Genomic DNA, 144,179 nt, shown 5'->3' on the forward strand with positions numbered 1-144,179 from the left:
TGCAATCCTATGAAAAACTAAGTACACACTAGGATTCGGTAGCTTTTAGATCCATGTTTAGCACCAATAACTTTAAGTAACCATTTTCTTTAAATATTTTTTTCTATAGGGCACAACGAAGAGTGATAGGAAAGCAGAAGAGAGGGGGGAACACATGGGGCAAAGGGTCAGATTCAATATACAGCATGTGGCCACCGGCTCAACCTGGCGAGCTAAACCAGCGCCCGAGTAATCCTTTTCTGTATGGCTTTATCAGTTCCTTAGAACATTTTGAAAGAATTTTGCCAAACACTTCATTATAGTGTTGTTTCAGTTCATTGAATTTTTCTGCCATTTGTTTATGCACAGCTCTCTGAACATCCTACCACAGTATTCCAATGGGCCCGGACATTTCCTATTTGGTCACTGTTCCAGACTGTCATGGCTGTGTGCAGGCAGGCAGGGAGGAAGGACCCAAAATGCAGGACTCACTCAGGCAAAGTTGAACTCAAAATAACCGCTTTATTACGGGTTGCAGACTGAACAGAAGGCTAACTATACTGAGGGAAAAGTACACTAACAGACAGGCAAAACAGGCAACAGAACACAGCGAAATCAGAGGGTGAGCCGCCGTTAACAACGCAACAGAGAACAAAGGAAACACAGGGCTTATATACACAGGGAGTAATCGGGAAATGGAAAACAGGAGGGAGACACAGCTGGGAGAGATAGGGCTAACGATACAGGAGGAGCGAAGTTAGACACAGTGACAAAGGACATAACCCTTCAAAATAAAACAGGAAACAATACACAAAGACGCAGACTAAGAAAACACGGACTTTACACAGGCAGAACTAAACTTAAACCAGAATAAGATGGAACATACTTATTAATCATCATCATCATCATCATCACAGCCAGACAAGAAATCAAGAAAATAACCAAAAATACAAAATCCAACCAAAACGTGAGAAACTCAAAATGCTGGGTCGAACCGACCCAGCACCGTGACACAGACGTCCTGTGGTTTGTGATTCAGATGCAGCTTTGCAAACCTAAGCTGTGCTTCCACGGTTGTTCTTATTAGAGAGAAGACGTTTGCAGTTTGCAGTTTTTCTGAGCATTTCAGGGTCTGACCGTGGGGTGAATTTGTCCACTCCTGAGAGCAATGTGGCATCATCTTCACACACACCTGTTTGCTCCAACCTGAAACTTCTGCTTTTACAGAGATGTTCACATTTGCTGACAATGAGTTAATCAAGTGTAATTAATTAGCACCAACTGGCTGTAACTTATCCTCTTAAATCCTATGGAAGCAGTAAGGTTATATACAGTAAATGAAATGAAAACTGAAACAAAAAAGTCCTTTAGCGGAAGTAAATCTTTCAGGATGCCACAGCTAAAGTGAGCAAAAGACATTAACTGGAAAAAATAAAATTGAAATTTATGACAGTGGGAAGACTGGCGTGACAAGAGCCGCACTAGGACGATGTGTTATCATCCTTGCAGCTTGCAGGCCCTGCCTCCGGAGAAGAGGAATGAGGTAGCATTACTTTAACAGCTGTGCAAACAATGCTAATGCCTGCTACTGCTGTTTCCCCTTTCTGTATGCAATGCTGCTAATCATAGTGCCTAGCCCCTGTGACTTTACCTAGAAGCCTGCAGACGCAAACTAATACAGACCTCCAAAAATACTATCCTCCTCCAGCTCCTACCAAATGACTCAGGAATTACAGAGAGGATTAGATAGGCCTAAACCTGAGAGGGTTTAACTGAAGATGCTCAGTTGGGTGATTGCATATAAGATCAGGCAACAAAACACAGATAACAACATCAGAGCCACAACCCTGACCGCTGTTCTGATGTTACGCTCCAAAGCACATTTGACTTTTTAAAATGAGTTATGTTTTCAAACCTCATTATCTAAAGGTTGTAATGTGGCATTTGTGAGCCTGGAGAGTTGGGAGTTAATCAGCATTCTGCGATGCAGGAGAGGAAACAGGGCCAGATTATTTTATTCAAGTAGAAGTGTTGTTGTGGTCGATGAATTCAGGCGACACCTGCTCCATCATCCTCTCTTCCCTCCTGTCTTCACCTGGAAGTTCGCCTTCCTCTGCTACCTCCACATGGTTTTGTTTCATGCAGATGTGTACGGTTGTTGGAGATGTGTTTTTTACTTGATTTATATATTATGAGAAGGTTATGAGCGTGACCAAAGCTGGTAGATAGTTTTCTATTACTGTAAATAATAACAGAATGGGATGATTTGCAAATCTCATAAAACCAATTTGTTTCCTCAGTTGAACACAGAACCATATCAAAACTTTAAAGTGAGAAAATGGACGAAATATTAGCTCTTTTTTTATTTCATGCCTGCAAAATATTTAATTTATGTTGTGACGGGGCCATTTTTACCACTTTGTAGCATCCCCTCTGCTTTTAACAACAGTCTGTAAACATCTGGAAACTAAGAGAGACCAGTTCCTGGACTTTTGGGAGAGGAATGCTGTGGCATTGCGACCTGATAAAGGGTTCTAGCTGCTTTTGCTTTGTGATGCACCAAATGCTTTCCAGTTGGTACAAGGTCTGGACTCATTATGCAGTTTCGCATTGGCTTACTGAAATATGCAAGGCCCTCCTTGAAAACGACATCTGGATGGATGCTCTAAAGCATCAATGGTGAATTTCCAGATGTGGAAGCTGCCAGTTCTAGAAGCACTAGTGCAACCCCATACCATTACAGATGTAGGCTTTTGAGCTGAATGCTGATAAATATCTGTTATTAACCTCTGTCTCTCTTCCACAGCATGTCTTTATCCTGTCTTCCTTCTCTCACCCCAACCGGTTGCAGCAGATGGCCCCGCCCCTCCCTGAGCCTGGTTCTGCCGGAGGTTTCTTCCTGTTAAAAGGGAGTTTTTCCTTCCCACTGTCGCCAAAGTGCTTGCTCATAGGGGGTCATATGATTGTTGGGTTTTTCTCTGTATCTATGAAGCGCCTTGAGGCGACTTTTGTTGTGATTTGGCGCTATATAAATAAAATTTAATTTAATTTAATTGATAACAAGCTAAATGGAATTTCAAATTTCAGTTCATCTGAACAGTTTTCTATTTTGCCTCAGTCCAACTGAAATGAGTCTTGGCTCAGAGAAGACTGTAGCATTTCTGTTCACATATAGCTTCTTCTTTGTATGACAGATTCACATTTGTGGACTGCGTGGTGAACAGTACTCACAGACAGTCATTTCTGGAAGTCTTCCTGAGCCGATGCAGTGATTTCCATGTTGCAAAGTCTGCGCACAGAGATTTCTCCAGATTCTTGGAAACATCTTGATGAAATTTGGTTTTTGGAACTGGGGAGGTACATCAACTATATATTGTATTAAAAGTTTAGCATGTGGCAATGGGGCAATGAATAGCAGGGTAACAAAGTTTATTTAGTTTTACCACAAGCTGCTGAAGTCTGATAAATCATCATTACATATTAGCAGAATTTTTAGTTTTAGAAAATCATTAACAAACGAAAATAAAAATAGAAACCGAGTCAGTAGATTCAGTTAATGAACTACTTTGGATGTTACTGTGTTTTTTCCCTTTTTAACACACAGTGGGAACTCTCTTTAATGAGCCAGCTCACCCACATGACAAAGAACTCCTCCCTGTGTCACTCCAGCAGATTTTGACTATTCTGATGTTTCCATTTGATAAAAATCCGATGCTGTCCATTGTCAATCTCTCACATGATTAATAAAGTTCTGTTTAATATTTCTGTTTTCACTGATCAGGTTAATCAGTCTCAGTGAGGAGACCCAAATTGGATTCTTCCTGGACACTAAGTGCCTGGACACTGACCCTCAATGGTTAAGTTTTGTATTTAGAGATACAGTAAGAGAGGGATGCTGCAGAAGTCATGAATAATAGACAAAGGACATCACATCACAGACAATACTGCACACACAACTGCCTCTCATACACTACTCTGCCTCCACCTCCTCCTCCTTGTCCTGTTTTCCATAAATAATGCATTAAAGGAAGAAGAGCTTGTTTACTTGTGGTCTGTGCGGTTCTTCACAGGCAAATTATTTCCCTCTGTTTGACTGATGGGTCAACATAAGACTTTTTTTTCACATTTATGGTTTCTTTGCGCGCACGTGTGTGTATGTATGTGTGTGTATAGCATGCTGGAAACGAACTAGATAAATTCAAATATAATATTATAGCCAGGACACATTTATATCACATTTGCAGTGGTGTGCTGGAGAGGCAGAAATCTGAGCGGGAGTGAGAAACTACCCAGACAACAGGTAAACATGCTAATAGCGGTGATGATGGTCCAGATCTGACAGAAAAGCCCACACAGCCAGACTGGCCTGTTAGTGTAATGATCAGCAGACTGTCAGGTGTTTAAAAAAATAAAGAAAATCTTTCTCAGTTTGTTTACCTCACCAGATGCCATACCTTTACACACAAGCAAAAGAGTCCTTCGTGCAAAGACTTTTTCAAATAGACTGCACCATTTTGTTTTCCCAAGCAGAAGCAAAACCCATCTTTGCCAGAAATGGAGTATGTGTACAGTATGGAGAGACAATTAAAACCACGATGTGTAATGAAGGAAATAGGAGTCTAATGAAGAGGTTCAGACGGAGCATCGCTGACCCTCTCCGACCTGCACATGAAAAGCGACGCATTCGGCAGAATGCCTACAAAGCACCATCCCTGCCTCTTTGAAGTGGCATGCGGAAAACTCGCCATCTGGCGTGATCACCACATTTTCACTTTGACAATCCTTAAATTCTCACACTTAAACCAACGGTCTGCAATCTCGCCGCCTTCCTTCTCTTCCACTGCCTGCAACACAGTTGGCTGTGCAGTTAATATCGACACTTGAAAAACTAAAGTTTCTTTGTATGGATAATTGCTAATTGTCCACATTGGTTTCATTACACACAGCAGATATTAGCAAGAACAAGACTGGGCTTGAAAAAGTAGTGCTATGGGTTCACTGACAATGACTTGAAAGCAGCTAGCTTTACATCTTGTAATAATTAAAGGTCATGTGTCACGTGCAGTACTTCAAAATAGTAAAGGCCTTCATTACGGTCATCCAGTCCATTTAGCTACACAACAGGAACAAAATTTGATATCCAATATGCTACAGAACTTTGCTGGAACATTTTAAAACAAGAAGGTTTCAGAAATGATTGTATCACATGTTAGTGAATTCTAATCAAGTAGATTTCAAGGTAGCACGGACATAGATTCTTCAGATCTATACCCTTGGTGATGTACGGGAGTCTTCTGAATCCTGAATAATGAAGCTTCATGTCTTAAAAACCTCGTGGTCCCAGCTCACACACAAACAGGTTGCAGACTTACTTGTGGTTCCTGGAGTTCCCAAAAGTAGAACTGCAGGCAGAGGCTTCATCTATCAGGACCCTCACCTGTGGAATCATCCCCAAGTATGGATTCGATTTGGATTGGACATAGTTTTAAAATTAAGCTCAAAATCTTCCTTTGTGATAAACCTTATAGGTAGAGCTGTATCTGGTGACCCTGAACCATGTCTTAGTTATGCTGCTAGAGATTCCAGTTACTGGAAATTTCCCATGATCCACTAAGCACTCCCCCCCCCCCCCCCTCTTCTTCTATGCAGTCATTAACTACTCTCTCCTTTCCATACTTTTAGTTAGTTTTCTCTTTGTTTATTCTGATCTCTATATATCCCCCCTTTGTCCACACCTTTGTACTTTTGGTTGCATAGGTTTCCCTGTGTCCTTCCAGGAAATAGTTTAACAGTCTCTGCTTTTAAACTCTCCTGGTTCAATTTTTTTAAAATCTAATAACATATCTCTGACTTGGCCGAGGCCTTCTCTTATTGTGCTGCTATCCTTGCAGATATAAATAATTACTACTGTAATGTGGTCACATAGCAAGCTACAGTTCTCATCACTGGGTTACAAAGTGGTAGAAGTACTGTAGAAGTGGAAGGCTGGAGTGAGACCCGCTATGATGTATGATTTAGACACAGTGGCAGTGACAAAAAGAAGGTGGAGTTGGCAGCTGAGATCCTAAGACTTTCATTGGGAGAGACCAGGATAGACGGGATTAGTAATGAGTATACTAGAGGGACAGCTCAGATTGAGCAGTTTTGAGACAAAGAAACATTAGAATCCACTGTGGAGACCCCTAATGAGAGCAACTGAAAGAAGGAGAAAACTTTTGTGCTGAGCTGATCCTTTACTCGCAAAGAGTTTCCCAAGAAGGCAGCTCCTAATCTTTGATTTGGCAGATTTTGACTTCTTTTAATTTTATGTTAGACACTTGGCATTCCCTGTTAATTGTTCATACATTATCTGTTCCTTTAAGTGTTTGTGATCAGCACTTACTATTAAAGTTTAATAAAAAGGGACTTTCTGTCTTTCCATTACCATTATATGATCTCAATTTGTATCTATAAGCACTCTGGACAATCATGGAAAAGTCAACTCAATGTTGGATGAACGAACAAAACAGAGTGAGAGATTTTCCCAATGGATCCACTGAGCTGGAAATGACCTAGGACTCATTAATCAGTAGAAAAAGCCTCTCATGTGCTCAATCTGCCCTCAGTACCAGTTCAAGTATAAAGTGTGTGTGATGTCATACCTTGGTGCATCTAAATATGGCTTAGAGCTGTGTTGAATCCAGCAGTGTCAAATATGCACAGCGAAATACAAATCTTGTGCTATTGATGTAGGTGTAACTGTTACTAACACCATCCTGTCCACCCAACCTGGCAGAATCCAAGAGTGTGCTACTTCGCCAAGTCCTCAACCTGGCAACAAAGAGGTGTGATCCTCACTTCAAGGTCTATAAATTATACAGGTCTGGGTGGGATGACAAAGCCATCAACTTTCCCTGCTGGCACCAGACTGGAATGCTCTGCAGGCTAAGCAAACATGTCATGCAGAGGGCTCCTTCTGCAATTAATTCTTAAAACCTATGGTCATCACTAGTAAATCAGAAGTAAAGCTGAGAAATAAAAAATACACAATGTTCTTCCAGATGTCAAAACTAAAGTCAGTGTGGAAGTGCCTTAAACTTGGATTCTTTCTCAAATCCAGCAGGCAGCAGTCCTGTGACTGGTCTATGAGAAAAATACCTTTTGGCTCCCTTGATGACCTACGTAAACACATTCACATGAGCTTGTGGGCCAGGTCAGTAAGAGAATACTCCAAGAACTAGTATAAGATATAAGAAGGGATTATTTCAAGCTGTAAAAGACATGCAAAGGCGGCTTATGCTGAGCACACTTTCAGCCTGATAGCTAATCTCAGGGACGTGCAGCACAAAGCCACTGGAGTGCTCTCTTTAATGTACAGCTCATTTCCAACAATTCTCTTTCGTGGTTCTTGATCTCTGTCCAACAGCACCTTGTTTATGTGCCGCAGCATGCCACTTTTATTTGCTGTTTCTCATTGCATGTGAATGCGCTCTTCATATTTTTACTGATGTTTCACTTGCCTACTGGGTGTTGTTGGAATATGAATGTCTGTGGCCATCATCCAATAGATATTACCAGAAGGAGTTTGGGGATTAGTTATGAAGTAAAAACTTAGTGACAAGAGATGATTGGATGAGTGTGTGTTTGTGTGTGCTTGTGTGTTGGCCTTGCCTGGCACTTGCGTGACTTAAACCCCATATACACGTTGCTGAACACGTGGCAAGATGCATGTGAGTTTCTCTGTGTGTGCCTGTGTGTGTCACGTACGCCGCCGGTCACAGGTGAGTGTCATGTGTGATGATCATTATTGCCATACACCTGCTCCGCTCCCGCAATTAACTTTGCCGATGCAAATGAGCCTTATTGCATCACCGAGGCCTAGCCTCCTCCCCAACAGACTAGACGATGTTCATCTGCTGGATCTAATTAAGGTAATGAGAGAGGGAGGAGGAGATGGAAGGATGGATGGAGGAGTGGAGGAGCAAACGAGAGAGATGGGGAGGGAGTGGGAGAAAGGGGCAAGGTGGAAAAACAGGGAAAAGGGGATGAAAGACACTGGCACCAGGAAATATTGTGTGTGTGTGTCTGTGTGTGTGAGACAGAGAGAGAGAGTGGAAGACAGCGCGAGCCTTTATAGAAGTGTGTTTGCAGGAGTGTGCTTGATGACTTTCATTATATACAGTAGTGACATGTCCTATACTGAATGAAAGTCCTGTATTAGTTTGTAGGATTTCCTTGTATTGTATTTGTGTGTGTGTGTGTGTGTGTGTGTGTGTGTGTGTGTGTGTGAGAGAGAGAGAGAGAGAGAGAGAGAGAGAGAGAGAGAGAGAGAGAGAGAGAATTGATGTAGTGGTAGACCAACAAAAGGAGTAGAGAACGTAGGGGAGGAGACAGCAGGTGTTCTGACAAGGACACTCTTCTCTCTCTCACACACACACACACACACACACACACACACACACACATATACAACATGCAGTATATAATGCAATTTTGCACATGCGGGGACACAAAACACAACGTCAAATATGCACAGGTTCGTGCACGCATCACCCATACTGTACTAATACGCTGTGCCAATCAGAGTAGTAGATATACCATAGAAAACTGGTATTGAATATAGTGGGTGCAAAAGAAAAACAAAAAAAAACTCTCACACAGATTTATTATATGAAAAGTTGCTGAAAATTGTTTTATATTAGAGGCAAAAGAAGCATTTAAGTCATATTTCTAACTTGATAGTACAAAAGTTTATATCTATATATATATATATATAAACACCCAGCACGCCCCTGCGGGCGGATTATCCTTCAAGCTCGCGTCCTCTACCAGAGGCCTGGGAGCTTGAGGGTCCTGCGCAGTATCTTAGCTGTTCCCAGGACTGCGCTCTTCTGGACAGAGATCTCTGATGTTGTTCCCGGGATCTGCTGGAGCCACTCGCCTAGCTTGGGAGTCACCGCACCTAGTGCTCCGATTACCACGGGGACCACCGTTACCTTCACCCTCCACATCCTCTCGAGCTCTTCTCTGAGCCCTTGGTATTTCTCCAGCTTCTCGTGTTCCTTCTTCCTGATATTGCTGTCATTCGGAACCGCTACATCGATCACTACGGCCGTCTTCTTCTGTTTGTCTACCACCACTATGTCCGGTTGGTTAGCCACCACCATTTTGTCCGTCTGTATCTGGAAGTCCCACAGGATCTTAGCTCGGTCATTCTCCACCACCCTTGGGGGCATCTCCCATTTTGACCTCGGGACTTCCAGGTTATACTCGGCACAGATGTTCCTGTACACTATGCCGGCCACTTGGTTATGGCGTTCCATGTATGCCTTGCCTGCTAGCATCTTGCGCCCTGCTGTTATGTGCTGGATTGTCTCTGGGGCATCTTTACACAGCCTGCACCTGGGGTCTTGCCTGGTGTGATAGACCCCAGCCTCTATGGATCTTGTGCTCAGAGCTTGTTCTTGTGCTGCCATGATTAGTGCCTCTGTGCTGTCTTTCAGTCCAGCTTTGTCCAGCCACTGGTAGGATTTCTGGATATCAGCCACCTCCTCTATCTGCCGGTGGTACATACCGTGCAGGGGCCTGTCCTTCCATGATGGTTCCTCATCTCCCTCCTCTTTCTTGGGTTTCTGCTGCCTGAGGTATTCACTGAGCACTCTGTCAGTTGAGGCCATCTTCCCAATGTATTCTTGGATGTTCGTTGTCTCATCCTGGACTGTGGTGCCGACACTCACCAGTCCCCGGCCCCCTTCCTTCCGCTTAGCGTACAGCCTCAGGGTGCTGGACTTGGGGTGAAACCCTCCATGCATGGTAAGGAGCTTTCTTGTCTTTATGTCAGTGGCTTCTATCTCCTCCTTTGGCCAGCCTATTACCCCAGCAGGGTACCTGATCACGGGCAGGGCGTACGTGTTGATGGCCCGGATCTTGTTCTTACCATTCAGCTGACTCCTCAGGACTTGCCTGACCCTCTGCAGGTACTTGGTGGTTGCAGCTTTTCTAGCGGCCTCTTCATGGTTCCCATTCGCCTGCGGGATCCCCAGGTACTTGTAACTGTCCTCTATGTCTGCAATGTTGCCTTCTGGTAGTTCAATCCCCTCAGTTCTGACTACCTTCCCTCTCTTTGTTACCATCCGACTACACTTCTCCAGTCCGAACGACATTCCAATGTCATTGCTGTATAGCCTGGTAGATGTCTCGTTCACTCTTGGCATACAGCTTGATGTCATCCATGTACAGGAGGTGGCTGACAACTGCTCCGTTCCGTAGTCGGTATCCGTAGCCAGTCTTGTTAATGATCTCACTGAGGGGGTTCAGGCCTATGCAGAACAGCAGTGGGGACAGAGCATCTCCTTGGTAGATCCCGCACTTGATGGTGACTTGTGCTATGGGCTTGGAGTTGGCCTCTAGTGTTGTACGCCACATCCCCATTGAGTTCCTGATGAAGGCTCTTAGGGTCCCATTGATCTTGTACAATTCTAGGCATTCCAGTATCCAGCTGTGGGGCATTGAGTCATAGGCCTTCTTGTAATCAATCCAGGCAGTGGACAGGTTGGTCAGTCTGGTCTTGCAGTCTCGGCTGATTGTTCTGTCTACCAGTAGCTGGTGTTTTGCGCCTCTGGTATTCTTGCCAATTCCTTTCTGTGTCCCGCTCATGTATTGACCCATGTGCCTGTTCATCTTAGCCGATATGATGCCTGACAGGAGCTTCCATGTAGTGCTGAGGCAGGTTATTGGTCGGTAGTTGGAGGGGACCGGTCCCTTCTTGGGGTCCTTGGGGATCAGGACCGTCCGGCCTTCAGTTAGCCATTCCGGGTGTCTCTCGTTAACTAGCAGCTGGTTCATTTGTGCTGCCAGACGCTCGTGGAGTGCAGTCAGCTTCTTCAGCCAGTAGGCGTGAACCATGTCGGGCCCTGGTGCTGTCCAACTCTTCATACTGGAGACCCTTTCTTGGATATCTGCCACTGTGATGGTTACTGGACCCTGTTCAGGGAGGTCGCTGTGGTCTGCCCTCAGATCCTCTAGCCACTGAGCATTGCCGTTATGAGTTGCGTCCTTCTCCCATATGCTCTTCCAGTATTGCTCCGTCTCCAGCCTTGGTGGTGCTGTTCTCTTACTGTTCCCTTGCCACTGAGAGTACACCTTGGCTGGTTCTGTGGAGAACAGCTGGTTTATTCTCCTGCCTTCTATCTCTCTGGTGTACCTCCTCAAGCGGCTGGCCAAGGCTGTGAGTCTTTGCTTGGCAGTTTCCAAGGCCTCAGGTATGGACAGCTTGCTGTATTTCTTAGGCACCTTATTTGTTGCACCTTTCTGCAACTCCGTTAGTTGGCTAACCTCCCTCCGTGCTACTTTGATCTATATATACATATATATATATATATATATATATATATATATATATATATATATATATATATATACACACATACATGTGCTTGATGTGTGCATCCATAGTGTAGAGGTTTACACCTTTGCATAACAAGCAAAAGATTCCCAGTTATCCCAGAAGGAGACACAGGTCCCATTGGGGTTGTGGCACGAAGGCCTAATCAAACATGTGGAGCTCCACACTGGCTGCCCCTTGGAAATGAGTGAGCAGCTCATAGTAGCTTTCTATTATATTTATATCACTGTAATTTTGTAATTTTGATGATTTTGATTAACACATGTGTAGAATGATAATTTAACTAAAGCTTTAATATAAGTGGTACAGAGTACAATATTTTTTAAAATATATATATAGTGGGGTAGAAAAAGCAAAGGGAGTACCTGGAATACAAACTTCATTCAGTAAAGCACATTACCAAATGAAATCGTCAATAATATGTTTAGTTTATTCTTTGTATATAGGGCTATGGGGACTTTGTGGTTTAAAAAGTTATATTTAAAAATACTTTGGGTCATGCTATATAAATAAAAGTGACTTGACTTGGACAGTGTAATCAGTGAATTACTAGTGAATGAGTCCCTGTTGCCTTCTTAAAACAGCTGGGTAACTGCATATGGCAACTGTAATGTCATATAAATAAATGAATAAAAACAAACAAAAAACTCTGCAAACACAGAGTTGGCTGTACACTGTTGTCTGAAACACCATCATCCAATATGTTGCAGTCCTAAGTGTTGCAGTGTCTTTTCTGAAGCAAGACCAATCACTCCTTGACACAGCCATTATTTATTACTATCATTAATAAATGGATAAGCAATCGCATTAAGTTCACATTAAATTAAAACTCTAAGCTCTAGCTTAATGACCCTTGGCCATACACGACAGCGCCTGGGTGTTATTATATTGACTGGATTTACTTTTTCCTCTCTCTGTGAACTAAAATCTCAAACTTGTTCCTTGAGAAGTACTTGTGTTAAACCTCAGTCAGTAAAAACTCATCTCTGATCAGTAACTGTCATGCTCTTTTAACAACTCATCGACCACACTGGGTAGCATGTTGTCTGTTCAGCGCTATGCTGCTGAGGCTTTTAACCTGACTAAGAAAATACAGCTGGTTCTGATTCTTTGCATTGGGTGAAACAGATTTCACAATGTATTAATTTTTAAAAATATTTATGTATATTACTGTAAAAATATCTGTTATAAAATTAGAGATTTTTTTCTGCTATGTCTCTAAACTTTGGTGCAACCTGCTAGCTAGCTTCAAAAAAGCTAAGACCTAAATTCAGTCAAGACTGGTATGTTTTTATATGACTGCATGATTCATGATTCACTCTTTTATACACATACACAGATATGGCCTGAAAAGACTGGTTAGCCAAATAGATTAAATGTGTAATATGTTATGCAAAAGGAAAGTTCTGTCACAGACATCAAATCATTTCAATTCCCACTTGCTGAAAGGATATAATGTATTATAATGTTTATAATGCAGTTCTAATGATGCCATGAACACGTTTAACATTCCAACTCAACATCACAGTTTTTCACCGAATGAGCTTATGGATTGTGGGTTCTGATTTGTCTCACTGGGTTGAGCAGGCAACCTATACTGTAGTTGATGCAAGCCTGGGTTCGCCCTGAGTCATTTGCCAAGTCCTCTTCCTCCCAACCTTCCTGTCTGCTCTCAACTCTCATAACAAAGCCCCCAAAACGGTTTATGTATTACGCTTAATACCCATTCATGAAATGAAGTAACATCCCAGAAACCTTTGATCCTCAAAATCTTAGCAGTATGTACTTGTGTTAAAGTGTGAGCACTATGTACCTATAACTATGCATTCCTCTCTTTTGCATAAAGATCAGAACGAGTTTCAGGTCTAAAACTGTCCTCCAGAGGTTTGCTTAAGAAACATGACTGGACGATCCATCAGTTTGGCTTTTGGCCTTTGTCTCTGGGCAGACTGACTGAGTGGTGTGAATCAGTGACATTTCTGTGCCGTACAATCGCCTGTACGATCACCCACTCCTTCCACTTGCTTTAAAGAAACTAGTCCCTGCTGAGCGTGATAGATTCTTTTACACATCGGACACATTTACACATATATGTCATTTCAGATGATTCCACTTAAGGCTGGTAGAAATGTTCTCATTTTAAATACCGTTGCTGACCTAATATGTTCTGAGGTGTTAGCATGAAAAACTACAGTGTGTAATCCACCAGGTGGTGTTCTCATCACTCATCTCATAAACAGGACCAATCTCCAAAAGCTGGTGCGGTCACCAAAGGCATCACTGAGCAAAAGGCGACATATATTTCAGATGAGTGGTATTTTGCCATTAGCTCTTTGCCTCAGCTGTCCTCTCCTCTGGTTCTCTTTTCTTTCTGTCAACCTCTGCTGGGTTTAATCTGACTAGCTGCTGTGGTGACTGATTGACCGGTGAATGAGCTGTTTATTGGATGCAAGGGAAACAAATTGCGGTTTGACGTGTTCCCCGAATTGTCTAATGAGAGTCGGGATGAAGTATATCACTCTCTGCTTCTGCTCTCCTCTCTCAGCATGGGCTAAACCCAAAACAAGGTTTGGACCTCTGCCAGGGCAATCTCAATCATTCAGAGGCACAAGCAGAAGCCCGTGTGTGTGCATACATGTGTGAAAATGGAGAAAAAGTGCTATGTAAATCCTATACACACACACATGCACACACTCTGAATTAGCTGCACTCGCAAAAACTTATTACTTCACTATCCTGAACAATGGACACGCACACATTGTGTGGTCTTTTATTACTTAAATGTATGTCCAACAGCCAGCCATCTCTGATATAATGAAAGTGCCTTGCTCACAATGGCTTTGGTTTGGAATTGGAAAAATTCATGTCTGAACGAGATAAAACGCAGAATACTTGCGAGTCATTGAGTCCTCCCTATCTGCTAGTGAACAGCACTGATTTTCAGCAATTACAAGACATCAGCTACAAACAGCTACCATTCACTATCTGAATAATCTGTAATCATTTAGATGAGCAACAAAATATGCTGCACTCCCTTTCCCTCCACGCTGCAGGTATTAAACTGCCTGAGAGAGCCGAGGTGCTTCGGTGTGCAGAGAACCATATCCCAATTCTGACAAAAATTATTTCAGGAGTTTTCATTACAAAGGAGACTATTAAGTCAAAAGAGGATACAAAGGAAAATCAAGATATCTTAATGGGGTCTATTATGTGTTTTCTTGTTTTTTGTGATTATACGGTTACGGTGTCACATGTGTATATAAATATGGGTATTGCTTCAAATGAAATTGATTCAATTTCATTCAGTCATCACAATGTGCGAGTTAAAACTGCTCCAATATTAGAGAAGGGGACCCCCTGTGAGCAGGCACTTGGTGATGGTGGGGAGAAAGAACTTCTTTTTCAGATGTTACAAATTCCAATTAAATTCCAATAAAATACTCTTGGTATTTTAAAAGAAATATTGATATCATGTTACTAACACTTATGTGACAATACTGTAAATACTTTAGTGCCAGCTGTAAAACAGAAAACAGAAGATTTTAATCATGACACATTTCATCCCCTCAAAAGAAAGTTTTTTATTCCCACTGTCGCCAATTGCTTGCTAACCTGGGGTTTTCTAGTTACTAGAAAAAAAGTTTATTTTAGCTCACTGTGGCGATTTTAAGGAATTATATACATTTTAGCTATGTTATTGAGTTGTACTCAAAGCACGAAGGTTAGGAAACATTTCAATGAATATCAGGACAAATTTCTAGGTCTGCAAACCAGCAACAGCCCTTCCTAACTAAAAAAAAGAAAGACTTACCACGTAGATTTTGACCAAAAAGAAAAAAAAACCCAATATAGGGCCTCATCCTGGTTCCTCTGTGGTTTTACATCTGCCTACTTGTACAGTAAGCAGGACCAGAGGAGAAGCTTTGTTGCTGCTGACTGAGGCCTGATTTAGACTATTTAGAGCCTATGATATAGCCTATAAAAGTGGCGATTTAAGTGGCAAGGTGGCATTACAAGCATTTATACCTGTGTTGATGTGCCTCCAATGTTCTGCAGTTTTGTCTCTTCAAGTTGAAGTTTTGGAAAAATGGCAGCATAAGGAGAAGTAGATAGAAATGCACAGACGGAATTGCTGGTTCCAAACGGGCCAATCACAGTTGTTATTGGCAACCATTGAAACAACCTTTGTTGGTTGTTTCTAAGGAAGTGCACGTCAGATAATGCCACACGTTCCAGCATAGGTTTCAGAAGATTTTGTAGTTACATTTGGCATCTGTTAGATCCACATTTTATTCCTCCAGGCATGGAAGCAATGCTACCTGTGTCACAGCTGCTTGTTTATGCATATTCGTTGGTAAACAAAAAATGTATGTATGTCTTGTCTTTGTCTTGCTGAGGTGATTGCAGTTCTCAAAAAAAGGCAGTGGCAGAGCTTGAATGAATGCAACCAAAAGAATTTAAGTATTTTCATAAATGTTCAGTACAAACATCAGTGACACCTGCATACTGTAATATACACACAATCAGTGTTGGTCAAGTTACTTGAAAAAAGTAATCAGTAACTAATTACTGATTACTTCCCCAAAAAAGTAATCCCGTTACTTTACTGATTACTTATTTTCAAAAGTAATTAATTACTTAGTTACTTAGTTACTTTTTAAAAACACGATTTACAACCTGAAGAGGTGATAAAGCGATAGATCTTTCAGTCCAATTCTACTTTTTCTGCATAATCCATCATACAATGGAATCAAATGGAAAAGTCTCTTTTTAAAACTTGTTTTATCAGTTTTAATCTTTTAACTTTATGCATCAAGCAAAAATTTAATTATATGCAACATTCTCTGACTGGAAGAAATTAGTTTAACATTTAAACCTATTTTCTGCACATTCCAGCACATAAAATAAAATGTTTTTTGTGTTTACACTCACTCTTTCAAATAGATGCAAGTAAAACACAGCAGAAAATAAATAAAGTCAAAGACTAGCGGTCCTGTTGCTCTATTTTCACCTGTAAAGCAGGAGTGGGGCAGGCGGAGGTTTACCCTGGTGCAGGTGTGCCGCAGCGGTCAGTGGAAGAATCCGCGAGTCTCTCTGTGAGTTTCCCATTACGTCGTTGCTTGTTTGGAAGTTTAGGGTTTTTTTCGGTGTAAAAAGAAGTTTTCTTCCCACACACAACGGACACTAATGTTTTTGTCACTTTTTATGGAATCAAACTCAAAGTAAGGTCAGTACTTCCACGCTTAAAACGCTGCACGCTCATACTCTCACCGCACTCCATATATGATCCACTGTTGATCTGCACACAGCTGTTGTCACGAACGTCGCACTCGCTTACGTCACTGTCATGAGACATTCTCGCAAAAAAATCACGGTTTTAGTAACGCAGTAACGCAGCGTTACTACGGGAAAGTAACGGTAATCTAATTACCATTTTTGCAATAGTAATCCCTTACTTTACTTGTTACTTGAAAAAAGTAATCAGATTACAGTAACGCGTTACAAGTAACGTGTTACTGCCCATCTCTGCACACAATGCATCACAAACATTTACAATATAAACTCAAATCAATAAATATTTAAGAAAAATGAAGTAACACAATGAATTAATTCAAATGAAGGACAAAACCTAATATTTAAACTGTATTCCCAGCACTTCTGACTCGCATCAAATCAGTTTCATATCTGCTCAAAGGCACACAGTGTTTTTTTAGATTACACACACACTGTCTGTAAAAATAGTAGGACAGTTCAGTAACATAAAAATGCTGTATGCTGTAAATATTCAAGATTGTAGCGGGCACAGAGAATCTGCTGAGGGCTGTTCTCTCGTAGGTCTGTCAAAATGTTTGGGTGTCACATACAGTGTTGGGGAGTAACGGAATACATGTAGCGCCGTTACGTATTTAAAATACAAAATATGAGTAACTGTATTGCGTTACAGTTACTGTTTAAAAAGGTGGTATTTAGAATACAGTTACTTTGTTGAAATAAATGGATTACACGGCGGTATTTTCCTGTTTCATATTGTGGCGGGTCAGGACTGTTTGGATTTTGTTTGACAGCTATGTTCTGTTGTTCTAGGCGGCAGCGTTGCGGTTGCCATGGTTACAGGGTGACGCACTCTCTCTGCGACTGTGTGTTTCCTGGGTGAGAGAGCGCCTTTTTGTTGTTGTTGTTGTTGTGCTAAGCTATGCCGAGGAGTTGGGTTGGCGGCGGTGTGTTTCTGTTGGAAAATAAACGGCTGTGCTCCCTAGCAAGCAAGACCAAACAACACCTCCGTCTCCTCCTTGTCTGAGCTCGCCACAATATGTATAATAGACAGCGGTATTTTCCGTTTCATATGTTGGGCTATACCCTCTCTATTTTTGGTAATTCCACACTGGTAGAAACCCAAAAAAACACCCATTAAGAGGCCCTAATGCCTGTGTCTCAATCTCGCGTCTCATAATGACGTGAAGAAATATTTTTTTAAATGATTTAATATGAAGGGCTTTGGAGCGTGATGTCACGGGAGGGGGCGTGGCTGCAGAGGCGCCATTTTAGCAGGCCAAAAAAAGGGCTAAAGGAGCTAAAGCATAAGCAATGGATCGCACTTGCTGTGTTGTCAGTTGTTATATTAGATCGCACGATCGGGAAGGGAATAAGCTGGAAAATTGGCTCTCTTTTTATCCCTTTCCACCTGGAAGCAACGTGAGGGAGCTTATGTACCGGATGTTACCAAAAGAAGGCGCCTGGATAGCAGCTGTGAGATGAGCTGATACCCAGTTCTTTACCATCCCCAGATATCTGTTGGTGCTCCAGACATTTTCATTCAGGTAAGATCTAAATAAGTTCATATTACTCTTTATAGCCTATTAGTTTTATTTTCAATGCGCTCTGAGGTCATAGCAAATTAGAACAAACATCCTAATGAGTGATTTTGTAGATTTATTTATAGAGTTGCTAATTGTTTTTCATCATTGCAGCAAACCAGCCAATGAAATGAATGAAACAAATCCTGACTGGGTTCCAACGCTACACATGGGGCACTACGAAATCCCTGCTTCAAACTACATGCTACATACCACCATGCCAATCAGATTACCTCTTCCATGTGAGGGTGAACATGTGTGGTAGTAAAACCAGGGAAAAATGCTCTTGTTCAATACTCTTAAATGTCTTGTGCTGTATATGTAGTGATAAGTTTTCAAAAGAGACAGTAAATAACAGAATGCTAGTAATGGGTGATATTATTTAAATGCTGTCATGATTTTATGTGAACATTTTGTCATTTGTAAACTATAAACAACATGGATTCTACATTGTTACTGATGTGATGTTCTACACAGTGGTTTTAATAATAGTAATAAAAGTTTGTTTGTTTCTTTATTCAACTTTTGAACAGTGTTACTTAGTAAATGCAAATTATTTACATGGCAATGCACTTGAGGCATAAATGTAGACCCCCTAAATAAAACATTATGGGTTATTCAGAACAGAACTGTGCTTGGGGAAATATTTTCCCATCAACTGAGACAACACTCCTCCACAGTAGCAGGTGGAATTTTTCTTTTCTGAAGACAGCTTCTTTTACCTTTCACTACGGATGGTCTGTTTATGTTTTGATTGAGAGCCTTTTTTGGGGCAGCTAAAGAGGAGAAGTCTATCTTATGGCCAACCACTGACTGTATCTTGGTCATATTACCCAGCAAAGCCCAGTGAGCAGGTTCATCTGTAACTGTCCTTGTGCCACAGATCAACACTGTTGCTTCTACTTTAAACAGAAGAGCAGCAACATGGGTGCAGGTGTCCGCGACTCTGGCCATACAGGTGCAGTGGGCAGCTTCAACCTTCCCTGTGATGCTCACAGTGACCCATGGCTGCAATGCTGGTTCATTCAGTCTTTTAGAGTGCAGTACCTGAAACACACACAACTAGTAAATATGCTAAAGCTCGATGCAACTATTCAACAATATATGTTAAAGTAAAGTTCAAAAACTAAGTGACGCTATGTTTCTAGACACCTTTTTTGTTTTGTTTTTCATTTGAGTGAACTGACCCTTTATTCCAAAGCCTTGATTCTGCACAGCAAGCAAGTTTTTTCCACTCGCTTCCATCTCGCAGTGTCGTGGCGACCGTGACGACTCGAGCATGGCTATTTAACAGTAAAGATTTAGTATTCATGCGGTGTGCTGCCAGATCGCAGCACACTCATAAAAGCTCTGCCTGAGTCCAGCCCAAAACAAATGGGAGCTGCATGTTTTTCTGATTTATTAGAGGAGCCCTCCCTCCTTGTTCTCCTTCTCCTCCTCTTAATCTTTCATTATTGTCTTTTCCCTTCTCTCCCTTTCCCCTCCTCTCCTTGTGTGTTACAGTGTGAGGGCGCCACACTTCCACTTTCCCGCCTGTGCTGTCACGATGATTGCGCGTGCATTGTGCAGGGTGCAAACATGACAAGCGTGTCACATGACGTCCTTAATGACAATCTGTCTGTGATCTCACATTTCTCCCCTCAGCTTCTCCTGTTGATGAAGCATGATGCTTTCCTTTTGTTGCCCTTAATGGAGGCTTAACGCCTCTACTCACAGATCAATATGACTTTATGAATTATTTGCTCTGAGGCTGTTTTTTCTCTTCCCTTTTTTTTTAGGGGCTACACTTGCTCATTAGCATGCTGTCTTTATTAGCCAGGGCCACCAGTGTTGTGTGCTTCTGCTCACGTGTGTGTGAGTATGTGTGTGTGTCAACATGAGGCTTTAGGTGTTGTGTGTGGAAGCCGTGGTGTAATTAATCTGCTGGCCCTCAGCTCTGATTAAGCTCAGATTCTTCCACACAGCTGAACACTCTCCACCTCCCGTCCTTTTGGCTTCTGCTCATCAACACGCTGCGAAACACACAGTCAAATATGATGATTTGTGTTTGTGTGTGGCAGCAAATACAAAGACTGACAAAGGAAACAAGAAGAGGAAACATGTTGGCTTCAATTTCAATTTAATTTCAGTAGCTTTTGCTCCCTGTTTTGTCACCAAAAAGCCACACTTTAAAAAAAAAAACAGGTTTTGTGCAAAAACTGCTAATAAATTCGAATGCATTTTCCTGAGTAGCTTCTGTAAACTGTGTGTAAAAGTAGCAACAGGGGCTGGAAAGCAGTTCCCACATCCATGCTTAATACAACAAAACAACAGAAAATATAAGTCCTCTATTTCATGGGTGTTGCCCTTTAGGTGATATGAAAAGTCAATAAGCGCCATTGTACAGACCTAATAAAAAGCTGCTTTACGTGAGCGTGTAAGTGTTTGAGTGCACGCCCACAGGCGCACACACTCCTCTTCCCTCGGCATAATCTGTAATAATTGTAGCCATAATAATCTTGCAAACAGAAGAAAAGGTCAAGTGAATATGGAAAAAAAAAAGAGAAGAAACAACAGGAGAGTGATTGAGGAGGAGAGAGGTAAACCAATATGACAAGAGCAGAAGGAAAAATGGGAACAGAGGAGAGAGGCGGGCATACGTTGCTACCTTCCGCCACTAGTCTCTGCTGTTGCATCAAGGATGAATGAGACTCTCCGTCATCGGATTGGACGCCACACACTTTTTCTTCTCTCTCTCGTCTTTATTTCTTCCTTTCCTGAAAAACCTCAAGGTCTCTCAGGCGGCATTGTGTTCCTGTCTAACTACACAGACAGCACTGTCGCTGACAGATTCATTGTTCCTTTGCAGGGGGAATCAGCACATTCTTCGCAAAAGTTGAGGTTCACTAGCCACGTTTCCCACGGAGAACAGAGGTGATGCTCGGCTTAAAGCATTATGAAGCATTATGCATTAGAGAGTATTACATAATGTTTACAGTGGGCTCATTATGTTCTCGTGGCACTGATGAGCAGAGATGGAGTGGTAGAATGAGCGCCGAGTTTCATTCTCAGCGTGATACATGATTATTGCATGAATTTAATGTGACATATGCTTGAAAAAATAGCTGATGTATATATTCATGTATTCAGAGACATTAAAGTGAGCTTTTGCAGTTTTAATAAGCATTAACACCTTTCTAAAATTACATATGCTAAAAGAGTTATACATTATTTAATAGTGTAATTCCCTCAATTAAGCATATTTAAGGTAAGTGGTGCATAAACACATATCACATAAAGAATTCAACAATGTAGCTGTGAGCAGAGGTAAGGGTATTACTGGAGTTAACTTATGTTAATCTATGAAATTACGATTTCTCCTGTGAAAAGATAACAGGCAATATAACACTGTTTATAATATTTAACCACAATTAACAATAGTAATGTGATTCATGGGGTTTTATCTGCACACACATAATTTAAAGGTAGAAGTATTTATAAATTGTGTGCTTAATTATAGAATGTTTCAAATGTCTCTGTCTTTCTTAATTAATGAACTAATTTCTTGTGTTACACCATCAGCTGAAGAAGCCTGTGTGATGCCGGCAAAATCAAAAAAGAGTAAATAACCTACAATTCAGCAGGTAAGCAATTCAGATACAAACCAGTTAAAGCTCCTGTCGGTCATCAGCTCTTCACACAAAAGGAAAAATAGAAAAGAAGAGAAAACAAAAAGGATTTTAAAAAATGGTGAATGATCATTTTTGTTTATGGATTTAAAGATTTAACAATTACGGTGACATTTAAATTTGAAATGTTCACTAATGATAATGCCACGAATATTAGTCTAATTGTTCCTTTTGCATGCTTTTGTACAGATGTGGCTAAAGACTCTCTCACCCCCTTCATGCACTTGTATTTTAAGCATAATTAATTTGCCACCAAAAGACATGCAAGAAGCCAAATGTAGAGTAAACAAAGCGATACAAGATTATCACTGATAGCATTTTTGCTCTTATTTTTTAAGTTTGATATAGATATTACACAAATATTGTTCTAATTTATTTAGCAAGCTAAAAACTGTTATTTTTTGTGCGTGTGATTTTGACGTGCTGCGGTGGTTTTGAATGTGCATGATCATTTTTTAATAAATATATTAAAAACTACAGCTAAGCTGTGTTATGAGTCCTTCTTATCATTCTGTTTAAACATCAGTGAAAGATGCCAGATTCTTGATGAACGTGTTAATAAAGACTCAAACTTTTGTTTTTTAATTTCTGCTCACAAATATCATAAATACTTATTAGGGCCCGAGCACCGAGAGTGCGAAGGCCCTATTGTATCTGCTCCGTTTCTTATTATTATTATTATTATTAGGGCCCGAGCACCGAGAGTGCGAAGGCCCTATTGTATCTGCTCCGTTTCTTATTATTATTATTATTATTATTATTATTATTATTATTCACCCCAAACAAGGGCCTTTTTGAGGGCCTAAACATGCTCAAAAACTCATGAAATTTTGCACACATGCCAGGTCTGGTGAAAAATTTTGTATTTTAATGGTTTTACATATGAGCACTGGGAAATGGCTCTACAGCGCCACCTATGCCTTGTTAAATGCAGCCCTACGACCACATCGTTTGAGCTACATGTATGAAATTTGGCACACATGTGTATCATGCCAAGACGAACAAAAAAGTCTGTGGGCCCATTGACGCAAACCCAACAGGAAGTCCGCCATTTGGAAGAGAAGGTGACATTTTGGCTCTAATTTTGCCATTTCCATGCCTCGAACTTTTTCGAACTCCTCCTTGGGATTTGGGCGTATAAGCTTCAAATTTGGACAGTGTCAACTACACCCTTGTGCCATGTTAAATTGCGGAGCTTTTGAGTTTTCACAATACTATGAGGCCGTGGCGCCATGGCGAATTTCGATGACTCGCCATGAAAATCTTATTGCCTCTCATTTTGTCATACATTTTCTGACCTTGACCAAAGTGAACACATATGATAAGGCTCCACCCCTGAACATATTTCAACTGCCATATTTGACACCAGGGACAGCGCCACCTAGTGGGAACAGGAAATGTCATGTTTTACACTTTGGGGTACAGTATTGTGATGGGTGACATCTGCAGCCTCAAATTTCTCCAGGAAAGCCTTAAGGAGTTGGTCTTGGGTTACAGTGAAAACTGTGACTTTTCACGAAAGGGTGTGACCCCAGCAGCATGGCGAACTTTGATGTCACGCCATGAAGAAACAAATTAGTATAACTCAATGAAATCCAGTCTGATCAGTACCAGACTTTACAGGCATGATGTCAGACCCGCCCTGAACAGATTGATATGCCCATTGTCGGAAATACGGACAGCGCCACCTAGTGGCAACAGGAAATGTCATGGCTTTAACTTTGTTGTACTGATTTTCACAGGTTGATCGTGGCCACCTCAAAAGCGGTGAATATCACCATCAGTCCCTCGTGATGCTTCAGTGCAAAAATTGTGACTTTAAACTGAACGGCGCACCCTGGTGGCAACGCGGTTCATCATGAAAGATGAAGTGGCTTTTGAGGGGCTTGGAAAGTTTATAGAGGCTTGAAATTTGGCGCACACCTCCAAATGGATGAAGGCATTGTTGTTATGTAGCCATTTTCCTTGAATAGCGCAAAATGGCTCCACAGCGCCCCCTACAATATTTCAAAACATCAGCCCCTGCTCTGTGTTTCATCTATGAGTCTGACACTTGGTAAGCTTGTGTAAGATATCAAGATGTACAAAAAAGTCTCTTGGAGCAATATCCCAAATCCAACAGGAAGTCAGCCATTTTAAAATTAATGTGTAATTTTGATGACATTTTCCCCTCTTTTCAGGCCTCATACTTTGACGAACTCCTCCAAGGGATTTAATCATATTGAAGCATTCTTCAGTGTGTGGAATCTAAAGACCTTTGTGATGTTAAATTGCGAAGCTTTTTCCGTTCAGGGAAACGGGGTGGTCATGGCGGCACGTAGAGTTTCAATCACTCGCAAAAAGCAGTAATCTGCTGTCACTAAAAAACACAATGTCCAATCTCTCCCAAAGGTCGCAGGTGTGATGAGACTCGAGCTTGGAAATGTTTGTTATGCTATTTGTCAATAATGGTTAGAGCGCCACCTAGTGGCATGACTATAATCCTGGTTGAATAAGATGAAATGTTAGCTGGTGATTAAAAGCATGAAATCCATCAATGTGACATCACATCGGACGTGCCGGTTTGAGGTGTTGGCAGTGGCTCGACGTGCCGGGGGTGCGAGGGCCCTCATAACGCTGCTTGCAGCTTTAATTATTATTATTATTATTATTCACCCCAAACAAGGGCCTTTTTGAGGGCCTAAACATGCTCAAAAACTCATGAAATTTTGCACACATGCCAGGTTTGGTGAAAAATTTTGTATTTTAATGGTTTTACATATGAGCACTGGGAAATGGCTCTACAGCGCCACCTATGCCTTGTTAAATGCAGCCCTACGACCACATCGTTTGAGCTACATGTATGAAATTTGGCACACATGTGTATCATGCCAAGACGAACAAAAAAGTCTGTGGGCCCATTGACGCAAACCCAACAGGAAGTCCGCCATTTGGAAGAGAAGGTGACATTTTGGCTCTAATTTTGCCATTTCCATGCCTCGAACTTTAACGAACTCCTCCTTGGGATTTGGTCCTATAAGCTTCAAATTTGGACAGTGTCAACTACACCCTTGTGCCATGTTAAATTGCGGAGCTTTTGAGTTTTCACAATAGTATGAGGCCGTGGCGCCATGGCGAATTTTGATGACTCGCCATGAAAATCTTATTGCCTCTCATTCTGTCATACATGTTCCGATCTGGACCAAAGAGCACACATATGATAAGGCTCCACCCCTGAACATATTTCAACTGCCATATTTGACATCAAGGACAGCGCCACCTAGTGGGAACAGGAAATGTCATGTTTTACACTTTGGGGTACAGTATTGTGATGGGTGACATCTGCAGCCTCAAATTTCTCCAGGAAAGCCTTAAGGAGTTGGTCTTGGGTTACAGTGAAAACTGTGACTTTTCACGGAAGGGTGTGACCCCAGCAGCATGGCGAACTTTGATGTCACGCCATGAAGAAACAAATTAGTATAACTCAATGAAATCCAGTCTGATCAGTACCAGACTTTACAGGCATGATGTCAGACCCGCCCTGAACAGATTGATATGCCCATTGTCGGAAATACGGACAGCGCCACCTAGTGGCAACAGGAAATGTCATGGCTTTAACTTTGTTGTACTGATTTTCACAGGTTGATCGTAGCCACCTCAAAAGCGGTGAATATCACCATCAGTCCCTCGTGATGCTTCAGTGCAAAAATTGTGACTTTAAACTGAACGGCGCACCCTGGTGGCAACGCGGTTCATCATGAAAGATGAAGTGGCTTTTGAGGGGCTTGGAAAGTTTATAGAGGCTTGAAATTTGGCACACACCTCCAAATGGATGAAGGCATTGTTGTTATGTAACCATTTTCCTTGAATAGCGCAAAATGGCTCCACAGCGCCCCCTACAATATTTCAAAACATCAGCCCCTGCTCTGTGTTTCATCTATGAGTCTGACACTTGGTAAGCTTGTGTAAGATATCAAGATGTACAAAAAAGTCTCTTGGAGCAATATCCCAAATCCAACAGGAAGTCAGCCATTTTAAAATTAATGTGTAATTTTGGCGACATTTTCCCCTCTTTTCAGGCTTCATACTTTGACGAACTCCTCCAAGGGATTTCATCATATTGAAGCATTCTTCAGTGTGTAGAATCTAAAGACCTTTGTGATGTTAAATTGCGAAGCTTTTTCCGTTCAGGGAAACGGGGTGGTCATGGCGGCACGTAGAGTTTCAATCACTCGCAAAAAGCAGTAATCTGCTGTCACTAAAAAACACAATGTCCAATCTCTCCCAAAGGTCGCAGGTGTGATGAGACTCGAGCTTGGAAATGTTTGTTATGCTATTTGTCAATAATGGTTAGAGCGCCACCTAGTGGCATGACTATAATCCTGGTTGAATAAGATGAAATGTTAGCTGGTGATTAAAAGCATGAAATCCATCAATGTGACATCACATCGGACGTGCCGGTTTGAGGTGTTGGCAGTGGCTCGACGTGCCGGGGGTGCGAGGGCCCTCATAACGCTGCTTGCAGCTTTAATTATTATTAGGGCCCGAGCACTGAGAGTGCGAAGGCCCTATTGTATCTGCTCCGTTTCTTATTATTATTATTATTATTATTATTATTATTATTATTCACCCCAAACAAGGGCCTTTTTGAGGGCCTAAACATGCTCAAAAACTCATGAAATTTTGCACACATGCCAGGTCTGGTGAAAAATTTTGTATTTTAATGGTTTTACATATGAGCACTGGGAAATGGCTCTAGAGCGCCACCTATGCCTTGTTAAATGCAGCCCTACGACCACATCGTTTGAGCTACATGTATGAAATTTGGCACCCATGTGTATCATGCCAAGACGAACAAAAAAGTCTGTGGGCCCATTGACGCAAACCCAACAGGAAGTCCGCCATTTGGAAGAGAAGGTGACATTTTGGCTCTAATTTTGCCATTTCCATGCCTCGAACTTTAACGAACTCCTCCTTGGGATTTGGTCCTATAAGCTTCAAATTTGGACAGTGTCAACTACACCCTTGTGCCATGTTAAATTGCGGAGCTTTTGAGTTTTCACAATAGTATGAGGCCGTGGCGCCATGGCGAATTTTGATGACTCGCCATGAAAATCTTATTGCCTCTCATTCTGTCATACATGTTCCGATCTGGACCAAAGAGCACACATATGATAAGGCTCCACCCCTGAACATATTTCAACTGCCATATTTGACATCAAGGACAGCGCCACCTAGTGGGAACAGGAAATGTCATGTTTTACACTTTGGGGTACAGTATTGTGATGGGTGACATCTGCAGCCTCAAATTTCTCCAGGAAAGCCTTAAGGAGTTGGTCTTGGGTTACAGTGAAAACTGTGACTTTTCACGAAAGGGTGTGACCCCAGCAGCATGGCGAACTTTGATGTCACGCCATGAAGAAACAAATTAGTATAACTCAATGAAATCCAGTCTGATCAGTACCAGACTTTACAGGCATGATGTCAGACCCGCCCTGAACAGATTGATATGCCCATTGTCGGAAATACGGACAGCGCCACCTAGTGGCAACAGGAAATGTCATGGCTTTAACTTTGTTGTACTGATTTTCACAGGTTGATCGTGGCCACCTCAAAAGCGGTGAATATCACCATCAGTCCCTCGTGATGCTTCAGTGCAAAAATTGTGAGTTTAAACTGAACGGCGCACCCTGGTGGCAACGCGGTTCATCATGAAAGATGAAGTGGCTTTTGAGGGGCTTGGAAAGTTTATAGAGGCTTGAAATTTGGCACACACCTCCAAATGGATGAAGGCATTGTTGTTTTGTAACCATTTTCCTTGAATAGCGCAAAATGGCTCCACAGCGCCCCCTACAAAATTTCAAAACCACAGCCCCAGCTCTGTGTTTTATGTATGAATCTGAAACCTGGTAGGCTTATAGGAGATATCAAGATGTACAAAAAAGTCTCTTGGAGCAATATCCCAAATCCAACAGGAAGTCAGCCATTTTAAAATTAATGTGTAATTTTGATGACATTTTCCCCCCTTTTCAGGCCTCATACTTTGACGAACTCCTCCAAGGGATTTCATCATATTGAAGCATTCTTCAGTGTGTAGAATCTAAAGACCTTTGTGATGTTAAATTGCGAAGCTTTTTCCTTTCAGGGAAACGGGGTGGTCATGGCGGCACGTAGAGTTTCAATCACTCGCAAAAAGCAGTAATCTGCTGTCACTAAAAAACACAATGTCCAATCTCTCCCAAAGGTCGCAGGTGTGATGAGACTCGAGCTTGGAAATGTTTGTTATGCTATTTGTCAATAATGGTTAGAGCGCCACCTAGTGGCATGACTATAATCCTGGTTGAATAAGATGAAATGTTAGCTGGTGATTAAAAGCATGAAATCCATCAATGTGACATCACATCGGACGTGCCGGTTTGAGGTGTTGGCAGTGGCTCGACGTGCCGGGGGTGCGAGGGCCCTCATAACGCTGCTTGCAGCTTTAATTATTATTATTATTCAGGCGAAACAAGGGCCTTTTTGAGGGCCTAAACATGCTCAAAAACTCATGAAATTTTGCACACATGCCAGGTCTGGTGAAAAATTTTGTATTTTAATGGTTTTACATATGAGCACTGGGAAATGGCTCTAGAGCGCCACCTATGCCTTGTTAAATGCAGCCCTACGACCACATCGTTTGAGCTACATGTATGAAATTTGGCACACATATGTATCATGCCAAGACGAACAAAAAAGTCTGTGGGCCCATTGACGCAAACCCAACAGGAAGTCCGCCATTTGGAAGAGAAGGTGACATTTTGGCTCAAATTTTGCCATTTCCATGCCTCGAACTTTTGCGAACTCCTCCTTGGGGTTTCATTTCATAACCTTCAAATTTGGACAGTGTCAACTACACCCTTGTGCCATGTTAAATTGCGGAGCTTTTGAGTTTTCACAATACGGTGACGCCGTGGCGCCATGGCGAATTTCGATGACTCGCCATGAAAATCTTATTGCCTCTCATTTTGTCATACATTTTCTGACCTTGACCAAAGTGAACACATATGATAAGGCTCCACCCCTGAACATATTTCAACTGCCATATTTGACACCAGGTACAGCGCCACCTAGTGGGAACAGGAAATGTCATGTTTTACACTTTGGGGTACAGTATTGTGATGGGTGACATCTGCAGCCTCAAATTTCTCCAGGAAAGCCTTAAGGAGTTGGTCTTGGGTTACAGTGAAGACTGTGACTTTTCACGAAAGGGTGTGACCCCAGCAGCATGGCGAACTTTGATGTCACGCCATGAAGAAACAAATTAGTATAACTCAATGAAATCCAGTCTGATCAGTACCAGACTTTACAGGCATGATGTCAGACCCGCCCTGAACAGATTGATGTGCCCATTGTCGGAAATATGGACAGCGCCACCTAGTGGCAACAGGAAATGTCATGGCTTTAACTTTGTTGTACTGATTTTCACAGGTTCATCGTGGCCACCTCAAAAGCGGTGAATATCACCATCAGTCCCTCGTGATGCTTCAGTGCAAAAATTGTGACTTTAAAATGAACGGCGCACCCTGGTGGCAACGCGGTTCATCATGAAAGATGAAGTGGCTTTTGAGGGGCTTGGAAAGTTTATAGAGGCTTGAAATTTGGCACACACCTCCAAATGGATGAAGGCATTGTTGTTATGTAACCATTTTCCTTGAATAGCGCAAAATGGCTCCACAGCGCCCCCTACAATATTTCAAAACATCAGCCCCTGCTCTGTGTTTCATCTATGAGTCTGACACTTGGTAAGCTTGTGTAAGATATCAAGATGTACAAAAAAGTCTCTTGGAGCAATATCCCAAATCCAACAGGAAGTCAGCCATTTTAAAATTAATGTGCAATTTTGGCAACATTTTCCCCTCTTTTCAGGCCTCATACTTTGACGAACTCCTCCAAGGGATTTCATCATATTGAAGCATTCTTCAGTGTGTGGAATCCAAAGACCTTTGTGTTGTTAAATTGCGAAGCTTTTTACGTCCAGGGAAACGGGGTGGTTATGGCGGCACTTAGAGTTTGAATCACTCGCCAAAAAGCAGTAATCTGCTGTCACTCAAAAACACAATGTCCAATCTCTCCCAAACGTCTCAGGTGTGATGAGACTCGAGCTTGGAAGTGTTTGTTATGCCATTTGTACATAATGGTTAGAGCGCCACCTAGTGGAACGACTAACTAATCATGAATGAATGAGTTGAAATGTTAGCTGGTGGTTAAATGCATGAATTCCATCAATGTGACATCAGATCGGAGGTGCTGGTTTTAGGTGTTGGGCGTGGCTCGACGCGCCGGGGGTGCGAGGGCCCTCATAACGCTGCTTGCAGCTTTAATTATTTATTGCTATTCATAAATGATAAAAAGTGGTGAGCCACACGATTATATGTGTGTATAGTATATCTAAGATTAAATAAATGAATATGTTCCATTACAACTGGTTTATGTCTGTCTGTCTATGAACAACTGTCCACTAAATTCAGCTGCTATATGCAAAACATGGGGGATTACCCAAACAGTGATATTTCTTAACATGAATCCAGTTGGTTTTATGAGAAGATGGACAGTGTTAAATTGACACACATGTTTGAAAAATTGCGAAATCTCTAAATATTCATTGTGGGGTTTTTCCTCTCCTTCCTTTTCCCTCTCGGGTGCTTGCGATGGGTGCTCTGAGACTTTCTTTCCATTGTGTCGACTTATTTCCCCACAGAGCAGGAGATAAATGGGTCATCACAGATCAGCAGCAGGGACAGACTCTTTAAGTCTCGAGATATGGCTGTTGACAAGAGTGAATACTCAGAAATACTTTTTTTTACACATTTTGGAAAGGAGGGCTGCTCCGCCATTAAATCCGTGTCATTTAGTGAAGCTGGAGGCTGTCATGCAGATGGCATCGTCTTCCTGTCGAACTAACCGCATTTGGATGTCTGTGACGCACAGTGCAATCCATTTCATCCCGATTATTATTTGGGATTCAGATCAGAGAAGGAAAAAAGAAGTTTGGATCGCCTGTACCTGCATGTAGAGCAGTTTAAAGGTTTGGCTCGTGTGCAAAGGCTGAGCGTTTGACTCATGATCATTAGACCTGTTTGGAGCTTGAGCATGTGCAGCCAGCTGATTAAGTGTCTCTTGAAAGAGTCAGTTAATACACTGCTGTGAGGGGCTTCTCTTCTAAAGCTGTCATAAATAGGATGAGTTTCATAAAGTTTATTCTCACTGAAAATCACACTGATAAGATTATATAACATATATTGTGTCTGCCAGTGAGTACATCTTCCTCTTGTTCAGTTTCTTTGTTTTCTTTTAATTACATGCTCTCCGAATGGTGAAAATATAAATAAAAATACACATGTATGCACTGTTTTTTTTAACAGTTCTTTTTTAGTCTCTAAGAATCTAACACACTTTCTAGCAGCACTGGTTTGGCCTGCATGTGATCATGTAGTGAGAATAAGACAGCAGCTGCTGCTACGTTTGAGCACAGCCAGATTTATCTGTTAAAGGGTGTCAAGGCAAAACTATGCTGTGGGTCCCCCTGTAAACCCCCCACCACCTCCTAGATGTCCAGGCTTGAGAATTTTGATGTTTTTGGTGTTTGATTTTTTCACTCTTGTGCATTCCTGTTAGTTGTACTTCGTTTTGTTGGTCATCCCTCCTTCATGAGTATTAACTAAACAGTCACCTCAGTACCACCTCCTACTTGCCAGATGGTCTTGTTACTACTTGCAGTCAATTTCTCTTTGTCCTTGTGATTTCTACTTTCCTTGTGTTTGACCTTTCACCTGAATTAGTGTTTTTGTCTTGATCTTGATTTGTGGGATTAAAGATTTTGATTTTTCTGTTGAATCATATCATTACAGTCAATTTCTTGTTTTTCAGTGATGAAGCAAAGTATGCTCATGTTGTCTTTTATTGTTGCAAGTAACTTCACACATGTGGCTGTTTGGGTCTTTCATGTTCTGAGCAGTTGCTCCTCCAGGCTCTGCATGTTAGAAGTTGTGAAATAGGCAAATAATCATTTTGATCAAAAATGCCCCCAATCACACTTTCCACCTCTATTATTGCAGTCTGTCTGACAACAACATGGAGCGGAGAGTCCTAGGATGAATCCAGAGTTCTGTCTGGGCACTACAGCTTCCTCCCACAGTCCAATAACGTGCTTATGTTATGTATGTCTTTGAATCTTGAATCTTGAATGTTAGGAAAGGTGTGAATGTCAGTGTGAATGGTTGTCTGTGTCTTGTGTTGACCCTGCAACAGATCTATCCAGGGTGTCACCCTATAACAGCCGGGATAGGATCCATACCTGTGACCCTGAATTGGATTGACATTAGCATAAGTACATATTTGAAAAAATTCTGCGCTGCTGCTAGTGCTCCTATAAAAATTAGAATAACACTATCTTTTTTGTGAGGCTGAAAATGTGGGAAATTGGATTTCACAGTGTTCAGTCGCAAACTATGGGAACAGGGGGAAGACCTTTCATGTCTTTTTTTCTTTAAATCTTATGATTTACTTAAATTATTCAGTGTTTCCTCGTGTAAAACACATTTTACAGATTAAATGTTCACAACTTGGTGCTCCTGTGTGAACTTGTGTGAACTTTATTTCTGACATGTGCCCACAAGAACAGACTGAACTGTGAGATGAATATCTCCAAGCATCAATTTCACGCACACACACCTCATCCAGACGAAAAGCAAAGCCATCTTTTCACAGATATCAGCATCACGTGACTCAGCTCCCAAACAGACAGAACCTGACTTCTCTTTGAAAGTAAACTTTTGTGGCGTGAAAAGAAAAAAGAAAAGTCATGCGTGGCAAATATCACACAGCGCTGTTTCACTGTGTGACCAAACACTGAGCCCAAGTTGGGACTAATGAAGTCTTTAATTTGGTTATAGTTTATTAATGTCAGAGACACTCTTCCATTAATCATATTATAACGCCCCTGTGTGTGTGTGTGTGTGTGTGTGTGTGTGTGTGTGTGTGTGTGTGTGTGTGTGCAAGTGCTTGCACTAATGTGTGTGTCTTTTTCAAGTGTGTCTGAGCATATGTCTGCATGTGTCCATGGGCCTTCGCATATGTGCATGACTATGTGTTTGTGTGTATGTGTGCATGTGTGCATGAGAAGTGTGCAGCTCTCCACCAGCAATAATATCGCATACATTTTAAAGGACCGTCATTATCGCCGTGGGTTACCCCGCGGCCCCCCATCACAAACCCCACAAACCATTTTCATTCCAAACTCATTAATATGCAAACTTATTCAAATGAGATTGTAATTAAGCATCTACTGAGTGGGAACCCTTTTCATGATAATTTATGATAAACTCCTCGCCACCTTTGATTGAGATTGATTTTTGGCGCAGACGAGCCGACCTGAATACAAAGCTACACCTGAGAGACCTGGAGGGAGAATAACACTTTTAAAACAGCAAACTTATTTCATGGCTGATTGTGCCACAATCATCTTGGAGGAGTAACAAAGATCTATTTGAATAATGCATTCCCACTGTGCTGGTGATGTGCTTAGCCTTAAAAAAATAGAAGAGGAAAAAAACTGGGCATATCTGCTCTTGGCATCAAGGTGACAAAGTAATGTGTGTCTGTTTTTTAATGGAAGGTAAATCAGCCATAACTCAGTTTATCCAGTGTTTTATTGGAACCATTAGAACCTTTTATCAGTCAAACTGACAGCTTGAAAAATATTAATTTTGTGTTCTTATAGATGGTGTGTTGTCTTTATAGTGATCATCTGTAGCCTGAAGCAGCCATGCAAGCCTGTTTTCCCTTTTAATGGGAACCAGGATTTCCAGCTTCATATTTTTGTTCTTTGACTCTACTAGACTAGCTTTGCATGATGCAGAGTTCAAAATAATCCTCATTTATTTTATACTTGACATCGCAACCCCTCAGTTCATCTGTCTAAAATGAGCTGTTTTAGCTCTCCACCTTAAAGCCCACTTTCCTCTTATTGGCTGCCCTTCACAAACAAAAGGTTAAACTGCAGGATGGGCCAATAGACGTTGTTGAGAATAACTTGGTTGCTACTCTTGGTTTTATTCTTTTGGCTCATACTAATCACATTATTATACATTTTGGCTATGTTTAACATAAACATCCACCTTTATTCTAGGATATATTACTGAAAATGATATGTTAAGGCTACAAAAGCATACCGGGCTCCTTTTAAAGGTATGTTCAAGCAGTTTGTTGTTAAACTTTCTTGAAGCTGCAAAGAGAATTATGTGCATGAACAATGATCAAGTAAAACATTATAACAACCTGCCTAATATTGTGTCTGTCCCCTTTTTGGCTGCCAAAACAGCCCTGACCCATCACAACATTGACTCCATAGACTCCTGAAGGTGTGCGGTGATATCTAGCACCAAAACGTTAGCAACAGATCCTTTAATCAAGGAATAACATTTCCATAAAAGAGTGCAGCAATGCTTAGGTAGGTGGTACGAGTCACAGTAACATGGATGACAGGAACCAAGGTTTCCCAGCAAAACATTGCTCAAAATAACACACTGCCTGTGCCGCCTTGCCTTCTTCCAATAATGTATACAGATGCCAGATGTTCCCCAGGTGAGCAACTTACCCGGCCATCCACATGATGTAAAGACAACATGACTCATCAGACCAGGGCACCTTCTTCCATTGCTCCATGGTCCAGTTCTGGTGGTCATGTGTCAGTTGTTGGTGCTTTCTAGAAGTGGACAGGGGTCAGCACGGGCAACCTGACTGGTCTTTGTCTATGCAGCCCCATACACAACAAACTAGGATGTTTGAGCTACAGCAGCTCGTCTGTTGGATTGAACCACACGGCCCACCCTCCGCTCCCAACATGCATCAGTGAGCCTTGGCCCGGGACCCTGTCGCTGCTTCACCACTGGTTCTTCTTTGAACCACTTTTGATAGATACTGACCACTGCAGATAGATAGATAGATAGATAGATAGATAGATAGATAGATAGATAGATAGATAGATAGATAGATAGATAGATAGATAGATAGATAGATAGATGTAGCTCTAGTGAGTACAAGTATATAATTTAATATCACAATCCATTTTCTACCAAAGTTAAAGTCCTTTTCAAAACTGTGTATGACCCACATCGGCGTCCCAGTCCACCGCTTGGGCAACGGTGGTTTGGATGCAGATGGTAATCACCTTGATAATTAACACTCTGCAAGTACCAGTGGGGGGGATGAAGAGAAGGAAGGCATTGTTTGAGGAACAACATCAAAGACAAAAGGTAGTCTCGAGCAAATGATAGCTGTGTAATTGCCCTGCAGTACCTGCGAGCTGCATGACCGTACTCTCAGAGCTAGTTAGAAGCCCCAGGTGAGAGAACGGTGAGGCCAAAACTCTTCATCCCTGTAGTCTACTCACATGCACATACATGCACACACATCTGCTCAAATTGGATGGAAAATTTGGGATCAACATCAGAGAGTCTTTTGTTTTTTCAAAAGTATATTGTTTATTGGGGTCAGAATGATTTAGGGGTGGGACTTGGGATAAAAGAAAAGAAAAGCAAAGTGCTGTTTGTTTGTGCATCTACAAAGTGTAGTTAGCATGGAGAATAAATCAATATGTTCTTCTCTGCCAGCAGTGCTCCTTTGTTGTTTATTTTTACTTTTTTTTGTCTCAACGGCAGCTTTATGTCGGACGCTTAGTGGAGGTAAAGTAGGTGAGTCTTGTTAGTGTGAATGGCTTGCAGGCCAGCAGCCACTCTCCTGAGTGTGAGGTGAGCGTGTGAAGCCGCTTCAGGTGTTCACAGAAGCAGTGCAGCAGAGAAACCTGCAAAAGTTTTTGTTTTTTAAAAATGATGCACAAGTGCCAGTTTTATCCTTATGTCTTTCATTCCCCCCCCACAAAAAAAAAAACAAAACTGCACACTGCAACACTAACATCCAATGCCTTTTATTGCCACTCACTGGCAATAATAGCGGCTATCCGGCCTCTCTACTATGGAACCAGCTCTCACTTTGGAGACATAGTCATACTCTGTCTCTACTATTAAGATTAAGCTTAAAACATTTCTTTTTGATGAAGCCACATCAGCACTGATATAGGAAGAGAAGAAGTCAATATTGGAAGCAAAGACATTGCCAAGTGTTTTTTAGACTGTTTGTTTTGGAACCGTTCAACAGCTCCCTCTGTATAATCTGTGACTTTGAGCTTCAGTATTGCTATATCATTAAAATGACAACATAACTGTACAGTTGTGTTTTCAACCCAGCTGCAGGAGCGCGACGCAACAGGATAAAAATACTAAGAGGTGCATCACCGGCCAAAGCACCCATGTGACAAGGAGTAAGTAGTGAGCATAAAGTGGCCGTAACCCAACTCTACAAACTGTACGCCTTTGGGCTGTGAGGTGACCAAGCGTGAACCCACACAGGCACAGGGAGAACATGGAAACTCCATGTGTACTCATGCCCAGCTCTCTTTTCTATATTTGCCCTGCTGTCTTATCTTTTCCACATGGCAGAGGGCTAACCTTCCCTGAGCCTGGTGCTTCTTTTCTGCACACACATACAGTTCATTTTGCATCAATCCAACACAGTCCATTACTGTAAATTTCACCACAACACTGCAAACTATCTACTTTAACCTGACTAAAATGTCATGTAAAACCTTTGAATAATAAAATGTTATTATCACTCAGCTTATTATTTAAAAAATGAGTTTTTTGTGGTATTTGTTGAGCTTTTGAAATTACCAGCCATGTTGCACCACTTTAAAAATCTAACCCCATTTATGCTTGCTCTACTGCTGTAGCTAGCTGTAGATGCAAGAGTACTCTGGTGAAGAACTATGACAGAGATGCCAAAGAAAAAGAATCAGTGAAAAGGTGCTAGAAGGCCATTATGAATAGCCACAATGGTAGTGCTCCGTGCTAACATACTAGTAACTACTAGAATACTAGAAAACTAGAATTTCTCTCAGATTTCTTGAACAGTCTATATCACACAACAAGCCATATTATTTGTATGTTAGTTACACCCCAAAAGACACCAACATCACAAACACAAACAAAGAGCTCCAGTTCAGAGAATGAGCTAATTTGAGTCAGCTGAGCTAATATGAGAAGGAAAAATGTCTTAAGGTTAAGATTATCACCTGTAATGACTTAGAGACGTTCTAGTCCTTGCTTTTTACTTTTATTTAAATTTGACAGTTTGTAAACAGCGTTACATTGTGTTCACTTTGCTGATAATACTTACATATTTGTACATGACGAAGGTTTGTAATGTATAAATGTTTCTGGTAACCAAGTATGTTTAGAGTGTCGTATTGTAACCGGAGATTATAGTGGGCAAAAAAAATCCAGTGTCCTGGCAATTTCATTTAATGAGTAATCGCAGTAAACGAATATTAAAATTCTAATAGCAAGATTAATGAATATTACTATAGAACGAGTTAATTTTTCATGTGCCATAGCCTAGCTTTGCTTCCAATGCCACCATGGAGATACCCTCTCAGTAATAAAATAATGACACCACACCCACACCTTCAGCACATGCTTTTTTGTTCTCATCCCTGTGTGTGTTCATGGTGCAGATGTAATGTTAAGCATCTTGGTAGCTGGGTCGTTTTTTTCAAAAATATATTTTTTGGCCTTTTAACAAGCTTTACTGGATAGAAACAGTGAAGATTGTAAGGAAAGTGGAGGTAAAGACATGCAGCAAAGGCCACACTCGAACCTGGGCCGGCCACTTTCAACCGTGTGGAATAGTGTCGCCTGCTCAGCCGACTGAGCTAAACCAGCACCCAAAAGGAACCATTTTTAAGCGACAGATCATTTCAAATGCAACTTTCCAAACCACTGAGCAGTTTGTTTCAAAAATGTGTCTGTAAGGTAAAGAAATAGTTCCTATGTTTCCCGAGGAGAGGAAAAAAAACAATGTTAATGTGTGATATATGGAGAAAGATGGAAGAAAGACAGGGAAAGAGAGGAATATGCCATTATTTTCAAAGTTAAGCATTACTCAGCAAGTGGAATTTTTATAAAGTGAAAATTTTAATTTTACATTTAATGTGCTAATTTATTTTAGATGTATTAGATCAGATTGTTTTTGTAAAACATCTAACAAAACAAACAGGAGTTGATTGTTATTAGCTATTATACCCATGTTCCCTTTATGTTATTCAAAGCTCCCGTGAATATACCAGGCAGTACAGCACAGGCTAGTTTGCAAGTTTACAGTAATTCATTGCTTTGCTGGTTACGCCCATAGCCCTGTCCCTAGGTTACATCAAGGGTAACAGGCATCAATTTATACTTAAGGTGATGATGCCGATTTGATTTTATCTCTGAGTTCAACCTTTTATACTAGCTTTATAGTGTCTAGGGGTTGGAAATGTCCTTGTGTAACATCTGTTTATATCGTGTTGGATTCAGCTGGTTAAATCCACAGAGAGCAGTGAGTATAGGAATAGCATCACAGGTCAGCTGATAACAATACACACACACACACAAACGCACTTCTGGAACCCACAAAACAAATCACTATGTGACTTATTTCTGAGTAATCCTTTTTACTGCCCCAAATGAGAAATCACACTTTTCAGCCTTTAGTGTTAACTTTAAGCTGCACTATGAACACCGGCCCACAGGCTTCATCCAGCTCCATGTAAAAGAAAGTTTTTTCAATAACCACAAGTAAAACCATTTCTCTGTGTGTTTAGTGTCATTAGCAATGACATTGATGGCCACTGTAGTAATTACAGCATGTAAACAAAGGGTTTGATGCTGTGATCGTGTTAGCTTGCCATTATTAACATTTATTAGCATTTGCATTTGTAATTTAAAATGCAAATGCGTATTTGCATTTGAAATTATCATTGAAAGAAAATTTCAACAGCAGCAGAGTTTATATGTCTTTACTTAATCTGGACAGTGTAATTAAAATGTAAAGGCATATTATCTGCTCGCATGTGCATGTGTTACTCACCAGGTCATAACACATACACTATATTTTGTTACTGGGTTAAAAGTTGAAGTCTGTTTACATTCTGCTTTGTGCTAAATCATTTCTGAATCATCCTTTAAGACCCCCATAGGAGCAATTACAACATGAAAGATGACATATTGTTAAAATTACTGAAAGACAAAATTAGCATTGCTGGGTGTTGTTCACTGCTTGATTCATCACTCTTAAAATCTCTGAGGACCATTGAAGGATAATGTTAATAAGCTGCTTGAAGACCTATACCAATGTATGAAACAAATTGTGATGTAGTATGGGGTTTATTAGAAAGCATTAAAAAATGAACCCATAGAACATTAAGACTGCTAAATTACTAGACAGTAGCAGGCACCAAAATCAGACTTATATTTTAACCACATAAAACTGAATATTTACGACTGCTGTATTACAACAACTACTACACTGATAGTGTGGAATTTGATTTTAAAAGCAGTGTCTATCTAATAATATAGTCATGCCCTTTGTAAAGCATGATGTCTTCTTAGATTCAAATATAATTAAAAAGATTTGCCCTGACGTACCTTTGAAAGCTGTGGTTATATATTTAGAAATTCAAAAGAAACTGCAGTGACTGTCTGTCCTAACAAGAAAATATTCAGTCTGTGTTGAAGCTATGTCTGCATTCAAGCAGAGCAACACAATGCCCAGGTCTAGGTCTTTTAACTGTAGTATAACACTCTGCAGAGATGTCACTGTGATTTTCTTTTCATGCAAACTTTTTACTCCCATTCAAGACAGAGGGTACAAGAAGCATTATGATGAAGTAAAGCACAGAAGTATGAGTAGTGAGACAGCGGGCACGGTCAAGGCATGACTTTAAAACATATCCAGTCAATAAGGTTCAAGGTATGTCCAGGTAAGAAGAGATCCTGTCTGTTTCCCAAAACCAAACTGGGAGCTGGTTCCACAAAAGAGGGGCAGAAAGCTAAAGGCTCTGCCTCAGCTTTCAGGCCCCACAAATAAGCCCGCAGTCTGAGAACAAAGTGCTCTATTGCAGGTATATGGTACTATGAGGTCTTTAAAATAAGATAGCCCTGATTATTCAAGACCTTGAATGTTATAAAAAGAGTTTTACATTTTAAACTTGATTCTAGATTTAAGGGGAAGCCAGTAAAGACAACATAGGAGAATTATCTCTCTCTTTCTAGTCCCCGTCAGTCCCTGTTCTAGCATTTAGAACTTAATAAATACAAATTACAATAGGTGAGCACAGAACCTTTGATATGTCGTTAAAAAACATTTTATCAAATTTATTCTGTCTGCTTCCACGATTGGTGTGTTTTCTGTTCAGAGATTCTCAGCTGTATACCTTGGTTTTAAAGATATTTGAGTTACAGCTGCCTCTCTATCAGCTCAAGGGACATTGTACTTTGACCTCTCGCTGGATAATTTTTCTTTTTCAGACCATTCTCTGCAAATTCTAGTGATTGTTCTGTGGAAAATCCCAGAAGAGCTGCAGTTTGTGAAACACTCAAACCAGCCCATCTGGTGCCAACAACCACACCACATTCAAAGTCACTTAAATCATCTTTCTTCCCCATTCTGATACTCTATCTATCTATCTAACTAGCTGGCAAGCTAGCTGGCAAGCTAGCCAGCCAAATGCATTGGGTTGCTGCCATGTGATCAGCTGATTAGATATTTGTTTTAACAAGCAGTTGAATAACATTGTATATTAACATGGATAAACAAATCAAAACATCAGTATGTGGTCAGTTGAGCCCAGTCAGTGCTGAAAATCTTATATTTGAAATGTTCTGTAGCACATTCAATCCGCTGCTTGATAAGTTTTCTCTGGATAGCACACACCAGGGAGAAAATCCATAAGTGCTTAAGGAGTTGAATTCATAGGGAAGAAGCTGCTGAGTGGACGCAGATTAGCGCAAATGAACTGTTATTGCATCACAACACAAATCCAGACGTGCGTCTTCGTTTCACTGGGTGCAGTCTCTTCAGTGCACTTCAATGTTTGCACTAAAGAAAGCAAATTACAGTTTAAACAGCTACACGTCTCCAATTTCCACTTGCTGGGCCACATCAAGAAACGTAAGAACTAAATGATGTTTGGTTTGGAGTTTTACATTTCAATTTAGCCTCAGGCCTGGAAGCCATTAAGGCCTAATCTGAATCCTGGTCAGTGCTTGCTCCCTGGAGCAGAAAGTATGGCTTTATTAGCATCAAATCATACACAGCACTGACAATGCACACACACACACACACAGCCCACGCCCAATAACAGCGAAACAGCATCTCATTACTGGCCATTAGATTTGTATTACTTTCATTTGAACCAGGAATACATCTCATATTCATAAAGGGAACAAAGTCGCAACATGAAATAGTGACACAGCTGCATGACGGGAGCTGAGAGTCAAGGCCAGAAACAAATGACTCATAAAATGAAACAGTTTGAAAATGTCATTTATGATGCAGGGAAAGGATGTCCATAATTACCGACAAAATGTAACGCCCACTAATGTCCCGACAGGTATGGCTACTGTAGGTAATTAAGCACATAAACATACATCGGTGAATTTGGTTTCAGATTGTAGCCAAAATGGAAATTTATGTGTGACTGAGAGAGGGAATCGAAAGGAGGGCAAAGAGAGTCAAACCTCCTCCATCTCTCTGCCACCGCGTCCATACTGAGTATCTCTTACTGATGGACACAGCACATTAACTGGCTCATTATCAGCCTCCCACCATATGGACTCAGGCCGGGGTGGGTCAGAGCTGCGGCCGCCCCGATCCGCGCTCCCCTTCCTAATTAGGACAATTATGCCATCTCCATCACGAGGGCCAGTTACACAAAATGGTGTCGCGCCCTCGCCGAGATTGGTGTCACTTAGCCCGGACTATGAGAGGCGGTGAGAGGAAATCGCAGTGTCGTTCAGCCGGTGCCGTTGAGCCCACAGAACAATTACCCTGGGTGAGGAGGTTGCAGACTAAGGGAGGAAAGAGAGAGAAGAGACCAAGGGAGGTAGAGGGCAAGTGAAAAGAGGGAAGCCAACAGAGAGGAAATGGCAGAGAGATGGAGGAGGGTGAAGGTTAAAACCTGGTTACAGTATCAATGAAGTTAACACTGGTGACTTCTGGATCGATCGGGTGTGAGGCTGTGTACCTACTGTATCCTACTGGAGAAGGACAAAGACTTCACTCATTTCAGTCGTTTAACCTCTGCTGGTCCCACTCAAGTTAACAGCTTCTTCCAGCAGAGGGCTACTTAAAGGAATATTGTTGGAAAATGTTATAACAGCTCAAACGGTCATGATTTCTTAATGACCTAAGCACACGCACGATAAAATCCGAAGCGGTTGGCACACTAACATCCACCAAGTCACCAGTGATCTGTACACAGACAAACAAACAAGAAATGGAAACGTTTTATAATAAAGGCCCCATGATCTCTATATTCCTTATTTATAGTAGTTATTCTTATTATCCTAGTATTCTTCTATAACATGGGTGTCAAACATAAGGCCCAAGGGCCAGTTTCAGCTCAGCAAAGACTCCAATCTGCCTCACTGGATGGCTTTGGAAAATTTGAAGGAGGGCATAAATCTTGGACTTTTAACTGCATTTTCTGACTTTTTATAGGTTTTTGTACTGATAAAGACCTCCCGATACCCATTCATCGTGCACCAAAGTAATTTAGCAATACACAACTAAATGACAGAGAATTAAAATGTTTTTTTCAGACTCACATATACTTAGAGCAGCCATTCACACCAACCGTGTAACAGGAGGAATTTCATGCTTTTATTTTGTTGGATCGAGCTCGATTTTTCAGATTTTTTTCACATGCGATTAAACGGATCTGACAAAAAATGTGCTCATAGCTTAAAATGTGCACCGTAATGATTATACAATGATATGTAAATAGTAAAATGATGCTATTTTACCAAAGACACACAGCTACACACTGCTCCAGGTCAAATGGCTCTCTGAAACTATTTCTCTCCTCATCAAAGGTCCCAACTGTATCACCAAGAGCTCAAACTGCCCCACTTACATTCTGAAATATGTGATACAGCTGTAATTGTCCCCTCTGCTGGAGAATTGGATAAACTCAGAGTCTCAGTGTCTTCCTTTTCTTGTTTAAAAATATCAAGACAAGCTCATCATCGCTTGATGTCGACTCCATTTTTTCAGTGTGGCTGTGTGGCCCACATTGTAAAAATAACTTTGATATCAACGTTCTTGGGTCCACGTTAAGTGTTTAGTTTACAGACAGGAAATATATAAAATAGCATCAAAAGGGACAGAGGTCCTTAAGGACAACTTGCCTGGCCATTTTATTTAAAAAATCTAACAATATACTAAAGTGATGATTCTCACATTTGTAAAATGCCGTTTAGTCAGGGCTACAGGTATGCAATTAAAAACATTCCTTATCCCATTTGATATAAGCTCAGTAATAGCAGCTATTCAGACACATCGTGAGCTCTGTAGTGCAATAATTAGACTATATTCATTATAAGTGTTGTTCCATTGATCTTCAGACAAACAGCACACATGACTTAGAGCTGATCTCCAATCCAAAGCAGACCCAGTTTCTCCTCCTTTTTCCTGCGACTACCTGATGTTCAACCAGTGATGTTTTATTTTCTTCCTTTCATAGCAGAATCCTTGAGAGTTAAATTAGGCCCTAAGGGTGCCGGTAGATCGATAGGCTCACTGCAGGTGCACGCCGACAGGAACAACAAGAGTAGGCATTTTGCTTCTCCTTTCATTGGAATAAAACACGCTTGATTGAGAGCGATGAGTGGAGAGAAATGTGTGAGTTTGTGTCCACCACAACCATCACCCTTGGTTTCCAGCGTTTTGTTCCTGCAGACTGTGTTCATTAGCCAGCCGTGGTATTGACCGTGTTGTACAGCAAAACGGAGATCAAGCTCGGTTACAACAGGGACGCTTGAATTCCCGAAAACAAACTGCTATTGATCTGTGTAAATAAGTTGAATAAGCAGTATATAAGAGGCTGGTTTGAAGGCCCAATCCCGTGTCAGAATGCAGCACCACCTCTTCTTCCATTTTATTGCGTGTTGCTGCTCACACCGACTGCCCTTATTGACTATTTGAAGTATTTATGCAGAAGTGGAGTCCACTTTAAGTGTAAAAAGGGAGTGCCAGGCTGTGTGTGTGAAGCTGGAATTTATAGATGACACTTTGAGCACCTGCCCGACTGGAACCTGCTATATTTTTACAAGGTTGATACACAGGAGACTTTTTTTAAAGCAAAAGTTACCTATAAGATCAATAACAACACAACGCAGCCACGTAAAGGACACTTAGAAATGTACTCTTGGTCCTCTTCAATAGCATTTTTTATACAACAGGAGATACTTAGACCGTGACTAATTAATTTGTTATATAGCGTTCATCTGCTTGGCAAAGCAGGGTAACCCACAGCTATTCAATGGCATAATTAGACCTTTAAGTTAATGAAAAAGAGTTATTCCTCAATACACTAATGAAGTATTTTACATTCTCTTTTCATACAGGGGACTTGTATCCTACTCCAAGGGAAGGACATCATCTGGTTTAAATGGCATTGATTTTATTTAGAGAAAAAATTACACTGATCAATAAAAGTACATTCACTGTAGCTTTACTGTAGGCTAGCTCATATTAAATTGGGATCAAGGCAGATAATCATTCATATGTCAATGGGCTCCTAGAGCTGGTCCCACACCCGAATAAATGGGAAGGACATAGAATAGAATTTTGGCCAAATCAAGGATGTGTATCATAAAGAATGAGATTTCTATACCAGATCGACCAATGCCCAGTTTCTGGTGCTGTTGGCCAATAGGGTGCTAGTGGAAACTGTGCTACTGTTGGCTGATTCCAAAGGGAAAGGAAAGGAAAGAGGGAAGGCATGTTAGGAAACAGCAAGAGAGAAAGAAAAGTGGAGAGTAAGGACTAAATATAGGGGCTATGAAAGGAAGAGAGCTGACTGAAATGATGAAGAGAAGATACGTACATGTATTGTGTGTGCAGGAGGACAGACGGAGAGGAAGCAAGTCCCCGGGCACTGGAGGTAGATTCAAACTGGACTAAACACGATCGCAGACTTTAGAGGGAAAACCAGCACACCGCAGACCACGGCCTCTCTGTGTGAGGATCTAAACGTATTCTACTCTAGATTCGACACAGCGAACACCATGAGACCGGACAGTGTGCGCACCGCGGATGACGTCAGTGCGCACACTGTGTCTGAGGAGGATGTGCGGAAGTGCTTCAGGAAGGTGAACGCACGCAAAGCTACTGGTCCGGACGGGATTCCCGGCCGCGTCCTCAAGTCATGCGCGGCTCAGCTGGCTGGAGTGTTCACGCACATCTTCAACCTTTCCCTCTCTCTGTCTGTAGTCCCAGCCTGCTTCAAAATGGCCACCATCGTCCCTGTACCCAAATCCCCCACCATCTCCTCATTGAACGACTGGCGACCTGTAGCCCTGACCCCCATCGTAAGCAAATGCTTCGAGAAGCTGGTCAGGGACTTCATCTGCTCTGCACTACCCGACTCACTGGACCCTCTACAGTTCGCATACTGCCACAACAGGTCCACTGATGATGCCATAGCCCTGACACTACACACTGCCCTGTCACACCTGGAGAAGAGAGACACGTATGTGAGGATGCTGTTTGTAGATTACAGCTCAGCATTCAATACCATCGTTCCCTCGAAGCTGGACAGGAAACTGCAGGATCTAGGACTGAGCAGCTCCCTCTGCAGCTGGATCCTTAGCTTCCTGTCTGACAGACGCCAAGTGGTCAGACTGGGCAGCATCACCTCATCCCCCGTCACACTGAACACTGGTGCTCCACAGGGGTGTGTACTGAGCCCTCTCCTGTACTCACTCTACACCTACGACTGCACAGCCACTAACAGCTCCAACATCATTGTGAAGTTTGCGGACGACACTACAGTGGTGGGTCTTATCACCAACGGTGATGAGACGGCTTACAGGGAGGAGGTCAGCGCCCTGACCCACTGGTGTCAAGACAACCATCTCACCCTCAACGTCGCAAAGACAAAGGAGTTGATAGTGGACTTCCGGAGGTGCAGAGAAGTACACACCCCCATCACCATCAACGGCGCTGCTGTGGAGAGAGTGAGCAGCTTCCGGTTCCTTGGTGTACATCTGGCTGAGGATCTTACGTGGTCAGTACACACAAACAAAACAGTGAAGAAGGCGCAGCAGCGCCTCTTCTTTCTCAGGAGACTGAAAAGATTCGGCATGAGCCCCCGCATCCTCAGGACCTTCTATCACTGTGCCATTGAGAGCATCCTCACTGGATGCATCACCACCTGATATGGCAACAGGGCAGGGATAGCTCAGTAGGTAGAGTGGTGGCCCCATGATTGGAAGGTCGGGGGTTCGATTCCCCTGAACAGCTACCCTGAGGTACCCCTGAGCAAGGTACCCTCCCCACACACTGCTCCCCGGGCGCCCAATGGCTGCCCACTGCTTCACTGAGTGAATGGGTTAAATGCAGAGAGGGATTTTCCCCACGGGGACCAATAAAGTACACTTTCTTCACTTTCTTCTAACAGCACCGCCTACAACTGCAAAGCTCTCCAGCGAGTAGTGCGGTGCTCTGAACGGATAATTGGAGGTGAGCTTCCCTCCCTCCAAGACATCTACAGGAAGCGCTGCCTGAGGAAAGCGGGGAGGATCATCAAGGACTCCAGTCACCCCAGCCATAAACTGTTCAGACTACTTCCATCAGGAAGGAGGTTCTGCAGCATCCGGTCCCGTACCAGCAGACTGAGAGACAGCTTCTTCCATCAGGCCATCAGACTGCTGAACACGTCATAGACACCTCAGCTTCACTACTGGAACTTTAACATTATGCACTCCATACTGTACAGTAACGCCACTGTTTTGCACATGTCTCACTCTGTATATTTTTGTATATTTTATTTATTGTTTACTCTATTTAATTTGTAAAATATGTGTACACACACACACACACACACACACACACATAGAAAAATATTTAGTATACACATCCAGAAATGCATATACTATTATATATTGTACATATATTTATTAGTTTCAGATGTAGCCATTCTTGTATTTTGCTTGTTTACATTATTGTATTTTGCACAACTCTGTTGCTTGTGAAGCTCGCACACAAGAATTTCACTCACATGTGCTGTACCAATGTACCTGCACATGTGATGTGACAATAAAAGTGATTTGATTTGATTTGATTTGATTTGAACTGTTCTTGTATAGATAGGAAGAGAAGTGGAGTAGGGGTAATCTTGAAGAAGAGTATGTGAACAGTGTCAGACAGGATACTGAGTTTGAAGCTGTAAATCAAAAGGGTGATGATGAATGTTGTCACTGCATATGCTCCACATGTTGGATGGCAGTTGGAAGAGAAAGAGGAATTCTGAAATAAGTTGGATGAAGTGGTAGAGAGTGTCCTAAGGTGGAGAGACTAGTAATTAAAGCAGACTTTAACAGACATTAAGGTGAAGGAAACATGGGAAGTGTTGGGTAGGTATGATGTTAAGGAGCGAGCACAAATGGTCATTAGTTTTGCGAAAAGGATGGAAATACTTGCGGTCAAGAAGAGGGAGGACATAGTGTAAGAATGGACAAAGGTTCACATATGTGGACGACATCTTCTGCAGAAGGCGCAGTGTGAAAGAGATAGGAGACTGTAATGTGGCGGCAGGGGAGAATGTAGTTCGGAAGCATCGTATAGCAGTGTGTGCTTTGGAAACCAAGAAAGGAAAGCACGTGAAGGAAGACCCAAGGATTAAATGGTTAAAGTTGTAGCGGGAAGAATCAATTCACTGCACAGAGGGAAAGTAAAGCTGCCATGCTAAGGGAAACTACAAAGATTGTGTTTGGTTTATCATTTGAACAGAGGAAGAAGGACAAGGAGACTTGGTGGTGGAATAAGGAAGTGCAAAGTAGGTTAGTAAATAAAAAACTGGATAGTCAGGGAGATGAAGAAAGTAGACAGGAGCACTGGGAAGTTAGACGTGCAGTAAAGCGAAAAGTAGCAAAGGCAAAGAAGGAGCTTATACGGAGTTGTAATTGAGGCTGGACACTAAGGGAAGAGATGAAAACTGTAGGGATATGGAGACGAGGAGTCGGGTTGGAACTTTTCTCAGATTTGCATCGAGGAGAAAGATATGGCAATAGAGGAAAAACTTAAGTGGATGTCTGAGGAATGGAGAAGTATACTGGTACCAGTTATCAAGAATAAGAATGTAAAGACCTGTAAAAAATACAAACGGATAAGTTGATGAGCCATAACCAAGCCCAGAGAGGAACTGTGGTACTGCATGAGGAAGTCAGGAGGGGCAAGTATATGAGAGTGGCGAGGGAGGACAGGACAGTGGGGCAGTGGTGAGGTGTGCAGAACGAGTGACAGATGGGTTCAAGATGGGGGTGGGATTACATCAAGATCCTGTTCTGAACCTCTTGGTTGAATGACTGAAGGACATGTTTACAGATGAGGTCAGGCAAGACTCTTCATTGATTACGATGTTTATAGAAAAAATTGTGATCTGTACGTGGTGAGAGTAAGGAGCAGGTAAAAACAAGAGCCACCTGGAGGTATGTACTGGAGAGAAGAGGAATGAAAGTCACTAGAAGTGAGACTGAATACATGAGTGTGAATGAAAGAAAGAAAGAGACAGCTAGATAGATGAAAAGGCAAGGAGTAAAGTTAGTGAAGGTAGATGAGTTCAGTTATGAGTACCTGGCGATTGTCAGGAGTGATTTGTGACAGAAGGACGGCAGCCAAAATGAAAGGGAACATTTACAAAATTATAGTGAGACCTGCTGTGATATATGGTTTGGAGGTGGTGGCACTGACAAAAAGAGAAGGAGGCCAAGCTGGAGATGTTAAGATGACCATAATGGGTGAAGTCAGGGGGACAGCTAAGGGTGAATGGTTTCGATATAAAGTAAGAGAAGCAAGATAGGCAAAGCTGAGTGAATTAGTTTGAAACAGCTTGATTAAACCTTTAATTAATAATAATAATAATAATAATAATGGATACTTTATTGATCCCCATGGGGAAATTACTTGTTTTTCTCTGCATTTGACCCATTCACTCAGTGAAGCAGTGGGCAGCCTACACTGCATATAAACGGAGCAGGGAATACATACATTGTACTCGTAGCAATGTTTATATGTATGTATTATGAATCATCCCACTTAAATGAAACAAAAAGGCTGCGGTTATTATTATTATTATTATTATTATTATTATTATTATTATTATTATTATTATTTCTACGTTATTTCTACGCGCCTCCTTCGCGTCCCTATTGGTTGTTGAGATTTCTTTGGAGCATGCAATTGGCTGTGTGGCGTAGCGGGAGGGATAATGTTCAGGAAGTGAAAAGGGGTTTGTTTCTGTTTCCAATTTACAGGGCAGCAGTTTGTGCTGGAACCCAGCGAGGAAAGCGTAGTTCAAATTACTTATCGGTGTGTTCTTAGTTAAGAATCCCAAGGGACGACGTGCGGCTTTTCTTCATCTCGGCGGTTACTGAACATTTCAGCCCGTGAGTCATACTGAAGAACTTCTCATTAGCTGAGTTTAGCAGGTTGCTAATTAAGTTTTCTAACAGTAAATGTCTTTGCAGAGCAGTTCTGCCAGTAACTTTTAGCCAACACTGTAGTGTTTTTATCGGTCTTGCGTTGTGCTGTATTCAGCTGTCATTCCATTTTTTATTAGGGTTCTTGTGTTATTAGCTAACTGTTTCTACTACTGTTAGATAGCCGTTGGTCATAGCAAACATTCAAGCTGACCAAAAACTCCATGTGATAAACACAGTCAGTGAGTCGTTAACGTTTTATGTGTATATTGTGCTAAGTACTTGTGAAATATAGAACTATACTTTAATAATGGTCAGTTACACTCGCTGTTTTAGTTTTGTTTTTCAGTAACTGCTTCAGCCTCGTGTGAGTGCGTCATTAACTCCCTTGGAGGTTTTCCAGAGCTCTTGAGTAAGTCCATAAACAGCCCTGATTCCTTTTCCTCATAGGCATACAGCGTTCTGTGGTTTCAGGGCGTTACATGTTTTCATATATATAATTTTTTTTTTTTTTAAACAGTCTCAGTTTTTATGGCACCTCCACGAAAACCGGTGCTACCCAAACCTCTTCCAGGAGGCTTCATACTAATAGACACTGATAAGAAGAAATGGAGGCTGGGGAAAATCATCGGGCAAGGTGGCTTTGGACTGATCTATCTTGGTAAGGAGCAACGTGTCAGATGACAAACCTACACATGCGCACACACGAAAGCTTGTTTTATGCCAGGGGTAGGCAACTCCAGGTAATTTTGCCATTTGAATCAGCTGTGTTGGATCAAGGACACATCTAAAACCTGCAGGACACCGGCACTCGAGGCCTGGAGTTGCCTACCCCTGTTTTATGCTTTATCATTCACTTCATGGGTATTCACCTATGGAGGGGGTTTTCAACCATGGAGGTGCAGTCCCCCAGAAGCCCAGCAACACATAGCTGTGGGTGACATGCTTCTCTCATTCCATTTCTAGAAAAAGCTTGAAAAATCATTAAAGTTTAAACAATACAGTATGAAAGGCACAGAAAGCAAGTTGCTGTAGTGGATCCTTTTTTTCGTTTTTTTTTTTAACAATGGTTTCACTTCAAGCCTTTGTATGTTATAACTGCTTTTTTCCACGCAAGAGTTGTCCACAGACCAGCTGTATCACATACTTTGGACACTACCTCAATCTGACAGCAGATGCGCTCTGCAGGTAGATGGCCTGTCCCTAGCTCTCTACAGTCTGCCAATGTATTGCACTTGAGCCCAAAATGAGTCTTTGAATTTCCGCAAAGACTGACTGAGGACGAACAGATTTGTGATTGTTGTTGATTTTTCACAGCTAATTGCTGTATTGTCACAGACAGATTGCATGTAATTGTCAACTTGACCATATTCAGTAACAAACTTATAACAGGGTGATTCTTATTGCTGTTGTATCTCGGTCTTAAAATGCACCAACAAGATGGCAACTGAATGTGAGTGGTCATAAACCTGGTCGCCATCTTCAAAACAACCTTTTCAAAGGCAACGAGATCACATGCTCATTCCATACAGGCAACCACCATATTCTCTTGCGTGACTGGAGGATAATCTGGTCCTCCCAGTGGCAGTAGACTGTGCTACCTTCAAGGACAGGAAACCCAGATTGAGGATGAAGTCATATGCTGACAAACCGCAACATTTATTAATGTTTCAGATTTTTATTGTGTAATTTTCTTTTCTTTATGTTGTATTTCTTGATGAAATTAAAATGTTTTTATTTGTTTTACTTCTGACAGAATGCCTCATTGTAAACCAATATAATTGCTTATCTATGCAAAAATATTAAATAAATTTTTATGCAAAATCTTATTTAAAGTAATATCCTAATATTCCATGAAACTGCCAGGATTGTAAAAAAATTCAGTGGCAAGCTTTTAGGTGCACAGGCACCGCTGGAACATAAATGTTGATGCTTGTTATAAACTGACTTTTCAGTCCCTCTAATATGTATAGATCTTTTTATTTCCAAACAGATAACTGCTTACATGCACAAATCCAGTGATGAAAACACTCGTATACATTTCCTTCTGGCCTTGGATATATTTTTAAGATCCAAGAGGCCTGCTCTCATCCATGAATTATGTTGTCTCGTCTTCATTCTGTCTTCTGTTATGTTTCAGCCTCCAAGGACATTGACAGACCTGTTGGAACAGACACTGACTTTGTCATCAAAGTGGTGAGTACATATGTTGCACGCACAGCTGACCTGTCCACCTTCAGGGACACGTTAATGCTGTGATACTTGAATGTGGCTGCACTATGCTGCTGGCAGTAGAAAGCAGGTGTAACTGTGGTTATTGATATTAAATGACTAGACTGTTATACAGCAAAATGACGTTTCCTCTTTTTTTCATTTTCTATTTCACCAAATATCACCTGACTTTCTCACATGGACCAAAAATAAACATGAGAGCAAAGTGCAACCAAAGTCGGTGTGATGATTCCTCCAACTTTGCACAAGAAGTAATGTTTAGTGTTAACAGAATGGCCTTTGATGGAATCCACATGTTCTTCTTGCTTGGAAGTTGTCACACGTGTGTCTTTTTGTGCCAGTTATTGGACTATAGTGAAGGGAACAAAACTTTGGTGACAGCATCTTTATCTGTTTATCCCTTCAATAAAGATGCTAAAATAATGCACAGGCCATAAGCCACATTCTTTGTTTACTTGCAAGCAGAAATGCTTTGGACTTGAATTAGTGTCTTCAGCCTAAAACACGAGGCTGAAAACAAAAGGCGACAAAGCTTTTGTAACTGTGGCCCCCAGATTGTGGAACTCTCTCCCTTTGAGCCTGAGATCTGTGGACTCCGTGGTCTCGCTTTTAAAAAAAAAAAAAAAGCAGCTAAAAACTCATCTTTTTAAACTTGCTTTTGGTTGATTTTTATTTTTAGGTTTTAGCTTCTGTGAAGGACTTTGTGATTTTTATCTTGAAAGGTGCTATATAAATAAAATTTTACTTACTTTACTTACTAGTGTCCCCAAGATGCTCTGAAACCTGAAACAGGAATCAGAGATGTCTAATTAATGCCTGTTTGTCTATGTGCCGTACAGAAAAAATGCACAGTAAATTCAATTAAATCCCAACCAAAGTCAGAGCTTAAATATTGACACATTTTGGTTTTAAAAGGGCTTATGTCCTGGACTGTGTCTTGGCTGGGAGCAGTAACTTCCTGAAATCTCTGCTGGTTGCATTGCAAACTCTCAACGACACCAACAGTTTAGGAGGTGTGTGCTTCCAGTTAGGAAACAGTCAATCACAAATACTAGTTTTTACGGTTTCTTTATTTTCATCTCATCCCCTTTCACCTGGATGAGAAGGTTCTGTCCGTACACCTCATGTTACATGGCTCTACTTCTGCCGTTTCGTCAGGGTCTGACTCTGGGTTCTGAACCAGTCCTATACATGCTAAATTTTCTTGCTGCTTCCTGATGTTCCAGTGAAATAAATGGGAAGAAGAAAATATTGTTTGATGTTTTACTGTCAGCTGTTTAATTTGAGATATAACGATAACTAATCCCTCTCTTAAGCAAGCTCAATAAGTCAAGTAATCAATCAGTAGTCAATTAATTATTATGCTGTGATGCTAAATTAAGCTAATGCTATTATTCTAATTCTATTTGTCAGCTAGCAGTGTTATTGTATGTGTAACTGTGTGAAGTAGTTCTAAAAGATCTTCGCAGTGACAATTGCAGTTAACATAAGTTTGGGCATGGACTTGAGCTAAAAAAAAGAAAAAGCATTTAGAGTTGCACGGGGCTGTTCACATGGGTTCACGAGACTAAAGTTAGACAACATTCATGTGTCATCCAGGTATTTTTATGATTTCTCCCGATACATAAGGAATAATAACATAAACAACCAGGAAACAAAGCATTGAAACAGGCATGTAAGTGACATGATGCTCACTGGCCGAGACACAAATTTTTTTTCACAATTTTACCTTTTGGAATTAGACACAGACAATTAACTTTTGCATGGTCACTGGTTAAAGCTGCACTGTGCTAATACTGTGTGCTCATACATGCAGGAGTACCAGGAGAATGGCTCCCTGTTCTCGGAGCTCAAGTTCTACCAGAGGGCAGCCAAACCCGAGAGCAGTGAGTAGCACCACCCGTCCAGTGTCCCGGCAGCTTGCTGGAGCACAAGAGCGTTTGACTGATGAAGTGGCTGCAGACTCAGAGGCTTTGCTGAGTGCTGCTCAGTAATTAATAATAAGCCAAAGCAAACATGCACCTCAGTGGCAGTTGGGCCCCACTCTCCGTGCTTGTCTGAGCTCTCCAACGCCTTCGTTTGGAGAGGAAGCTACTCACACGTAATGATGCCCGGGCCTCCACTGAGCCCCTGACCACCTGCCAGCCTGGTTGAGAGCCAGTCAGGCCAGCCGCCATCAAGCCCTGAGCCAGGCCCACTGCTTTGTCTGGGGCCTCTGTGTGTGTGTATTTGTAGTCCCAATAAGATTGATATTTGTATGCACACGTTCTTACACTTACAAGGACAAATCTTTTTTTCTTTTTCTTTTTTCTTTTTTGGCAAAACATTTGCCTACTTTTCCTAGAGCTCAGTTTTTGTTTTGTTTTTTTTTTTTTGTTCAGACACAATAGCTCCATGTTAGCACCTGTGTAGATGTGTAGATGCATACCTGTGATTTTTCCTAAACTTGTTCCAGTGCAAAAATGGAAGAGAAGCAAGAAGCTGGACTTCCTGGGCATCCCGACGTACTGGGGGTCAGGAATTGCAGAGTATAATAACCTCAGGTATTGACACAGTCAACACTAATAGGTTTGATTAACTCATAGGTTGCTATGATTGTTTTGTTTTTTTTGCAGCCACCAAATTTTAAGCAAAGAGAAAATAACTTGAACAATGCTGTGTTTAGATTCATAAATGTAAAAAAAAGCAGGAAGAAAGAGCAGCGTGTCTCTAATGTTATTAAATTTAATAATGCAGCTGTCCTAACTGGAATGAGTGTAGTATTTTGTAGAAATTGACACATTTGGTATTATTTTATGTTTTCCTTAAAAAAAAAAAATAAAAGTGTGTGTGTGTGTGTGTGGGGGGGGGGGTCTGGTTTCATAACCGAATGTAACATAACAACTGTAAATATGATATTTTACATTCAGTTATGAAAACCAGATCAGGTCTTCATGTCAGTTTTGAAGCTATTTTTTTCTCTCTGCCTTTCCATGCATCTATTCATGATGTGTGCACTGTCTACATGAAGCTAATTAGAGACGTATATTGACATTGATATAGATTATTAACACATATTAATAACTTATAAAAAAGATTAATTGCCTCTTGACTTAATGCTTATTACAAGAACCTTAATATAAAGCATAACTGAAAAAAATTTATTTTCACTGCATATGGCTGTATTATAGCCTTAATCTAACCAGAAGATGCATCAAAACACAAACGGAGCATGTTTGTGTTCTGTCATTTTTTTTCATCATTTAGCTCCATGAAGTTTGCTCTAAAGTAGACTCTTTGGGCAGAACTTAAAAATGGTAAAATATTTGGAACGTAAAGGAAAAGGAGCTCTGGGGTTTTTGAAACCAGGCCAAGCTGGCTTTTGTTCGTGTTCTGTACATGAGTAAAGTGGACATCAGTATTTATTTGTGCTGTCATATATCAAGTAAATTGTATGCACCAGGGGTGGTGGTCCCCATCTTTAAGAAAGGGGACCGGAGGGTGTGTTCCAACTACAGGGGGATCACACTCCTCAGCCTCCCTGGGAAAGTCTATGCCAGGGTGCTGGAAAGGAGAGTTCGTCCGTTAGTCGAACCTCTGATACAGGAGGAACAATGCGGTTTTCGTCCTGGTCGCGGAACACTGGACCAGCTCTTTATCCTCTCCAGGATACTTGAGGGTGCATGGGAGTTTGCCCAACCAGTCTACATGTGTTTTGTGGACTTGGAGAAGGCATTCGACCGTGTCCCTCGGGGTGTCCTGTGGGAGGTGTTGCGGGAATATGGGGTGTCTGGCCCATTGCTACGGGCCATTCGATCCCTATACAACCGTTGCAAGAGCTTGGTTCGCATTGCCGGCAATAAGTCGGACCTGTTCCCGGTGGGTGATGGGCTCCGCCAGGGCTGCCCTTTGTCTCCGGTTCTGTTCATAATTTTTATGGACAGGATTTCTAGGCGCAGCCAAGTGGCGGAGGGCTTTCGCTTTGGTGGCCTCAGAATCTCATCTCTGATTTTTGCAGATGATGTGGTTCTGTTGGCTTCATCGGGTGAAGGCCTCCAGCTCGCACTGGAACGGTTCGCAGCCGAGTGTGAAGCAGCGGGAATGAGGATCAGCACCTCCAAATCTGAGGCCATGGTTCTCAGCCGGAAAAGGGTGGAGTGCCCACTCCGGGTCGGGGATGAGTTCCTGCCCCAAGTGGAGGAGTTCAAGTATCTCGGTGTCTTGTTCGCGAGTGATGGGAGAAGGGAGCCGGAGATCGACAGACGGATTGGGGCTGCAGCTGCAGTAATGCGGACGCTGCACCGGTCCGTCGTGGTGAAGAGGGAGCTGAGTGTAAAAGCGAAGCTCTCAATTTACCGGTCGATCTACGTCCCTACCCTCACCTATGGCCACGAGCTGTGGGTAGTGACCGAAAGAACGAGATCGCGGATACAAGCGGCAGAAATGAGCTTCCTCCGAAGGGTGGCTGGCCTCTCCCTTAGAGATAGGGTGAGAAGTTCGGCCATCCGGGAGGGGCTCAGAGTAGAGCAGCTGCTGCTCCACATCGAAAGGAGCCAGCTGAGGTGGTTCGGGCATCTGACAAGGATGCCCCCTGGGCGCCTCCTGGGTGAGGTGTTCCAGGCATGTCCCACCGGGAGGAGGCCCCGGGGAAGACCCAGGACACGCTGGAGAGATTATATCTCTCGGCTGGCCTGGGAACGCCTTGGTATTCCCCCGGATAAGCTGGAGGAGGTGGCTGGGGAGAGGGAGGTCTGGGCCTCTTTGCTTAGGCTGCTGCCCCCGCGACCCGGCCCCGGACAAAGCGGATGAAGATGGATGGATGTATGCACCAGTGTGAAATCCACATGTATAACAACCAAAGTTTAAAAAAAAAAACAAACAAAATCAAGCAGATAAACTGATTTTAAGAAGGGGAGGTTGCGTGTGCTTTCTTAAAAGCTCTGTCATCTGCTTTAATATCAGATTTCAACCATCTAGCCTTAGAATTAAGGCAACTGTAGTAATTATTTCCAATAGAATATCTGCTTTTAGTCAAAACGTGTTGGGGTGTTTTTCACATCACTGTCAGTATTAGATTTTTTCTGTTGTTTTCTCTGATTTTTTTTATTTTTATTTGATTTTTCATCTTTGTTTGCTATATTATGACTCTTGTTTGTGAATCTTATGAAAAGCGTCAGTTATTTGGCATTTTGTTCCACTGTTTTAAATAAAACATCCTGTCATAGTCTTTTATACAAAGTACAGTTTCGGTGTGGGTCGTTAGTAAATCTGGTGTTGTGTTATGTCAGAATTAGGACAAGAGTTTGAGCTTTTCTTCTCTCACTCAGGTATCGTTTCATGGTCATGGATCGACTGGGAAGTGACCTTCAGAAAGCTTGTGAGTCCAGTGGAGGCCAACTGAAGAAGACCACTGTTCTCCAGCTTGGACAGAGACTGGTGAGATAATTATCACATTTTGACCTGTTCAATAATACCAGTATAAATAAGCTGAGGCAGCCTGATCGCCTATCAATGACACAGTTAAAGGCCAGTTTGTCAAATTATGACCCCGTTTTACCAAAACGTTCGTTTTACTGCATTACTATCTGCCTATAAAATTCTTGTTTTGTATGCTTTTGATTCTTGTGCCAGGTGGATATACTGGAGTACATACATGAGAATGAGTACGTCCATGCTGACATTAAAGCTGCCAACCTCATGCTGGGTTACAGGGACCCTGAACAGGTCAGTCCACTGCAGATCCCTGGTACAGTTACAGGAGAGAATAAAACCCGCTGATTTTCTTTAAACTGCATTGATCTTAAATATAACCCAAAACAACATCTGTTTCATTAAAGTTATAAAAAAGATGCAGAGGATTCAGTTAAACAATTTCATCTAGCAGAAGGCAACATTGCAGACATTGACGACAGATACAAGTACCTGGGAATCCCACAGGCAAATGGGAACCACGAAGAGGCCGCTAGGAAAGCGGGAGGAAGGAGGCCAAGGGCTAGTGTGTGTCAGTACCACAGTGAGACAACGAACATCCACGAGTACATAAGGAAGATGGCCACAACTGGCTGCATGCTCAGTGAATACCTCAGGTAGCAGAACCTCAAGAAAGAGGAGCAGAAGAGGAACAATCATGGAAGGACAGGGCGCTGTACGGTATGTACCACCGGCAGATAGAGGAGGTGGCTGATATCCAGAAATCCACCAGTGGCTGGACAAAGCTGAACTGAAAGACGGCACAGAGGCACTAATCATGGCAGCACAGGAAGAAGGTCTGAGCGCAAGATCCATAGAGGCTGGGGTCACACCAGGCAAGAAGCCGGATGCAGGCTGTGTAAAGATGCCCCTGAGACAATCCAGCACATAACAGCAGGGGGCAAGATGCTAACAAACGGGGAACACCATAACCAAGTGGCCGGCATAGTATACAGAAACATCTGTGCCAAGTATGGCCTGGAAGTCCCAAGGTCAAAATGGGAGACACCCCCAAGGGTGGTCAAGAAGATCACCCAAGCTAAGATCCTGTGGGACTTCCAGATACAGACAGACAAAATGGTGATGGCTAACCAACCGGATATAGTGGTGGTAGACAAGCGGAGGTTGACGGCCATAACAATAGACGTAGCGATACAGAATGACAGCAACATCAGGAAGAAGGAACTCGAGAAACTGGAGAAGTACCAAGGGCTCAGAGAAGAGCTCGAGAAGATGTGGAGGGTGAAAGCAACAGTGGTGACAATGGTAATCGGAGTGTTCAGTGTGGTGACCCCCAAGCTAGACGACTGGCTCCAGCAGATCCCAGGATAGCACAATGACCCAATATTAAATATCTGTGAGAAGGGAAAAGTCTGTTTTTAGTGAATGTCTGACAGTTTTCAGGAGGTGCCCTTTCTTTTTTTTTTTTAAAGAAGAGGGATCTATAGGATACCCAAGTCTATCATTGGGAGAATATAAAATAATCCATGTCATGACTGGAAGGTGAAAGTACTGTTCTCAAGTCACTGCTGCTGTCTGCAATTTGCTAAAGATATTGATGAAAAGCCAGAAAGCTGTTTGAAAGAGAGTGTCATGTTTGGAGAATGGAAAAACTGTACCTTATCTGTTGAAAGCAGATATATGGTAATGGATGTTTTCCCCCTGTATATCAACTCCACTATTTTCACTTAGTTTAATCAGCTTTTCTTTTCCTGCTTTGCTTAATTTTGAGACAATTGCAATGCTTATGCAGAAATGAAAAACATTTCAAAGGTTTCACAATTTTTTCCTGCAACTGTTGACGTCGCACAAACTCACATGTATCTTTAAGATGGGAAGACTTTTTTTTTCTGTCCTGTTGGGAACTATAGGTCTACCTTGCAGACTATGGGCTGTCCTACAGATACTGCCCTGATGGAGTCCACAAAGAATACAAGGAAAACCCCAAGAAGGGCCATAATGGAACCATCGAATACACCAGCATCGATGCCCACAAAGGACTCTGTAAGCACTTGACTTTTTAAATAGTTAAACATAACAGAAAATAAAAACCTGTCTAAATGTTCAAATTTTATGTCAGGATATTAATGGTTGGTTTACGTGCCTGGTAAATTACACACAATGGAATATATGACCCACACAACTTGTTTGTAGGTAAGCTAAATAAAGCTTCACCATACATTTGCACAGTCCATTTGCCTCCATACATCTTTGTTTTGGTCAGTAACTTTTATGGAGTACAACATTCAAAGGGGCTCATTCTGTCTCGTTAAGTGTTCAGTTCACTTAACAGTCAGCAGTCCTGTACAAATTTAATTCTCAACCATTTTCCACACATCTTTGCTTGATGATCTTCAACTTAAGTCCAGATTATAATTATTACTGGCCTACTTAAATGGAAATTGGATAAATAAGATACCACCAGGTACTTAAATTGCTATAAGAAGACACCCCTGCTTATTACAGGGGCAATTGTGTCAGTATTAATTAAAGTGGTCCGCACTTGCACACCTACAGCAAAGTTTCTGAAGCTTATGATGATTCGAAACAATCTTCCTCACTTTGCCAATTGCCGTGTAATGTCCTGTGAATTGTTTCCACAGCAGGGCCAAAGCCCTGAGAAGATTAAGCAAATTAGTCCACTGATGCATCAAAAGTCTGATGCTCCAAATTCCTATTGTATCTGATTCTCTGCAAACATGGGCAACAAATCCTGGACTTGTCTGTCTGCTGGCGGCCTCATACTGGCTATTGCTGCACACAAACTACAAACAAAGAAATGTTGCGGTCTCTCTGAAAATGCCTGTGGAATAATAATGCTTAAAACGCATTGCTTGCTTGACCAACGAACAACATTCTGATCAGGGACTTCTTATAGAGGCTAAAACGATCATACCTGAATCATACCACCCTCATTTCTGTGATGGAAACACAGTTAAACATGAACAAAGTTGCATTATTGAAAATTAGATTGAGCTACTTAATGTGTTAGTAAAAAATACTCTTAGTTAGTTAAAAAGAGTTCTGACATATTAGCAGATGTAGCGTTCGTCTGCTAATATGTAGGTGAATGCTACATATCAGCGTTTCTCTAGATTACATCATTGATATCATATTTTAGTGCTCCTGAAACTGATCAAAAAAACTGATTACAAATGTATTTTGTTTTTACTGGCCACAGTGTATTATTATTATTAGTAGTAGTAGTCGCATTATTTGTGTTGTTGTTGTTGTTGTTATTAGATGTATTTTTCATTAAAATAATGAGGAAAGTTTCCATGATACTGACAGTAAAATGAACAAAGACTGAAAAATGCCCCCTACCTCATTTTAACTTTCAGATATGGTCTTCTAATGCAAACTACCAGAACAGAGACATTAACTTGATTAAGTATGTCAGATTTTACAACTTAGAATGAAAGGTGTTCAAAATTCACAAAGTGCTTTACGTTATCTTTACTAAGGCTACTATAATGTCTATTCTTTCCGTCTTTATCAATAGATGTAAAGTAGTGTCCACTTGAGCACCGTCTGGCTTCCTTGCTGGTATTGGGAACACATTAACTGGCAAATTGCCTACCGGCTCCCTTTCCTCATTGACCATCGATTCTCCATCCGCGGCCCCTGCTGAATTCCCCAGCACCATCTCTGTTTAACAATTCCCTAATTAGCTAAAGTCATAACCTGCATCGTGTTTTCATCCCCCCATTAATTAAGGGCTTTGATGTTTGGTTAGAGCAAGTCACAGATAACCCCTGTGAGCTCCACACCGACCAACTCCACTACCCACTGGTTCAATATTGTGAGTTAGCATGGCTCAGACTGCCTAATCTCCATGGGAGAGTTTCTATCAGCATAATCGATAATTGAAAGAGGTTCAGATTGTGTCCTGTCAGCAAAACCTATCACATGAAAAGCATGTCAACTGTAAAATGTTTAGAAGAGGGAAAAGAAGGCGCAGAAGAAAGAAAGATACTGTTTTTTTCCCACATTTTTCTTTTCTTTTAGTTGGTATCTGGCAAGCAAATTACTTATTAACTTTCTTGATAATATTTTGTCTTTAAGCTTTTTTTTTTTTTTTTTTTTTTTTTTGCTTTTTTTTTGCTTTTTTTTTTAAATCAAGACACAGTTTAACACACATTCTAGTTTGGTACTTACAAACTTTTCAGGTACTTAATTGTTAGAAAAGAAATCCAAAGAATAATTAACTGGTCACATATCAGGACCAGAGACTGTAAAGAAAAGCTAGATATAGAGACGGTTAATTCTCTCATTGATTTCTCGACTCGTGCATCTCACCTGTTAATCTAAATAAGATGTCTTGAGTTTTCAGCAAGTGCTAGCAAGCTTGGTTACTAAGCTGCGTTAATGGCTGGCCTCTCCCTTAGAGATAGGGTGAGAAATTCGGCCATTCGGGAGGGGCTCAGAGTAGAGCCGCTGCTCCTCCACATCGAAAGGAGCCAGTTGAGGTGGTTCGGGCATCTGACAAGGATGCCTCCTGGGCGCCTTCTGGGCGAGGTTTTCCGGGCATGTCCCACCAGGAGGAAGCCCCAGCCGTGCTCTCCTGTACAGTACAGAATCGCTACATCGATCACTAGCAATGTGACTCTGAAGTGCTGTACTGTATGTTTGTAAGTTTTCTCCCCAACAAACACAACAATGTCGATGAAATGTTTTGCACCTGCGGTAGCACCCAAAAGGCAGAGGAAGATGCTAACCGTCGCACAAAAAGTTGGACTTCTGGACATGCTAAAGGAAGGTAGCAGTTACCGTATTTTTTAAATTTTTAAATTTTTATTTTTTTTAACCATACCGCGCACCGGATTATAAGGTGCATTAAGCTTAATTTAAGCAATTAAGCTTAAAGTTAAATTCATTAGTTCTAAAATCTGTCATTATTATTTATAGGAAAACAAATATACTGTAGGTTTATTTCTCAAATAAATGTTTGGGACTGAAAACAGGTTTTGATCTTTGGTTTCATTCTATAATGGCCTTTGTTTTGTTTTTTTTTTTGTTTTTTTTTTTACAAAGCTTTGAACTTTGAGAGTGTTTAAACACCTATCCCTGGTTATTTTTTAGAACATAACATCCGCGATAAATGAGGGAACTCTATATACAAATACTGAGAAATTTCAATCCTTTCTCTCTTTTGCTCTGAGGCACGAGGGAAAAATATCGACAAGTCGACGAACATCATCTACAGATATATTCGGTAAATGCCCAAGACAACTTGAGAAATGTAAATCGCTGCTTGATTCGTCCATTTGGTTGACTTTTTTTGGAAAACCCGACCGTAAACAAGACACGAATATCACACTGGAAACAAAGCGCCCTACAGGAGTTTCCCCACCGGAAGTAGCATATGCTAAGTTGCACATAGTCTATAGCTGTTTATTGAAGGAAGAAACTACCCATAGAAGCCAAAGCCACTTCTTGTACCAGGCTGTAAACATGCTTTTTAATGGTGTGTGGTTTGACATTTTACACTGGACTCGATTTTTGTCGCCAGTCTCAAACAACCTCTCCAAGAACTGCATTTTTGGGCACTTCCAAGTTGGACTAATTTTTTGGTGTTTCCGCTTCGTTAAACTTGATTTCTCCGAAAAAACGTAAAGTGACAACATCAAGCGACTCTTAGAGCCAACAGCAATAAAAAAGTTTTTTTTTTTTGTTTTTTGTTTTTTTTTTGACTGGTGCCTGAGCTACACAAAAATTCGACATGCTTAACATTCTAGATATTGTTATATTTAATACCTGCTTAGCTGGACCGGTAAGTGTTAGAGTACATGTGACTGCTCTTGGAGATATAGTTTAAGAGCTTGACCCTTCTATGCCCTGATGGCAACAATCCCCACAAAGATGTTGACAGGTTACCATGGTGACGAGTGCCGGCCTATGAACTTGGAGTTAAAAAGTGTAATTACCGCCATTCGGTGGGCGGTCGGCAGACAGAAGACCGTCTCTGAAAGACAAGACTGTGAAGCAGAAGGGTTAAGAGTGTGACACCGCAGCGTGCTTTAGAGAATCTGAATAACAATAGGAGATAATTGACAACAACAGCATCACTTCCTCACCTCCCTGTCTAAAGCATGTAGAGAATGCATGTGTATGCCAAGAATGCTACGTATGCACGATACTTGCGTATTTATGTTGTGTCCAATCTTCCGTTGAGTAAGTGTTTATATGTGATGGTATGTACTCAGATGCAGCTGTCTCTGTTCTGTCTTGTGCTGTTGAGGACAGTATGAGGGGAAATGCTTACATGAATACAGAGGAGCAGACACACAAAATGCTATTTTGAACTGCGATAACAGAATACACAAAGGTCTGCAGCACTTACTGTAGCTGTTGTCTTTTTAATTGTTAATCTATTATAGCACTCTGGAAGTTGCAACACTTATTTCTAGTGTCAGTATCACATGTATTTTTCATCTTTATTCCCTTTCAGCTGGCTCCTGGTATCTATGGAGGGCTGTGTAATTATTTACAACAATAGGCAGCCTCAGTGTAACACTGACTTAATGCACACTTTACACCCACAAGGGCAAACGCATCTAACTCTTGTTATCAGAGTTGTTGAGATGAAGCGTGGCACATGACGACAGTTTCTTAAATGTTGGATTGCTCTTTCTTCTGTTTTCTCTGTGGCTTTGTGCATATCTGTTTTGTTTAAAAAGTAGCCATTAAAGATGTTATTCAGGACTGGTTCTACCATTTTAAGTCATTGAAGTCATCTTTATTTAGGACTTTATAATATATCCCGTCTTTCCCAGGTTTGCTTATTTTAACAAAGACTAAATTAAAAATGAAATCATGTGTGAAAAAATATTTTAAATTCTGAACTCTTTAACCCTTTCCCCCATGAAGATGAAATTTGTTAACTTTCCCTTTATCCTTAATGACAAGTTTTGACACCTTAGTATACATCAATAAAGACAGTTGGGTAGCTATCAGAGTAGTTCCCGGGGTTTTCAAAAGGTATTATACAGCCTATAGACTGAGACTACCCATACACAGGGTGTGTATCTCAATAAATCTCAAATTTATTGAGACTGGAACATTTGTGTAAACCAGAGTCAGCTGCTGCTAGATTAGGCTGTCAGAGTGCACTTTCTTTGAACCTGTTCTCAAGCACTCAAACATTAAGGTTTGAAAAATATCAAAACAGGTGGAAAAGACGGTATCTGCCTCATATATATATATATATATATATATATATATATATATATATATATATATATATATATATATATATATATATATATATATATATATATATATATATATATATATATATATATATATATATATATATATATATAAATAAATATAAATAATAATTTTTTTTATTTTTTTATTAGGGGTCCAACGATACACAAAATTCACGATTCGGTTCGATACTTTGGTGTCACGGTTCGATATTTTTTCGGTACAAAAAAAATGTTCATGCCTTTTCAATTTGTCATTTATTAAAATTATAAATATATATTTTAACTCAAAAGTACAGTTTTTAAATGTAATGTTGCTGAAACAACAAAATAAAAAAATAAATCTATCTGATTGAGAAATCACTCATCTTTGGAAAAGAGAGTTTATTACAGAGAAATGGCTCTTTCCAAAATAAAAGCTATACTATACGCTTCTTCTGGGCTATATTCAACAACATATTAAACAGATCGGGTCCCCATAAGGAGACTCGTGTGCTAACGCGGCCAAACGGCTGTCTAAATGACTCGGGTAAAGTTTGTAGCATGCGTGCTTGTTGTTTTTGTCTGCTTCCACTTGTCTTTGCACTAGGATGATGTCGGTGTAAATGTGCAGTGATACTCGTTGTGTTCCCAGTAGTGCTGTCAGCGCTAATCTCGTTAAAATGACATTAATGCCATAACACGGCAAATCTCCGTTAACAAGTTACCGCGGATCGCCCCGTGCTTGGGGCTGGACGGCGTCAACACGTTAACAAGCTAACCACAAATTGAGCATTGCGTGACACATCCGACATACTGTTTTACTTTTGTCCATCAGGGTCATACTTCACATGAAAACCAAGATGGTTCCAAACGCCAGATCTGAATGAGAGTGGGGGAGGTTCAATTTCGGGTAGCATTGAGGCAGTTGCCATGTTGCAACAAGCTTAGCTTCTGTCTTGCTAGCTTGCGCTGCGCTCAGTGGATCTGCACTCGATAGTGCAGCCTAGGCAGAGTAGTTGAACGCAGATCCACTGAGCGCTCAACAAAGACTGCATCGTCAGAAGAAAAGTTGATAAAATAAATAAAAAATGTTGTATTGTTCGATACATATGCGTACCGAACCGAAAGCACTGTATCGAACGGTTCAATATCGATATGAGTATCGTTGTACTCCTAATATATATGTGTGTGTGTGTGTGTGTGTGTGTGTGGTATATCCATATAATCTTTTCTTAAATACTCCATAGAAACGGCACATGCTGTTGGGTGGGAGGCATTATCTAACACCTCTTTTCTCAACCCCCTTTCTATACATCCAGTCTTTCACCACTACTCCTGTTCTGACCAGCCTCACTGATTATTTAGACTTCCTGCTGGGTCCACTTTAGTATTCTATGCTAGCCTTGCAGTTTCTGACTCAGACACAACAATGTTTCCTTGAAATGTTTAGTACTTATAGGTGATCTGTGCCCATCTTCATCTTGAAGATGTAACCTTGCATTCGTACATTTGAATACTTACGTTTCAAGAATTTGCACGTTGTCAGATTACTGCCCTCCCATCCCACATAATGTGGTCTTCTGTGCCAGTGACCACGCTTTCCTCCTTAGACCAGACTATTGGCTGGAGAGGATCAATGCTGGCTGCGACTCAGGGAGGAGATTTCTCCCCTCTGATGGAGTCAGTCGATAGGTAATTTCTCCCGAGACGTGTGGCGGCTGTTACAGTATTGAGCTGCTAAAACCCTTGGGCTCGACCCCTCTGGATGGACTTGGTCGCTAAATATTGATAGACCTCACACATTAATGTAGACTCATGCAGTCACACACACAACCACAATAAGACACAAACACAGTCTGGACTTGTTCTTAAAGAAGCTTTAGTACATAGGTGTCAAACTCTGGCCCGCGGGCCAAATTTGGCCCGCAGCCTAATTACATTTGGCCCGCGAAGCCATACCAAATTACTATTAGAGCTGGCCTACTGGTATTATACAGCTAATATATATATCGTTTAGTATTAAGCTTTGCTTGTTCCATATTAAGTTTTTCAGCAAAACTTGTTTGAGTCCATAAGAAAAGATTCATTCTTATATCTGGAGGAAGATTTTGTTTTTCAATAAATATTAGTGTTAGCCCGCGACTTTGTTCCAGTTTTGAATTTTGGCCCACTGTGTATTTGAGTTTGACACCACTGCTTTAGTACATGGGAAGCCACACTTGTAAAATCTATTTAGTTCCCTAACATCAACTTGTGCCGTTCAGATCCCTGGTTATGGTTTGTGGAAACTTTTTTTGTGTTGGGATATTTACAGTGCTGAGATGGCTGATTACAGGACTCTTAGGTCTAAGGCACATATTGAGAACAATAGTTCTTTAAAGTCAGCAACTGATCCACTCTAATTGTACTCTATAGTAGAGATGGACTGATCCGATATTACGTATCGGTCCGATACTGACGTAAATTACTGGATCGGATATCGGAGGGAAATAAAAAATGTAATCCGATCCATTAAATATCAAAAAAGCACATCAAAAAACTTGCGACATGGCGTAACTCGGCTCATAACCGTAGCACGTCGGAGCAGTGTGCTCATGTGATAGAGCGGCTGTGTGTATTTGTAGCCTGAAATCTGGCATTTCATCTCCGAGGAAGTTCTCTCAGAGAGAAGTAAAACAAGTGTGTAAGTTCATCTCTGAATGTTTGTAAAGCATTCCTGCATTAAGCTTAACAACAGATATATGGAGCGACTGCCTCGCCCTCTCCTGCTGCTATTTCAATCATCAAACTGATCAATGATCAGCTGATCGGCTTTTCTGCCGCGAGTCCGTCTCTCTTGCTTGTTTATCGCCCACTTCGCGCCAGAAAGAGGAAACCAGCGGCTGAACAACAGCAGCACGTTTAAGCTTGATAATCTGTTGTTAGAATTTATTTAATATTACTTTCTACACCAGGATCCTTTTCTACAGCTGACGGCTGGTAACCGTGCAGGGGCGGATCTAGCAAACTTCAGCCAGGGGGGCCGATAGGGCATGAACAGGGAAAAGGGGGCACAGAAACATACTTTTCTTTCTTATTCTCATTTAAAATGTCGAGCTTTTAATAAATAATTATCCGAATCTTACACCCAAAGTTTTAATCTGATGTAAAATGTACAGAAGTCCATTACTGTATATAGTAACTATTAAGTCTAATATACCCCAGTAAGCTATAGTACTTTTTCCTTTGGGAAAATGGTAAATGGCCTGTATTTATATAGCGCTTTAAAGGACCCCAAAGCGCTTTACATATCCAGTCATCCACCCATTCACACACTGGTGATGGCAAGCCACAGCCGCCCTGGGGCGCACTGACAGAGGCGAGGCTGCCGGACACTGACCACCACCACCAGTAGGCAACGGGTGAAGTGTCTTGCCCAAGGACACAACGACCGAGACTGTCCGAGCCGGGGCTCGAACCGGCAACCTTCCGATTGCAAGGTGAACTCCCAACTCTTGAGCCACGATCGCCCCATCTAAAAAATGAAGTGTGGAAGCGCCAGAACTCCAGTTCCTCTGACAGCCATCTGAGGCACGCTTGAACACGGAGTCAGTCCCCACAGACTCCAATGTTTAAATGCCGAGCTTACCAGCAATGTAAAGCATTTTTACAGTCTGGTGTGAGACACATATTTTGTACTCTTTAGATTGGTTCCTCCTTGATAACAACTGTTGAGGGTACGAGCTTTTAAATCGTTTTCATGTCTCACCTTGGAGTTATCAGGTGTGCCGACACAGCCGGCTGTGCCCCCTGCAGGGTTTCAACTCTGCTAATTTAAGTCACTTCACTCGATTGTGCTCTCGTGTCTGTAGTTAAGCAGTCTATCAGACAAACAATATTTCCTGGAAGCTTGTCCTTTAGTTTTGATGAATATATTCTAGTAATCAGTCTGTTATGTCCCACTGATTGACCATGTGTCACTTTTGGCTTCAAAAAACCAACATGTTGCAGTCAAACCACTAGTGTTGGTGCTTAAAGATGTGGAGTCCGAAACCAATTGGGTGATGTCATGGTGGCTGTGTCCATCTTTTAAATACAGACTTTTATATAGAGAGCCTGTGATCTGCCTTTCACTTTCCCACCAGTTTCAGACTAAAGTGAAATCAGTTCCACCATTTAAAAAAACAAAACAATGTTTCTGTTAGCAGACTGGAAGAGCACAGATGGGGTCAGCAGTACACTACTGTTGACTTCTGTAACATGTGGTAGTGATTTGAACTGAGATGTGTGTTACAACCAGTCATTGAAGTTTTACTTTGAGTGTCTGGATGACGCACAGGTTTGTTTTTTTTTTTTTTTTCATTTAAAGATCCTAAAGAAAAAATGACCAAATAAGTCAGCAGGAATCCTCCAGAAGGGTTTTTTAATCATAGTAAGTGTGGGAAGCTACACAAGTCCATTTGGAAGTAGAAGCTGAACCCACCCACCAAAAAGTCATCATGATGGTATAACACAGTATTCAATCTCACATAGAGACTGTAATTGAAAAGAGGAATCTAGTTGATATACACTTTCTTGTCTTGATAAGTTTCCATCCTGTTTGGCCAAACAAAATAACCCACTGAGAGATGACACAGTGTAAGAATTAGTATCTGTGCTTCAGCCTTTTTGATTGATTTCTACTGTGTTAGCTTTAACCTCAAAATTTAAGAGTACTTGTGTCCAACCTCGGCTATGCTACAGGAAAAAAAAACCCAACTATTTGATTGAACGACAAACAGCAATATTTTCTAACTACGGACTTACGTGCTTCTACTTTTTCATTGTCTTCTTTAAATTGTCTTTATAGAATTATGCTAGCAGTACTGCACCGTCACCATCATCTCATTTTTCTTCCTCTACAGCGGCATCTAGACGTGGTGACCTCCAAATTTTGGGTTTCTGTCTCCTTCACTGGTTATGTGGGTCTCTGCCTTGGGACGACGTCCTCAAAAATCCAACTCAGGTCCAGGAGGCAAAGACCAGGTAGGGAGTAACTGAGACTGACCGTGTATCCGGGTACTCTCTACAGAAGGATGGAAGATTTTAAACATCTTTTTTTCTGGATTAGTCTCTTTATTGCCATGAAAAGCTGTTGACTGATGTCGCAGATTTCTGTAGTGAAATTAAATTATAATAATTGCATTGCAGCATCTGTTGCTCTAACAGTACAACATATAGTACCACACACACACAGTCTGATACTGGAATTTCACTTATTAACATAACTATAAATCGTTACTACCTTTCTTCCTGTTTCTGCCTTAAAGAAGCATGTGCAGCATAGCATAGGTGTAGTCTGTTTTAATGATGTCCACCCAGACATCACCCAGTCCACCTGTCTGGTTTAAGGAGTGGTAAAATTATATCAAAGCTTTGAGTCTGTTTCGCTTACAGGACACTGCTTGAGCGCATTTCATTAAACAGGATAAGTTTTCTTGTCTGTTGTTGAAGTTATACCTGAGGGCAGATTTTACTGTGTGCTTTTAGAGTTATGGAGCTCTCATTCATTTTGATTGGAGCTTGGATTCATGCTAGGGTGGCTGCCAAGTCTCCTCTGCTTCAGTACTGTGCAAAAGTCTTGAGCCACCCAGAATTTCCTTATCTCTGGGTGAGCTTTCTATAAGACAAGACTTTCTTGTAATTTTTAATGAGGTCTTCAGCAATAGTTCTCCAGGTTTTTATGGTCTTTTAAAGTTTCCATTAATTCTTTTTAAATTTAATGAAAAAGAAACAAAGACTACAAGTGCAAATAAGAGTGTAATGACTTAACAGCTCTGTCTGATATGAGGCTAGATATATATGGAATGTACTCCACAGCAGTGTTGCATACATAATCTACTCCTAATAATTATGTTGAGTGTGTGTAGTTGATGTCAGAGTGAGAAAAACTAATGTTGTGTGCTTTGGCTTCATTTCAACTCGTTCTTCTGCTCTGCCCGAGTCCATCTCTCAGATCTTTTCTGTTCTCACCTCTTCTGTTTTCACTTCTTCTCTCAGACTGATGGATAATCTGCCACATTCAGTCCAGCAGCTGTCAGTGAGCGGAGCCAGCACAGGTAAGCCAAGGCCAAAGGGCATCTTCAGGTTAGCGAACTTGTTCTCCACTTCTCAGGTTAACGAGAGAATTTGAAAGTAAAACTACAAGCCTTTGGAGGGGAAGAGAAAAATCTTCTTTTGGGCTCTGGGTTTACTGAGAGTCTCTGTTAATAAGAATACAAGATTAGACAGAGCAGCACTTCTTTATTTTTTTAAATCAGTACGTGTTAATGTAGAAACAACATATCTAAGATGACGACTTTTCTAGTCATTAGAATGATGTCATTACTTATATTTTCTCTACAAATGGACTATTTCAAAGATTTTTTACTTATAGAGATATACTGAAGGCAAGTTCAGGTCTAATGGAATATAGCTACAGCCCAACTCTACAGGTGTTTCTGTATTCTTCCACATGCTGCTTGGAATCTGATCCAAGAACTGAGTCAACACAGTGTGGGTGACTTTTACGCACTGTGTAGGCAAATTGTGTGGCTAACTGCTTGACTTTATACTCCTGACTTCAAAGATTAAGCGGCATGGCCGAATATTTACAGTTTGGTGTTGTGACCTTAGATTCCCATCGTAAATTAAGATTCCAGTACGTTAATAATGCAAAGAGTGCAAAATCCTTTGCTAGCTGGGTGAAAATGATGACGCGTGACACATAAACTTGGTGTAGCTGTGTGGTTATTTGCTGAGCTCAATGAAGAGGCTAAACTTAGTTTGGCTTAAAAATGCCTGAAGTGAAGACAATCTTTAAACTGGATTATAAGAAGAGACGAGGCTGTGACAGTCCAGGCTACATGAAAATGTCCCACCCAGAATAAAACACTGTCTCCTTTTCTCTCACCTGAAGCTCCAGAATAACTTTGTAGCAATTAAACAGCTGTCCCATTGACATGCCTTTCAAAGTTAGTCGTGTTTTATCTCTCCTCTTTATAAGGAGAGGTCACACCTGTGCTATGGCTCGGTGTGTGATGTATGGTTGGGACTAGATTCTCCTCTGCTGACAAAGCCCGGCTGCCCGCCACAGATAAGAGCTGGGGTATGCATCAACCCTGTGTGTGTGTGTGTGTGTGTGTCACCGTGCTACTGCAGTATGTGCCAGACATGTCACCTGGCCAGTGTGTGATGCATCAGGACTGACTGAGTATGACACTTCCACACATGCAGGTCCTTAGCCACGTGCTCGCTTGATCTCCTCTGCGGAGAGATACCACCACACACATAGACACACACACTCAAAAATATACAGGGTGCTTCATTTTCTGAAGATGCACACTTTCTGGAATAGTAACTTTGTAAAAATCCAACCAGATTTAATCAAATCACTATCAGTATCACTTAACATATCTGATTCTTGATGTCCACTCTGCTCCTGTCTTCAGATGAGGTGGCCAAATTCCTCCTTTATGTGAACAAACTGGGCTACCAAGAGAAGCCCGATTACCAGTATCTTAAAAACCTGTGGGGCAGTGCTGTCAGGGGAGGACTTGATTTGTCCAAGCCACAGGGAGCTGCAGGGGAATCGCCCACCAAAGATCCTCGAGCCAAGGAAAAGGTGAGGACTCAAAACCTGTGAGATGGTGTGGAAAAAATTTGGCACCACTGACATCTTTTCCTTTATGCACTGAAATCCTGTGAACCCACCTTCATCCTCCAGTAGGTATTTGGCTTCTTACTGAAATGTTGGCTCAGTTGGACATCTGTCTATAGCAGCTCACTTTCTCAGCGGGTGTGGTCACTTCACAGGCACAGGCGTATTCCAAGATGACAACGCCAGGATTCGTCAGGCAGATTATGAAAGTATGATTCACCACCACAGACTGCTGGCTTTAACCCCAGTGGGAATCTTTGTGATGTGATGGTCTGATTACTCTCACCATTGACTGGCCCTCCTTAAAATGTTTCTCGTGCATCGGAGAATAACCACTATGACACAGAAGCTGAGAATACACCAAAAAAATTAGATCTAAGACTGGTGATAATTGACAGAATTTTACCATTCAGTCAACATTCAACTACTTAAGTGTTTGGCCACAAAGATCCTCATTTCCCCAGCTCAGTCTCTTAACCCTGAGTGCTAAATTGTGACAGCAGTGAAAGGGAGGGCTAACCTGCCCCAACGAGCATGTGAACTAGAGGTGGTCAGGTCTGAAGCTGGAGGGCTGCGATTCTGCCTCAATTTAACAGAATAACTTCTTGACCCCCCCTACTATCAACGGCCCAATTTGAAGGAGTTGATGACACACACTACAGAGCACAGGGTGTCTCCAATTATGCTCCTGATTTCCTCTCCTCTCCTTGTGTCATTTAATTTCCATGCTAAAGTGCTGGCCAGTTTGATCCCTAGTTAAACAGAAGTGGCCATTTACAGGCGGTTTAGTGAGGAGAGTAAATGTCAGCTGAGATAAAGGCCACTGAATGGGTATGTTCACACAATCATTTGCCACTAGTGTTGGATAAATATGGAATTATTTTATGGAGGATTATAGTTTTGTAGTGAGGCAAAGTTTTATTTAAGGAAGACAGTTCAAAGATGGGCTTATGGGGTAAAGAGATTTCACGTGACATTAAAAGACATAGGAGCAAAGCATGCACAGCTGTAGATCAGGAGTTCAGAGGAAATGGCCTTTAGACTGAGGCTTCACACAGAATCTGGACTCAGCAGCAACTTTTGTAGTGATAATGTTGGTGCTGGCATCAGGCAGCAAATATTATCAGTTCTGCCTATGTGTAACATGAAAAATGTGACTGTGTATTCTCCTGGATATTGGTATTGAGTTTGAGTATTTATTTTGGACTTGACAACAGTAACAGTCCAGTAAAAGAAACAAACTGAGAGTCAGTAGCTGAGATGAGGAAGTGGACAGTGAAAGCCTTACCTTCATCTGAGACAAACTGCTGATGCTTGTCTAGCGTCAGCTAATGCTATGTTAGCTCTCCTGCTAGCAGGTGACACACGGTGAAGTAAACGCAGAACACTGAACTAAATTGCACTGTATAGCTTCGTACACTGAAGAAGGCAGGATCTCATATCTGACCCAATCTATCCTCCAGCTGCGTTGCATTAAAGGAGGAGAAATAAGCTCGCAGATAATGTTGTGACTGAAATGAGGTCAGTTAGAAAGCAGTCGTGTCGGCCTCACATCAGCCATCACAGAGATAATAAAACTGCTTTTTGTTTCCGTCAGCAGAAAGCAGGAGGAGCGAGCGGAGTCTCTAGAGCCAAAGCTGCACCTCTACAGGACCATGATGAAGTCCATGAAGGCGCAAAGTCCAAAGCAGTGCCAGCTGGCTACATCAGAGGACCACCCATCAATAAACCTCTGTCAGAACAGGTAAGGCCTCAAACACCTTAACTGTCACCCTTTATGCAACAGTATGCTGAGACAACATAACCCGAGTCCCATTTTAACATCTCTTGTAAATACAAAAATAACTTTGAAACTAGATTTGAAATACACTGGAATATTAAATCAGAAGGGTTCAGAAGCTTGTGTAACAGTTTACTGTGTGACATTTCTGCTTCCTGCTAAAGTGTCTAAAAGAAAGATCAGAGACTACAGCTGAAGCCGGAGTTAACCTAATGATGAGGTCAGCTTTGACTGACCTGATGTTGCACCTCTGTGTGTACAAGATGACATGAACACCACAAGGCATCCAAACTCTGAGTAAATTACTGTCCAGCATTTTTCAGCCTTTGTGCTACTTTTAAGACCTTTGCACACAAAACACACTGCATTAAAAAGAAATCTGAAAAATGAAGTTACAAACTTCTCATGTAATATATTCAAGGTGAAACACTGGAAGATTTACACAAAATGGATCAAAAATTAGTATTTTTAGACAGAATGACATTCAAATATCTGTCACAGGCACTTTGTTAAAACAGAGTGATCAGCAGGAGACGTACGATGTGTAATATTGCAGGTCATGCATAAAAGCAGTTGGTTTCTCAGTCAGGAGCTGCAGAACTGTGTTGTATATTTCTGTGTTAAAAGTAATACGTGGGTAAACTGTTTTCACTCAGCAGGTTATAATTTGGTTTCTTTGAAGTGATCTCCCACACAGACAAGAGCCTGAATCTAAAACCTCACGCTGCTGTGGACACAGTCATCAGGCACAGATTTTACACACCTCAAAGAACCAATATGGGTTTAAGTAGACGCCAACATTAGAACATTCTTACTGCTTTACCTGCTGTCAGACAAGCCATTACACTCCACCAGCCTCCACTGACAAAAACAGTCATTTTACCTCATAAAACAGGAGCTGTTCACTGCTGCCTCGATTGGTTGGTTAGTGGATTTTGTCCCCTATGGATTCCACTATGAGCACGTTATGAAGATGAAGAATAATTTGGCTAGTGTTTTTGTTTTATTATGAATCTGGACAGGCAGGGGTTACCCACAGCTAAAAATCAGTGGTGGAACAGTGCAGACAACACAGCACCCTGGGTTCTTGTGCGTTTGCCATTAGATGTTGTACTTTGATGTGTTCATCCCTCTACCTGTAATGCACCTGAGAGCTGTGGCTGTTTAAAATACTAAATTTCACTGTCAAATAAATGATCAAGTTCCTGATTGGTCAAACTGCCTTTTATTTGTTTGAATATAGAAGGAAGAAGTTCTCCCTGCTGTCAGAAGGTCCCCGAGGCAAAGGCCTGTGTGCAGTTATGAAGACATTGACAGTGAGGAAGAGGAAGAAAGGCCCAAACCCATTGCTGCACGTGATCTCAGAAGTCCTCCAGTAAAGCCCAGAGCTCAACCCAAACAGGTGTGAGGCCACAGCTTGGGCAGTTTGAACCTGTTTTACACTAAAGGCTACAAAACAACTATTTACACCTGACTAAATCTTTACGATGTGCTGTAGACTTTTCAGTTAGGTTGTTCCTCCAGATTTCTAAAGGTTACAAAGAAAAAGCAGAATTGAAAGTTGACACCTAAATGCTTCAAAGTGCACACACTTGAATTACCTTCTTTAACAGAAACGTAACCCCACAAGGACAAGCAGCAAAACAGATGACGTGCCCCTGATCTCAGCGAGAATGGAGCGCCGAGTCTTCCCACAAAGGAGAAAAGAAGAGCGAGCAAACCGTGACATGGACAGGCAAACACACACACACCAGAGAGCGGTGTACAGCCAGCTCTACTACAGAGATGCTTTGGGTAAATGGGAAGAGTCTGTTCCCAAAAACTCAAGTCCTGAAGCCGGTCCCCAATGGAGTGAATGGCTGACGTCCTGGTTCCTCTTTCTGGGCGCCTTTCTTTTACTGCTTGCTGTTGTCAGAGTTTGCCAAAGTACATTGAAGCCCCTTTGAGGAGCTAATGGATCGACGAGTTTTAACAGCTCCTTTCAAAGCTCCTTCCCAAAGTGGAGATGGAGCAGCCGGGAACACAAAGCCTCTCATCAGGACTTCTGGGCTGCCATTTTCACAGTGATGGGCTGAAATAGAAGGACAAGCCTCAGTTTATTCTGCCTATTAGATGTTCTGTAAAGGTAAACATGCGATGAAAGATTTCTTTATGATAAAAAGATGAAGGGGGCTCTCGTTTCTGACTGCAACTCACACGCTCAAATAAAACCGTCTTTGACTTTGAATCGGTGGCGAGCTGCATTCACAGACATGCAGTATCACACGCTTACTCCTTTATCAGACGAGGAGTAGCTTCAGTCAAAGTGTATGAATGCAGCACATTGTTGAAAGCGCAGTGGCAGAAGAAAAGGCTACAGGATGTATAGAGGCATGCTAATTAATAAGCTGAATGTCTATTGAGGGCTTTCTGAAGGCAGCTGTCAGTCACACTGTGAGGCACACACATACCTTACTGCAGTAAGGACACTCTCCAAAAACAATGTTGAAGCTCTGCCTGCTGGAGTGCAGCGCTCGCAGCCACTGAAGAGAAAAGATCAAATCATTACCTTGAATCTGATGTGTGGCTCATAACAGCACTTTCAATATACACTCTGTACAGCTATGTTTAAGATTATCCAGCACCCTTGAAGCATTGAAGGGCTCTTTTAAGTCGATTAGAGTCCTGCGATTTGTTTCTGAGCTTCAACGATATCTGGCCGTGCAGCATGTCACCGAGGACAGAGTCCAAACAGAGTCATCTGTGCTCATTTCCTGTGTGTCGTAAGGCTGCGCTAGTCCAGTTCTACCTTTGATCATATCTGACTGTCACTCACCTTGAGCAGCCCACCTGTTGAAACACTAAAACACTGATGGCTAATGAACACAAATCGTTTGTGCCTGATTAAATTAAATGCTGTTTAGAAACACTGTTTACAATATGTATGTCCTCAAAGGGGAATCTGTATTCATGTGCATGTTTACTGTACCTGCAGCTCACTGAAGGCAACAGGATAAGGCTTTGTATTATGACTGAGTGAAAATGGCAACTGTAATGCGCAAAACTTTGTTCATTTAAGCAAATAAATGAAATAGATGTTTATAACTGTGTCCACTACTCAGGAGGAACCCTTACAGTGTTTGAGGAGGGAGCACTGTAAACTCAAGTCAAAAATGGAGAATTGTGTCCCAGAGGCATGCTGGTGGTCCTGAGGGACTTGAGAAGAAGTGGGATTTTTTTTAATTATTATAACCAGATCAGTTTTTTGGTCATGTTGTAGCTTTGAAGTAGTCCGGGGTAAATCTTAAACTTTCTGAGATTATAATATGGGTGATGTGACAGTCTAGTTGTTGGGCACATGTCATATGAACCCATACATCCTAAGCAGTGAGTTCATGCTCAGTTTTTTACCCACATACAGCCACACATGCTTTTTCAAAAAGTCATAATTATACAGTGTGGTGGTTTCCACGCTCATCTAACAAACAAACAAATCCTTTTGCATCAGGAAGACCATCAGGTCCAACCTACTTGCTGTGGTGAGCCTTTGAATAGGGAAACAACCCAAAGTAGCTTCCATGAATATATCCATTGCTCAAAGAAAAAAAAAAAAAAAAAAGACTTGATAATTTTGGTTTCCACTGACCGCTGTTATGTCATTTTATTCTTGAGAAATCACATACTGTATGACAGCAAAGATTATTCAACTTGAATATTTCTATATCAAGATATGTCAGCTATATATAAAAAACATTTCCGTAATAAGTCATATCACTGTGGCTTGACATCTGGGCTGTTGTCATGTCAGACATCTTTATTAGAGATGGCACGATACCACTTTATGTCCCATACCGATATGAATCCGATATAGTGTTTTTTTTAATCAATAAAACAGTTTTTTTTAAATATCTTGCTGCTTTTTGTATAAGTTCATACTCAAGTAAAAAAACACAAACACTAAAGCTATTCTGTTATACCTGTATGCAAAAAATACACTGCACTCAAAATATTTTATAGTTCAGCAATACTGATCAGTCTAAAAAACTTAAACCTGCACCATCCTCCCTATTCTGGTATTTTAAAGAGTAAGCAACCTAACTAGTGGGGTTCTAAAACTCCCAGCAAAAAAAAAAAAAAAAATGGGGAACCACCCCCCACCCTCCACCTCATGATGCTTAATCGACGTAATCAACTTTAATTTGATGCAGTGTGAAAAAAAATGCACAGAAATCAATTATTTTTCAAGAGTAATTAAATACATACAACATCTTTCTTCAACAAAATTGCAGACTGCACAGATGGTACCTTCCCAAAGGAAAAAGTACTATAGCTTACTGGGGTATATTAGACTTAACAGTTACTATATACAGTAATGGACTTCTATACATTTTACATCAGATTAAAACTTTGGGTGTCAGATTCGGATAATTATTTATTAAAAGCTCGACATTTTAAATGAGAATAAGAAAGAAAAGGATGTCTTTGTGCCCCCTTTTCCCTGTTAATGCCCTATCGGCCCCCCTGGCTGAACTTTGCTAGATCCGCCCCTGCACAGTTACCAGCCGTCAGCTGTAGAAAAGGATCCTGGTGTAGAAAGTAATATTAAATAAATTCTAACAACAGCTTATCAAGCTTAAACGTGCTGCTGTTGTTCAGCCGCTGGTTTCCTCTTTCTGGCGCGAAGTGGGCGATAAACAAACAAAGAGACAGACTCGCGACAGAAAAGCCGATCAGCTGATCATTGATCAGTTTGATGATTGAAATAGCAGCAGGAGAGGGCGAGGCAGTCGCTCCATATATCTGTTGTTAAGCTTAACGTGGGAATGCTTGCTCCGACGTGCTACGGTAGTGAGCCGAGTTATGCCATGTCGCAAGTTTTTTGAGGTGCTTTTTTGGTATTTAATGGATCGGATTACATTTTTTTATTTCCCTCCAATATTCGATCCAGTAATTTACGTCAGTATCAGACAGATACGTAATATCGGATCGGTCCATCTGTAATCTTTATATACATAGTCTATATTCTCCTTAAAAAAAATTTCTGTTTAACTTCCAGGACATTGATCTGGTCATCTGAGTAGCAGAGGGCAGACAGGGCTGTAGAAGGCCCTTAACTCATCAGCAGGACTGGTATCTGCTTGCATGCCACAAATACAGAAACAGACTTCATGAGGGTCATCTTACAGCTGACGTCCTCCAGTGGGCCCTGTGCCCCAGTGGAGCCCAATTCTGGTATTCTATGACATTTGCATTTGCCATAGAATACCAGAATCGGCAGTTGCACCATTAGTGTGGACCTGCTACAAAATGGACTACCTTGCTGTATTAATTTTTTGTTCACTGTGATTTTCAGGATGCCTCCGAATTCAGCCTTCTGTAGGTTAATAATTTGCATTTCCATCAAATGATATTGCATCCTTTTGTTCCTAAAACATAACACATGTATACATATCCACTGAAGTCCGACGTGTTTCAAAAGCTTTCGGTTTTGTGTTGCCTACAACATTATTGAATCCTTCATATTAACTTGCATCAAACGTGTCAAATAGTTCATACACACATATTTCATTGAGACTTACTGAGTTAATATCCAGTTTTAATGTAAGGCCAATGATGAGCCATTATATGCAGCTTGCATTTTTTTCCCTCTCATCTGTTATAAAAAGCTGATGTGAACACATCTGTCTGATCTCATTGTTCAATCTAAAAATGGAAGAAACCCTGCTGTAAACCTCAAATTGTGTGTGTGTGTGTGTGTGTGTGTGTGTGTGTGTGTGTATACCTCATAGAGACAAGTCTGGTGGAAGGGCTGCCCACAGCGAGGGTCATTACACACCTGATCAGGGATGGCAGCTTCAAGTCGATATGAATAGCAGATGCCACACTCAAGGTTGAAACTCTACACGGACAGAGAGCAGTGAATGTGCATGTGCAGCATACTTGTTGGCACAAACTGTCCTCACACACACTAAAGCACACACACTCCACACGTCACCCCGTAACTCCTTTCTCCCTGCTCATCGTTGCATTTTGGTGTAATGAGTAACTCCTGTTTTCTTTGGGGGTTTTTCCTGCAGCTATCCATTAAAAGAGACGATGTCAGAGGAAAGAAAAAAAAAAATAAAAAATCAACATCTGGTCAACTCAACTTTTTTGCACTCCTCTGAATGTTAATGAAGCGGAGGCATTAATCACCGCGGCGACAGTGGATAAACAGGACACCCTTTCAACCCATCCGGAGAGAGGAGAGGGGAGAAAAACGAGGGCTTAAAAAAAAAAAAAAAAAAAAAAGAGAGAGAGACAAATGGTTTTTCGTGATTAAAGCGGTTTGATAGTGCAGAGAATTCTGCCATCTTTGTTATTCTAATGATCTTATCTGTAAACAACCCAATTAAAGGAGAACCGGAGCCCACCTCTAAGAAAAACAAAACACACAAAGAAAAATGCGGAAAGAAACGGGAAAATAAGCAGCAGTGTATGTCCGCCCCCTTAGAACTCTGAGCTCAAACAGGAGAATGTATGCAGAGATGTAAACACACACACACACACACACACACACACACACACACACACACAGATGAAGGGACACGTTTGAAATGGAAAATGGGGCAACTATGTGACATACAGATTTTTCGTGGGTGGCAGGTGATGGGAATTCGATCTCCAAAACATCCTGGAGGTTGTGCAAGACGCTGGAGTCCGGGTTCCTGCCAGCAGACCACAGACAGCTCCTTCACACACTAATTAACCACATGCAAATGAGCCTGCAAAGACACTGGGGGATGATTAGGAGACTTTCACTACTGCTATATAAAATGTAAGAAAAAAAAATAGCAGGAACATTTGAGCTGCCTCAGACTGTACAGTGGTGGAGGGGAATTTACTGAGATGTGTGTCATGCAGGGAGGCAAATGTTAAAACCTGGGGTGAAATTTAAATCTGTACCCAGCTTCATTTGGAAATGACTTTTTTCCCTTCTTCCCCTGAGTGTTAATCAAATGGTTCTCTGCTCTCTGTGCAGGGATCCACTTAGACACTGATAATGCTCCTGGATGTAAAGATAAAAAGAATTGGAGTTTGAATGGCAGATATGCTCACAAATAATAAAGAAAAGACCAAAACCAACAATTAAAACACGGATGACACTTTGTTATGGACACGGTGGAAAAGCTGCAAACACCACAGATGAGTTGTTCTTGTGTTTTACCCTTTCGTAGTACACATGCTTGTATAAAACATGGGCACATGGTGACAGTGGGAAGAAAAAACTCCCTTTTAGCAAGAAGAACTGGGGGGAGTGAGACAGGACAAAAATGTTGGCAAAACGAAGTAGGTGGGTCCTGAGATAACCTTTTCTCAGCTTTGAGGTGACTGAAGTGACTGCCAGTGACAGCACAGGATACCGGGGACCGACATGACCTGGTAGGAAATCAGGAACCAGAGCCTGGAAGGTGGGAAAAGTGGTCGGTCCATTGAGGCAGTAGTGAAAGACACCTTATGGGCAATTTTCTCATCTGGGAGTTTCACAGAATGCAGTTTTGTCACATATTCACGCTGGAACAACTACTCCATGGTGTCTGCAGCTGTGTGTCTACTTCCACAACAGACAAGAGGGCCTAAGTTCAAATACATAATTAATATTTTTGTAGACGAGGCCTCAGGCCTGTGTGCTGTTTGGTGAAGGGCAGGTACCATTCAGGGAGTTCCTCTGAGCTTTTAATCTAAAAACAGCTCACTGCTCTGAGAGTGGCTCAAAATGCTCTCTGTGCAGGTCAAAGATAATGAGCCAAAGGATGCTAAATCTAAGAAAGATAGATAGATGGTGCAGACGTGGATGAGAATGCTCTGCAGGTCCAGAATGTGCTCTTCATTCACAGCGGTTTTTGATAGGAACCACAACACTTGCTTATTATTTATAGTTAAATAATAAGTAAGTGTTGTGCAAGTATTGATGGGTTTGCTTTTTTCCATTTGATTTGTTGACAGTAATGCAAAAATCATATCATAGTACATCACATTATAATGTGATGTACTATGACATCCACCATATTCTTCAGAAAGTGTGTGACATTCAGAGCTCAATTTCTGCTCAAAGAGATTCTGCTGAATTAGCATGTGAAAGCTCAGTGACTGAGAAAACCTTACCACAAGTGCATGTTAGCGTTTAGCTTATTCCTCAGCGGAGTCACCACTGAAACAAAACACAAGAAATCATGTGGAATTGGATGGAAATCAGAATAGTAATAACAGCCTTAAATTAGATCTGCAGTCACATTTCAAGCAGCTTCAGATACACTATCACTGTATATAAGGCCCTGGAAAATTAGACTTCCTTTTAAAAAAAAAAAAAAAAAAAAAAAAAAGCACTGCATACCCTCAAACAACATCTCTTATTGGACAAAGGCCCAGATCAGCACAGACAGCGGCGTCACCGCTGTTAGATATGAACCATGGTTGCTTGTGCCGTTCCACAGGGGAGCTTTGTCTCCGTGCAGCGCTCATCACTCTCGCTGTTTGTTATTCCTACATGCAAAAAGCAATATTTCTATGCGACCCCCTGTATTTGAGGGTCGCTGCCTGCCTCCCGTCTTGGTGGCTGAAGTGTGCGTGTGTTTAATATCTTTTGAGTTGCATTGCTAGGCAACAGGCTAGGAGTCGCGTGACCTTGGGTTTACAGAAACAATGGCCGACAATTGACGGGGACTTAAATAGAAAACTGGAGCCCGAGCTCGCCTGCTGACTGGCTCCGGTGTTGCTGCGCTGGGAATGAAGATGTGCCACTCTGGAAGCAGATCCTCTGACACAACAACGCACAACAGTCAACACAACCAGAGATGTGTGGAGAGCAAAAAAAAAGTGCTATTTTCTTTCACAGCTCGTAGCTTCTCACCGATCTGATCTGAATAACGACAGAATTTAGACTTTATTGCTTCATCTGATCCTCAGCTGCTACGTTATTGTGTGAAGACAGGCAGGATGCACAGGCCTCAGGAAGATCCCATTTATGAAACTACTACTTTGTTTTTTAATTGAACTCATTTAAGTTAAAGTCCAAGAAGCAATGCTTGAACGTGGGCGTCTTAGTGACTGTCACATGCATGTCACCTGATAACTGTGTATTTCCCATGCTGTATCATTGTCAGTTAGTTTTGGGGTTATAATACTGCAGATGAGCTCTTGCGCTGCCTGCAAACACACTTTGACTCCCAGGTCATACCCACCATGCTCTGCTCCTAGCAGGCAGCATTCTGGCAGCATCTTTGGGTGTCGGGGATCCACCTCTACTTTGATGGAGACGTTGTTTCCTGCACACATACACACAGATCCACTTATAAAGACCAGTGGGTAGTTAGGTGGTTGTAATATTTGGTTGTATTATGGTCTGTGAAGCGGCATCAAGATCTGCTGATGTGTGGAGCAGTACCAATGGCGATCCGCCTCGTGGTGTCTGAGTGACATGGTTTTTCCGGTTCCAGAATCCAGGTCTTGCTATCAATCTCATCCAGAACATCCCAGAACTCTGACAGGGACTCCAAAACCAGCAGGAACTGGCTGTGGAGCTGCTCCAGAGTGCTCTAATAAACCAGACCAGAAGAATTATACTGCTGTAAGAGCAGTTAGTTTGATACAACTAGCTTCTATTATCACAGGTCCCAGTCTGACCTGCTAACTATGAGCACTCCTTACTGCTTACATTTGATTATTAGCAACCAGGTGCTGATAATCAAATGCACTTAGGAAGTATGAGCACTGTAGAAGCAGAGGTTTTTGACAGTTTGCAGGTCTGAAGCATCCAGGTCATCCCAGCATAATTACAAATGCTGAGTAATTAAAAAAAACAAAACCCTGAAAAACAGCATTTGGACATTCATCTATCGCAGAGACGTAGAGTCAAATGTGAGCCCATCTGAGACCAAGGTGGAGATGTGTGACTGTAATGCAGAGCCCCATGTTTGGCAAAAACCTAACACAGCACGCAAGCACAGGCAGGAGGGGGATGATTTGGGTATTCTAGATAAGTATTCTAGAGTCAAATGTGAGGCCATCTGTCAGGCCGCTAAAGCTCGTGTCAAGAAACAAGACAATGATCCCAAGCACAGCAGCACATTTACAACAGAATGGCTGAAGAGAAAAGAAAAGAAAAGAATCACGATGTTGCAACGGCCCAGTCAAAGTCCAGAGATGTCGTGGTGGGACCTTAAGAGATCTGTGTATAAATGAATGTCTGCAAACCTCAATGAGCTGAAGCAATGCTATGAAGAGGAGCAGGTCAACATTCCTCAACAATGATGTGAGACACTGACTCTGCCTTAGAAAATGATTTCTTTAGGTTATTGCTGCTAAAGTGGCTCTACAAGCTAATGGTGGAGTGGAGTTTTTCACATGGCTGGAGCACGGCTCGTGCATCATTCCTGTCCTAGTTTTTTTCTATCTTTATCATATCTGTAAGATTATAATGATTTATTAGTGAGCTTGAGATATATTAGTGGGGGTAAATAGGAACTAGCTGCCATTTCTAATACATGTTCAAAATAAAAATGAGTGGGACCGAGCTTAAATCAATCTCAGAAAAAAACATTTAAAATCTCCTAGGCAGTTCCAACAATTTTACAATATTCAGTTAAGATATAACCAGTTTAAGTATTCTGGTTATATCTGTAAGCAGGTACCTGTAAACAGTTAACACAGAGTTCTTATTGGACAAATTGTTTGGTTTTCAAAGTCAGTGACACAGGGCAGGTTTTTAATATGCCATTTCAAAAGGTTAATAATTACATATAATGTTTTTAATGCCAAAGCAAATGCACAGAAGACATTTGCTGCCATGTTTCATTTGAAAATTAAAGTGAACTCAAAGTGTAGACAGCAAATGGACAGTGAGTGAAGACTGTATAAACTTGAGGTGCACACACATGGTTACACACACACAGAAGAGAAAGGGAGGCTGATAGAGGTGTGGGAGAGCAATACAGATGGAATGAGAAGGAAAAAATTAGAGGAAAAAATGAACCAAAAATTATGGGTCATTGTGCCAGCACAGTGCACACAATTAAGCATCGTCCAGGTGCCGAGAGCCTCAGCAATTACAGCCCAATTAATGCCAGTGGTATGATTACGGTTACAGCTCAGGATAACTGCGCTAGACCCAGTTCAGAAGGAGAAAAAAAAGAAAGAAAAAAAAAAGGAAGAAGAGCTGGTAATTGAATTCCTGCTGCATCTGAGAAGAGAACACGCGTAAGAGTGGCAAACTGTAGGAAAGTATAAAAGAGAGTGAGTCTGAGCTGAGATTTGCTCTTTGGCCATCTCAATCAGTCCTCTTTATCTATTTATGACTGACCTCAATTTGACTCCTAAAAGCAGCCAGGTTGAAATTATTCACTTCTCTTTACTTGGATGCTGTTAAATTTTACTGTCTTTAACCCCCTTTTTACAATTTCTTTTATTTGTTCACTATTGTAATTTCTTTCACTCTGTAATTTTATAGAATTGCAAAAGGATGCCGTCAACGTGACATTTTACTGAGAATGGATGTGAGCATGTTGCCAGCATGAACATTTTCTTCTATGGAACAATGGACAAATTATTATTATTTTAAATCGCTCATTATATGTAATGTTATTTACATGTGATCTTCAGATTTTACAACTTCATAGATAAACAAAAGGAGTATGACCACTCACAGACGAGGCAAGCAAGTAAGATTGACTGTCCATCTAGAACAGGGGTGTCAAACTCAAATACACAGTGGGCCAAAATTCAAAATAAAAAAAATAAAAAATATTTTTTTTAGGGGTATTTTATATTTTAGGGGTGCAACAATACACAAAATTCACCGTTCGGTTCAGTTCGATACTTTGGTGTCACGGTTCGATATTTTTTCGATACAAAAAAAATGTTCATGCCTTTTCAATTTGTCATTTATTAAAATTATAAATATATATATTAACTCAAAAGTACAGTTTTTAAATGTAATGTTGCTGAAACAACAAAATAAAAAAAATAAAATAAATCTATCTGATGGAGAAATCACTCATCTTTGGAAAAGAGAGTTTATTACAGAGAAATGGCTCTTTCCAAAATAAAAGCTATACTATACGCTTCTTCTGGGCTATATTCCACAACATATTAAACAGATCAGGTCCCCATAAGGAGACTCATGTGCTTGTTTTTTTTTTGTCTGCTTCCACTAGTCTTTGCACTAGGATGATGTCGGTGTAAATGTGCAGTGATACTCGTTGTGTTCCCAGTAGTGCTGTCAGCGCTAATCTCGTTAAAATGACATTAATGCCATAACGCAGCAAATCTCCGTTAACGAGTTACCGCGGATCGCCCCGTGCTTGGGGCTGGATGGCGTCAACATGTTAACAAGCTAACTGCGCTAACGCACTAGTTCCCACAAATTGAGCATTACGTGGCACATCCGACATACTGTTTTACTTTTGTCCATGCGCTTACCTTCAGGGTCATACGTCACATGAAGACCAAAATAGTTCCAAAGTCCAGATCTGAATGAGGGTGGGGGAGCCACTGAGCATCGTCAGAAGAAAAGTTGATAAAATAAATTAAAAATGTTGTATTGTTCGATACATATGCTTACCGAACAGAAAGCATTGTATCGAACGGTTCAATATCGATACGAGTATCGTTGCACCCCTAATAGATATATCTATATATATATATCTATATATATATATATATATCTATATCTCTATATATCTATATATCTCTATCTCTATATATCTATATCTCTATATATCTATATCTCTATATATATCTCTATATATCACGGTTCGGTTCGGTTCGATACTTTGGTGTCACGGTTCGATATTTTTTCGATACAAAAAAATGTTCATGCCTTTTTAATTTGTCATTTATTAAAATTATAAATATATATTTTAACTCAAAAGTACAGTTTTTAAATTGAACCCTAACCCTTGTGCGTGTTTTTTATTTTGACAGCGAATGCGCACCTGCGGACCACTTATGTGCAGCCCTGGTTATTTAGCTCATCATATTGCAGCCACAGAAATTATTTTGTCCATGAAACCATAAAGCTGCACTTTCTTTTTGCCTTATAGTCTGATTTGTCATAACTTCTCCGTTTTGTGGTAAGCTTTTCTTTGGCTGTCACTTCTTCACCCTGACCTGTCTTATTTGGCTCAGCAGAACTAAAATATATATCTGTCTGTGAAGGTTCTCAGTCATCCAGGTCATCGTAGTCAAATATATATCCTGCTGCTTTTACACACGGACTCACATAAGCTCAGCGATTCTCTGCGCGATCAACCTCTCACATGTTTAAGCTGCGGGAGATTTCACTTGTCATGTTTGCGTAGTAAGCTACCAATTAATAAGACGATGTCAGAGGAATTGGTGCACAAATTATCATCACTCACAGATCAGTGCTGTCGCTCTCTATAAACAGTTCGCGCGATTGCAAAGTGAAAGCAAAAAAACAAGCGCAAATTCAAACGCGATTTCAATATGTCACATATTGACAGTGGCTCACCGATGCCAATGACATAATTACCCAGCTACATTTCTGAAAGAATGCAAAAGCATTGACATATATTTTTCCTTCCTACAATAGCCCGACGGGCAGGGAAGAGATAGATTTTGGTAGCCCGACTGAAAAAATCGCTAGCTCCGGGACGTCGGGCTAGCGATATTGCAAGCCCTGTATCTGATTGAGGAATCACTCATCTCTGGAAAACAGAGTTTATTACAGAGAAATGTCTCTTTCCAAAATAAAAGCTATACTATCCGCTTCTTCTGGGCTATATTCTCAGCAGCATATTAAACATATAAGGAGAATCATGTGCTAACAGCGGTCTAAATGACTCGGCTAAAGTTAGTAGCATGCTTGTTGTTTTTTTTCTGCTTCCACTTGTCTTTGCACTAGGATGATGTCGGCGTAAATGTGCAGTCATATTCGTTGTGTTCCCACTAGTGCTTTCAGGTTAATCTCGTGTGTGTGTGTATATATATATATATATATATATATATATATATACACACACACACACACATATAATACCAGTAGGCCAGCTCTAATAGTAATTTGGTATGGCTTCGCGGACCAAATGTAATGGGCCACAGTTTGACACCTATGATCTACAATGAAGTCCTCACCCTATCACTAAGCTTGTGACCAAAGGTGAGTATAAGAATATAGACGTATCCAGTACAGTATCCACATCACCCCAATAACTTTGTCAACTATTTTACCTCCTTTTCCCAAGGCTGTGCTTTGTATAGGTAAGGTAGTACTGCTTTTACAGATATAAGCAGACAGGCTATAGCAGACAGCTCTCCCGTTGGTAATTTGAGTCACTGAACATAACCGTACATACCTGCTGTCATTACGTGATAACTTAGCAATCCACAAATCTGACCAAATACAGTTACTTCTGGCTCCAAAGAGCCAACATGGCAGCAGCCAAAACACACAGACAATATACATATATTTAAAAAAGGATGTAGGTTAGGTATGCAAGTAATAAACCTACATACCTGTGGTTTCAAAAAGACTTCTGTCCCATAGAAGCGACGAGGTTGAACTTGACCTCTGTAAACACTTTAGTGATAAGTTTATTCATTGGGTCACTTCTTCCAGGTCATAGTGAATAAACAATGAGTCAGTTTACTAAATTTTAGTCATTGTAAGTATTAGAGATATAGAGATATATGAAAATTAGTTCAGAACTAATGGGTAATGCCAAGGTGCCTATAGAGTACATGGTCTGAACCAACTAGGACTGCAACTTTTCAATTTATTATACAAAAGGCAATCACCAACATTTAACAGCAAGTTTGTATTTTCATGCAAGGATGTGTATTCAGGAGGGGCTTTTTGGGTCCACTGCTTAGCCAATCACACACAGAACTTCCATCATCTCTCATGCTTGTACTTTTTGGTCGTTAGAAAAAGAAAAAAAAACAAAAGAAAAAACACACACACACACAAACCATTGTATAGCCTTCAAGCACACAAAAACTGCATACACACCAAGGTTCCACACAAATGCACAGAGTGGCACGTCTTGGCCCTGCAACAGAGCAGGCAATAATTACTCATTCAAATGAACATGTCAGGACTGCCGACAGACAAGCCCTTCCCCCCACCACACACACCCTTCACACATCAGACAAAAACACACTTGCCACAGATGCAAGCGCACATACACAAGCATATACACACACTTCATGTTGCAGTGTGGGAGAGATCCATCAACGGCACAGCAGGCAGACAGGCTCCATACGGTAGCGCTGTTCTAAGCTGGTCCTCACTGTACGCCTGCCATGTATCAGCTCGCCAACACAGACACACACACACACACGCCCATGCATTAGCATCTCTCTCCTCACATTCTCTGTCGCTGGTGTTTCCTCTCTCTGATTGACATAACGCATTTCACAGCTCCTTTTTTGTCACTCTCCAAACATCCTCACTCCTGAGGTCTAAAAGTCAAACTGGTCTTTACAAAAGTGCACATCAAATTGGCACAAAGGACGTGCAATGTCGAGATACAGAGTGCCACCGTATTTTTTTTAACGATGGATTAAGTGACTGTTTGCGTAAAAATAAATAAATAAATCAAAACGTGCGTGCGTGTGTGTGTGTGTGTGTGTGTGTGTGTGTGTGTGTGTGTGTGTGTGTGTGTGTGTGTGTGTGTGTGTGTGAGAGAGAGAGAGAGAGAGAGAGGGAGAGAATGAGCAACATCCGACTCCGAGGCAGTGACGGAGATAAAAAGCAGCACCAGAGTGAAAGAAGAAAGACGGCAAACAACAATAATGAGGAGCCAAAGAAATACAAAGAGTCCACAGCTGGTTTTACATCAAAGCACTTTTATGCCAATTATAGTGGACTAAATTTGAGGGGCTGAAAGAAAATGTCTTAATAGAGCAGGTGGAGATGTGTTTTGTCAAATTATGCAATATGCAGCCGAAGATGAGTCAAGTGGATCAGTGTAGTCCTTAATCAGAGTTTGAGTCTCCGAGAGCCTCAATACATTACAGTACAAAACTCTGACAACAATAAAGAATTTCTAAAATATCAATTACAAAAACACTGACACACACACACACACACACACACACACACACACACACACGCCATGTAAAAGCCCGATTCTTGTGACATTACACAGTCACATAAGTTATTCACAGGACTCTATGAATCCTTGTAAAAAACTAAGTAGACCACATAATTCAATAGCTTATAGAACCAATTTAATACCAATATCGATTCATCAATCCATCGATTTTTTTCTGGGGCGGGTCGTGGGGACAGCAGCCTAAGAACAGAAGCCCAAACCTCCTTCTCAACGGCCACCTCCTCCAGTTTATCCAGGGGGGCACCAAGGCATTCCCAGGCCAGCCGAGAGATATAATCTCTCACACGTGTCCTGGGTTTGCTCCAGGGCCCTTCTCCCAGTGTGAAATGCCCAGAATACCGTGCCCAGGGGGCATCCTTGTTACATGCCGGAACCACCTCAACTGGCTCCTTTCGATGTCTATCCTGAGCCCCTCTCGGATGGCCCAACTTCCTCACCCCATCTCTAAGGGAGAGGTCTGCCACCCTTTGGAGAAAGCTCATTTCCACATACATCAACCGGTAAATCAAGAGCTTCGCTTCCATAAAAATTATCAACAGAATCGGTGACAAAGGGGAGCCCTGGTGGAGTCTAACACCCACCGGGAACGAGTCCAACTTATTGTGGCTATGTGGCCCAAGCTCTTGCAATGGTTGTACACCAAACACATGTAGACTGCTTGGACAAACTCCCATGCACCCAAGTATCCTCGACAGGGTAAAGCAGCATTAACATTTTCTGTATGACTTTATCAACCTCTCACATTGCTGTAAAAGAATTTTGTCCTACTTATGCTTACCGCATTTCTTCAGTTCATGGAGGTTTGTGGATATGAATGCATGACTCTTTAAGATAAGTTGAGTGTAAGTCTGACCATTGCAAAATCACTGCAACAGCTTGATACTTTTCTTCTTCAGCCATTCTGTTGTAGATGTACTGCTGTGTTTGGGATCATTTCCCTGTGGCATGACTGAATCTTAGCCAAACTTTAGCTGTCAGTCACACATTTGAATCTAAAATCCTTAGAGATATAGAGTTCATAATTTACTCAAAAATGAGAAGGTGCTCAGGTGTAGTGGCTGCAAAATGAACCCAAATCATCAACTACTCAACCACCACCAAAACATAACAGCATATGAGCACAAACTGTGCTCATATGTGCATTATGAACAAACATCTCCTCTTTAATGTCTTCCAGTGTCCAGAGACCACTGTTTCAGAGGTCTCTACTTTGTTCAGATGCAAATTTGCAACCCTAAGCAATGTTGCTTAGGGTTTTTGTTTATTTGTTTTGGGTTTTTTGGGTTGTTTTTTTTTTTACAAAGAATTTATTTTACAAAGAATTAGAAAAGAGTTCTCTTGGCAACCCTCCCAACAAGCCAATCTTGTTCTGACTTTTCCTAACAGTACTGTCATTAATTTTAACACGTTAAATGAGGCCTCAGAGTCTGAGGTCTATCTCGAGTTTTGTTTTTACAATTTCTCTGACCACTGCGTGATGTGACTTTCAGGTAAATCCTGGGAAGATCACGAATGTATCAAAAGTTCTGTTTCTATAAAGGTGGCCAATACTTGCTGATGATCAATTAATTGAGCATTGATTAGAAACACCTGGCTGCTACTCACCCTCTTAATTTCTATGAAAGCAGTAAAGGTGTGCTTAGTTTTTCCTCAGGACTGCGTCCTGTGAAAAACTGTTTTTAAAATACTGTAACTGGATGTTTATTACAGGCTTTAAAGCCTGGTTCACGGTTCCAGCACTACTTCTACAAGTGCATGCTCAGTCCACTGTCAGCGAAACCTTACTATCGTAAAACTAAATGTGACTGTTATATGGATGCATGCACGAATAATACTGCACTTGAGTTTTAGAAAGCATAACAATGAGGGGGCAGCAAAATCCAAAGAAAGTTCACTTGGTTGGTTTTTTTATATTCATTTTTAACAGTTAGTTATACATTGGTGTAATAAATAGGGCATATTACTTAGTGTTTGCACATTGAGTTTGACTGGCTTAATTTATCTGTGCACATTTACAGATGTTACACAGTTCCTGGGTTTTATTAGAATAATTTTTTACATGAAAAAAATTGGGGATGTGCCATCCGCACGTTTATTCTAATCCAGTAGTGGGTGCGCAGTAGTCTGGGATTTCACCATCTTTTACTGTGAATGTAAATCTTCAGTAATTTTAGAATCTGCAAACTTCAAGATCTTTTGCCACAAAGTAAGAATGGGTGGATAAATTATACTAAAATTAAATAAAAAGCATGAAATTAAAAAAAAACAACAACAAAAAAAAAAACAACATTACACCCTGAAGTTTAACCAAACATTTTTAATGCATTATGGTGTATCCTTAGCAGAGATTTAATCCTAGTTCATCTTGCCTGAAATCACGAGAATGTTAGAATGTGTGAAATGTATTGAGAATTCATTTAAGATGGGTTTTTATTTTAAAACAAACTTTAATATTTGACCCTCAAACTAGCATTTTAAGGTTTAATCTGATGTCAGTATGGATTCTTGTGGTATTGCTTTTTAAGTGAGCTTTCACTGACTTCATACATTTAAAATATTGGGATTTTTTTTTTTTTTGATGTGTCAGATATTTGTTGTGAGTTAAATCTTTTAGATGATATGTTTCTGAAACAAAGGTCGAAAGTGTGACATATAGCAACCTAGAAGCATTTGACATTCACTGAACAGAAGTAAAACCTCTTTAGACAGACACTGTGCGCAGCTGTGTATATTCACTTACCTGTGCTGTCCAGTTTATAGCTAGTGGCACTGGCAGGTCAGCTGAGCATTCGGGAGTCTCTGCAGGATGCTGTGTGTTAAGAAGATGGGGTAATACTGCGGCATATATTAAGACTTCATTAAAACAAAAAAGCAAAGTGATCTCCGAATTCTGATTAAAAAATGTGCATCAGGAAGTTGGGCATCATAGTTTAGCAATTAGGCTTAAACTGGGATTTCTCAACATGCTAGAAAAGTCTGCTATAATAGGTCAATAGCCTCTTATAATTAACATTAACAGCCACCCTGTATTTATTTAAAACAGTCTTGTTATTAAGACTTTATTGGCTCAACTTTTTAAAGAGCTGAAAAATACATTTTGGTCAATATATATGAGCAGCTCTTTTTTTTCCCCCTGTTCACCTTCAGCATCATACTACTCTGTCCTCATCCTCTCTCACTCCCCTGCCTTCCAAGCCTCCATGCGTCCGTGCCAGTGCTGCCTCCTCCCTGGCTGTGCCTGGTGAGGGATGACCTGGCGCTGGATTTGGCGGAGGCAGCTGGAACACAGGGAGGACTTGGAGCTGTTTTTTTACAGTGCCAAAAAGTTGAGGAGGGCCAGGTAGGCAGGTGGGCACAGAGTGGGGTACCACCACCCTCCTTTGTCCCTGGTGGATGTCATCTGGGCTTAGCTAAGCACCAGCTCACCATGATATCCACCCACCATGCCCAGAATATGCTTCCCCACTCTGACTTACAAAAAGTAAAACATTCACTTGAAAAGTTTTAAGTAATTCTGCTGTCAAAATCTCAAAATTAAACAATTAAAAGAACAAAAACAACCCTTATTCTATGTGTGGAAGATAAGCTGCAGAGCTCACTTCTTCAAGTATCCATTATGTAACCTATTTTTAAAGGATGAAATATTTTTTGTTGAATTATAAATTGTAATGTAAAGCAAAAACAAAATCTGCGTGTGCACAAGTGGCACACCGCTTTGGTTGCATCCTTAGGTTTACCTCTTTCATCTGGTTTAAAGCCAAAGAAATCCCAAATTGGTGACTTTATATTCTTTAGTGCTGTCAGCGTTAACGTGCCGTCATCACTGAACTGATGACATACTGACATGGATTAATTGTTAACGCGATTTACAATTAACCCATCTGGAGTGCAGACTGAGTCAAAATCCTTGAAACGTCTCTGTCAACGTTTTTCGGGCAGTTTGTCCAAAGTTTGTTCATTCTGCGCTTCAGATGGTTTGAGCGCGTTAAAAATTTTAACCACGTTAATTGTGATGACCACGGTTAAGCCGCGTTAACGCTGACAGCTTCTTCTTTTTTTGTGGGGGGGAGGAAATCGTCCGTGTTTGGACTTCTGTGTTGTAAACACGCAAATCAGTCCGTGCATGATAACATTGCTCTGCCCATCAAAAAGTCTGCGCATCCACGAATATATCGCCCATCTGTGATTGTTGGACTGACGATTTCTGGTTGGAAAATTTTTACATATTGCCCAACCCTACACTAGTGAGCAGCACTGTGCTGACTTTAATTAATTTACAGATGCAACCTATGCAGCGCTCGTTTAAATTTCCACTTTGGCGATGCATGATGACATTTAAATTTATCCTTTATCCTGATTTCAAAAATAAATTGTCTCATTATTTTTCAAAGTTCAACTTGTTTTTTTAAAAGTTTAGCGTTTTAAAACCAGATCTCACCAACTTTACCAGAAAGATCAATCTTACTGGACGAGCAGAGGAGAACTGCACGTCTCATTTCTGCAAGTAGTTCATTAGTCTGGGACTAAGATATCACAAATCATGCTTTCAGATAGTGAGGCTTTTCTGCTCGAGCAGTCACAGCAAACTCAGAGTCAATCACAGGGAGCTACAAGCGAAACGAAAAGAACATTTCCATGATCAAAAATCAAGAATGCAGCCTTACTACTGTAAAGCTTACAATCAACCAGAATCATCACATGTACCTGTGACGAAATGTCATTAAGTGTCATTTTATATGGAAATTCCACAGCCACAGCCTTCCACAGCCTGCGTTTAGGTTAACCTACACTGGGCAGAGGTTTTGTGTATCTCTTTCAATAGCAGAGCAGAGACAGCAGCTATGCAGATGAGTGTGGGTGTACTGATTTTCTCTATGCATAGAAGAAGGTTTTCCATCACGCTGGGGTTATGTGGAGATATTTTATCTGTGCTACGTCTCAGTCACAGCGGGTTATCGTGTCTCTCCACACCCTCTCCAGTTTGACCCAGATTTAGGGGCACAGATGTAAATCACTGATTTGCCATCAGCAAAGTGAACAACCCCACATGCATTTGGTGAAGTTGGCCTGTTTGGATTTGGATTGGCTGTAGGTCAACATCAAGTTGTAGAGTATTCCATTTGATGATGAATAATTTTTTTAGTGTGGAAAATGATCCAGTCCTTACGGTAAACTGTGTGTTTCTCAGTGTGCACAATGAGAGTGCGCCTTACCTTAGACTTGAGTTTAACAGTGAGGATGTGCTGCCTTCCAGCAGAGTCCTCCGCTTTCAGTCTCAACATTCGGAACTCGGTGTCAATGAAGAGCAGCCTGAAGATGGACACGCACAAAGCACACGCCATAAATCAACCTCTATTCATAGAGAAGGGCACACGCAACACTGTAACCTGACAGCAGCCATCATCCGTCATTAATCACAGCTGCAGAGAGCAATATTGAGACATAAACTCTACCTTGAGATTTATCACCCAACACAGTGACATTACATCAGACTGCAACTCTGGAGTCATGGCCTACAACTATGGATCATTTTCTGCTAATCTGTGGTCCTCTGCAGCAAACTGTGGCCACAGTAACCTGACATCACACATAAAGTCCTGGCCCATACCTTAGTGTGCCATCCTGTAAGTTATTTTGCCAATTCACCCTGTTAATAAACAGTTGACTAGTCATCTTACCATAATGATGTTCACATATATTTGTATTAACCACTAAATACAGAATGAAAATAATTTTTTAAGTGCCACTAGCTTGGCAAAACCTGTCTGTCTGGTGGGTTTTTGCCAGTAAAAAGAAACGAAACACAGTTTGTTTCAGCACAGAACCTGGTAACTGCATCTGCTGGATAAGAATATTGGGTCTCCCTGCTTCTTGGAGAATTCCATCTATGGATATGATTTATGAGGAACTTCTGGGTATTAAAAAAAAAAACAAAACAAGGAAGACAAAATAGATGGTGGGCAAAAATGAACTGTGACCCCTTTTGCACAGGTATATGATCCATCCATTCATGGTTTCTGACATGGGATGAATCTTAAAATGCAACTGATGGCCATTTCCATTATTTTGTCATTTTATTTTCTCTTTGTAAAAGTTCCCAAAAATAAAGTAAAAAAAAAAAAAGAATGAAATTTAGCTGAGTCCTGCTAGTCCCAGACCCACCTATCAACCAGCGTTAGCAAAGAAGGTAGTTTTATATTAGCATTAGGTTAGTGAGCTAAAAAGAAACATACAAGACAAAAAATACATTACATAACAATTACGTTGCACATTCTCAGTCTTATGCACGAACACATTATTTTTATTGAACAAATAATTTATAGTAATTATCCCATAAATAAAGTTAATAATGTTTGTATATACTTTAGTATTTAATAAAAATATGCAGGTAATTAAGACAGAGACAACATTTGTTAATTAATGTTTTAGTTATTATATGAATAATGTTAATAAAAATTCATTAGCTGACAGAAACAAACCTCAGCCAACACCAGTTTGTCCAGAGGAATAACATGACGCTAACATTAGCGTGGCTTTAGCAGTTACAGCAGTGGGAGGAAGCTCTCAGAAAACGATGCGTCTCAGGATGACCTTAGGCTGAGATGTTTTTCAGCCTGAATCAACTTGTAAATCAGACCTTCTCCTTCCTGAGCTAATTATAACCTATTGAGGTTAAGGACACAACACTGATGTGGCTGGAGCATTCGCCAACACTGCTGTCAGATTTACTGCTCCTTCTGCTGCTCCAGCACACTGTAAAGGAGTCAGTTCCTCCCCCTCGCCAGACCAACTCCAGTCTACTGAGACCCAAAGATAAAAGACTGATCCGAGACAAAGGATTTGAACAGTCCTCCTCCAGATTTACAGTACATTACGACGGGCGCTCTATGCCGAGGCTGACATGGCTGTATATCAGCTGAGGATTTATGGAGTGTGTTAGAGAGGACTGATGTGAACATTGTGCTCAGGGAATGACACGCGCACACACACACACACTTAGGGAAGTGATGGAATGATGGGAGACGGTGTCCGATGGGCCCGACTCATAAAAGCGTCTGCTTGCTCACTCACTTTCAATCAAACGCCGGAGTAGGGCGTCCGTGCTTTACTGCAATATGCTCACTAACATCTATGCATACAGGCACCCAATGTCACCATCGAGCTAGTCTGACAAAGCCACAATTTTGGTTTTGTGTGAACCAAAAATCGGTGCTACCTGCTGAAACAATCTAGCCAAAGTATTGAATTGAAAGGCACTACTCTGACTATTTCATATCCTGCACTTTTACCAAAAGGACAGTCATAAAATACCGATTGCTGCTCACAGCAATAAAGACACAATAATGACAAGTTACCAAACCTATTCAGGTGATGAAAGTGACCAGTTTCCGAAAGAACAATTCAATGGATAACAAGTGGAATCATTAAAATCAAGTGCCAGTGAGTTACAGAAGGCATGAACAAAAGAATGACCGTCTGTGAAAAAGGAAAACCTCTCAATGTTTTTACTTTTGATATCAGAGTAACCCACGATCGATCCCTTTCTACAGCTCTCAGTCTCGTAGGCTTGATGGAACTCAACTTAACAACCATTATAGGCACCTTGAATTAAAATGAATCTTTTACATTTTACTATTTTACCTGTACAACTATCTACATCTACAGTACTGTGCAAAAGTCTTGGTCAGCCTTCTTTTTTTTAATATCTCACAAAATGCCAGCCATGTTTTTTTTAAGTCACCTTGAGTCCTCCAGTCTTTGGCTGCTTTTTCACCCATTTTTAGCCAAGTACCTGACCACTGAACTAGGAATCATTCAAGTACAAGAAAAATGGTACATCCAAGGATAAAATAAAATAAAAATTAATTACGCAGCAGTCCTAAAACAATAGATGAACAGCATCTGAAAGTCATATCCTTAAGAAACAAAAAATAAACCTACCAGCAGCGACCTGATACAGGACCTGACAGACACATCTGGTACCGAATTACAAAAGAACTAAACTGAAAACGAGTGGTGACAGGTCGTATGGAGTTATGAATCCAAATTTGACATTTCTGGTTCAAATCACTATCAGGTTGTGGGGAGGAGGTCAGAAGAGGTACAACTGTGAGTGTCTGCAGCCTCTAAAACAGGCTGTGTCATGGTGTGGAACTACATTTCAGCCAGTGGTCTGGGAATGTTGTCAAAACTGATGGAATTATCCGATGGAATAACCCAGAAAAGTACTGTCAGATTTTGATCCACAATGCAATACAATCTACAGAGCGCATGTTTGGCAGCAGACCACAATCCAAAGCACACAGCAAAAGCACACCTGGATAGAAAAACATCAGTCTGGCCTCCCCAAAGGTAGAACCTCAACATTTGTGTTGAACGCAGCTAACATCCAAAGAACTTTGGAATATCACACTATACAATTTTTAAAGACAGAGAAAAAAAAATTAAAGCAAGAAATACTTAACTACTAAATATCTGTTTGTGTTTGTTTTTTAATTTAATGCTTATTCAAGAATGTTGGCAAACCACTCTACTTCAAAATCTACTTCACAAGTTCTAGCAGTGTGCAATGCAAGTACATAGTATTCATGAGAAACCACTGAAGTATGTTTTCTCTGATGTGGTGCACGCAAAGAGTTATGAGAAAGAAGTAAGGCTGGCACAGCAGCAAATTTGCCATTGGATATTTAAGCTGTAAAACAGAAATTCAAAAAACATCAAAGATTATTGCTAAAGTTGACTTTTGCTGTATAAATCTGGCAGAATGTACAGAGATAATCTAGACCATAGGTGTCAAACTCTGGCCCGCAGGCCAAATTTGGCCTAATTACATTTGGCCCGCAAAGCCACACCAAATTACTATTAGAGCTGGCCTACTGGTATTATACAGCTAATATATATATTGTTTAGTATTAAGCTTTGCTTGTTCCATATTCAGTTTTCCAGCAAAACGTGTTTGAGTCCATAAGAAAAGATTCATTCTTATATCTAGAGGAATAAATATATTTCAGTAAATATTAACGTTAGCCCGCGACTTTGTTCCAGTTTTGAATTTTGGCCCACTGTGTATTTGAGTTTGACACCCCTGATCTAGACAGAACAAATCTGACCAGTATACTGTATAAGAAAAAGAACTTGTAATTTTGGTTTCTTGACAAAGAATATCAGGAGGGAGAAAAAAAATCATTGGTGCATTGCTAAAACACATTTCCAGCTCCTCTCCTCTGGGGTTTCACACCCCGTATAGCAGGGACTAGCTGCCGCCCCTACTTGGCCATGATAGAAACAGCGTGACAGTCAGATGTCCTGCTGGGAAGACTGATGAGAGCATCCCATTTGCAACTCCACACTTCCAGACAGCGCACACCACGCACATCAGTGTGTGCGCATGTGTCTGATTTTTTTTTTAATATGGGAGTGCGTGTTGACAAAGTGATTCATGAATGGTGAGATCAACACATATGTAATGCTTGTGTGCGCTGCATCAGAAACACACATGCAAAACGATGGCATGCACAAGAATGAAGAATGGATAGAGAACGATGTAAGCCGTACAAAAATAAATAAATACTAATAATAATAATAATACTAATAATAAATACACCAACTTTAATAAGATAGAAGCCACTACCTGCTTTACACTTTAACTGTGCTATTCAGGACATTCTCATTACTTACAGCAACCCCAGATAACAACATTGTGTAATTTTACAGAACAGGATTTTACATGCACTTTATTAGCTGGCCTGATAATGTAACAAAAACAGATGAAACCGTGCGCCCCCCCCAGCTCCAGCCCATCAGAAGCTTGCCGATGTATCTGGCCTCAGAAGAGCAGCAACGCAGTGTGACCGCATGATAATACTGAGATAAGAAGAGACGGCGCTCTGCACATCCACCAAGAGGCTGTGAACATCGAGTGCCAGCTGTGCCCATAATGAGCCCTGCAGCTTCTAGGGCCACGTTTGGAGGCCTCCGAGTGATGGCAGCTGACCTACTTGACCTCATTTTCCATTAATTAACACATGGTTTGCCATCTCCAGCCAATTAAGATGACCACACTCTCAAAATGCACAAATGGAGACACATGGAGAGAGACAGAGCTGCTCACTTACCTGGCCCAATCAGCAGACAGAATTACAGCTGAAAACCCCTGGTGGCTATTAGCACGGCCCGTACCAATTAAGACGCTAAGCGAATCTCGAGTGCTTTGGAGATTGAGGCCCACTGTGTATAATGCCTCCTAACCGTAACACGACACTGAAAATGATGTTGGTCCCATTTCAGCATAAAGCATACCTTCACCCCCCCACACTCCTATTAAAACCTGAGAGTCTTCAATTAGAGCCATTTGCATTTCGCTAATATCATAATTGTAGCTCCGGTCATTAATAGGAAAGTAGAAAATGAGTGTAGTAGTCAAGGCTTAATCCGAGCTGGGGGAGAATAGATATCTTTCTCCTAACCGCCGCCGCCACCTCCTCCTCCTCGTTCTCTCCTGATGAGCGGAGAAAACGGTATTAGCCAGACCCGTCAGCGCACGTGGGCTGAGTGTTATTAAATGTGACCTGGATTTAACTATAACTCAATAACTAAAAATAAGGAAGTCATTAAGAGCCATTTGTTAATGTAGAACTGTGTTGTTGTAGGCTCTCCAATCAGTTTACGCTGCTGAAGAAAGGGGGGGTGCTCTATACAGCCTTTTAAAGCAGTGGGGGTTTCTGCTCATATATGCACCACAATAAGTTAATCCTGCCCCTGGGGAAAACGCAGAAAACTAAAAATACATATATCAAAGCTTTGACAGAGGAACAGGAGAGCCACCGAGTTGATACGTGGAGCTCCATCAGCAAGCAATTCCACAGGCAAATTACTACCACAGTATCCTGGGACCATGTAAGTGGGGAATGGAACCATGTTACTACATTGTTCATTAAGAGAAAATAACTTGTTTGATTATGGCTTGATATTCTCAAAGCTAATTTCAACATTGCGTGGGGATTGAATCTGCACTATTTTAACTTGATGATCACACCCACAGCTTTAGGATCACCACATGCACCTACAGACTTCCATAACATTATCTGATCAATCTCATGGAGGTCATCCTGATTGCAAATGTTAAAAGTGACAGAGGGTTTACTCCCAGCGTATGAACATGACTGTGCCTGAGCAAGCCTGACCTACAAAATCCAGTTCTCCTCAGACTAGCGGGACCACTGCATAAACTCACAGGGCACACTTAAGCATACAGTGTCCTGAACCACTTTTAGATGTGGGTCCAGGAATGGTTCCATTAAATGAGGCGGTGTGACTGCAGTGCTTCTACGACTAAGACTGCTTGTGAAAACAACTGTTAAGTAATTAATAAACCTATAAGTCATGGGAGGACAGTGTGCAGTAAAAATAGCCAATAAATAAACCATAAAATTCATAAACCACAAACCTCTTTGTGCTGTGCGAGACAGAGAGCGGGCGATCAGAGAGAGAAGCTGAGCCTGACCATAAGGCTGGATGCATTTCACAGCAAGTGCTTATTTGGATTACACTCATTTTGATTGCTTTAATAAAGTACGCCTTTTTAAACTTGTAAGAACGTGTAACTATAGTAACTGGCTGGTTCTGGTTAGACTTAGTCTGATGATGACGTAACAACTAACTAAATGTCAGTTTCTTCTAAATTTTAAGACATAAGAAAGAATGATAATTGTTTCAGCGAGTATGAAGAAACGCATACTAACTATTAGAATATACACAGGTGAGCGGTAACAGTGGCATGTAAAGGCCTGATGTTTTGGTAAGAAAACAGTTGCAGTGCAATGAAAAAGTATTTTGCATCTTCCTAGTTCCTTAGTTGTTTTGCACATTTCTTTCACTTAAATCTTTCAGATCAAACAAATTATATTAGTCAAAGATAAAGTAAGAAAAATACAAAATGCAGTTTTACGTGATTATTACAGGAAAAGAAAAACAGCTATCCAAACCTAACTGGCCCTGTGTGGAAAAAGTAATTTCCCCACCATTGTTAAATGATGAATTAACAGTGATTAACCACACTTTTTGGAAAGCTGAGTTCACTTCCACTTGCTACACCCAGGCCTGATTACTGCCAGACCTGTTGAATCAAGAAATCGCTTAAATAGAAACTGTCTGATAAAGTGAAGCAGGCTAAAACATCTCACAAAGAAACACATGCCAGGATCTAAAGAAACGGGGAAACAAAGTCACTGACCTCCGTTGGTCTGGAAAGGGTTACAAAGCCAATTTAACCTCCTAGGACCTGGCGTCCACATATGTGGACATCACATTTTGGGTTATTTAGACCAAAATACTCAATTTTGCTCTACAAGGGCCTGATATCCACTTACGAGGACATTATACTGCTACTGTTCTATCAAAATTTTAAATGAATATCCTCATATATGGCTCTCTTTTTTCTTAGAAACTAAAATTAGGTAAAAAAGAAAAAAACTGCTAATTCAGCCCAAATATCAAAGAGAAATTAAAAATACATGCTGTGGCAGAGTTTGGGTCTTAGGAGGTTAAAGGATTTGGGCCTCCACCAAACCATGGAACACCGGTGAACCTTCACAGCAATGGCCAGTCTACCAAAATTACTCCAAGAGAGCATTGACGACTCATCCAGGAGACAAAAGAACACAAAAGAACCCAGAACAACATCTAAAGAACTTCAGGCCTCACTGCCTATGTTAAGTTCAGTGTTCATAATTTAACAATAAGAAAGAGAAAGGTCAGAAATGGCATCCTTGGGAGAGTAGCAAGGCAAAAACCACTGCTGACTAAAAAGAACACAAAGTTTCTCATTTGCCAAACAATATTTTGATGATCCCCAAGACTTTGGGGGAAATGTCCTGTGGACTGACCAGACAAAATCTGAACTTTCTGGAAGGCTATGTTATATCTAGTGTAAAAAACAGAACATCATATCAACAGTCAAACATGGTGGTGGTGGTATGATGGTCTGGCGCTATTTTGCTGCTTCAGGACTTGGATGAGTTGCCATAACTGAGGGAACCATGAATTCTAGTCAGTACCAGAAAATCTTGAAGGAGAATGTCCAGCCATCAGTTTGAGCTCTGAAATTCAAAAGCACTGATCCAGGAGGACAAAACAAACAGAAGGTCCATCTCAGACTAAGTCAGAAAAGAGCAAAAATGTCTGATTGTGCCACTTTTGTTGCCAAGAACAGCAATCAGTTATTAGGTTTTATTTTTTTTCCACGTAGGGCCAGGTAAGTATAGATAATCTTTCATTCCACTAAAAAAAGGTGACTCGGTTATCCGTTTGTCACAACATTCTTGGCAAGTAAAGTATTTTCCCCCTACAAACAGCAGCATGCACCATAAGCAGGCCTGTAGGATATTTCCAGAGGACTGCTTTGTAATAACACGATCAGTGTTGTTGCCTAAGCAGATAATTTCAGAGCCTGCCTCTGTCAGAGATTTCTGCCTATTGAAAGGAAATACTTCCGTCTCCAAGTGCTGCTCACAGGGGATTGTCTGACTCTTGGGGTTTTCTGTCCAATAATGAAGGGTCTTTACCTTACATTATAAAGTGCCTTGAGATGAATGCTGTTGTATGTTGTTGTGGTGTCCTATACTCAGCAGACACAAACCTAAGCTGCGACTCAGACAAAACCACCAGTAAAAGTGCCGTTCAGAGCTGGCAAACATGCTGACACACATTTCACAGCTTAATGACTGACGCGCCAATAAAGCCCTGGTTCCGGAGCATGTGTTGGTACTCTTACTGGCCCACTTACTTGTCCCACCCGAGGGTCTCCATCTCAGAGATGAGCTGAGAGTAATACTGCGGAGGCGGGATGGAGCGGCACTCGGGGCGGCTCTTCAGCACCACTTCCTGCAACAACACACACAGAGCTCTTCTTATTTTAAGCCCAGATTACTATGCACATCATATCACAACTTACTCTCAGGAGCAATCTTTCTACAGAGCAAGCTGAATCAGGGCCGTGATGACAGTTTTCTTTATTTTTATGGCACAAAATACACATGCACGTGCATATGCCTCTCAAGCAAGGCTATTGATAATGCCTGGAGGTTCCCATTTAGTTGCTATTCATGAAGCTACAATGTCAAAGTGACCGTGCGAGCCGCCATGTCATTCTCCTCCTTACCAAGACAGTCTTCAGCTCCAGAATGAAACCGACAAGATCAGCCGACTGCTGCAGCCTCTGTGAGGAGTCAAACACGAGAGAAAAGACATCCTTGAATGGAGGGATAATGAAGTGACAGTGTCTATTTTTTTCCTCTAGCCAGCCATTCAAATCAAACAGTGTTTGTGATTAATGGGGGCTGCCACCAGCTTTAATAATTAATGATAGCTTAAAGGCTGTGAAAATAATGAACTTTGCAGCCCGGGGTGAAATATCAATCTCATCCAAATAACCCTGAGGGGCCACATAACAAATAGGGACATTTTCCAGGCGATGTTAATTAAACAGTGAAAAATATTTTTTCTCTGCCTGTGAGTGAGGCGAGCCTGATGGGTGACAGAGGGAGCAGGAGCGACACAAAGGAGCCAAATACAAAGCACGCAGCACAAAACAGCGTGCTCTCATAGACTGAGACAACATATCACTAAATACCAACATGCGGCACATTTACCTGCTTCACTATACGCTCATATCCACGCAACAGGTGCTTCAGCTGCCAGCAGCAGTGCAGCCTGTAAGGACAAAGTTGTGAATGGGTTACTGAGGACATCTTCTGTGGCCAGGCACAAGTTTCAAGAACATCTTTTCTGGCTCAAAATCTGCTTTCAATGGTGCGTACACACGTATCGCTGATTGGCCAAGTTACCTTACCCTAACAGTAATCCATACATTTTCCTGTTAGTGCAGGCCATAATTTAACCTTGATTAAAGGTCAAAATGCTTTTTTTAGTGGTGCCTTATGTTTTTTATAAACCAGAAAATATAATAACTAACGAGTGATTGCATAGGGGTGTATAAACACATAGAAAGTGAAAAACAGGTAAGTGAAGAAGAAACACTGATCAGAGCAGCCTACACCTATTGCAGAGTAACTAAGGAAGGATTCAGTCACCCGATCCATCCCTAACTATATGCTTTATCAAAAAGGAAAGTTTTAAGCCTAATCTTAAAAGTAGAGAGGGTGTCCAGAACAAGAATTTCCATCTTGTTGTCATGAATTATTTTACTTAAATACCAATTCAGTAAATTTATAACTCTGCATGTATTTGTTGTTACATTTTATTTAACAAAGCTAGTAACTGTATGTAGATTGGACAAAGGATGCCATGTGGAGTTGAAATGTATGAGGAAGAGGAAGACCATAGACAACATTTAGAAATCTAGTGAATCCTTAAGATGCTCAGGATAGGGTGAGATGCAATCATACGAATACATACAGCAAATGTGCATGAGGCAGAGATCCAATTTCCCCTAAACCTTCATCGGTTCCCTGTTAAATCCAGCACTGAATTTAAAATCCTCCTCCTTGCATATAAAGTCCAGAAAAATCACGCTCCGTTATATCTTAAAGACCATATCATATCATATTATGTCAACAGATAACTTCACTCTCACACTGCAGACTTACTTGTGGTTAAAAGTACAGGGTGGGCCATTTATATGGATACACCGTAATAAAATGTGAATGGTTGGTGATATTAAAGTCCTGTTTGTGGCACATTAGTATATGTGAGGGGCAAACTCCTCAAGATGGGTGGTGACCATTTAGAAGTCGGCCATCTTGGATACAACTTTTGTTTTTTCAATAGGAAGAGGGCCATGTGACACATCAAACTTATTGGTAATGTCACAAGAAAAACAATGGTGTGCTTGGTTTCAACTAGAGCTGGGCGATATGAGATTTTTTCATATCACGATATGTTTTTTTCATTTCAGGCGATAACGATATCTATCATGATATAAGCCAAATAACTATATTTGTAAGATTTAAATGTGCCGTTGCTCACAAGTAAAATGTGAAATAATCAGCAGCTTGTTTTTATTTAAATATTTATTTCCCATAATAAGTTCAACAGGGTAGATGTACTTAAGGAACATGAGACTTTTTCAGATAAATAAAGGCAAATATTGCAAACTACACAAAAGGCAGCCGCTAAAGCGTTTAAGTTTCAAAATAGAACAAACGAAACAGACTAAATTGTCAATTCCACTTAGAAACAAAATATTAATTCTAAAAATAAATCTTAGTTTGTTTTACAGAAGAACAGACAAAACTGACTAACTTTTGTCAATATCAAATAAACTGAGAACTAAAAGGAAATTCTCAATCTCTCCTTGTTGTATAGCTGAGCTTTTCAAACAGTTTTAACAGTTACTTTAGTCTGACAAAAGCCGAATGACGAATTAGCGCTTCCAGTCAGAGACTGAGGCTACGTCCACACGTACACGGGTATTTTTGAAAACGGAGATTTTCCGTTTTCGTTTTAAAAAATAATCCCGTCCACACATAAAGGCAGAAATGAAGGAAAACGCTGCTATGAACATGCCAAAGCAGCAGGTGGCGCTAGATTCCTAACCGTGCAGAAATGTTGGCCAATCAGAAGTCTAGAAGCCTCGGTGGGAAAAAGTAAACAAAGCTGCGGCATAGAAGCAGAACCGAGTCGTATGTGTGGAGGGACAGTAACTGTGTGTATATGTAAGCATTTAAACACTGCAGAGTGTAGAATTAACAGTAACAGTATTGTAGAAATTCATTTCACCGAAACAATAACGTGGCGCACAGTGTGACGCATGCACCAGTTTATTGTATTTAAGACTTGCTTTCGGCACAATTTACAGTGCACCTACTCTGTTTTTTGTCAGACTTGAAATAGCCAAAATACCTTCACACTACGGAACTTCTATGGCTCTTCCGTTCGACAATCTCTCCGGCATTGGAACCATCATCTGTTTTCTCTTCGGTCACGCTCGGTTGATTTTTCTAGTCGGCACACTCATTTCCTCCATTACGCGCTGGCTGCTTCCCAAACAAACACACGTGCGGCTTGGCACTTGTGCTGTACGTAACAAGTCACGCGACGTGACGCTGCGGCTGTGATTGGTTCGGCTCTGCGCTACTTAATTTGGATTGGCTGACCTTTTTTTTTTTTTTTTTAAGAGGACAAGAGCGGCGAGGTCTATCGCGATAGCTTAATTTCTCTATCGAGTAAAAGTTATATCGCGATACATATCGTTATCGTTCTATCGCCCAGCTCTAGTTTCAACGTAACTTTATTCTTTCATGAGTTATTTACACGTTTCTGACCACTTATAAAATGTGTTCAATGTGCTGCCCATTGTGTTGGATTGTCAATGCGACCCTCTTCTCCCACTCTTCACACACTGATAGCAACACCGCAGGAGAAATGCCAGCACAGGCATCCAGCATCCGTAGTTTCAGGTGCTGCACATCTCGTATCTTCACACCATAGACAATTGGCTTCAGATGACCCCAAAAATAAAAGTCTAAGGGGGTCAGATCGGGAGACCTTGGGGGCCATTCAACTGGCCCACGACGACCAATCTGCTTTCCAGGAAACTGTTCATCTAGGAATGCTCGGACCTGGCACCCATAATGTGGTGGTGCACCATCTTGCTGGAAAAACTCAGGGAATGTGCAAGACACCCTACGAGACCACCCATCTCCCATACTACAGTTAACAAACTGCTTGTTAAGTTTCGTGAAACTGGTTCAGTGTTGGATTGAAATCTGCTGCAATGACCCGGTTACTGCGTTCACCAGATATCAACACAATTTCGATCCGCTCCTCACGTGTTAACCTCTTCGACATGTCAATGGCTGTGAACAAAGAGAAACTTGTAAATAACTCATGAAAGAATAAAGTTACGTTGAAACCAAGCACACCATTGGTCACCACCCACCTTGAGGAGTTTGCCCCCTCACATATACTAATGTGCCACAAACAGGACTTTAATATCACCAACCATTCCATGTTATTACTGTGTATCCATATAAATGGCCCACCCTGTAGAATGTTTTGGTTCAAGATACTCTCTATATCAGCTCCCCCTCCCTGAGCCTGGTACTGTTGGAGGCTTCTTCCTTTTAAAAGGGAGTTCTTTCTCCCCGCTGTCAACATCTGATTTTTGGTGTTTTCTTTTTATTATTGTAAGGTCTATAATATAAAGTGCCCAGAGGTGGCTGTTGTTGTAAATTGGCGCTATATCAATAAAACTGAATGGAATACACAAAACAGACCACAGTCTTATAATTAATAACCTGTGGGGCGTAAAATTGAGCAGGGACAGACGCGAATCAGGAAAAATAGCAGCAACAGAAATTCAGTTTTGGTTTAAGGGGAAGCAGCAGAAAGCTGAGGATATGTCTTAGGAACCAAACAATGCAGTTTAATGTTGTTACTAAACAATACTGTTAAGTTAGCTCTCACAAATTAAGATACACTAAAATACTGTTACTTCCTTCTAATGAAGTTGATTCTGCCTGAAAAGAGCCTTTGCTTGATGATGTTGGTCATAACTACATGTGGGAAAGTTAAGCCATTTCATATAAATCTTATTTTCTTTTTATTCTTTGGAAGCTTTTATAAGTCATTTTCATGAAAATTATATATTTTTAAGGTATTTCTGTTTGGCACAGTTTTACCCAGCATGCCCTTCCTGATGCAACCCCAAAGGTTCTTTGAGTCTTTGGCTGGAATCAGCTTTTAGTTTACTAAGCAAATCTGTTAACTACTACATTATAGCAGCACTTTACTACAACTCCCTTATTAGACCTTATCCCGTATCACATTTAAAACATTTGTACAGAGAATGCAAGGGGATGCTTGTACTTGGCCTCCTTGAGCTGTCGATCTGGTGGGAGTACTATTCTCATCCTGAAGTCTCTTTCCTGGGGGGGGGGAGAAACAAGACAAAGCATTATTAAAGCAGATTACTAGCTCTGCGATCAGTGTACCACAGAGGTTAATGCCTTCTACAACTAACGCGCTAATGAAGAACACGTGACCGACCAACCTACGTTAAGGAATTGGATAATATTACGTTTCTTTGGGTGTTTCAAGAGACACATAAATAATAGAAATTTACTTTAGACCACGTTTTCAACTTTTTTTCATCGCTTTAATACGGCATGACACTCGTAGTAAGTAACTGCTTTCAAGATTATATACCAGCTTATGAAGTCGTTTCATGCGCTAATACAATTACGGTTCTGCTACCGATACTAATGTAAGCTGCTTAAAAAACAGGACGAATTTACCAGAAGTTTCTATAAATCAGTTAGATGTCTAAATATATGGTTTCCAGACAAGTATTTGCATCCAAAGCAAAAAATCTTTAAATTAATCGTTTTTTCAATATGACACTGACATACGTCCAACAAAAAACAACACACAAACGCATAATTTTACCTGAACAGTGATAAATCCATCGTAGACTGTCTGCTGCTTGTTGAGAGGTACAAGCAACGGGTTATCGTTTACCAGTGATTTCTCCATAAAACTTTCTATGACCTTTTACGCCTAAGTTTCCGCTCGCAAAGCAAGGTGGCTACTTCCTAGCTTGAGTTGGACCGTACAGACTGGCACTTTCTGATTAGTCGCTGACTTGAACCAAACCTGAGAAATTCAAGCTAAAGCTGTTAAACGTAGAATTAGCAAGAGGTGCGTTGACAGGAGAATCAATCGCAACCCCTGCATCCCGCCATTAAATCCCAAACAGTCGACGTCATCGAGTTGCTTTCAAAGACTTACAAAAAGTATCGTAATTCTGAAGTTTCTTGACAGTCGTTGGTGTGACGTTTAAACGTTAGTGTGTTGATGATTTTACTGATTAACTGCCGGTCTCTACGGAAGGTTTAACTGTTGAAATTACTGAAAATTACCGACATTATTGCCCATTATGTAATTGCGTCTAATTGACAGAAACATAATTTTTATTTTATATATAATCTTGCTCTCATCCCTTGGGGCAGGGGTGTCAAACTCAAATACACAGTGGGCCAAAATTTAAAACTGGAACAAAGTCGCGGGCTAACATTAATATTTATCAAAAAAAAATCTTCCTCCAGATATAGGAATGAATCTTTTCTTATGGACTCAAATAAGTTTTGCTGGAAAACTGAATATGGAACAAGCAAAGCTTAATACTAAACAATATATATATTAGCTGTATAATACCAGTAGGCCAGCTTCGCGGGCCAAATGTAATTAGGCTGCAGGCCAAATCTGGCCCGTGGGCCAGAGTTTGACACCTTTGCCCTGGGGGTTGGTGTGTTTCTCAAGCTCAGGTCTTCTACCAGACAGCCTTGAATTTGAGGGTCCTGTTTCTAGGACTACGCTCTTGTGGACAGAGCCCTCCGAAATGTGCCTGGAATTTGGTAAAGCCATTCTTCCACTTTTGGGGTAACAGCTCCTAATGCTCCTATTACCACTGAGACCACTTTTGACTTATCCTTCCACATCTGTTGTTTCTTCACCCCATGATGCTTCTCTATTTTGTGTGCTCCTTCTTCCAGTAGTTGCTTTCCACTGGGATTGTCATATCTATCACTACTTTGTCAACCGCCACTACATGTGATTGGTTGGCCTAGAATGCAGGTGTCAAACTCCAGTCCTCGAGGGTCGATGTCCTGAAACTTTACATGTCTCCCTTCTGCAACACACCTGAATAAAATTTAGTAGGTCCACAGAAGTGAACTGCATGCTGGTGATTCATGTTGCAGCAGCTCAAGAGTGAATGAACATGGTGCAATAAAAGCAGTTTTAGAAGTACTTTTATTTACCTTTTATTTAAATTTACTTGAGTAGGGTTAGCAGTTGCCACCTCTGCATGTAGTCAAGACTTGCTAATGACCTACAAATTCTATTCAGGTGTGTTGCAGCAGGGACACATGTAAAGGATGTTTCAGGATACCGGCCCTCAAGGACTGGAGTTCAACACCCCTGGTCTAGAACCTATTCCTGTTGTTCTTAACCACTTGTGGTGGTGTCTCCCATTAGGACTTGGGGACTTCTAGTCCATATGTGGCCCAGATGTTCCTCTGCACTGTCTCTATGGATCTGGTGCTTAGGGTTTGTTCTTGTACTGCTATGCTCAGATTCTCAGTTTCAAAAGTACCAGTTTGGCACCAGTATAGGATAAAACCTAAACGATACCCATCCCTATTTGGCAGATGCTCTGTGTTTCAGCCTGGATTGTGACTCTGACCTGCACTTCTCCTTGCCCTCCATCACTCTATGTCGCTCAAAGAACCATAGAAAAAGTGCTGGACTTCAGATGGACACCGTGCATTGTGTCTTGACATCAGTGGCATGTGTCTACTTCTGTGGCCAATTTATTATTCCAGCTGGGCATCTGATGATCAGAAGGGCATATGTATTGATGGCTTGGATTTAATTCCAACAATTCAGCTGACTTCTCAGCACCTGTCTTATTTTCTGGAATGTATTTGGCTGTGGCTGACCTTTGTGCATCTTTATCATGGTTCTAGTTGGCCTGTGGAATACCCAGACACTTGTAGCTATCCCCTATAACTGCTGTTCTGCCTGCTGGTAGGTCACCTTCTCTCACTTTACAGCCATTTGGCCACACATATTCCACACTTATTCATAATAGTTTTTTTCATACTTATTCATACACAAAAGTATCATGAGAGACAGGTCCTGGATGAAAAAGAGACACAACGAGATGTTGATTACTGACGTTTTACAAACTGCCAAACAAAGACTCATAACTCTTGCCACTAAACTGAAGCGATATACCAGAAACACAGAGGCCAGGAGAATACATGGTCTGTTCTCCAAAGATCCATCTAGGACGTATTCTTATCTACAAGGGACCCAACACTGAAACTTAATAATGCTGGACAAAAATCTAAGAGTCTAAGAGAAAGAGTTGACACCACTGCCAAGTGCCTAGTGGACCTAAGAGCAGACCGCAGCAGTCTCCCAGAGCATAGCCAGTCAACATCACAAAGGAAGACATCCAAGAAGTTTCCAAAATGAAGAGCTGAACAGTACAAAGACCTGACATCATCTGCACCTACTGGCTGAAGAACCTAACAGCACCCAATGAGGTACTCATCCAGACTGATCCATCCAGACCCATCATAAAAAAATCCCTTTAAGGGACACTCAGGCATTTTAGACACCATGGTGAGTAGGCACAGGAGTCAATACGTAAGCACAGTTTAAAAAAATCTTTGGAAATAACACCAGAGGACCAAAGCAGGTTGACAGAGCAGTACACCAGAACTCTAAGACCAGGCAGACCAATCATGGATATGGGAGTGCTTGACACTGTACAAGGTTGATAGTGTGCTAACATTTATTAGCAACTCAGTGAGACTGTGGAAGACCACACCGGAGGCCTACTCCAAGGCAATCGCACAAGATGCCATCAAGTGTGGAATATTCCAAGTTGATGCACTGTCCTCATTGCTTTTCTGCATATGCCCGAACCCCCTCATCACTAAGACCAATTACAGATTTAGAGTGTCAAATAATACAATATTAAAAAGTATATTTTATAGCCTGGTAGAAAAATCTGTTTTAGACTATGGATATTCACCACTTCATAACAACTCTATAGGGATACAATTTCTTTTTTTAATCCATCATTCTGGATACCTGCCTATTTGATTGACAGGTATTTTCACACAGTCAGTTTTACCTCCTCATTTTCTTCTTTGCTTCAGATCTGCTAATTACAGCCACTGAAGTGGATCTTCCTGCTGTGGAGCTTTTATAATGTAATTATCTGTCAAAAATATGGCTTGCTGTGTCTTAAAGCCCATTCAAGAAATTTGTGCTTCAGTTTTAGTGAATCAGTTACTGTTTTCTTGGTATGCTATTAGTTTATTATTGCTAATTACTAGATACAATTATGTGAAAAATAAAGTTTTCATAGGACTCTATGTAGTCCTGTGAAGTCAATAGCTTGTAGAACAACAGATGAAGGTTGGTGGGCTGTAGTAGCTCAAAAGCAGAGAAAAAAAGTGCTACATAAGAACCAGTCCTTTTAATGATAATGTACACTTTTATTGATCCCCGTGGGGAAATTCTTCTCTGCATTTAACCCATTCACTCAGTGAAGCAGTGGGCAGCCACCAGTGCAGCGCCCGGGGAGCAGCGTGTGGGGATGGTACCTTGCTCAAGGGTACCTCAGGGTAGCCGTTCAGGGGATTCGAACCCCTGACCTTGCGGTCATGGGGCAACCGCTCTACCTACTGAGATATCCCTGCCCCTACCATCACCCGCTGGTTTGTAAACTCCAAGCTAGGGCTGGGCCATATCATACCGTTCATGGTAATACTGGTTTAATGTTGGGCAACGATAAGAAAATGAAATATCGCGATAGAATTTGGGTAAAACGCGCATTTGTTTTCATACACACATGGCAGAAAAAGCGTGCCGGCAGCGACGAAGAATGAGGAGGGCGAAAGCAGATCGTTGAATGAAACGGATGAACCAGAATTGGTTTGTAAAAATGCTGCAACTTCAGTGTGGAACTGGTTTAGCTTTCAACCGTCAGATACACAACAAAGCACTATTTTTGGTAGCGCATGCTAGCGAGCCGGCGTTATTACCGTGTTTTTTGGAAAATACGGCACACTTAAAATCAATCCTTTGATTTTTCTGAAAATCGAGAGTGCCCCTTATAATCCCGTGTGCCTTATGTATGAACTCTGGTTGTGTTTACTGACCTCAAAACGATTTTATGTACACGGCGCTCGAAAATCTGTCAAATATTTTAGTACGACTTTGCTAAGCTACGAAGCCGCACCGCTTGATGGATTGTCGGAGGCAGGAGCCTCGCGGAGTGATACGTACTGTGCTTCAACATAATATTACCGTATTGTGTGTGTATAACCTCTTTTTAAGTGTTGTGGATATTATACATGGTTATGCTGAGGATATGTCGGCCAATTTCCACTGGAAATGCCTTTTGGTTAAACTGTCAGCGAGGAATTTGCATGTCCCTGACAAACAGAGACTGCAGCGTGTTGTGCGCTCTGCTGAGAAGGTGATTGGCTGCAGACTCCCATCTCTGCAGGACCTGTACACCTCCAGGACACTGCGGCGTGCAGCCCGGATCTCAGCTGACCCTTCTCACCCTGGACACAGTCTGTTTGACCTGCTCCCCTCAGGCAGGAGGCTCCGGTCCATTCGCACCAGAACCTCTCGCCACAAAAACAGTTTCTTCCCCTCTGCTGTTGGACACATGAACAATAACCACATGACTGTCCCCGCCACCAACACATGACCCTACGCTGTGTCACTGCATCATTTCATGTTTAGCACTGATCACCACCTGCACTCATGTATATATCTTTCTACGTAGCACTCATAATTCTTATTCTCATGTATATATCTCATGTATAATTCATGCACATATCTTCTTTCTACATAGCACTTTAATTCTTATTGTCTGCACTGAAGCACCGCAGCAATTTCCTAATGTTGTAAACCTCAACATCTGGCAATAAACCCATTCTGATTCTGATTCTGATTTGCACTGTTACATTTTTATATAACTTTAATGCACATAAAAAAACAGCTGCTTTGTTTAAGTGAAAATACATTGATGTTTTTTGTTTTTTTTTTGCACTAATAAAGTTGTGGAGTTGTAAAGTATTTTGTCTAGTGTCAATTATATCGTCAGTTATATCGTTATCACAGATTTTCAAATGTATATCGTGATAAATATTTTTGGTCATATCGCCCTGCTCTACTCCAAGCTAAGTATTTTAGATGTCAGTATTTTGGTATTTTGGAAACAGAGGTGATAAGCAAGAGGTGGATCTGACTGTGAAGCTAAAGGCTAACTTGCTAGCCATTTTAACAGCTCTATTTTCCCTCAGAGTCCTATCCAATGAAAGTCTATTTGGAACCACAAAGGTCACACACCAGTGACTGGAGGCACCTCACATTGGCATCATTTTTCAGATCAAGAAGCTTAAAATGCACAGTTAAAATGACTCAAATTTTCAACTTTGGAAGTCACTACATCCTGGTGTTATATATACTCTCTGGTATTTTATTGTATTGTACAGAAGCAGACGAAAAAAAACACCAAAGAAAGAAGAGTAACAAAGAACAGACACACTTAGTCAGAAACTAACAAGAGCAACATAGGGGAGTAAAAACAGAAAGCCTGACCTTCAAAACAAAACAGGAAGTACCATGAAAGATGGACAATCAATGCAGATAACAGAAGACGCATTCAAAGGAAAGACATGGAAAAGGAAGACAACTAAAAATAAAATAGAGGCAATGCTGTGGGACTGAGAAATGCAGCCAAGTCCTAAAAACTACAGTTACTCCAATGGCCACTTGAAAGTGGATCTAAATTGTTCTATTAAAATGTTTTTTTTTTTGTGAATACTTTACCTCTCATAGTGACTAATTTTTTTATTTTTTTGGGGGGGAGGGGGGGGGGGTCTTTAATAACCTGGCCGCATGGCTACTTTGATCGACACATGACCAACAGATAGCTATGGCTTAGTATCTGCTCTAGTATACAAAAAAGTGTAAAATTACTCCAAACATGTCTTATATTTTTTTATATCTTTGATTTGATTACTGCTTTGCACACTCTTGGCATCCTATCAATGAACTTCATGAGGTAGTTGCCTCAAATGGTTTTCCAACAGTCTTGAAGGAGTTCCCATGCTGAGCCCTTGTTGACCCTTTTGCCTTCACCCTGCGGTCCATCTCATCCCAAACCATCTTGATTGGGTTTAGGTCAGGTGACTGTGGAGGCCAGGCCATGGCGCAGCAGCTATTTGACCATAAAGTCTCCTCTGAACAGCTGATTTAGAGATGTGCTACTGGAAGTCTGTGTGGCATTTAACTGGGCTCTAATCTGACGTGCTGTTATCTTGTGATTTCTGAGGCTGGTGACTCGGATGAATTTATCCTCAGCAGCAGAGGTGACTCTTGGTCTTCCTTTCCTGGGACGGTCCTCATGTGAGCCAGTTTCGTCGCAGCACTTGATGGTTTTTGCGAGTGCAATTGGGGATACATTCGAAGTTTTAGCAATTTTCCAGACTGACTCACCTTCACTTCTTAAAGTAATGATGGACTGTCGTTTCTCTTTACTTAGCTGATTGGTTCTTGCTACAATATGAATTCTAACAGTTGTCAAATAGGGCTGTCAGCTGTGTACCAAGCTAACTTCTGCACAACACAACTGATGGTCCCATGAAGACAAGAAATTCCACAAATGAACCCTGACAAGGCACACCTGTGAAGTGAAAACCATTCTAGGAGACTACATCATTAAGCTCAATGAGAGAAGGCCAAGGGTTTGCAGCGCGGTCAACAAAGCAAAGGGTACCTACTTTCAGGATTTTAAAAAATATGACACATTTGAAGTTATTTTTCAATTTGGTACATAATTCCATATATCTTGCTTCATACATTTGATCTCTTCAGTGTGTATCTACATTGTAGAACATTATAAAAATAGAAAAAAAAAACAAATAAATGAGAAGGTATGTCCAAACTTTTGACTGGTAGTGTATTTACCACTAAAAGCAGAGATGTTGATCATTGTCTGTATAGTTAATGGAACTTTAAGGTCAAGCTTGAGCCACCATTTAAATTTGGTTTTCCTTAAATTTGACACCACCTTACCATTACTCTTTAGCAGGTTTGTGTTTTTACAGAATGGCTCAGGAAGTAAAGCAGGTCATCTGCTAATCTTATGGTTGGTGGTTGACTGCTCCGACCGCCAACCGTACGATTAGCCAAAGTATCCTTGGGCAAGACATTGAATCCCAAGTTGCTCTTCGATGTAAAGTGTGAATGTGTGTGAATGTTAGTTAGAAGCCATTAAGGCATAGAAGAAAGTTTTTGTATTGGTGAATGAGGCGTGTTGTATAAAGTACTTTGAGTGCTCAAGTAGAGAAGAAAAGCACTATATAGGAATCAGTCCATTTCCCATCCATAAAAACACAAATAATTCTGTAGGGGGCTCTTAAAGAACACTTTTCTCCGTATATTAAATCCACCAGTGTCTCCCCTTAAACAGCAACCAGTAAAATCACCTCAACATATGGCAAATGAAACTCTAGAGATCCAGCAAATTCCTATTCTAATCCAATGACAACATGATTACTACAGAAGTGCTCCCCGACAATGCGCACTTGTCCTTCGGTTTCCTTTTGAGTCCCGTATTCATTTGCGGTGCTGCGAGCAGAGAATGGGAAAGTGTGATTATACAGTATAGAGCTGGTGAGGGGAGTGTGTCAAAGCGTGCATGCCACACAATGTGCCTGGAGAGATTGATGTTTTTGTCATCCACCTGCTTCAAAGCTGTAAAAAAAAGCCGGCTGATGCAAATAGAGAAACCTAGGCAGGCAAGCACACAAACAAAAGAGGGAGAACCTCACTGCTCCTCTTTGCACGTCTGTTTTTTTGTTTTTTTGTTTTTTTTTGAGGAATATCTGAGGTTTCTGTTTTGACGCACATTGGGCTCAAATGAACACTGACTCTGAGTCTTGTATCTGGGAGTGGGTAAGTGTTTGAATGCCCTTTTTTCAGTTCTCTTAGGGAAGTGGGAACAATTTAAGGCTGTTGTTGCTTTTTTTCTCTTTCTTTCTTTTTTAAATATGATGCATCGGCACAGTGGCAGTGGGAGAAGGAAGCAGCAGCAGAAGCAGCTTCCCTCCCTCTTTCTCTGTCTTTCTCTCTTGGCTCGCTCTCTCCTTCTTGTCACAGAGACAAATTCTGCAGGCGTGCGACACGGCCGGCTTTAATGGCATTCCAGTTGCAAAAAAAAAAGGGCGTCAAAATGTAGCATCTGAGGATAGCAGAGGGGCAATATAGGCGGTGAGCTCTCTGTGGTCTTCTCTGTCTCCTCTCTCTCTGTCTTGCTCTCTTGTCTGTCTGACCGCTCTCTCCCTTCCGCTGCCTCCAGCGCCGGGCTCCGTCTGGGAGAAGAATGATCTATGGTGCTTTGTTTATCACTGGCCATGGTCACTTCTCTGGAACGCAATTGGCTGGAACTACACCGTGTGGGTCCTGCACCCTGAGTCTCTCTCTCTCTCTCTCTCTCTCTCTCCTCCCTCCCTCTCCCTCTCTTTGAAGGAAGACATGAGCAGGGGTGCCTTGTCCGACTTGCCTTTTTTATCTCTCTCGTTCTTCTTCTTTTTTCCCCCCTCTCCCTCCTCTCTCTCTCTCCGTGGCGTTTTGCATGTATCTGAATGATAATGGAACATATTGTTCTCTGGACCGCTGATTGATTGAATGGGTTGACAGCAAAAAAAAAGAAAAAAACTGTGTTGACGGCATTAAGGAATTTGTGCATGCCCGCTTGTAGATTATCTTGTGTTTTTGTCCTTTTTGAGCACCGTTTGAATGAATGTGTAATGTTTTTTTTTTATCTGAATAGCATATTCTGCGATTTTTAAGCGCAGTGGGAGTGTTTGTGGCTTTTATTCTCGTTCCTATCTCAAGACGTGTTTTTTTCTTTGCTTCTTCTTTTTCTTCCACTAGTCAGATTCTAATGTACAAATTATACAGAGCATCTTTTCTTTATTTTATTATTCTGCATGTAATATGTCAGCACCAACACGCTCGGCACTCTCAGTTCCATCAAAGCCAGACAGATTTTGTTCACAGTGTAATCAAATTTCTGTTCTTTTTCCCCATCCTCAGTAAAAATCTTTTTTTTTGTTTGCTTTTCTGTTTGTATTTTAAGATCCATTTCAACTAGTTTTTAAAGCTCATCTGATCCATTTACTTGTGATTATTTTACAGGATTTGGAATCTTAAAAGATGTTTTTAACCTCGCTTACATGCAGATTCTCCTTTCCCTCACACAAACTGAGTGGGGGACCCATCTACTATCACTTTTCTCCCCCAAATATCTCGTAAGAGTGTGTGTCTGCATGTGTGTGGACCGATAAGTGCTGCGTGTGAAGTCTTAGCCCGTGGATTACAGGCCTCACAGATAGGCTTGTATCCAGACTGCTGTCTGACATGAGTTGATGGGATTACAGGAGCGGGCATCTGTCCCGTCTCTTCACACACACACCCTCACCACCACCAATCTATGGGTGGAATTTGGGGTCACCGTTTGTGTGTGTATGTGTGTGTGTTGTTAGGGAAGTTTTAATATATACATATTTTTTAATTAAGGCTGCAAAAACCAGATATTTTATGTGACTTAATGTGCAAATTGTTATTACTTTTCACGCTGTGCGCCCTGGTGCAAAAGGAATACAAGTCTGTAGATCAGGTTTCCAGATCTGAATTTTACCCTTCTAACTTTAAAAAATTAGAAGGTTGGAAATATTTTTGTTTGTCAGGCTTCAAGCAGCTGCACAGGCGCTGAAACAGCAGCACATCGTTTCTAAGGCTCAGTTATCGGTGTCAGTTGTTTCACCCATCCGTGCTATGACGAGCAACATCAGTGCTGTTTGCAGCCTGTCACACAGGAGGCCTTGCTGCTTTTCGTTTTGTATATTATGATATCATCATATTCATTAGAAGGGAAAAAAAGACATTGAAAGAAGTCACGTTGAGCTCACTGGTGACACTTTAGTTACACATCAGTATAATTTTTCTTTTCACATAATTGTGAAATATTAAGGCTGGGAGGTTCCATAGTAATGCATAAATAATAATAACAATGATTAAATGCTTAAAAATGATGCCAATTTCTATACTGTGTGTATGTAGTGTTTGCATAGTGTGGTTATTGAATCGGGGTGTGTGTAATGGTTTCACAGTGCATGTGATTTTTGGCATTTTAAGCTGTGTGTTTTTATTTTATTATATTACTCTAATACTGTGAATACCTGCTCAGGGATTGTGTATGCAAATTAGTTAGTAGCTAAATCTGCTAAAATTCATTTTCTCTATTATAAAATCAGTATTTTTGTGCATGATTCTTGGAAAATAAGAAACAATTAATAAAGTAAAATAAGTGTAGGATTAGAGTTAGGTTGGGAAAATGATAAGAAACTAAAAAATGTCACACATCAGCAAAGGGTTAGGGTTAGCTTATTTCTGTTAAAATCTAAAAAAACAAGTAAAAGTTAATCAAACCCTGAATATAGATGAGTTGCTAATAATAATATTTGTGGATATTAAGAGGTTCAGTATTTTAAGTTGTAAGAACAAATACATACTACGTATAAAAATGGCAGTGCACAGAGGCTGGATCGCACTTGTGTTAATCCAGTAGTCTTATTGCTTGTGAAAGAAAGCTGTTCCTCAGTCTGCTACTGCGTGGTGTATAAAGGAACAACAGGCTGTTGTGTTGTGTCCTTTATGACTCTCGGGGACCTCTTGAGGCACTGCTGGGTTTACGGCTCTCGCAGACTTGTGCAGCTTGCACCCAATGATGTGCTGAGCAATGCACCACCCTCTGTGGAGCCTCACGGTCCTTGCTGATGTAGTTGACATATCGGGCAGTAAAGCAGTCCGTCAGACGGCTGTCTTTGGTAGAAGGTCTCGCAGATTTAAAGATTCAAGCCAAATGTCTTTATGCACTTAAGGACACACAGGTACAATTTTGCTGGGTTTCTTTCTTTCTTTCTACATTGGAGTGTAACTAGCCCTTCTGAAGTCCTTGTGAATAGGGACTCCAGGTATTCTAAATTGTCCATTTTGCTCCACCACTGTGCTGTTGAAGGCTATTAGGAGGTGAAGCCCCCCCACCCCTTGTATAATCCACAGCTCTTTAGGGAGAGGTGGTTGTTGCTGGCTGTTGTTCCAGAGTGGTAACGCCTTCCTGTAAGGCCTTCTTCTTGCCAAGGGGAGATCAGTCCCATAACTGCTGAGTGGTCAGGTGAACTTCACAATGCTGTTTGTGGCCTTTGCTGCCGCACAGTTGTGGATACTGCAGAGCTCCCAGTGTGACGCTGTGTCGATTCGTCTGTCCTGCGAGAAGAAAAGTCTTTGGAGGCCTGCGGGAGAATCGATGCAGGTAGCATTTAAGATTGCTGAGAAAAAGCACGCCCTGTGTATGTGTGTTATTTCTCTCCGATTAGTTCTGACCCTCTCTTTGCATCCAACGCTTTGTTTTAATCACTGGGCACCACAGGCATCATCCCTCCCAGCCGCACCACGACGAACCTTTGCGCGAATCGGTGATGTCTGTTGATACCATCCAAATAGTTTCATCATCTGAGCCGGGTGGAAACCAAAGCCATGGATGCAAGTCCACTTGAGCTGATTAGCGTGTGGAGTGTGCTTGTTAAGGCATACTGTGAAGTGTGCTTGTTACATATACACCCCTCATGTTTGATTACTGCTGGCGCTTTACGACTGGCGGCTGTGTACAGAAGCACTGCTGGGATCTGATGTGTCCAGCTCCTGTTTTGACAGCACGATATTTATACCTGTTATCATCATCCAGCAGTTTGCCATCGACATATTCAGGGTTAGAGTTATGGTTAGGGTTTGGTTAATAGGTTTGCCTTTTTTAAGAAAATGTCGAAAACAATAATGCCAAAATGTGCCATCTTGTAGTTTTTGAAAATTTACCTTTTTAACTGATAGCTGCAAAAAAAAGGTTGAACCCTAACCCTGGGGAGGTTGCTTGTCCCTAAGTTATCATGTGTAGTAACCCCAACCCCAACCCTAACCGTAAACAATTTTAAAAAAAGGGTTAGGGTTTTTATTGATGATGACTGAGACGTCAGAGCGTTATAAATTAAATTTATGAAATCACTGTAGATTAATGTAGACATTAATGAGATCCTATGACTAACAAGCTATAAAATATTAGATTAAGTTATCCTATGTATTAATCCCTCAAGCCTCCAAAAAAAGCTCTTTTGAGCTTGGCTTTGCCTGAGTACCACCAGCAGAATATGTTATAACATATGCTGCGTTATTGGACATGCTTCTCTATAATGCATGCATTTCAGCAAGAATTCCTCTGTGATTTTGCAACTGATTCTAACACAGATTTAAAATACAATGTGAAAAACTTTGGGTGGGTGGTGAAATTGCCTGCTGTGAGTCTCCATCTGGCCTGTGCAGTGTTGGAATGGACCATCCTCCTTCACTATGCCAGGCCCGGAATAAAGCTTCACTTTAAAGGATCAATTCTTTTATTATTGAAGTAGGTCTCAGTAGTGCAGGATAATACATTCTACATTGATCCCCCTCCCACCCAACCCTACCCCATTCCCTACTCCGCTCCTCTCTTCCCCCCCCTAAAAAACCTTTATTGCCATTCCTTCCAGTGAGGCTCACATTAAAAAAAGAAAGAAAGAAAAGACATGTTCGACAGAATAAAGATTTTAGAAAGTGACTGGAGGACAAATAAGCCCATAAACTAGGGTATTCACATTTTAGTGGGAAGGAAAGACAGGGGGAGAAGAAGGAGTCGGAGTTGCCAGCAGGCTTTTTGAATATCATTACCAGCTTTGCAGAGAGAAATTGAAATCATAAGCATAAGGAAAGTACCTGGTAATTAAAACTGTCTCGCCACACCGAGGCTTTGATACCTGCTCAACAAAAGTATACGCGAGTGTATGTGTAAATGAGTGTGTGTGCGCGCACATGCTTCTTGCTTGGATGTACATATTGTGGCTGCATACATTTAGGTGGCACACAGCAGAGGATGTGAGAGTGTGTTTTACACTTTTTACCCCGTCTGTCAGGAGGATGCCTGATGACGCGCTGCATGGTGTGGATTGCCGTGCGCCGTGTCTCTCTCTCTGGAGACGCAGGCAATATTTGCAGCGAGCACTTCAGCTGAGCAGGAGTGAGCGTGTTAAAACGTATTTATTTTTGAAGTCATGTGCACCATTTAGATTTTTTTTTTGTGATATTCACACAGAAAAAAACAGAAAACAGGCTTCCTTCATGTTTTTTTGTATTTAGTTTTGTGGCCTGTGCTGGGGGGGGGGCAAACAGCTTGACGTGTCTGTATCAAAATCAAACCCCCGAAGCATGCGTGCCAGACCCTTATTGAACAAATTTGCGCCAGTGAAGCCAGCAGTTGAGGACATTAATGATCTGGACCCACTGGGGTCTGGTGCTCAGCGCCCACAGGCTACCCGCTCGATCCCCAATCAATAGCTTTTTATTAAAATTGTTTGCGAGGCAACACAAATCCATATTGTTTTGCCTCGGACAGGGGTGGCCCGTGTGAAATATGTCGGACATATTTATATATTTTTTTCCACACGAATGCGTAAAATGATTGGCTGATATGCATGGAGAAGAAAAAAAAACACACAGGGGCAGTGGTTTGGCTTTATTGGAATATCCATTTCAGCATTGATTTTCATAAGAGATGCATTTGTGATTATCTTATTTTCTCCTTCCTCAACAGGGTTGAATTACATATCATATCATCCCTGGTATTAAGGCAAAATTAATAACACAAGTAATTATAATACTTACGTCTAATGATATGCTGTGAGGGTCCTATTGATTCAGTCGAGATGCATCTAGGGGAAATGGCTTGGAGCTCTGCCTGGCGACTGGCGCTACCAGCATGCTGCGCTCTTGACAGCACAACGCTAGGCTCAACCCTCAATCCACACTCAGCATCACTTACACTTAAAAGCCACTCCGTGCTCAGCGATTAAGCTCGCTTATCTACTCGCGCTTGTTTTCTCCTCACGTAACCTCTGACACCGGCCGGTGCAGTCACTCCTGGCTGGATGTGAACTTTCTCTGTGTGTGAACCCTTTCCTTCTGTTTTAATTTTTTTTTAAAGCTATCGAACAAGTACTGTTTAAATTAAACTTTTAATTTCTTACTTTTCCAACATTCCTGAAACAATTAACACAAAGAATATCAGTATTGAAGTAGGTGTCACATTTTATTCCATCCGTGGTTTTTGTTCTCGCCGAGTGGCCGTCACTGCGCGCTCCTGCACACAAATCTCACTTTGAGACTTGCTCCTCCTCGAATACATACACACCTATGTATGTCTTGCATCCTCACAGTCTTCTAAAGATCCACTTAAACATGTCATTTTTACACCGCAAACAATGCGCAGACCTTGTGAGTAATTCCTGTCAATTTTAAAGAGAGAAAAACCTCCACCATCTCGCCTTTTGATTTATTGCTTCTTCGTTTTTAGTCGCCTTTTTTCAAACTCACACTAATCCCAGTTTATGCTCGCATGCAGGTTTTTTTTGGTTTGTACTCCATCTTGCTGCTTCTTAATTTTTTATTAAAATTTTTTTTTTTTTATCTTTTAGTGTTTTACCTGGTTAAAGAGAGGAAACGTGAGAGAAAGATGAGGACGGAAACCAAACTCTGGCCTTGTTGATTCTCAAACCTGGTAGACAGGATACTGCCAAAAATAAAATAAAAAAAAATTTCTAATCCAGGCTTGACTCACAAGTATGAAAATGTGGAGCTGTTAGATGTGAGAAGCTGCATGATAATCATGGAGGGAAAACACATTCGATGGGTTGAAATTTTTTTTGCTCTATCGCAGGGATCTGACCCAGCTTGGCCTTAGGTAAATTCTTTAGATTGTCTAATTTTTTTTAAAAAAGGGTTCAATGTCCACGATTTTTCGTCACACTGGCTGTTCCATAAATTAGACCTCCCTTGCTCTTATCTCATTGTGTCGCTGCATCGTGAGGAAGACGAGCTGCCTTTGAGGTGAAAGGACAGTGGGCTGCAGTTGCAAGTGCTGACCAAAAGAGGGCAACATGATGTCAGAATTATCCCCCCCTCCACCACCATCGCCGCCACCATTACTACTACAGCCGCTGCTGCCTCCTTTCACAGCCAAGCCCGAAGCCGGTGCACAGGGAAGAGTTTCGCTGAGGGGGTATAGGTGGCTGGGTGCACCGTCACTCAAAGCTCTGCCTCGCTCTCTTGGCAACAAAGCTGGCCGCCTTGTCACGTGGGCGTCACATGGATAAACTTCTTCACAGGCGTAGGTACGGCGTAGGTACGGCAGCCCCACTTTAAAGAAATAAAAAAAGAGCAGGGATGGTGGTGGGGTAAACGGGGGGATTAAGCATGACGCTCTTCCCTTCTTACTCTCGCTTCAGACCCCGAAACGTGGTTTGGGCCCTCAGCCAAGCACGTGTGGCACTTTGTCCTGATCCCAAGCTCGTTTTGATTTTGTCATATTTGCATTCTGTCTCTCGCTTACTAACTGTTTCCCCGCCGCCTTTGATGGGGTGAAGCGCGGTGGCCGACATTTATTGAAAAAGGCACAAAAGAGCAGCGATAGATCACATGCTAACTGACACCTTTTTTTTGCCATTCCCTGTTTTTGGGGGGCTGTAAAAATCCCACAGCCCATTTGTTCTATGATGTGACAGCATTGATGATAGGATGACAGATGTCTTACCAGCCCACCCCGTCGGTGCCAGCAGCCACCACCGCCAGTACCCCAGCCTCCTCCTGAAACAGTTTGCCCCTCATTCGGTGGGAGTCCACAGCTGCATTACTCCAGTATGGCAGTACTCCCTTAACCCTGCACACCCCCTCCTCCTTCTTCTTCTTCTCCTGGAGGCGCCCCCCTTCTACCTCCCCTCTAGAGGAGAGAGTGATAGGCCTCTTTGGCACAGCGCTGCCTCTTTGTTCCCTGCCAGGTTGGCTCCAGGAGGCAGGGTCAGCTGTAATTCGCTGTGCGGTCAGTAGAGGACGACATGCCCTGCACAGCAGCAGGGGCTCCGGGCCTGGAGGAGCTGACACTTATTGTTCACATTAAAAGGGACTGTTATATCTAACACCAGTGTTTGTTAGCGGTTATTAATAGAGAACAGTCTAATCGCTTGTATTTTAATTGGTTTTACATGCAGTAGCACTGCACTGTAATACATAATGCTGCAGTACTGCCTGTAGAATTCAATTACATCTGATGTGATACAGAGATCTGGGTGTGAAAGAGCTGAATAATTGATTAGTCTACAGACAGAAAATCAACTAAATGATAAATGATTAATTGCATAAGAAAATGCAAAATAACATTTATTTCACGTGGCATTTGGGACTAGACGCGCCGCTCTAATGTCAGCTCTTGTCTTCCTTATTAGCAGCAGTGAGGTACTCTTTAGCAAGGTGTTTAACCCCCAGTGGAGCCGCTCAGGGGCCAGTAGGTGAGGCGGCGGGGACCGAGGAGAATTGAGTTGCGTCTGTGTTCGCAGGATCCCTGTTTGTCGTCTTCTGTGCACAACTGTGTCTTCATTGTTTTATCATCTCAGCTGAAAAAGACTGTACAGAAACCAGGAGAGGGGCGCTTGGCACCACGGTAGAGCAGCGGTGTCATCTAACAGCAACGAGGTTCATTGTTTAAGCTCGTGTGTAAATTTTGGCTTCCACCCAGAGTCCAAAAACATGCATATTAATTTGTAATTCTATATCACGAGTGTTTCCAGAACTTTGAAATCAGGTGAAATCAGGTGAAAAAGAATATTTGATTTTTAAAAAGTAAATACGGTGATACAGTGTAAAAACTGGCTTAGAAAACATGTAGGTATGTTTCATGCTCATGTGCAGCCCTTCAGGCTCAGATGCATTACATGAAAAGTAAGAATTTTGTATTGAAACACTGATTTGCAACGTGGCTTCAGTGAAAGTCTAAACATACTTAAGCAAAAGTACAAAAGCTCACAATGTACTTATCATGCTTAAAATAAAAGGCGTATACATATTATATCATCAGATCACGATTAATGATTTATTATTATATGTATTTATCACTTTAATGTTTCAGGCGGAGATGATCTTATTTCACATATAAGTACATTGATATTTCAAAATATGCAACATTTTTTAAATGGCATGGCATACAAAGAACAATAACTGGATACTAAATATCAATTCAGTCAATTTTAATGTGAGGTAAAGACCCCACGATGATTCCAAGAAAACCCCCAAAATTGGACGACCCCATATGAGCAACAGTGGGAAAGAAAAACTCCCGTTTTACCCTTTAAAGCCGGTCGGAGCGGTCACTTCCGTTTTGCATAACTATTTTTAAATCCCTGTAGAACCGGACCCACTTAAGCTAGCGCAATAATTTTTTTTGCATATGAAACCGGAGGAGTTGTACTTACATCTTATGCCACCGGCTTGCCCTAAGTCATGGTTTCCTTCCACATAAAGCTTTGCAAAAATTGCATAAAAAGCGTTTGCAGTAACAAAAACATAATATTCCAGAAACACGCTTTGCCGATCCGATCAGCTGTTCGTAACACTTCCTATGTTGGAATAGACGTCAGCGTGAACTATCGCATATCCGCCATTACCTGGCCAAAACCAGAAGTGACGGCATTTTCACGGAAAATGTAGTTTTTTACCTTCAGGGCCTTATAAGCCTATATTGGTGTTTTTAAAATTAATTTTTGACTTTAGGCTTTTCTGAATAGTTTCTGGGATGCTTAGAGCTCAAATTGAACTGCTGGAAATAGTTTATTTTGATGCACATGCTGTTTGTTTAGGTTTTTTTGCAAATTATATAAATATATAAAAATTGGTGTATTTCAAAAATAAAACTATGAAGACACTCAAAATAAATTTCCTGTTGTTGGAAACTATTTTGTGCAACTTTTTTGTATTTACATTTTTGAGGGATAAACCTATTAAATGTCTCTAACTAGAAATATATGTAAATAAAACAAACAATTTTCAATTTTTTTGTAGTTTATTGCACTTTTTGGCAATTTATGTAGTTACTATAGACTTAATGCATACATATTATTAAAATTTGGCCTATAATGGTTGTATTGATGTATAGCAACTTCAAATGCTCTCAAAAATGGCACTACAGCATGTAAAAATGTAAAGATAAGCTCTAGCGGACTTGGTTCTATGGTAGGTCTTAAAGGGTTAACAGGAGAAACATCCGGAAGAACCAGACTCAGGGAGGGGCAGCAATCCGCCATAACAGTTTGGGAGTGGGGCATAGATGTAGTGGTGTAAAATATATTAGAGCAGGAAAAGAAAGCAGCATAAAGTATAGCATACAAGGGTTAAGTACACAAGAGTTCCTCGAGCTCACATAGGCAGTGTTAACCCAACAATCACAGGAGAAACCAGAGCTCCTATAGAAAACCTGCAAACTCTTCAGAGAAAGGCCTTACCTGGGTTTGATCCTAGGACCCTCCTGCAACAAGGGAACACCAACACTGTAGTTTTATCTACTCGAGTAATGTCCTTGAATATTAATAAATCAGGTTACCATCCACCTTTTGTCCATGCACTTATCAACTGAGGTTGAGAACTATAGTCAACTGGAACTGGGTCCACTGTGGGACCACCCATACCTCCCCTCTGGACATGCCCCTGTTCTAGGGGTGGTTGCCAGGTAAATAATGTGCTCTACAGACGAAAACCGTATTTAAAAATATGTGAGAAATATGTTGTAGTGTAGAGCACTTAGAACACTGCTCTCGATCGCAGTTGATCTCAACAGGGAATTTTAGCAAACACACGGAAGCACTCGTCTCTGAATAAATAAATGGATTTAAAACTTTTATATAATTCCATTTTTATACAGTTAAAACGTTGCAGACGTCACCCCGGAAACAGGAGCATGTTCGCAAAGGCCTCGCAGCACATTGCTGAAATGCTACACGTTTCTCGATCGCTGTGAGCCTGAAAACCACAAAAACGACACAAAAACAGGCGTACTTGTGAAAATGACACCAGGTCTGGTCCTGACTGACACACACACACACACACACACACACACACACACACACACACACACACACACAGTCTCCTGTAAGATCCCTAATCCCGTGTGCACCGCACAGGAAACAGCAGGTGCGTTTAGGCTCCCTCCATGTTAAACAAGCTCCTTTATATTGTCTGAATGCTGGAAACAAACTAACTCATTAGAAACACACACCCTGCTCCCTCTTTTTTGGGGGGCGATATTTTATCTAGGCTAATGCCGTACGATATTTAGACTTCTGCTGAACTCGTCATTTCGCAACATCACTAACATGCGCGTGCATATTTATTTTTATTGCCTTTTTTCCTCCTCTTTTTTAAAAACCTCCCCCTTCTTGCCAGGTTTTTGTAGAACATTTAGCTAATTGATTATCACATGCCTCGGCCTTATCAGCAAACCGTTATTTTGTAAATGAATATTCAGGAGAGATTTCTCCTCTCTTCGCCTTTGTAGTACATTATTTGTGGACAAAATATGCAAACATTGAGGAAAAGGCAGCTCGCTCTTCTGCCTCGCTGCCTAATTACATTTTGCGCTCGCACCTATACAGAGACGCGGCGTGTATTTATAGAGGAGAATGAATTCACACACACACACGCACACTCCCCCGGCTGCAATCGCATGCCAGGCATCTGCTTATGAAGTGGCTCTTTTCTGGATCTGCAACTGTACCCCCACCCCTCCACCAACCGTCCCCTCCAATCTTTCTACAAGAGGAAAAGAGAGAAAGGAGCTTAATCGCTCTCGTCTGTTCTGACTTTCACACACACACACACACACACACACACACACACACACACACACACACACACACACACACAGCACCCTTCTCTATCACAAACCCCCTTAAATATCCGCCGCCTGGCTCATCTTCTGTGTGATCAATTTGACTTGTTTATGTTTACGCACCGGCGTTCTTGTTGTCGCCGCCATCTTTGTGATGAGGAGCTCTCTTAGGGGAGGAGAAGAGATGGACAGATGGATAGATGGAGAAGAGGGGGAAGGAGGGAAAGGACGGACTGACAGGTGGAGAAGGTGGGAAAGGAGGAGGGTGGATCAAAGAGCGAGGGGATAGAGTGACAGAGGGGGATTTGACGCTGAGAGGATGGAGAGCGGGGAGGTTTATCTGCGACATCCCTTGTCATCATATATGTAGATGCCTTTTGAAGTTTGCGGCGTGTTCCTGAACCCGGTAATGCAGCGCACTCCAAAAAACCCACAAAACAACAACAACAACCCCCCTCCAAAGAAAACCTAGAGCACCTCATTGCGCCCAGTTAGGCTGCGGCGGCTAATCGTGCTCGCCACAACACACTCTGCTTTAATTTTAGCCATAATGATGGCAAGAAGGGCAAAATGATACTTTAAAGAGCAGAGGAGAGTGGAGGGAAAAGAGAGAAGAAGAGGGGAATGAAAAAAGTGAAAAAAAGGGATGGAGGGAAGAGGGAGACAGAGAAGAGCTGTGAAGGTGATTAGTTGTACTGGCGGATCTTTGCGGTGGAGGAGGTTGGAACACTAATCCTTGCTTTGGTTGGAGACATTTTCGCGCAGTAGGTCCCTTCTTTCCGCCCCCTCTCAATTTTAAGCCCCGTGTCAAGCTCAAGCCCTTCTTTTCCAGCACTCACTTGCTCTCATTTCCTCTGCCTTCTGGCAAGCCCTGCTATTTATAAGAAAAATCATTTTTCTCCTTTTTTTCTCTCTCTCTTTCTCTGTCTCCCTTTGCCTTGCTCTCTTTTCCTCCTTTAAATCTTTCCTGGCGTGTTTGATTTTCTGCCTTACTTAGAGAAGGTGCCCAGATGAGTGGCAGCCGGCCAGGGCTCGTCTCTCTCCGCCGCTCTGTCCTCCCTCCGCCTCTCGTCTTCCTCCATCTCCCCTCACATGTGGTCGTTTTAACAACGTAAACACACGTCTTTAAAATTTACATCGGGAAAATGGCAGCGAGACGCTCTCGCTGTTGCTCCACCAATGACTAGCTCACGTTTCCAAGCGTCCCCGCCGCTTTGCGTAACCAGTGTAGCGATGTGAATTGGCCCTCTGCCCAGACAATAAGCCATAGATTTTTTTTCTTACAGTATGACATCATTTATCCAGTGCATTATTTTATTGTTTTGGCTGCTTTCTAATTTGATGGATCTCGCTGTTGTCTCAATCATCAGCATCGCTTCTCCTGCTTAATCTGTTCCGCCAAAATGAGGAAAATGTATGTATTTAGAACACTACTCCTGCTGCTGCCTCAGATGCACGCACTGATGAGCTTTAATCAGGACAAAATAGTATATCTACATATATATTTATATATATATAGATACCAGCTTTGGCCTGACTCACTACATATAAAGAAAACTTCACTTTTCACATTTACATTCATGCCAAACACTCCAGGGCCTGTCAGTGCTCGGGGCCAGATATCATACAAACTGCCATTGATTTGTTTGTCCTTTGGCCCTTTTCCATGGTTTGGGAAATGAATCATTCTTTTTTTTATATATTGTTGTTGTTCGTCTTGGCATCATCTGTTTAATCCATACACTCCATGTTTTCCATAAATAACAGGGCAGAACTCGGCTTGGACCGGCTTGTAATGCTCAGTGCTTTTGTTCTCAAAAGGATGACAGCAGCGCTCGAGGTGCTTCACGCAAACACACTCACACACACACACATACACTTAACCGCTCTTTTAGAGGTAGATTAAATTTAGAGGGAGAGAACAGAAAAGATGTACACGGTCAGATCTGCAAGGGTACAAGTTCACGTTTCATGATGCGTGCACGACAGTAAACGAGGGACATGCGAGCTTTTGAATCGTGGAAGTAACTCATCAGCTTTGAATAGCACAGTTTGAAAGGTTCAAGTTACACAGGATGTCTTATTGTTTTTATAACCTTTCAGCTTCTCTCCATTTCCTATTCCTTTTCTCCATCTTTCTCCTGCAAGAGTGGGCAAAATTAATTTCCTTGACCTTTGCCTGGCCCCAACAGTGTAGGGGTCAAATTCCAGCGTTCATTACTCAACCGTTTTTATTTCACTATGAAATATGTGTGACTGGATAACGAGAGCTTGGGGAGTCCAATTATACATTTTTTATTTTCTGATCCATGGGAGGAAAAAAATGAAGAAAATAATTAAGAGAAAATAAACAGCTACCTGGTCAGATTGGTAGTTTAAACAGGGGCTTAAAAAAGACTAAGTGGCTGGGTTTTTCTCATGTGTGTGTGGATTTGGGAGGGGGTGTGTGCATATGGAGTTCATGAGATGGTAGCGTTTGCTTCTAAATGATCGTGTCGTGTATGTGCTTGACTGCAAATTTGCAGACTCACACGTGTGGGTACATACAGACAAAAAACAATCTCTTCTTTTACAGCCTTTGAAGGTACCTGCTGTATATCAACCTCAAACTTAAATTGCTCCTCTTATTTTTCATGAAGGGGTGTTTGGGGCTTTGTATGCATTTCCAAAGGTTGGTTTACACTAATGGACACCAAGGCAATTGTGCCAGGTGTGTGCTATGGATGTAAGCCCTGTGTAAGCACGATAATTGTGCCACTTAGCAAGCCCAAGCTGTGTGGGTTTACCTCCAAATAACCTTCCCCAGCCTTGGATTCTGTAGCTAACAGCTGCCACGTAGTAGTATCAGGACTTAGAGCACTGTATTTAATGTACCTTAGATGGTGAGGATCAAATCTTCCATCTTGTCTGGATAATATTGTACATGACATTTCTCTGAGGCAGAGAAGCTCTGAAGGAAAAATGATCTGACTGACTTACAAAAGTTTTGGTGGTTAAACTTTGTATCCAGCTAGGATGTTAGCAAATAACAATAACTTTCACTTTTACTTCCAGGGTAGCCAACTTCTCTTTAACAGTTATACACTGTCTAAAAGTCGTAAACTGTCATGCTAGCTTTAATGTTTATGAAAACTCTTCAAGTTATACTAGCCATTAAGCTAACTTGCTAGTGCTATTTTGTAAACGAATTATTACACCTAATCCTAAAAAGTTAGACGATATTAATTATTTTAAACATACCCACATTATGAAGTTACAGACCCTTGGGAGCAAATGTTTGGTGGACCTTAACAGTCATTGTCTTTCTCCACTTCTGTTTGTTTCTCTTACAGCGTCCTCTTTTTCCTCCTGCCACCAGTACCACAGGGTGTTGAAACAATAATGAAGTTTAGCTCAGAGAGCTTTTCCAGAGAAAAGTTTTTTTGAGATGTGTCCACTTGGCAAAGGAATAAACAAAACAAAAACAATAAATATAGATTTACATATTTATATTATTAATGCAAGGAAACAGAAATATTCCCTCCACTGGGGAGGGCAGGCTGGTTCCTTTTGTTAGATCCAACCAAGTTTTATATCATGACTCCACTATGATTGTGAGCAGCTAAAGTTATGATTAGCTAGCATATCATCATTTAACAGCATTGTTTTGATCCTGAATGGGAGTAACAATTTTTTTTAAATAAAAGATAGACATCAGCAACAAAGAGGAGAAAAGGGCAGGTAAAATAAATAATACAGTATTCTACCAATTACATAATTTTGCTAATATATAGTTTCAAGATGCCACAAACCAAGATTAGATTGATTTCAATTGGCCAAATTAACCTGGGAGAGAGCTTCTAGAAGTCAGTTTTCAGAGGGAAGGTTTTTGAAGATAACCAAACTGACTGACCTGGTTGGTTGCTGGGTGCAGTCCACTGCTGATCAGCAAATCATTTACTTTGATTTGTTGAAAACATGGCCTCTTTGGTGTCCTTATAGAACTTGTCACAGTGTTTTAAGTAGTGCAAATTGAAGGTACAGAAATATCATCTTCCAGATTTAGGAGCATGGGTGACAAGTATCCTAAGGAGACCTCAAATGGAGATAAACCGGTGGCCAAAGAGGTCATTCTACCCATGGCATGTGTGCACTCCAAGTAGATGGGCTATTGAAGACTGCGCTGATTTAGACATTCATTCTGTCCACTTGTCTGTGGATGGAAACCTGTGGATAAATTTACTTACTCTTGTACTCGTAGTGCTGAACAGAAAGCTTTCGATACCTGGGAAGTGAAATTAAGTCCTAAATCTGAGACTATTTCAGTCAGCATGTTGTGTAGCAGGAGCATGTGGCATCTGCAGGTTGTAGAGCGGATGGTATCTTAGGTAAGTTAAGAGAACAAAAAATGCTTAGAAAAATCGTCAACAATTGTAGTAGTCAGAAGTACGTCATTTCAATGATGCCTCAATGATAAAACGTACCAAGGGCTCTGGGTGGACGGGAACCAGTCTAGAGGTCTCCTCTCCAAATTAAGGTTTGTTGCACTGGTAGAGAAAGGGACTTCGAGCAAGGTGAGTCTGATTGAGGTAACTCAAATTTCCTAGTCTTTGACTAACTTGTGGTAAAAGTTTGCAGAACTCCAGAAGTCTCCACAGTCCCTTGCCACTGAAAGGATGAGGCCACTCTACCCTTAACTTTCCTAGATCTGCTTTGACCTGCCTCCTTTCAATGACGAACTCAAGAAAACTAACAAAGACGCATAGAATTCACATTTCTCAGTTTTGACAAACAACTTATTTTCAAGCATCCTTACTTGTAGTTGGTGCTACTCCAGGCTGTTTGAAATGATAACAATGTTGTCTAGATAAACATACACAAACTGGTTGCAACACTCCTGCAGGACATCATTGACCAAGACCTGAAAGATAGCATGGGTATTAGTCCAAAAGGCATCACAAGATATTTGAAATGCAGAGTTGCTGAGGGCTAGTCACTTAGTGCATATGTATTCTTGATAGTAATGTTTCAGCGTCTAGGAGTGAGGCGGGTGGATGAACGATACTTATCACTAGAGAATATAGTTTTCCATAGCTTGTTACTTTGGATGGGTCCGATCTTCTGCATGGGTGTCCATTTCACGTTTTGGAGAGGCAAAGTGAGAAATTGACACAGTGGGCCGGCGTGTCTATTGCATGTTTTTGCTGTTACTGGTTTCAATTATAAATGGGAATTTTACTTCTCGAACCTGACTGCTAATCGGCAGGTGGACTACACTGGATATGCAGGTGGAACTTGGGATGGAGAAGTTAATGCTAATTCTGGCTAGCTAAGCTTAGCAGGGCATATTAGTAATTCTGCTTATAAAAAAGATGCTAATTTTTTCAGACAAGTTTATCTAAAGTAAAGTATTGGCCTACTAAACCTGAACTTCTGACTTTAAAAAAAAAGTCTTTTAGTGAAATTTGATCCTGAATAACTGACATATAGTGACTATTCACTTATTTAAATTCATTTCTCAATCTTAATACCTGTAATATCTATAGCTAATTAGATAAGTTCCAATGGACTGACTTTAATGTGGACACTAACACACCACAGTTTCACACTGGGTAAAAGACTCGAAAAAGAACATCCCCTTACATGACTCAAAATGCCAGTCAGTAATGGACTACATAGGTGTCGAATACAGCTTGATCGAGATCCTCCACTCGCCAAAAGCTGCACACTGACCCTTTTCTTTAGTAACTCTACACAAGAATAAAAAACGGAAGAAGTAAAGGTCTCTTAATCCTCTCACCTTAGCACGCTCGGTAATGGCGAGAAGTGAATAATGTGTGTTCAGGAACCCTGAAAAGAAGTCATCTGATCCAGGCCCCACCCCCCGACACACACACACACACACACACACACACACACCTTTTTTTTGGAATGACTACTGGGATCTTAAAGTATATGCTGTGTCCTTTCCAGCCATACTCCGTCAAGTCAGGGGTCCAGAAGCGCTCCGGACGATTAATGGAGTAAAACTTTAAAATGTGTGAGTCAAATCAAAGGAAGTGAAGAGAGACGGAGCCACAAAGAGGAGGAGGAGAGTTGGGGGAGTTGAGCTTCATCTTTTAATGGCAGCAAGTGTGTGTGGAGAGGACGTGGAAGCAGGAAGGTGGAGGGAGAAAGAGGGAACGTTTAGTTCTGATAGATATTGATAGAGATTGTAATGAATGTGGTGAGGGCATGGCACCCTAAAGCGCTGCAGTGGTAATGCAGGGTGACAGTGTATTTGTACTAATAACCCCTTAAAAGTGGTGATAAAATACTCCACTCCCCTACTGGAGCCCCTGATGGATGTGCTGGGAGTAATTAAACTCCATTAGGCTGCGGGTCCACTTACCGTGCTTCTCTATGTGTGTGTATATGAGTGTGTATTTGAATGTCTTAAAACACCACTCCCCTCAGGGATCAGGCTAATTCAGGTAGAAGGGCAAGTGTACAGCCATTGTTTCTGTGTGTGTGAGTGTGTGAGAGAGACAGAAAGAAAGGGAGAGAGAATGCCATGTGTTAGTGTGTAGAAAAGCATATGCTGCTTTAGAAGAGCCCGCTGAATGACACACACTGTACATCATTTGGATCTGTGGCGCTAACTTAACATCAGCTCTCCTCTCCAGTGAATTCCCAAGGGCTGGCAGTGCATAGTAGGTGCAGTGTCAGTGTCATTGTCATCCAGCACATGGCTGTGTTTTTTCTGTTGACAGGGAAACGCACTCTGCTGCGCTCCTGTGTTGTATTTTTTTTTTCATACCACAGGAGATGTTTTGACTCAACACTGAGCCAGGGGAGAAGCCTGCGGCAAGACCACCGTACCGGGCTCACTGGGAATAGCAGCGGCCCTGCAACTCCCGCCATGTTTTCGTTTGGCACTCAGATGCACGCAGGAGCAGAACTGCTGCGCAGACACACACAGGCCCAGTGTTAAACAAAGTGGCTGGTAAACAGCAGTATCCATGACCTCCGGTTCAGGCAGAGTAGAGCGATGATGACTACAAATGCTAAAGAAAACAGAGTAAGAAGACAACAAATGATTCATAAACTGCACACGGGCTTTCCCTAAAAGCACAAGCTCGTCTTTGCTGCTGATTCTGGAGGCCGGTGCTTTTGCACCTATAAGGGGCCGATCATTTTTAAATGACCCTCCTGGTGAATAAAAAGCCTTACCTCATGGGTCAGCTCTGAGCCTGTCTGTTTCAGGTGGGGAAAAAAACAAAACAAAAACCATATATATGAGAGAGAGGGAGAAAGGCATGTCTTGGCATGCATCCAAAACTACATGTATGTCTTTTTTTCTACTTCTTGTCTCTCCCTTCTCCTCTTCCTCCCCACCCACATGCTCTCTCACTCCCTTTCTCTCTCTAATCACACCCTGACTTTACTTGACCTTTCTGTGGCTAATTAGTCAGCTTGTGAAAAAAAGGATCTCCAGCGAAGATGGTGACGATGGCGCTAGTCCGGTACTGCTACAACATGCAAATGCGTTCGTGATTAATTCAGAGACTCCTTTATTGTGCTTTACTCTCGAAAAAAACAAAAAAAACCAGTGAGCAGTGGTGACCTCTGCATTGCATGTAGGTGAGAGGAGAGCGCTGGCTTGAATATACGGCGAATATTTCTTTTTTCTTCTTCTTTCTGCTTAATCTCTAATTTCAGTAACTATAACCACACACTTCTTTAATATAACCAAATGTATGATGGTGCTGTTTAGAGTTAGAAATAATTAAACTAATACCAGTTATTTGTCTCACGGGGGGAATCACAGTTGATTGTGTTAGTTGTAATGAGTGGGTGGAATAGCGCTGAACAATATTATTTTTTATTGCTTTGCTAATGTCAAATGTGTTTTTATGTGTGCGCAAGCACGCAGCAGAAAGCATTTTGGTCTTGGCCGTGTGTGTCCGTGTGTGTTTGTGTGTGAACAGCTGGATATGACTCAAGTCCTGAGCTGATGTCTGTTCTTGGCATGTTGACGTGTGCCTTCAGGTGCATAGTGTTCTCCATTTCACGCATAAAAGAGTTAGTTTGTGCAGACATACACACATGCACACACATAAGCAGGGACAAGGAAAATGCATGCAAAACATCCGCCCACATACACAGACACACTGGGAAGAAAGGAGAGGTAAGAGCAGGTGTGTGTGTGTCACATGCTCAGTGAATCTAGCGTGATTGACTGTGTGTGTGATGTGTCGGTGTCTGCTGCTGCCTCATTATTACAACTTACATATGCTGTTTTTCAGTTTAATAGTTGATCTTCCTTTAGTTGAGAAAAAGGACGTTTAAATCAGATTCCAGCGGAGTATAATTCTCTTGGAAGGAGGTTTATAATTAGCACGGTGCTAACATGTGTTAACAGACACATGTATAATACAGTATATTGGATTACTATTATATGCACGTGATGGTGGAGAAATAGGATGCAGTTACTATGTGCAGGTAGATATAATCTATGACAACATGCAGGTTTGGTATTTCGGAGCATCATTTAATCTTATTAAAGCCAATATGTTTGAGATATGCAACTTTAAAAACAAAAGTGTGAAACAACTCTAGAACGTTGACGTGACCAGGGTGGGTTTTTTGTTTGTATTGCTGGAATGATTCAGTTTGAGCCTTTTCTGGGAAATGATGACAGTAAAAGAAAATAACTGCTTCTGCTATTAATAAAACATATAACTGTCATGTCACCTAAGCTTGTCAAACCCACGTTCAACTATTTGAAAAACAATGTGCGTGAATGATTAACCTTATCATATTATGCTATAAGAGCTGAAGTGGAGATCTCCTGAATCTAAAATATGAGGAATGCAAATCAGACACACACATTTCCAAACTTAGTTTTACATTTATGTCAGACTCTGAACGTCTGGTAAATTTGAAATGTAACATTGTCGTGGCACCTGTGTTACCCTGGGTTTTTGAGATTGTAACCTTGAAGGTTTACGATGTGATTTTCCTCCTTTTGGCTCCATTCATGTTCTTTTTTTAATCATGTTTTGCACAAATCATATTTTCTGATAATATGAGTGCACTACGTGACATTGCTTAAACACAACGATATCACATCACGATTATCATTGTTTTTTTTTGTTTTTTTTAAAAACATCATGGTAACAATATTATCTTAATATTTTTAAGAAACCAGAAAACAGGGCAATAACGCTTTGAGTCAAATTCATCACAACTCTGTTTATATTTTTTTTGTTGTTGCATTTGGCAAATGAATAAAACTCAAAACAGGAGAAGTCGGAGGCAGTGAGTGAGATTGTGTGAAAACTATTACACTACTGTTTACTACGTGCATCAAGGACACAATATCATAATTTGAGTGAAATTACTTTGGTTCATGACACCTACATTAACTTGTCATCAATAAAAAGTGAACATAATGTCATCTTACAGTGACAGATGAATAGTAGCTCCAGCTCTGAGGTACATTTTTCCCTTTTGTTTGCTTGAAACTGTTTGATCTTTGACTCCTGATTGAATGTTTTTGATGTCTTTGTTAAGTACTGTTTAGAGAATTTTATTTATATATTTATTGTAGAGCATAACAATGTGTGTCCTTATTTACAGTGGAAATAACGTTCATCTGAGTTTTACATCCACGGGCCTGACCCCTATCGCTTTACAGTACATCTAATTTGCTGCCCTCCTTGATCACTCGCCGAGCCACCGGCTTTGCGCGCCGCACTCCTCGTTGCACAAACTGGCACGCTCTGTTCCATCAAATCACAATTCATCTTTTCACAGCACTCCGACGCCACACACAGCAAAAATGCATTTTCAGTTTCTCACCCCAGCGCTCAAGGAAATACCTGCTACTCTCCATCAAACGTGCATCAATTAAGCGCTGATGTGAGGAGAAAGGACAATCTATAGTTTGGAGGATTTATTCAATTTGCATCCGTAATTGCGTGCAATTTACAAACTCATTATTTTACAATTTAGTGCATTTAACAGCAGCTGGAGGGCAGATAATGGTGAGGCTATAGGGGGCTAACACAGGCCCCAGATGGGTCCCCCAAACATGATGCAAAGCACAAAAAAAAAATGATGATTTTCGTCTGTCTGACTTTCCAAACAAAAAGCAAAACATTTTAGATGATTCCAGGAGAGAACAGAGGGAATAAAATAACAACACAAAAGAAAGTTGATACCGGGAAAAGGGGGAGCTTCTAGTAATGATTGTATTTTTACAACCTGACGGGGATAATGTGAAAGATGTCAGCTCTGAATAATTCATAATATCTGCGCAATCGCACCGTATCGATTGGTTTCAATTGACTTTTGATCGAAATAATAGTTTGAATGTTTAATGATGAGAACCCAGCAAGCACAAGCGCCACACGCGGTACAAATCTACCAATCTGGACACGATTGTTTTTTAACTTCCCTTCAGGTTTCGGTACACTGATGCTTGAAAGGTGGCACACGTGAGCTCATGAAAGACCTTAGAACAAAGGTGGGTGGCTTCTTTCAGGCCTTTCGGGTTTGATCTGCGGGTGAGGCGGCTTGTAATAAAGTCCAAGGATTTTCAGTGTGTTGTGCTGTATTTAAAGCTGGTGTGTGTGTCGCATTGCGTGGATGTGTCTGTGATGGCCTCTCTCTTCCTCTCTTCTCATAACTGATTGTTTACTGAGTGCTTTCCACCTTTTTTTTCTTCCCGAGCCTGTAAGTATAAAATTTTAATTAGGAACACTGACAGGTCTGGCGCATGATCCACAGCCTTGCATCCATCACAGAAAAAAAAGGGAGAGAGAAAGATGGAAAGAGAGAGTGAGGGACACTTTCACCACCCCACCCCACCAACGCCACCCCCTCTCCTCGATCTCCCCTCTCCTGACGCCGGACTTGAGCAGCAGGTGCCATATTACTGTGTACAGAAAGGCAATTAGGCAGCATATTGGATGAATGAGGAGTGCATTAATATTAGCAAGTGCATTTGTCAGTGGCGTTTGATGCGAGTCCTTTTCTTTTCTTTCTGCAACATTAAGATTGTGGTGCTCATAAATTCACTGCTTAAACCACCATCTGCTGCGCTGTCAGCCCACACCGAGGAGAGAGGAGAGGAGAGGGGGAGCCATTTATTCCCTTCTGTCTCTCTCACCGGGAAAAGAGAGTGAAAGACAGATAGATAAGAAGAAAACACATTCATTCCCTCCCTTTCTTTGCAGCCCCCTCTCTCTCTCTCTCTCTTTTTTTTTCAGTTCCACAGGGAATGTGGAATGTGTATTAGGATTTATGGAGACGCTTGGCGCACACTGAGCGACACTGCTCTTAAATCTGGCTCTTTTCCTTTTGTCTGGAGTGCTACCTTCTGCTTACCGACACATGCGTAGACACACTGCTCCTCATTGTGCTCAGCGAAGAGATAAATTCTCAGCCACCTGCCAATTCAAACAAGCACAGAGAATAACTTACAATAAACAGGTGGTTTTGCCATTGTTATTCAGTGCAGCGTGCGGCCAGAGGTCGAGCTCCCCCGCGACCCCTCTCTCTCGTTTGTTTTCTCTCCTTTGCTGCATTTCGCCCCGTGAAGCTCAGCATCTTATCGTTGGTGCGTACCGCTAAGTGACCTGCAGCAATTAATTGAGATTAGCAACGATGAGTGTATATGTCCAACGCTGTCTCTGCCATGCTGTGGGTGACATGTTCTAACACTGCTTTATTATTGTTCACAGATGCCATCTTAATCGGATAACATAAGCATTTGTTTAATTTTTAAAATTTTTGTTAATTTGACTAATGTGCATAAAACATATCTTTGGGATGTTTGTGCAGTGGGGCCAATTTAGGCAATAAACACAGGGCTGCCTTTTTTGCTCTGTGTAGATACATTTAAAATATATTGTAAATACAAATTATTACTAATTGAATCCAAAATTCTGCTGACTTCATTGGTGATCAGGAACTCAATTTTGCACTCTGAAATCTGATGAAGGTTGCTGCTTCAAACAACTTCAGAGCAATGATGCATACTCACTTGGTTTTTATTGAAGTGTTCGGTAGTTAAAGAGAAAAAGTCATTGGAACTTTCAGTTTATTAAAGCCAAAAGAGCGCTGCCTTGTTTGAAGTGGAATGCTCATGATACAGTTTTAGTTTAGCAAATCTGATGAATAAATTTAGAAAATATTGCTCTGACTGGCCTGGATTCTTTTTTTTTTTTTACAATGTTAAAACTACATGTGCACATCGTGGGTTACACTGCACTGCTATTGGAAGTACAGCTTAATATTTGAACAACATTTTGAACATGAAAACTGACCAGTTTATTCATCGTAATACAAATATATTTGTTTGTGTGCTGAACCTAAGGAATGGAAGTAACTTAATGCAGGTTTACTACTTTGTTTCCTTTTGGTTAATTAATTTCATGCAAACTCATCTTTGAGAAAATCTCACTATGAAATTGTGGAGTACTTATAATGACGTGTCATAAGACAGAAATCCCTGTTTCTGTTGCATTGCTCTACCTCACACACGGCTTAGTTACACTGAACGTTTTAATAGTAACCTGAACATGAAAACTGACTAGGAGTTATTGTAATAGTCCTGTGAGTATCTGCCATTGATGTTTTCCATAATTAAATTACTGATGAAAAAACCTGCACAGCTATGCCCCTCAGTATGTGGACATAATGTAACACAAATAAACTTGCAAAAAAACTAAAAAACTGATTTAAATGAACTATTTTAAATTAAAGATTTGTTTTAGCATTTAGATTGTGCTAGTTTCTTTACAAGCATGAAGGAAGGGATCGTTTTTCATGTCTATTAATAACTAGACATTTTGGCCTTAAACTGAATTAACCAACTAATATATATAAAAAGCTGCCTGTATTTGTATGAGACCATAAAGCCGGTGACATAAACACAAACATGTCATCTATGGAAAACACTTTTCAAAATAACAAAAGTAAAACTAAAAAAAAAAATTGCTTAGTCACCATACACTTTTGCTGTGTATGTATCTGCACCTGTAACAGTTGCTACGACCACAATGTCCATCTGTTTAATGAAGCTGCATGTTAGTGACCCTCTGTTGAGGGTTAGAAATGTGAATGCCTGTTATCTGTTGACAGCAAGTCATAGACATGCACCATCTTTATCCCCTAAAACCCGATTAATCCCAATATTTCTCCAGATTTCAGGTGTTTTGCATGCTGCAGCTCAACAGTTTTGCATGTGTAATTTTTTCCTCCATCAGCTGATGTAGGGCTGGAAACATTACCACGTGCTGGTGCATCGTTGCATAAACCTATTATCAGATGCATTGTGGGGAAGTATTTTTAGAGGCGAGGGATGGAAGGAATTTTGCCACTGCTGTGTTTGTACACAACACTTGGAGTTGCCTTCTCTGGGGGCATGTTTGCATGTTTTAGAGAGGTGATGGTGGTGGTGGTGGGGGGGTTCAGGAAGGAGGCTGTTGACAGTGACCCCGATCCCAGCCCATATGAAAAATAAATACAAAAAGAAAAAAGGAGAAAAGAAAAGCAGAAAAGTGTCACTGGAAGATTACTTTCACACCGCTGCAACCGTGACGATGCCCTGCGGGCAGTATGGAGGCAGGATTGGCAAGGGTCGGATGGTTGGATGGGGAGGTGGGGTGGAGGGCACTTAAGCACCACTCCCCTTTCCTTTTCTTTCCGACCCCCTCCCCTCCTTAACTGCTTGCTTTCCTTGGTGATTAGCTCGCCCTGCGGTGAGCGCTAAGCATCCTAATCTGCAACTGTGAGGTAGTGGGTGTAGAGAAGCAGAAAGACAGACGCACAGACTGACAATACACAATCTAGGGTGAGAAGAAGCACACAGAGAGATGCACAAACACACAAATTATACTTATTAGAGTGGTTTGGTTTTGCCTGTGAATGATCTGGTGGGCTACAATCCTCTGTTGTTTTACATTATCATAGAAATTGCTGCTATGTATAATAAATGCAAACCGCATCAGACTAGCATTTTGCATATTGTTGCGGCAATACTGCTTTTGATGAGCATTCATTGTGTTAAAGTGATATGGATAACTTTGGTTTATTAGAGCCTAGGTCTGCTGACACAAAGCTCCTAAAAATTTTTGAACATTGTCTTATTATCCAATGATTTGTAAGACAGTTGTTAGCAAGTCGGTCAAAAGACTATTTCCAATGTTAAGACTGAACATATGCACTGTGGGTCTTTCTTTCTCTTAACTATTATCACCCCAGCAATGATAATCTTGTACTTGCCAAGTTCATTGCTAAGACCTGGGGACAGGATAACATTGCCAACATTATATTACTGCAAGAAAAGCAGTCAGGAGATCAGGGTTTTTTTGGTTTAATATATTTCAGTGAAACCCCCCCAAAACTTACACACTTACTTTCCGGTTTAGCTGTGTATAATAAGCACGAATGAGTTCATCCACTGAGACTTCAAAATGTCCTCCAAGGTACAGAAAGGCTCAGTATTGATTCAAACTCTTATCTAAAGGTAATAATCCAACTGAGTATCTTCCAAAGTTACATTCATCTTAACATGAAATCTCCTCTGTCTTAAACAAGCGCACAGTTGTGTCTCTCTGCCGAAACACGTTGAAGAGATTTGTTACTGACCCAACTCTGACTGTTGGAACCTCATATAGATTTTTTAATCTAATTTAACACTTTTAAGCAGTGAGGTTAGCAATCTTTTTTTCCTACAGGAGGCCAGGCCTGCATAGCAGCATTAGAGGTAAATGTATGGAGGCTGCAAGAAAATAGACAGCACAGAAAAACTGCCAGTATTAAGAAAGCTAAACTGAACTAAAATCTGTGAAAAGTCATTTACTGTGGAGTTTACAAATGCCTAGATTGAGTAAAGGAAAC

At 41.3% G+C, this 144,179-nt stretch overlaps 2 protein-coding genes across 7 annotated transcripts; one reads left to right on the plus strand and one right to left on the minus strand.

Moving 5' to 3' along the window:
• Positions 1-49,247: 49,247 nt before the first annotated feature.
• Positions 49,248-76,874, plus strand: vrk2 (VRK serine/threonine kinase 2). Of its 4 annotated transcripts, none has more exons than XM_082558133.1 (15): positions 49,248-49,489; positions 49,817-49,892; positions 50,001-50,141; positions 51,621-51,676; positions 53,529-53,598; positions 54,168-54,255; positions 57,019-57,127; positions 57,323-57,415; positions 59,032-59,164; positions 69,237-69,357; positions 70,372-70,430; positions 71,802-71,974; positions 73,608-73,754; positions 75,034-75,192; positions 75,404-76,874. In XM_082558133.1, the coding sequence occupies exons 3-15, from the start codon at positions 50,012-50,014 to the stop codon at positions 75,734-75,736; spliced, it is 1,671 nt and encodes a 556-aa protein (XP_082414259.1). In that variant the 5' UTR covers positions 49,248-49,489; positions 49,817-49,892; positions 50,001-50,011; the 3' UTR covers positions 75,737-76,874. The 4 variants fall into 4 exon arrangements, with proteins under 4 accessions (XP_082414259.1, XP_082414258.1, XP_082414260.1 ...); XM_082558132.1 differs by having other exon boundaries at positions 49,248-49,447; XM_082558134.1 differs by having other exon boundaries at positions 49,248-49,447; positions 73,611-73,754.
• On the minus strand, positions 75,754-109,638 carry fancl (FA complementation group L). 3 transcript variants are annotated; one of them, XM_082558140.1, is made up of 14 exons: positions 109,295-109,637; positions 108,716-108,774; positions 104,536-104,596; positions 104,046-104,102; positions 103,671-103,768; positions 95,101-95,197; positions 92,628-92,696; positions 83,194-83,344; positions 82,991-83,074; positions 81,915-81,960; positions 80,395-80,476; positions 79,552-79,668; positions 76,241-76,312; positions 75,754-75,861 (listed from the first exon to the last, which is right to left on the minus strand). In XM_082558140.1, the coding sequence occupies exons 1-14, from the start codon at positions 109,379-109,381 to the stop codon at positions 75,826-75,828; spliced, it is 1,116 nt and encodes a 371-aa protein (XP_082414266.1). In that variant the 5' UTR covers positions 109,382-109,637; the 3' UTR covers positions 75,754-75,825. The 3 variants fall into 3 exon arrangements, with proteins under 3 accessions (XP_082414266.1, XP_082414268.1, XP_082414267.1); XM_082558142.1 differs by lacking the exon at positions 81,915-81,960 and having other exon boundaries at positions 109,295-109,638; XM_082558141.1 differs by lacking the exons at positions 75,754-75,861; positions 81,915-81,960 and having other exon boundaries at positions 76,208-76,312.
• Between the last annotated feature and the right edge of the window lie 34,541 nt (positions 109,639-144,179).

The sequence above is a fragment of the Aulonocara stuartgranti genome, assembly GCF_965226115.1.
Source record: "Aulonocara stuartgranti genome assembly, chromosome: 13".
NCBI lineage: Eukaryota > Metazoa > Chordata > Actinopteri > Cichliformes > Cichlidae > Aulonocara > Aulonocara stuartgranti.

Coding starts and splice junctions, on each gene's coding strand:
- vrk2 (XM_082558133.1), top strand. CDS start 50,012: ATGGCACCTCCACGAAAACCGGTGCTACCCAAACCTCTTCCAGGAGGC. Junction 54,256..57,018: donor GCAGAGTATAATAACCTCAG/GTATTGACACAG, acceptor TCTCTCACTCAG/GTATCGTTTCATGGTCATGG. Junction 71,975..73,607: donor ATCCTCGAGCCAAGGAAAAG/GTGAGGACTCAA, acceptor TGTTTCCGTCAG/CAGAAAGCAGGAGGAGCGAG.
- fancl (XM_082558140.1), bottom strand. CDS start 109,381: ATGGAGAAATCACTGGTAAACGATAACCCGTTGCTTGTACCTCTCAAC. Junction 108,775..109,294: donor ATGGATTTATCACTGTTCAG/GTAAAATTATGC, acceptor CCCCCCCCCCAG/GAAAGAGACTTCAGGATGAG. Junction 95,198..103,670: donor GAGACCCTCGGGTGGGACAA/GTAAGTGGGCCA, acceptor GTCCATCTTCAG/GCTGCTCTTCATTGACACCG.